Source organism: Glandiceps talaboti, chromosome 21, assembly GCF_964340395.1.
Source record: "Glandiceps talaboti chromosome 21, keGlaTala1.1, whole genome shotgun sequence".
Lineage (NCBI taxonomy): Eukaryota > Metazoa > Hemichordata > Enteropneusta > Spengelidae > Glandiceps > Glandiceps talaboti.
In genome coordinates this window covers 3,269,841-3,414,019 of record NC_135569.1, presented here as the reverse complement: position 1 = coordinate 3,414,019, position 144,179 = coordinate 3,269,841, and the positions used below count along the sequence as shown (strand labels likewise).

At 35.2% G+C, this 144,179-nt stretch overlaps 5 protein-coding genes across 7 annotated transcripts in view; 4 read left to right on the top strand and 1 right to left on the bottom strand.

Moving 5' to 3' along the window:
* The window catches only part of LOC144451587 (uncharacterized), a 3,387-nt gene extending 336 nt beyond the window's left edge, over positions 1-3,051 (top strand). The window contains exons 2-3 of the mRNA XM_078142475.1: positions 432-573; positions 1,352-3,051. Coding sequence (XP_077998601.1) covers positions 495-573; positions 1,352-2,145 — 873 coding nt within the window. The 5' untranslated portion in view covers positions 432-494 and the 3' untranslated portion in view covers positions 2,146-3,051. The remainder of the gene's footprint in view (positions 1-431; positions 574-1,351) is intronic.
* A 3,128-nt stretch (positions 3,052-6,179) lies between these two features.
* LOC144451087 (cell division control protein 42 homolog) lies at positions 6,180-13,798 on the top strand. 2 transcript variants are annotated; one of them, XM_078141857.1, is made up of 6 exons: positions 6,180-6,310; positions 9,302-9,475; positions 10,198-10,270; positions 10,876-10,985; positions 11,324-11,521; positions 12,158-13,798. In XM_078141857.1, the coding sequence occupies exons 2-6, from the start codon at positions 9,359-9,361 to the stop codon at positions 12,245-12,247; spliced, it is 588 nt and encodes a 195-aa protein (XP_077997983.1). In that variant the 5' UTR covers positions 6,180-6,310; positions 9,302-9,358; the 3' UTR covers positions 12,248-13,798. The 2 variants fall into 2 exon arrangements, with proteins under 2 accessions (XP_077997983.1, XP_077997984.1); XM_078141858.1 differs by having other exon boundaries at positions 6,194-6,310; positions 9,307-9,475.
* Positions 13,799-15,089: 1,291 nt separating this feature from the next.
* LOC144451126 (tyrosine-protein phosphatase non-receptor type 11-like) lies at positions 15,090-40,797 on the top strand. The gene is made up of 15 exons (XM_078141898.1): positions 15,090-15,199; positions 20,774-20,896; positions 22,372-22,566; positions 23,179-23,341; positions 24,164-24,280; positions 31,572-31,703; positions 33,192-33,288; positions 34,179-34,264; positions 34,753-34,905; positions 35,434-35,565; positions 36,478-36,635; positions 37,493-37,560; positions 38,123-38,274; positions 38,773-38,925; positions 39,895-40,797. Exons 1-15 carry the CDS (start codon positions 15,186-15,188, stop codon positions 39,916-39,918), a joined length of 1,767 nt encoding a protein of 588 aa, XP_077998024.1. The 5' UTR covers positions 15,090-15,185; the 3' UTR covers positions 39,919-40,797.
* Positions 40,798-55,636: 14,839 nt separating this feature from the next.
* LOC144451449 (centrosomal protein of 104 kDa-like) lies at positions 55,637-80,677 on the top strand. The gene is made up of 21 exons (XM_078142288.1): positions 55,637-55,766; positions 58,582-58,823; positions 61,268-61,349; positions 62,644-62,782; positions 63,453-63,530; positions 64,319-64,434; positions 65,030-65,139; positions 65,893-65,948; positions 66,588-66,743; positions 67,994-68,017; positions 69,068-69,219; positions 69,898-70,051; positions 70,804-70,971; positions 71,873-72,007; positions 72,322-72,512; positions 73,092-73,326; positions 74,091-74,280; positions 75,773-75,990; positions 76,396-76,534; positions 78,294-78,434; positions 78,896-80,677. Exons 2-21 carry the CDS (start codon positions 58,619-58,621, stop codon positions 78,994-78,996), a joined length of 2,790 nt encoding a protein of 929 aa, XP_077998414.1. The 5' UTR covers positions 55,637-55,766; positions 58,582-58,618; the 3' UTR covers positions 78,997-80,677.
* A 13,652-nt stretch (positions 80,678-94,329) lies between these two features.
* Positions 94,330-132,897, bottom strand: LOC144451472 (uncharacterized). 2 transcript variants are annotated; one of them, XM_078142316.1, is made up of 3 exons: positions 132,762-132,897; positions 101,692-101,861; positions 94,330-96,023 (listed from the first exon to the last, which is right to left on the bottom strand). In XM_078142316.1, exons 2-3 carry the CDS (start codon positions 101,764-101,766, stop codon positions 94,893-94,895), a joined length of 1,206 nt encoding a protein of 401 aa, XP_077998442.1. In that variant the 5' UTR covers positions 101,767-101,861; positions 132,762-132,897; the 3' UTR covers positions 94,330-94,892. The 2 variants fall into 2 exon arrangements, with proteins under 2 accessions (XP_077998442.1, XP_077998444.1); XM_078142318.1 differs by lacking the exon at positions 132,762-132,897 and adding an exon at positions 102,127-102,261.
* Positions 132,898-144,179: the final 11,282 nt, after the last annotated feature.

The following is a 144,179-nucleotide window of genomic DNA, read 5'->3' as shown; positions in this document are numbered from 1 at the left end:
TTTGTGTTTAACCCGCACCTAACGGTTAGGTGCGGGTTAAACACAAAAAATTAAAAAGTCACCAAAACAGACGAAAAAACCCACAAAACCGCAACAAGACGCTACAATTATTGCAGCTACAGACGTACATAGTAATACAGGACTCCATGTTGACATTGTTCCTTCTCTTCCCCATCCATGATTGAAATGGGATGAGTTGAAATTGGGGATGAAATGATCCATGACCGCACAAGTGACTGCCTATTGACTTGAGTCATAGTGACAGAGACCCCTTAGGTCACTCATATTTTCCTTGGCTAAACGAAGAAAAATATTGGGGAATCACATCTGATAACATCTAATTGTTAGGATACTTTTAAAACAGGTCTCCTACTATTGTATGTTTATGAATTACTTGTTATTTTTCATACAATATGTCTTGGTTTTTACAGGTTACTGTGTGAGTAAGAAGTTCAAAGTACACCTGGTTAACGTTGAGAGTGTTTTGTCCTGCAATGATGCAGCGCTATATAAAACAGCTTGTTTTACCTTTAGGATGTATGTATCGGACAATTCTCAAGCCTACACAGATATGTAAGTACATCAGAAATCTCATAATTTATCCCAATATTTCAAAACTATGATTCTGTCCAATTGTAAATTGTCAGCATATATGCTAATGTATGCATGGTAGTTATAATACTCAATACATGTATACATGTGCATACATATACTGGTATCGCATCCATACACATACCAATGCTCATACGTGTATATACACATTATTTACTGGTATAGCATACATACACATACCAGTGCTCATACATGTATAGACACATACTGGTATCGTATACAATGTATATACACATACCAGTGCACATACATGTACATTCACATACTGGTATCGTATACATACACATACCAGTGCTCATACATGTATATACACATACTGGTATCGTATACATACACATACCAGTGCTCATACATGTATGTACACATACTGGTATCGTATACATACACATACCAGTGCTCATACATGTATATACACATACTGGTATCGTATACATACACATACCAGTGCACATACATGTGCATTCACATACACACTACTTTATGATTTTTTAGAAACAATTTAGTTCACACAACTACTGATAAACATACACATTTGTTATGAGAGATCTCCCAAAGTTTTCATAGAGTAACATGATCTGCCATATAAATTATTGAAAACTACTTAACAGAATAAACATATATTTCAATATATTATAAATCAAATGGTAACTGAAGTACAGCTTACAAAATATCACTAATGAAGATACTCAGTTTGACAATGGATTTCATTTTATGGTAGTATTGTATCTCTTTCTTTCAGATCACCTTTCTGTCAAGGCAAGATACAGCTCCAATGTAACTGTACAGGAAAGAAGTCATATGATCAGAATATGTAGCTCTATGTATTTGTTGAATCAACATAACATACCTGAACATGGTGCAGAAACACCTAGTGTCTGGCAAACGACCAATCCGAATGCATTGGACTTATCAAATTTGGGTATTGAGCACAAGTTGACCAATAGGAATGCATTGGACTTATCTAGTTCAGGTATTAAGCCCAAGTTGTGTAGGCTGTCATTATCACCTCGGCTAGGTCAGTCAGATCAGCTATATATTCTTCCAACTGTTGATAGAGTCACAGCAATTAACCATGCTATATTAGATCCTCAGATCACTAATACTGTAATGGATTGTCCAACTAAAAACAACTTGTTGGACATAATAGACCCTTTACACAATCCTATGAATGACCACCAACAGTTACCAGGTACGGCAAAAAATGAGGAGACGAAGGAAGCATCCAGTGGCAAAGGCACTGGTAGAGTTATACGGCATAGAAAACGTAAAATGAATAAACATCGACGTAAGAAATTTCTGAAAAGAACTCGATTTCTACGCTGGAGAATAAAGCAAAATAGAAAGAGAAAAAAACGGATTAAATGGAATAAGCACCTCGACAGTATAAAGTTTAAGCAGTTGTATCCATGGGAAATAAGACAAGAAATTAGGAAGAGACAAGAAGAGTGGGCCATCTACCAGAAGTTTGTTGAACACATGGAAATGACTGAAGATAACCAGACACCGATGGAAAGTAGTTCTAAGAGGAATTAAGTTGAATTTTATAAGACATTACCCAGATAGTTGAGCCTTCAGTTTTCTAAGATAGACACAAACTAAAACTATTGTCACAACATGTTGACACAACAGCTATTGAATAGTCTCAGTAGGGAGGCATCTCTGAAAACTGGTGTATTTAAAGTTCCATGAACTTGCAGTGTTGTTTTGGTCCTTCCAATGTTTACACTATGTTGATCACAGAGTGATTAGAATTAAACAAAACAGAGGAACCGCTGTCAGCCACTTGTGTAATCTACCACATTGAACTTGAAGAACAAATAGATTTAGTTTGCATCTATCTTAGTAAACCAGGGCTGGATTACTAGTATTGTTTAACACTAGAAGATCAACTATTGGCAAGCTATCACAGTCAAAAACTATACCTATTATTTTGCCATTGATATCAGCTATCGATGGACATTAGTGTAAAGTTTTTCTCAATTGATGTCACATTCAACCTCATCCAGTGTTTTACACTATATTGAGTATTGGCAGGTGATCATATCTGCGTAACTTAGGCACTGCTATCATCCACTTGTGTAATCTACAATGTGCAACAACAAAAGTCTTAGTTTGTCAATAGTATATTTGTCATAGTAATATTGTAGGCAAATTGTTGGACTCATTAGACCCTTCATAATGGACAAATTTTAGAATGATTGCGAGTTTATTGTTTTAGTTTGAAGTGTATGGTTTGGTAGTTGTTGATATTTCAGCATGCTTAGAACATAGATCTCCTCTTGGGCTATGACCACAAGTGTTTGCCTGTGATGTAGATCTTTGTGAATTAATGGTAAAAGTAACACTTGATGCGTTGTATATCATATATACAGATTTGCAAAGTAATAGTTCTGACTTTGAACAAAATTGGATCATTTCAAACTGTAGCTGTACGTCAAGACTCCCAATATGATGTACTTCATAAAAATAATTTTTTTTACCAGTGGACCTAATAAACAAAAACAGAAACTTATTGTATTAATGATCTGTGTTTATTGTCTTTTGCTAATAATGTGTATGTATGTGTGTGCGTGTGTGCGTGCGTGCGTATGTAGTACTACGTACGTACGTATGTATGTATGTATGTATGTGTGCATGTGTGTATAAATTAGACAAAAAGTCGATACAGGTATGTTAAATTACTTTGTTATGATTGGTTTCAAGCGAAGTTTTACTACTAGTATCACTAAAATCATTCTTGAAGATGGTGCAAGTAAAGAAGACTAGATTGTATTGCATTTATGAGATGGTTAGAATCAAAGTCGCCATGTTTTTATTTACTGCCAGCGTATCTATTTTGGCTATTAACTTATTTTAGCACTTCTGTAGGCTGAAACAATTTTTGTGCTAAAAGAAATCATCATGGAATGGAATCACTTTCAGGTAAATTCTAAATAACCATAGGTAATATGTACAGACAAATCGATTGTTATTTTAGTCTGTATCAACCGTTGTCTAACCACAGTTAATGACTGGGTGGGTGGACGTGGATGAATTTCAAATTGTACCCCAGGACTTCTAGAGCAACAGCTTTGACTATACTGTGAGTGAAGGTATAAATGGTAACGATACTGTAACTGGACTGGGTGGAGGTGTAAATCGTAACGGTACTGTATAGCCTGGAACTAGACTGTGTGTGGAGGTGTAAATGGTAACGATACTGTATAGGAACTAGACTATGTGAGTGGAGGTGTAAATGGTAACAATACTGTATAGGAACTAGACTATGTGAGTGGAGGTGTATATGGTAACGATACCGTATAGGAACTAGACTGTGAGTGGAGGTGTAAATGGTAACGATACTGTATAGGAACTAGACTATGTGAGTGGAGGTGTAAATGGTAACAATACTGTATAGGAACTAGACTGTGAGTGGAGGTGTAAATGGTAACAATACTGTATAGGAACTAGACTATGTGAGTGGAGGTGTATATGGTAACGATACCGTATAGGAACTAGACTATGTGAGTGGAGGTGTAAATGGTAACAATACTGTATAGGAACTAGACTATGTGAGTGGAGGTGTAAATGGTAACAATACTGTATAGGAACTAGACTATGTGAGTGGAGGTGTAAATGGTAACGATACTGTATATGAACTAGACTATGTGAGTGGAGGTGTAAATGGTAACGATACTGTATAGGAACTAGACTGTGAGTGGAGGTGTAAATGGTAACGATACTGTATAGGAACTAGACTGTGAGAGGAGGTGTAAATGGTAACGATACTGTATAGGAACTAGACTATTGTGTGTTCTTTTAAATCAACACATTATAATAAAAATGAATTCACAGTAAGTACACTAGTCAAAAATTGTCAATCTGTCAAGTGGTGTGACCTGATTAAAATGGGAAAAAAGGTTTTCCACTATTTAAAAAAAAAATCATACATCCTTCCTCCTCAGTTCTCCGACCATTCCATCTTTTATTGAAAACAATTTTGGTACAACAGATGTCGGGGTAAATTTCTTGGAGAACCACCATGCATGGCCCATCATGTATGTAGATAAAGAATTCAGCAACATTATAAAAACACACAAAAAATCGCTATCACTTCTTGAATTATTAAATGTTTTCCACCCTCCTTTCATTTCTTCCGTGTAGAGCTGTTTACGGTGATAATACAGTATCAACACTATTGAATTTTCAAGTTGTAAACCACAAAAGTGTTCATCAATACGTTTTGAACTATCAAGGCTTTTTCATTCAGTTGTCGTCCATGACAACGGAATTAAAAACTTGATTCAATTACAAGATGCATCAATAAGTCACGTGTCACAGTCTAACTGATATCTTTCGGTAAATATGGTATTTTTGTTAGGTTTGTGTCCTCGATAATTTTTGTAAATAGGCTTTATTTTTTCATGAACGGGCTGACGATAACGTTGTTTCCTGTATACTGCAGATTGAAATGAAATGTGTACTGTATTACAGTGTTACTTGGCTTGTTTTCTTGTTCACGTGAATAACATCATTTTACGAGTAAAAGTCAGAGTACGTACTTGTTATTTTTTAAAATAAAAGTAGATGAATTCTTTATCGTTGCATTGTTGCTTTGTGTAACATACTAAATTGACAACCTGCAATGACAATCCACAAAAAAACTCCTGTAAATGGAGGTGTTATGATGACATTGAGATGGTGATGATTATGACATGGTGACAGATTCAAAACTAAGCTTAAATTTCACTCAAGATTTAAACTTGCCACTACACTACCTACAAATAGTATTGGCCACGAATTAAAAGGTACAATGGCTTTTCATAAGTTAGTGGCCAATTTATAGTAAATATTTCTTGCTTATTTGATGAATAAAATGCCCCAGTTGCAGCTAGTGCAGGTTTAAGCCCGAGTAGCATGTTTTGCTTGGAACATTTTACGTATAAATAAATGGTTTCTGGCGAATGTAACGTTAACGTTTCCATGGTAACCTTGCTAAGTTATCACTTTTCATGTAGGTGCGCAGATCTTTTACTTGCTCATCGCTGTCAATGTCGAATTGAATAAAGGAAGGGAGGAAGGAAGGAAGGGAGAGGTAGGAATGAATGAATGAATGAATGAATTATTATATTAATTGAGTCGATGATGTCATATTTTGAGCTGACAAAATTGCGGATACCTTCGTCGATTTTCCAACCAACCAACCAACCAACCAACCAACCAACCAACCAACCAAGTAACCAACCAAGTAACCAACCAACCAACCAACCAACCAACCAACAAACCAACCAACCAAACAAACAAACAAACTACGTGAATAGAAATTTGTTTTGCTTTTTACTACAGCACTTCGCCTTTTCTTTATCTTTCTTTTTTGTAATGAGAATAACACATTTCTATTTTAAGACATTAGTTGTACATATCAGTAAAAAAACAAACAAACAAAAGAAACAACTTGAATAGAAATGACATACTGTTTTTTTGTTTTTTTCACAACATATTGTGTCATTCACAGTGTACTATTTTTAGTACATGTACCTCGGCGAATATAAGGTCCGTTCATTGCAGGTCATGAAACCCGTCTAATGCCAACGCCCAGCTATATAAACGGTTAAGTGTCATGGCGGACAGAGCTAGCTAAATATAAAGACAAGCTAACTACAGATATCACCGTTTGGAAAGGCTAAAAGGACCTCCGGATTCTGCGGCAAGTAGAACGGTAAAGATCTATCAGTCTTTTTATCAATATATAGAACACGTTTGATATTTTATAACTAATGACAAAGATAAAGCAAAAGCAAGTGTACGCTGATGACAGAATGGACCGTACAAATTTTGTTTCGATCGATGTCATTCGATTGTGTTTTGTCAGATTTACCGCACTCTTGCTCTTTGTCAACACGGATTGTCGAAGGGGATTATTATTTAGCGGGAAATAGCGAAGATATTTTGAATTTAATTTTTGATCTTGAGAAATCAGATTTCACTTGGATTGGCCCTCAGTCCAGCTATGCAACAGGAACTGAGAGAATCACTGTGACTGGATAGGGAAGTATTTCCGTTTACTTTTATATATCTGTCGGGCACAGAAGAATGAAAGAAAAAATGTTAACATTTGGTTTAACCCAATCAAGCGATATCTTATGAATAATTAGAACAGTTAATAGATAGCCGAGTGAAAACACCCTAATATTAGATGACAGACATCCTAGACAAATACTAATAATGATAAAGATACGTGATATGGCGACGTGACGGACGAGTAACGTTAGCTACTTCCTGGTTGTGCTGCCCCTTACAATTTACTGCTTTGTACGTCTTGCACACAGTTTATTCTTGTGTACTGAACTTTTCATCATTCAGCAATTGTCTACGTGTTTTCTTTTGTTAATAAGCTCGAATTTTGATCAAAAAGGTCCATGCAAAATATGTGTCGACAGAAAAGGCGTTGTCATTGTCAGAAGGCTTAGTGCAGTGTCATCATGCATGTAAAAGGAAGTGCATTCATTCCGTGTATGTAGCCAGGAAGATAAAGTAATTGGTCACTTGCCTGATTTTGAAAACCTCTGATTCAAGTGGCACATCATGTACTGTGTTTCCAATGCCAGACAGGATTGATGAACTGGTATATTTGTCAAACTCAATTCATGCAATGTGTGAGGGGACGAAGTTATTGTCAAATGAGTAAACAAGTTATTGCTAATTTTTGACCACTAGGCAAGTTAACTCTTAGTCGTCGAACATTTTGTATTTGTGTATGTTTTTCTCAACACAAACCAATTTGGAACACTGGCAAAATGAGCGTGACTGGCATTAAAATTGTGTGTGTTCTTGTGTATATTACCATTAGTTTGAGGTCATCCTACATGTGATGATATAGAGAAGTACATATGAAGTATAATTTGTAGTCATGATGCAACTAAACAATAACAAGCAAGTGAGATTATTCATTTTCAACTTCTATCCTGGACTGTTTAACTGGTAAGGCAGATTTTGATTCGCTATATGTACAGATGTACGTGCAAGATTTGAATGCAAACTCCTATGGTATTGCATCAGATATACATGTAGGAAGGAGGCACTTACTCATAGAACAACAAAATCAAAAAGAAATGACAAACAAATAAAGGAGGTAAACAAAGAAATCCAAGGATATTCACAACATCAGTTTTTAATCAGATTAATAGACAAACTCTTACACACATTTTGATCAACTTAGACATTTTTGATTTCATGAAACAACTTTGTTTCCTGTGAGATATATAATAGCTCATGCAGCGACTGTGAAGCGGCCATGTAGTGGCTCAGTGGCTAGTACGCATGTGTGTGACTGTCCTATACACTATGCGATTTTTTTTGGGTGCAAGGATGCATTTCGGCACAATGACTGCATGTGCATATACTATGCGCATTCTCCATGTTAAGTGTGCTATCTACAATATCATCGTGAGGCAGTCAGTCACAAATGAATCTATCCTGCGTGAGCTTATGGGCTTTGCCTAATTATTATTAGGTTTATGTACTAAGTTTAGAGATAGATGGTTGCATACAACTACATGTATGTAGACACTCGTGAGCTGATGTGCAGCCAATAGATCAATTCATGTTCTGATTTTCCATACAAGACAAAGTACTTTCTTTTAGTGAAGAATGACGCCATGCCTATTCTCTCTACATATATTTTGCACAGACCTTTTTGATTGCAATTTGAGCTTAGTAATGCAAGAAACACAAGAAGTCAGTTGCTGAATGATTAAAAGTTCAGTACACAATCTTGAGTAAACTTTGTGCAAGACTTAATGTTGTAGACATAAAGCAGTAAATGACAAGGGGCAACAAATCCAGGAAGTAGCTAATGTTATATCATACCACTATATCACACCATGTATCTTTATCATTATCAATATTTGTCTAGGATGTCTGTCATCTGATATTTAGGTGTTTTCACCTGGCTATCTATTAAATGTTCTATTATTCATAAATATACTATAGCAAGACTGAATGAATTTTGTCTAAATAGTAAAGGAAATGAGCTGGCATGCCACCATATTGAGACCTGAAAATTTTGGTGCTTGTGTGTCTGTGTGTAGTTGAACTATGTTTAATGGTTTATTTCATTTGAGAAACTGTGGCAAGAAATTATGATTTTGTTGTGTAAAATTTGCAGTTCTTATAATTGGTGTCTGCATGGTTGTATCAAACAAGCAGTGAACACTGACATAAACAGGCCGTAATTATCAACTATACAGGATAATACAGCCCAATTTTACAGCTAAAATGATGTTCATTTGGTGTTTCATTCATGTAACACGACATTTGTAATACACGCCCTCAGACAACTTCTAATGCAAAGAAATAATTACATAGGTGCCATGCACAGGTGGAATGTAGAAGTAGTCAAGTTGAAGTGTTGATTATCAGTTAGGAAATTAACAATTGCAGCCATTGAAATCATCAAGTCCAAACTCCATGAGTAATGTTTTCATTTGAAGCCTGTTTTACTACACTTTGAAAGAATAGCAATGCTTATCACTGTTCAATGTGATGTGATAAAGGTTTCTGCTGTGTTTATTGTGTCTATGTTATTGTTAGTCTAGAGTTGAAATATGTCTATCTTCTGTGTAAAAAATGTAACGTCCCTCCCATGAGTGAAACACAGTGCCAACATCATTTTAGCTATATTTGAAATGTTGTGTGTCTCTCTTTGTAGGACAGAATACTACTACTAGAAGGGTGGTACAGTTAGCAAAGAAGGGGACAGAGATATATGCATTCAGCTATGCAGACCATAAAGTGTGTTGTAGTTGGTGATGGTGCTGTGGGTAAAACCTGTCTCCTGATTTCATATACTACAAATAAATTTCCTTCAGAATATGTACCAACGGTAAGTGTAGTGGCATAGTGTTTGTTTTCAAATAACAGATACATTTCCTTCAGAATATGTACCAACGGTAAGTATAGTCGCATAGCATTTGCTTTATACAATAAATTCCCTTTTTCAATATGTACCAATAGCAAGTGTAGGCATTTAGTGTTTGTTTTCAAATGACAGATAAATTTCCTCCAGAGTATGTACCAATGGTAAGTGTAGTCATATAGTGTTTGTTTTCATACCTCAAATAAATTTCTCTCTAGAGTATGTACCAACAATAAATGTTATGTTTATTATTTGGCATGACTAAACTTGGGATGCAGATCAGTCATGTCGAAATGGAAGAAATAGTATGCAATCTTTGAATATTGGATCCAAGAAAGATGTTGACGTCAATGATGATAGAAAATTTCATTTCCAAATAAATACACACTACACTTCATCTTCATGCACTTTACAAGGCTAAGATGAAGATAGAAATTAAAGATGATGAGAGACATTTAATAGAAATGTTATCACCCATCATAAAGGGTTAATGGTTCAAATACATAGTATAGTACACATTTATGCCATCTCAATAGTCGAGGTAATCTTGAGATGTCCATATCTGGAGATGAGTTTATCATTTATTGGGTTTTTACAGGATTTGTCAAAATATGAAGACTTGTGATTGTAAATCTGTTTGTTTGCAATTCTTCGCAATATTATATAACATGTATTTTGTTCATCTGTAGGTATTTGATAACTATGCTGTCACTGTTATGATAGGTGGTGAACCATATACATTGGGTTTATTTGATACTGCTGGTAAGTCAACCCTTTAGTATAATAATAATAAACTTTATTCCTCCAAATAAATTCGAAAATTTGTTGAGTGGTCGCCACAAGAGCAGCGCCCTAGTGCCTAAGTGTTGAAGAAGCAGGAGGAAACCGGAGTACCCGGGGAAAACCTACGTTGTTCAGCAGGGTCAAACTGAGCCACACCCTTCTTACATGCAGACCTTGTTACATTTTTAATCAAACCCAGCCAACACCTGGCTGTTGCTAAACATATTTGCATACAATTTTAGTGTGGGTCATCTATGACCTATCACTTCAAAAATTGTGGGTCAGGTCCGAAAAATGTGTTTCAAATGACCCAAAAACCCCCTCTGGCTGCAACACTGACTCTGTCAACAGGCTGTGGTTTCATTCACATTACAAAAGTGTTATGGCTAATTTAATATAGTACATAGCACTTTTCTTGCTGGTCCTGTAAATTAATTGAGAGTTGAAATACATGTCGTAGTAAGCTCTTCCACGTATCCCAAATTGAACAATCCTAGGTTTTCCTGTCATTTTCTTTTTTTGTGTGTTGAATTGAATATTTGTGAAATTTACTAGAGTATTGTTGTGTTTACGTTTTTGTACAGGGCAAGAAGACTACGACAGATTGAGACCACTCAGCTACCCACAAACAGATGTCTTCCTTGTATGTTTTTCTGTTGTTTCACCATCATCATTTGAAAATGTGAAAGAAAAGGTAAGATAGGTATAAAATAATAAATCAGAGTTAGAAATTAGTTTGTTGATATGGTATCATCTACATGTCAAAATTTGTTCTCATAACCCTATTGGCTGGTCAAAACACATACTCATATTCCCTGTTGGCTGGTCAAGAGAAGTCTTGGCCCCATTGGTTGGTCAAAAACGTATACTCACAACCCTATTGGCTGGTCAACACACATACTTATAACCCTAACAATACATTTAGTTTGTATCTATCACAGATTGTTGATAGCTTGCTTTCCATGGTAGTATATATTATGTGATTTCAAAGTCTGTTTACATTATGCTAAATGTATTATTTTCTCTAAACAGTGGGTTCCAGAGATAACTCATCACTGTCCTAAAACGCCATTTCTGTTGGTTGGAACTCAAGTTGATCTTCGTGATGATGCACCTACAGTGGAAAAATTGGCAAAGAATAAACAGAGACCAATATCTCCAGACCAAGCCGAAAAACTAGCAAGAGAACTGAAAGCAGTGAAGTATGTTGAATGTTCAGCCCTCACACAGGTTAGTAATGAATGTTGTGAAGTACCTGGAATATTCAACCCTTGCTCAAATTAGACAGACACTCTGATTGGCTAGCATTTGTATACATTATTAACAGGCATGCTGATAGGCTAGTGTGTTTTATACACTGAACTACAGATACACTGATTGGCTCGTGTGTTATATACACTGAACTACAGATACACTGATTGGCTAGTGTCTTATATACACTGCACTACAGATACACTGATTGGCTAGTGTGTTATATACATTGTGAACTAAACATATGCTGATTGGCTAGTATGTTTTATATACTGAACTACAAGCACTCTGATTGGCTAACGTGTATATATTATGAACTAAACGTGCCGACTGGTTAGTATGTTTTATACATCCTGAACTGAAGGCATGTTGATTGGCTAGCATGTCTGTCCATCATGAATTGAGGGCATGCTGATTGGTCAGTATTTTTTAAAAATAAACTGCTCTACAGACACACTGAAAACTTCTTTTCAGGACATAAATTGTAAATTCTGCATATAAATAAATATTTTCACAGTAGTTTCAGTTGTTTTTTGGAATTTTCTGCAGAAGACATTTGGAAGATATAGTAGAAACCTAGTGATAATATATATATCACATCTCATTTTTTTACAGAAAGGACTAAAGAATGTTTTTGATGAAGCTATTCTTGCAGCATTGGAGCCACCAGAACAACCCAAAAAGAAGAAGTGTCGAATATTATAAAAAACAAACAAACAAACAAACAGAATTGAAGATATTAGTATTGTACCTAGTCAGGTAGCTTGGTAATGACTTGGCATATAAAGACCACACAGTGTGAAAGCCTTAGTCTTCATGCTCCTCAATCTGGTTCTTTGTACGTACGTATGTATGTGTGTGTGTGTGTGTGCTTAAAACATTTGATACTTCCAGCAGAGTTGAACCGTCAACTGATAATGTTTACATCTCACAGACATCAGTCATGTCATAATTTGTTATTTCAACACCAGTTACTCAGACAATATTTTCAATTTATTATTATTTTTTTTTTGCCAAAGGTGATGTAACCTTTTTCAAAGCTGTGTCAAGTTGTGCGGGAAGCAGAAATTTGGTGGTATGCACACACGAAATTGTAAATTCTTCTTTGTTTTCTAAAAAACGTTGTTGGTACATGTTTGTAGAGTTCGTGATCACACTGTGTGAGTCGCCAATGCAAGTGACCACCTAGCATGTACACAAACATTATGTAAGGTGACCACCTAGCATGTACACAAACATTGTCAGGTGACCACCTAGCATGTACACAAACATTATGTAAGGTGACCACCTAGCATGTACACAAACATTGTCAGGTGACCACCTAGCATGTACACAGACATTATGTCAGGTGACCACCTAACATGTATATGTATGTCAGGTGACCCCTAGCATGTACACATATGTCAGGTGACCACTTAGCAACTGTATATGTGTAATGTGACCACCTAGCATATACATGTGTGTAAGGTGACCCCTTAGCATATACACGTGTGTAAGGTGACCACCTAACACATACATATGTGTAAGGTTACATCTACATACATGAATGATTTTGTAGTGGAGGTAGTTTAGCTTGAAACCAGACAAAGAAAAGAAATGTTGTACAGTGAATGGTCTTTTCAATACAAAAAAGGAGTGAAGTGCTTTGTATGAATGTCAGTAGGAAGTGATTAGTACTTATTGTTAGAATTAGTATTTCATTTTGTTTTGTGTACGAGAGCTACCAAGTAGATTTCAAATGATTTGTTACACTATTAGTCATGAAAGGGGGTACACAGCAGAATATTACCAACAAAAAAATTTACAGGGTTGAGGGAAATGTGACTTTTTTGATGAAAACATCCCAAATGAGTCCAAAAAATGATGAAGTTAATGGAAGCCAAGGCTACTAAACGGTTTTGTTTTGGACTTACATAGAATTACCTAGTTATACATTGTATATATGTAGTTGTATTGTTTTCAAAATACTGTAATTTTTTGTTTTCTTCAAAGCAACCGATATTGGAGTCAAGTGTGCCTTTTCCATTTGCTTCCTGGTTTAATCACTTGTGTAGTCTTTCCAATTGAAGTCAAAACATTTTATACCTTGCTCTCAACAACAACATGATGTATTTAGAGAAAACTTAGTTGTGCAGTAAATTAGTAGCTTTGCTAGATTATTAATTAAGAAGTATAAACAGTTAATGCTACACTTTGTGGATGTCCTTCAGAATTTATTAATAAAAGTTCTGATGCACAAAGTTGTGTTATCATTTATTTATCTCCTGGAGATTCAGTCCTTGGAAGTATTCAAGGTGTTTGTGTGTTTGTGTACATTTTGTGTGTTTGTGGTATGTGTGAGTGTGTATGTACATGTACATGTGTGTTGTACATTTGTGTGCATACATACATGTGTGTGTTTCTATATGTGTATGCATGTCTATATGTGCGTTTGTGGTTAGATTTGGTGGAAGGGATTTTTCAGAGTGTAAGGATTAAGTTATGTATTTCAATGTGTGTGTCTGTGTTTGTGTGGAGACATATTCAGGGAACTATCCAAAGGGAGGTATGAGTTGTCTGTCATTTCAGTGTGTGTTTATAAACCTATCAGTAGATCAAGGAAGTATTCTCATAGTAGTAAGAAATATGTGTTTTAGTATAGTATTAAGTAGACTCAGTTTATGCTCTGGTAGCCTGTAAGATACGTCGGTCGTTCCGCCCTCCGAATGACCGATGTGTGAGGGCGCCCGTCACTGCGTACCTTACACAGACACTTGTGAGCTAATACTATAGTAATACGTCATTCAAGGAGCTAATATTCTATTCAAGGGTAGTCATAATAGAAATAATGACGTTATTAGGTATTTACGAATATCGAAAAATACATTGCAAATCAAGTCTATCGCAATCGACAGAGGGCGCTCTGTGCCATTGCATGCATGTACACTCAATGAGTAGAATTACAAGTTAATACATTCTTAGTGAAATTAATGCACAAGTTAGTACATAACTGTGAAGAATGTTGTGTTGTGTTTATCCAAGTAAACGTTTTAATTAAGCCTACTGCGAATATTAAAATAAGACTCAACTAGATAACTTTTGTGGGCAATAGATCTGTGAAAGACGCACAAATATGGAAGGACAAACGCAAATACGACCACAAGGGACCAGGCTTAGTTAGTTACGTTTGCAAAAACATTTCGTGTCCGAAACGGCGATGTGTATCGCTATCGAAGCTCATATATAACCAGACTCAGACTACTAACGATCTGAGATCCAGCGCTAGATCGGAACTGGATCTCCATCAAACTGAATCAAATCTTCTTGTCTCATATGTGATCTATCAGCAGGTTTTATCTGATTCTATCTTTGTTATGTTAAAGTATCTCAAGTAATAAAACAAACAAACAAAGACAAAAAACCGCAAAAAAAACCCCCAAAACAACCTCCATGTTCCAGATCTAACTCCGGCCAACGCTAAAGACGAAGTAATGAAAATATATACACTCAACGTTGGTGGCGCGATGAGCTGCCGTGACGTCAGCAGGTTAAAGTGCATGCTCCGTGCAGGCGATGAAAAGTGCACGACTGTGTACAAACCTGGTAATCTTTTGCATAGAATATTAGCGTGATTTGGAGAAAATATTCGTTCGATATATCGAGAATGAGTTCAAGAAGGTTAGTACAGACAGAATGTATGCAAAATACATGGTGTTAAATGTTTTATATTGCTAAATGATTCAAAGAATTCAGCATTATGTGTGCAGTCTGACTTAACAGGAAGTAGACTGCCTTCTCTCATAGGAGTGGTGTACTTCCTTGTCAGTTGAATGTGTGACGTTGTCCATAATGTCTGCTGTCAAGCTTTGAACTATGGTAGAACGCCGTATCTGATTATACATTCTTAGGAGAATTCACCATTAAAACAGTCCATTTTATGTATGTTATTAGTATTTTATGATAAATCTATTTTAATTCGAACTTTAACAGTGCCTGTCAACTTACGGAAGTACGGGACACTGTGTACGTGTGAACGTGAACTTTTGAGTGCGACTACGAGAGTCAACTCAACTGTGAAGTGTATATAAATGATCACTGCCAAACTTCCATGTCAGCAGAATTTCACAATTATAACATTGTTTTGTGGTTTAGACATTGTCAAACCTTCATATTGGTTTGAATACCTATACCCAATAGGACATATTCAAGTTTTACACTTTCAAAAGTTTGTATGTATGCTGAAGGACACCCATTCAAAACAATGACATTTTACTGCAAAAGTACCATAATACATCAGCTTGTCTGATCACACTGTTTCTTAATGTTTACATTTGCATTAAATATTAAGTGGGCATATGAATGACAAATGGTTATTTTTTGGATTTTTTTATTCATAAAACAAGTTAACTGTATTTCATACTTAAATAAATAAAGTGAAACCATATTAAGTTCATGTTTGTAATTCAATAAATTGCAAAAAGCAAGAAAGTGTCTGAAAAGTTTGTTATTGTACGTATAATAACAAACATTTTACACATTTTGTTTTAATTTTTGGCAATTTATTGAGTTACAAACAAGGACTTGGTATAGATATTTTGTTTCACTTTCTTTCTTTTTTTTAAAGTAGGGAAACACAGTAAAGCTGTTTTATGAATAAAACATTCAAAATAAATAACAAACTCTCATCCATATAGCTACTTTAAAGTGGTCGTATGGATGAGGATTGGGTTTTAGTTAACTCAATAAATTGCAAAAAGCTTAAACAAATGTGTAAAACGTTTATTATTGTACTTACAATAACAATAACAAACATTTTATGTAGTTACTGTTTTGCAATTTATTGAGTTACAAACACAGACTTGGTCTATGTTGTTTCACATTTATTTTTCAAGTAGGAAACCATGATAAAATTGTTTTATAAATTAAAAATCCAAACTAAATACCCAATCCTCATCCATATGGCCACTATAAACTGACATGATAAGATACAATCAAATATAAATACACCATTGGTAAGTTTTTGTCAGTTTGATGGGACTTTAGGAACAGTATGACAATTGTCAATGTAAGGTCACTGAACCTATCAAGTGAAAGGTCAGTCTGGAAGGCTTAATATAGACATGGGGTCAATTCTTATTATTGATTAACTTCTAGTGGGTGGGAACTCATATACATTACTTGCAAGTGTAACGGTAAACAGTTTCTTCCCTAGCTTGTACTTACAGGAGAAATGATGATGCCTTGATGTTTCACTCATAAGACACAATGTTTTTTACACACACAGACACACACACACATGCACACACACACACACACACACACACACACACACACACATACACACACATACATACACACATGCACACACGCACACACACACACTGTGACACACAAACACACAACTTCAAATGCAAAAAAAAACAATTACAGTATTAATGATGTTGCCTTGGTGTTTCATTCATGTGACACGAATTTGTTTACACAAACTCAAACAACTTCAAATGCAAAAGAAACAATTTAGAGGTGATGTGCACAGTGGGAATGTAGGAGTAGAGTTGATTATCAGTTGAAAGTAAACAGTTAAATTCATTAAAATCAAGTCTATGTGTAATTTTTACAGCACAATCCTATTTTTACTGCACTGTAAAAGAATAGCTATGCTTTGTCCCTTTTCAATGTGATTGGGTAAATGACCCTTCTGTGTGTATTGTGTCTCTGTTATTGTTAGTCTAGAGTTAGACTCAAGTAACAAAGAAAAATATTGGTGAACGATCTGATAGAACCCCGTGACATGTGAGTGCTAGTGTAGCATACTCAGAGTGTTTGCATGAGTGTTTGTGGTGTTCTCTGTGGTCATGCTTTTCACAGATGATTTTAATGTTTTTTTCATTCTCATTCTGCTTCTGAGTACATTGATCTGAACAAAGCTTCTTCTCAATTAAACAAGATTGAATTTGAACTCTGATGCGATGCAAATAAACCGTCTATAAATAGGGGCAAGACAAACTATATTATCATTAGGTGTCGCTAAAAAAACTAAATGTATCAGGGATATTGTTTTAATTGGCAAAAACATCAGGGTTATAGAAGTGGTTTCTTTTGTTGGAATTCTATTAGACAAACATCTTTCTTGGTCTACTCACATTGATAAAATAAATAAACTCATGGGAGGAGAAAAAATGTGGAATTTTGTACAGACTTAGGCGTATTTTACAGCAACATGTTTTATTACTCTTGTACATTCATACTTCCTCGTATTACCTACAGCCTTGAGGTTTGGGGTAATACTTACTTGTCATACTTGAAGTTGAATTGTATTTTAACTGCACAAAAATGATTGTTTGTACGATATTTATTAAATCTTCCATGGACCATTCAACACCTTTGTTCATTAAGGTGAATATTCTAGATGTTTTCAAACTCCAGAAATATTTAGTAGGCTCTTTTATTTATGGTTTGATCCACCAACAATCACTGCATTCTTTGTTTGATTATTTCAGAGTTACTAGTCACAACTATGGTATTCAATTCTGCTTTTATCAAAATATATATCCATGTCATGCAAGATCGAACCCAGGTCAATTTTCGATTTCCTTTTTGGGGCAAATTACCATTACTTTCCATGAGTTTTCTTTGATATTACTAAAGCTGGTATAGTTATGTTATTACCAATATTTTTCTTCATTCAACTGGAAAATACTCGTGACCTATTAATGATTGTCACTACTAGTCTACCAACTCATAGTGACAAATACCCCATAGATCATTAATATTTTCCTTGGCTGAATCAAGAAAAATATTGGGGAGTAACATATAAGTATTGTAAATAGTAAACAGTGTTATTGGATCCTGGATATGGTGATATTCATGTTTAGACAAAGTTACCAGTATTAATTACATCGTATGTCTTTGCATGACCATTGTCTCATTCCAGATTGCCATGAGGAAGCAAATACACAGCTTTTTATTCATGGGTTGTATTACAGCGTGACCACCCACAACCCACTTTTTGTTGATCAGCCAAGTCTATAAATAATGTAACAGGAAAATGAAACTACTGTGACTGTTTGGAAAGTACTGATAATTATTCTGTTCAATACAAGATTAATCTCAAGTAACCATATACTTTCCTGTCTATTATTACCCTTGCTTCCTTTGTAGTAAAAACATTTGATAAAATATATTTATTTCTCATTCCGTGTGTGACAGAGAGTGAGCTTCACGTAAACACTTTTCCATGTTTCCTTATATAGATAATAGAGTTTGGCTGTTCATCTGTAATGAGCACACTATATTCTGGTTACCAATTTTAAAACTATTTTCAAAGAAGAGTTGTTCATGGGGAAATGACAGATGGCTGAAGTTTTAGGCATGGATACAATTTGCATGGCATACAGTATAAGAAGCAGGCCATATAATATATGTTAAATTTTAATTAATTTCACTACTTTGATCTCAATGTTGTATTTTTTAGCTAAAGTGAACTGAGGTTCAGTAGTGCCATAGCTATGGCAATGTGTCTGTCTGTCTGTCTGTCTGTCTGTCTGTCTGTCTGTCTGTCTGTCTGTCTCTGTCTGTCTGTCTGTCTGTCTGTCTGTCTGTCTGTCTGTCTGTCTGTCTGTATGTAGTATAGCCAACTTAAACTTAAAAGTCAAAAATTGCCGGACCGATTGCCATGTTATTTGGTAGGGATATTTCTTACTAAGTTAGGGTGTCTCATTGGAAAGTTGTTCATATGCAAATGATTGAAACACTTGTGTGATTTGGAGCAAACGTGATTTTAGGAAAAAGATTTAAAACTCTAAACTACCATATTATTATCTGCTTGCCATGACACAACTGATACTATTTTTTTGCTCTGATACATATAACATTGTTTGTTACTCCTTCTATAAACCTTATACATACATGTACATGTACCATTCAAAATGAATGATGCATAACTTATGCATTCAACAAACATAGCATTTATCTTTACCATAAAAGCCTGATCAAGGAGAATTTTACAAAGAATATCCAAAGTTATGATGAGAAACCGACTATATAAATAGCACCCCCAGTGGCCAAATTGTACAATATTTTGTCTTTTAGATATCCAGAACATGATGTATTGTGCAAAACACCTTGAGAAAGCTGATATCAATGGTGTTGACAAACTCACAGTAGATGAGAAATCATAGCAAAGTATTCTGGTATTTTAGGCCTATGATTCCAGAAATGATAGCAAAGTATTCTGGTATTTTAGGCCTACGATTCCAGAAATGATAGCAAAGTATTCTGGTATTTTAGGCCTACGATTCCAGAAATGATAGCAAAGTATTCTGGTATTTTATTAGGTCTATGATTCAAGAAATCATAGCAAAGTATTCTGGTATTTTAGGCCTATGATTCCAGAAATCATAGCAAAGTATTCTGGTATTTTAGGTCTATGATTCCAGAAATGATAGCAAAGTATTCTGGTATTTTAGGCCTATGATTCAAGAAATCATAGCAAAGTATTCTTGCATTTTAGGCCTATGATTCAAGAAATGATAGCAAAGTATTCTGGTATTTTAGGTCTATGATTCCAGAAATGATAGCAAAGTATTCTTGCATTTTAGGCCTATGATTCAAGAAATGATAGCAAAGTATTCTGGTATTTTAGGCCTATGATTCAAGAAATCATAGCAAAGTATTCTTGCATTTTAGGCCTATGATTCCAGAAATGATAGCAAAGTATTCTTGCATTTTAGGCCTATGATTCAAGAAATGATAGCAAAGTATTCTGGTATTTTAGGCCTATGATTCAAGAAATCATAGCAAAGTATTCTTGCATTTTAGGCCTATGATTCCAGAAATGATAGCAAAGTATTCTGGTATTTTAGGCCTATGATTCAAGAAATCATAGCAAAGTATTCTGGTATTTTAGGCCTATGATTCAAGAAATCATAGCAAAGTATTCTGGTATTTTAGGCCTATGATTCGAGAAATGATAGCAAAGTATTCTGGTATTTTAGGCCTATGATTCCAGAAATGATAGCAAAGTATTCTGGTATTTTAGGTCTATGATTCCAGAAATCATATCAAAGTATTCTGGTATTTTAGGCCTATGATTCGAGAAATGATAGCAAAGTATTCTGGCATTTTAGGCTCATGATTCAAGAAACTCTAAGCTATACATAATTAAAACCTCCTTTACTGATGTTACAGCAAAAGTCCAGTCAATATATCATGCCAAAAGTCATTACCTTGTATACTGTTTGTTTTCTTCAGGTGGTTTCACCCCAACATATCTGGCTTGGATGCAGAGAGATTACTAATAGAGAGAGGTTTCGATGGAAGTTTCCTAGCTAGACCTAGTAAAAGTAACCCTGGAGACTTTACTTTGTCTGTCAGGTAAATCAAGCAAGTTCTTTATTCTGTTTAGCAATTTTCACTATGGTATTTGCCTCTATGGGGAATCTAAAAGCAGAAGTCAAAATAACCGTAAGTATAGCAATTAAAAGATTAGTAATAGTTCTCTGTTTTTACTAAAAAGACTTCTGTTTCCATGTCTTGTTTTTTTAAGTTTTGACATTTATGCTGGTCACAAGGAAATTGTATTTCTGTATTTTAGAAATTCATGTTTAATTTTGACTTAGTGTAAGAATTTATGATACAGTTTGATTACATTACCAATGGTTGATTATATTTACTTTTGACAACTTTTACTTATGAATAACTCTAGTCTGAGTGCAGGGAACAACCCCATTAGATTACCATATAAGGTAATGGTTGACATCAGAGATAACCATATAAGGTAATGGTTGACATCAGGGCTTACCATATAAGGTAATGGTTGACATCAGGGATAACCATATAATGTAATGGTTGACATCAGGGATAACCATATAAGGTAATGGTTGACAGTAATGAGAGGTTGCCCTATAAAGTAATGATTGACACATAGTCATTATGATTACCATATAAGGTAATGGTTGAAATCAGGGATTACCATAAAAGGTAATGGTTGACATCAGGGATAACCATATAAGGTAATGGTTGACATCAGGGATAGCCATATAAGGTAATGGTTGACAGTCATGAGAGGTTACAAGTTAATAATTGACACACAGTCATTCGGATTAACATATAAGGTAATGGTTGACATCAGGGATAGCCATATGAGGTAATGGTTGACATCAGGGATAGCCATATAAGGTAATGGTTGACATCAGTGATAACCATATAAGGTAATGGTTAACATCTGCGCTTACCATGTAAGGCAATGGGTTGACATCAGGGATAATCATATAAGGTAATAGTTGACAGTCATGAGAGGTTACCATATAAAGTAATGATTGACACATAGTCATATAGGATTACCATATAAGGTAATGTTGACATCAGGGATTATTACCATATAAGGCAATGGGTTGACATCAGGGATAACCATATAAGGTAATGGTTGACAGTCATGAGAGGTTACCATATTAGGTAATGATTAACATGAGTATGGTAACATAAAGACAGCAGACACTAAGTTACTACACATTCTCTATGTTGTGCCCACAATACTATTTATTAGTGACTACCAGTAATCAAAACATGTCTAACCATTATTGTAATGCTCTTTTTGTAAGAATACATAATACAGACAGTTCCTCCTACACATTTCATTCACTGCTTCATGCACCACCATACAACTATTTGCTATGACAAAATTTTTTAGCCCTCACTTTGGCAAATCTGGTGCGCCCTCTTGTGGTGCTTACCTGAGAAGTTGCTGGAACTTCAGTACCAGTAACTGCAATATGGCATATTGTTAAGCTCTTTGAGTAGAGTGCGGATATAAAATGCTATTAACATTTGTTTTTATGATAACTTTACAGACGTAATGGAGATGTGACACACATTAAAATACAAAATACTGGTGACTACTATGACTTGTACGGTGGTGAGAAATTTGCTACTTTAGCTGAATTGGTTGAATATTACACTCAGAACAGAGGTCAGTTGAAGGAAAAGAATGGAGAAATCATTCCATTACAGCACCCCTTGAACTCTGCTGATCCAACCACTGAACGGTAAGTGTGTAGATGCAAAGCCCACTCATGTACTGATGATATTGCCAGATGTTAAATCATATATTCATGAACTTCCCAAAGGTAAAATTAAGGGACTCGAAGAAATGTCATGTAAAGGGCAGATAGTGCTGTGAGCTAAATGGAAATAACGTATATGTGATGTATACTGTGAAATGTACATGTTTGTAGGCAGTCATTCAATCAAGGGTTCCAAGCATATTAAAGGAGACAATTTTGAGTTTCCCACCCACCCACTCACCCTTCTAGTAGCAGTGAATACTTCACTGAGAATAAACCTTCAGAAATGTTTGCATGAAAAATCCACTTACAACTTTCAATTGCGTTTTGGCCTTGGTCTGTATGATTGGCAGGAAAAGACATCAATGGTGGTTACATAGCTAGTTCCATTCTGATATGCTTTCACTTGGTCTCTAGCTGTGTCAGATCTGAATAATTCTAAGTTAAGCATGTACACTTAATTAATCGTAATATGAAATATTGGTTTCTAGTTTGTATTTATCTTCCCAATGAGTGACAAGTCTGCTTTCAAAATATTCCATATCCTGGAATGCCATTCTATAATCATAAGTATTTGGATTATTTTGATTACAGATGGTATCATGGACACATGTCTGGTAAAGAAGCTGAGAAATCATTAACAGAGAAGGGTAAATTTGGTAGTTACTTGGTGAGGGAGAGTCAAAGTAAACCAGGTGACTTTGTTTTATCAGTGCGTTGTGAGGACAGAGCAACTCATATCATGATTAGGTCACAGGTAAGTAGTGTAGTAGACCCTTGATTAGTCTATCTGCTAGACCTCGGATGTTCTTCCGATACAATACGACACACGACCGAACATTGCTATCGAGGATGGAATATCCAAGGTCTAGCAGATGTCATCAGGATATAAATAACTGCCAATCAGAGAACCGCATTAGCGACAAGCACAAACAGAGGACAATAGCTAATTTTTCATGCATATTCATCTTAAGAAGGGGCTTGTAAAAATAACCACCAATGTGTTAATCTCAATGGAATGTCCGGTCTGAAAATGACATTTGCTAGACTGTTTGGGCAAGCCCTCACTGCGAACTTCATTCACTTATGGTATTGAAAGAAAGCCCGAACATCTAGCAGCAAGACTAACCCTTGATAAGCCTTGGGGTCCATTATTTAGGGTTGTCAGTTATCACGATGTCAGAATCACACTATTAAAATGAAACAACAAAAAGCATTGCATTCATAACAACATTTTGTACTTTGTAGTTTCCAAACAGTAAAGGTAAGAGAATTAAAGAAAATATCAATATCAAATACCAAATAATTTTATGGAGTCCATATATCTTTCATATTTTCATCAGCTTCAGAAAAAGCAGTAAATCTGACTTGCCATAAGAAATCTATATATCACGTCTTGTTGGTTATTTATATACCACTTTCAGACACTGAGAGAAGGCTCTATAGTCTTAATAAATTTATTTGATTTCAGTGTGTCAGTTTCTTCAGTGAAATCAATACTTACAAAGATCCATTCCATGGAATGGGGTAGTTTTTTTATAATTTTAGTATTTTATAATTTGTGTTTGTTTTTTTACAGGACAATAAATATGATGTGGGAGGAGGAGAGAGGTTTGATAGTTTGTCAGACTTAGTGGAACATTACAAGAAAAACCCAATGGTTGAAACATCTGGAGCTGTGGTTAATTTAAAACAGGTATGTAGTCAGTAATACTAACTAATAATTCAATGACGCATACATTAGCTCGTACAGTGGCCTTGAAGCAGCCACGTAGTGGCTCAATGACTAATACACATGTGTGTCCTATATACTATGTGATTTTTTTTGGTGGTTTTACCCAAGGATGTATTGTGGCACAATGACTATGCATGCATGTTCTATATACTACGTGCATTCTCCATGCAGAGGGCGCTATTTACAATATCATGGTGAGACAGCCAGTCACAAATGAATTTACTCTGCATGAGCTTTTGGGCTTTGCCTTGTTATGATATTATTACTAAAAAACACTAAACATCTGGTTTTTGTTGGTAATATTTATTTCTTGTGACATATCAGTGTGAAACAACTTTGACTAAGTCAATACATTGCAAAAAGCTAAAATATGTATGAAAGACACTGAATGCTAAATAAAGCACACCATATGCTTTGGTGAACAAATAAGTCTTCAGATTTGTTTTGAAACAATCCAGGCTGAATGCTTGGTGAATGTCAAGTGGCAAAGAGTTCCATAGTTTGGGGGCCTCATATTAGAATGAAGTGATGTTTGAAATATGAGTCAAAATGTTCCAAATCTCTGTTATTTTTTCTGATTTTTCATAAATTATGTTTGAGGGCGTATAGTTATATTATTCCTCAATATCTACTTCATTCAGCTGGAAAATTGTCGTTACCTATGGACTTCTCACTACGAGTTGCTAGATGAGTACTAGTAGTGACAAGGTCCCCCTCCCCCTCCCATGGTTCCCCCTCCCTCCCAGGTTACTTGATTGTATTTTCCTCAGCTGTGCAAAGAAATATATTGGGGAACAATATCTGATTATCAACTGATAGGGAACTTGCGAACCCACCATGTTGAATGTTGCATCATGGGAAATGTGATAATAAATACTAATCAATTAGCATTGTAAACAATAATGTTACATTGTTTGTAACCACAGATAATCAATTCATAGTTACCCTGACCATTGCGGGAAGTTTATTTTATCAGTAGCTCCAGATTACGTATAATGATAACCACAGATAATTCCATAGTTCTTTGCGTCTGAGCATGCTCAGTCTGGATTGCAAGTTACTCATTGCAAATGTTCCTTGGACTGTTCAGATCATAATGGGATAAAACATACAGAGCGGGTTAAGTGATATCTTAGCTAACGGCACCAAGAGATAGCAATCTGATGATAGCTATTGAATATTTCAAGTGGGTGGGAAATGGCCTTTGGGATAATCTCCATCTTTTCTCGTCATACTGCTAAATTGTAAAGGTCATCAAGATATTTATGTGTTATATCTATCACGTTGTTGACTTGCAGGCAATGGTTGGACACTATATTCAAATTTGACACTTAGAATTACAGCTAAAATGATGTAGGATTGGTGTTTCACTCGTGATATGACATTTAATACATATAATGCCCTCAGACAACTTCTGATACAAAAGAAACAATTACATACATGTAGGTGCTGTGCACAGTGGGAATGTAGAAGTAGTCAAGTTTGAGTCAAGTAGTCAAGTTCTCACAAAGTCAAACGTTTTTGGAAGAGTTTCTCAAATTTTCACTGACGTCTTATCAGCATTGTCAGCTTTTGTCCAAGACGTATGATAATAGCCCATTGTAATGCATACAAGCCATCAGTGAAGATGGGAGATTCACTCTCAAAATTTTGTGTGACTTGATCTGTGAGTAGAAATTTCATTTATGGCATGTGATTTGTTCAAAACTTGTCAGTTTCAAAATACAACATGAAATAAAGGAACCCCTGTGTTGGTCATAGTGCTTTCAGTATATTATGTACTGAGTATAATGAAACTATCAGGTTTCCATCACCAGTTCTGTCAGCTATTAGCCTTAAACATCCACAAAGTTTAGTTGTATCAGCTTTTTTAGCCTTATATTTCATTTTAACTGTCTGTTTTTAATCACATAAAGCAAGTCTACTGTGTAGATACTTTTCTAGGGGGCACTTGTGTCACACACTGTTTGCAGAAAGGTGTGCGTTATTGCTTGTAGGTGGACATTGTACTATCAAAGAGTTGGTAGGTTTGTGTTTCTTGTCATGATGCTAGGGAGCCCTATGTGAATGAATAGATTCTAACTACATGCATGTTATAGTGAGTGTTTGCATACTCTAAATGAATCTATTTTTGCACATGAAACATTTGGCAGAACAGCAATTTAGGACGTGTCAGGCAAACTTTATAATGTAATTTTGCAAACAGTGCAAGGAAGAAACTAGACACTACTTGTGATTGAATAACACATTCTGTTGGCCAGACATTTCAGTGGAAAATGTTGTTGACACCTTTCACAGCAGCTGAGTTATAGAAATATAGCAACTCATGAAGTAGTATGTTAGCAGGACTGAATTTTTTCTGCAGAAAACCTTCAGCTAAGATAAACCTTAAAAAGAAGGCTATTGATCATAAATATATAAAGAAAGTCATCAACATGTATATAGAATTGCTATCATGCATTTCAGTCTTTTTCTCTTCTTGTACCGAAAAACTTATGACTACAGTAAGCATCGATAAACAATGATGAATCATTCAGTTTAAATGCCACAGTAGAGAGAAGGTCAGTCATGTTTCTTTGATCATACAAAGTCTGTGCATAGTTCCTAAGGGGATTCACTGTTTGTACAAAGTTATGCATTATTGCCCACAGACAGCTGTAATATATCAAAAGATATGAATTGGTAGGTTTGTGTGTGTTGCTGTTATGCTAGGGTATTCTAAGCCAATCTATATATATTAGTATCTTGTATCAACTACACCAGAGAGAACAATTGTGGTTCTTTGATAATACACACATCTAGAGTTCTTTTGGCCACACACTGTTTCACAAAGGAGCTAGTGTGTCATTGCATGGAGAAAACTGTATCAAAGGCTTTGAGTGGGTAGGTTTGTAATTATTGCCAGGCCCTGATAGGGGAACCTGTCTGAATGGACTCTAGGTGTCTTAATTGTATCGGTTACATGAACAATTTGTAGTTCTTTGGTACGTCATACAAAAATTAAGAGTTCCTAGGGGACACACACTGTTTCACAAAGGATTGTGTCATTGTGACACATGTAGAAAACTTTGTTTATTGCTGTGATGCTAAGGGAACCTTTCAGAATGGAGCTCTAACTGTTTGTATCAGGCACACCAGAGGAGAGAACAATCAGGGCATCCATGCACTAAATATAAAAACAAAAGTTAAACAAAAACATAAAAACTCGTAAACACAAAAATAGGTCTCTGAATGAACTCCCTAGGCTGTTGATACTGGCAAGACTCTTTAGTAAACCCCCAAAATGTTTTATGACAGGACTTTGAATGTACAGTTGAAGTTACCCAAACTTTGAAATGCGTAGAACATTATAGATAGCTGTGTGTACAGTTGAAGTTATCCAAACTTTGAAATACATAGAACATTATAGATAGCTGTGTGTACAGTTGATGTTATCCAAACTTTGAAATACATAGAACATTATGAATAGCTGTGTGTACAGTTGAAGTTACCCAAACTTTGAAATGCGTAGAACATTATAGATAGCTGTGTGTACAGTTGACATTACCCAAACTTTGAAATGCGTAGAACATTATAGATAGCTGTGTGTACAGTTGACATTACCCAAACTTTGAAATACATAGAACATTATAGATAGCTGTGTGTACAGTTGAAGTTACCCAAACTTTGAAATGCGTAGAACATTATAGATAGCTGTGTGTACAGTTGAAGTTACCCAAACTTTGAAATGCGTAGAACATTATAGATAGCTGTGTGTACAGTTGACATTACCCAAACTTTGAAATGCGTAGAACATTATAGATAGCTTTGTGTACAGTTGACATTACCCAAACTTTGAAATACATAGAACATTATAGATAGCTGTGTGTACAGTTGAAGTTACCCAAACTTTGAAATGCGTAGAACATTATAGATAGCTGTGTGTACAGTTGATGTTAACCAAACTTTGAAATACATAGAACATTATAGATAGCTGTGTGTACAGTTGATGTTAACCAAACTTTGAAATGCATAGAACATTATAGATAGCTGTGTGTACAGTTGATGTTAACCAAACTTTGAAATGCATAGAACATTATAGATAGCTGTGTGTACAGTTGATGTTAACCAAACTTTGAAATACATAGAACATTATAGATAGCTGTGTGTACAGTTGACATTACCCAAACTTTGAAATGCGTAGAACATTATAGATAGCTGTGTGTACAGTTGATGTTAACCAAACTTTGAAATACATAGAACATTATAGATAGCTGTGTGTACAGTTGATGTTAACCAAACTTTGAAATGCATAGAACATTATAGATAGCTGTGTGTACAGTTGATGTTAACCAAACTTTGAAATACATAGAACATTATAGATAGCTGTGTGTACAGTTGATGTTAACCAAACTTTGAAATGCATAGAACATTATAGATAGCTGTGTGTACAGTTGACGTTACCCAAACTTTGAAATACATAGAACATTATAGATAGCTGTGTGTACAGTTGATGTTAACCAAACTTTGAAATACATAGAACATTATAGATAGCTGTGTGTACAGTTGATGTTAACCAAACTTTGAAATACATAGAACATTATAGATAGCTGTGTGTACAGTTGACATTACCCAAACTTTGAAATGCGTAGAACATTATAGATAGCTGTGTGTACAGTTGATGTTAACCAAACTTTGAAATACATAGGACATTATAGATAGCTGTGTGTACAGTTGACATTACCCAAACTTTGAAATACATAGAACATTATAGATAGCTGTGTGTACAGTTGACGTTACCCAAACTTTGAAATACATAGAACATTATAGATAGCTGTGTGTACAGTTGACGTTACCCAAACTTTGAAATACGTAGAACATTATAGATAGCTGTGTGTACAGTTGAAGGTAACCAAACTTTGAAATACATAGAACATTATAGATAGCTGTGTGTACAGTTGACGTTACCCAAACTTTGAAATACATAGAACATTATAGATAGCTGTGTGTACAGTTGACGTTACCCAAACTTTGAAATATATAGAACATTATAGATAGCTGTGTGTACAGTTGAAGTTACCCAAACTTTGAAATACGTAGAACATTATAGATAGCTGTGTGTACAGTTGACGTTACCCAAACTTTGAAATATATAGAACATTATAGATAGCTGTGTGTACAGTTGAAGGTAACCAAACTTTGAAATATATAGAACATTATAGATAGCTGTGTGTACAGTTGACGTTACCCAAACTTTGAAATACATAGAACATTATAGATAGCTGTGTGTACAGTTGAAGTTATCCAAACTTTGAAATACATAGAACATTATACATAGCTGTGTGTACAGTTGATGTTACCCAAACTTTGAAATACATAGAACATTATAGAACATTACAATAGATGTGTTGACAGCAGATATTGCACACACATTGAAATACAAATAGCTCTGTGCACAGTGAGCACTACTGAAGGATTTGATATTCCATGAATATCTTCTTTAATACTTTTGAATAATTTATGATATAAGTCTTTCTAATGTATCAGATATCAGATATTAAATATACAAAGTGTTCACCGATCACTCTCTTAATCCTTAGAACTGAAATATTTAGTATGTATACATGCATAATGGCTTATGGTAATCCTTACACACTAACACTCTTTATTATGTTGTAAGGGAAAATGATTTAGTTTGACAGCTAAGAACGTAAGAAAGTTGTCGTGAAATATAGCAGCAAAAAGTTTTTGATGAAATTTGCAGCTAGTACCTGTATTACTGTTACCGTAGTTTACATGGAAGCTATCACATAGTACAGGTAGTGGTGTCATATAGGAGAAATTGACCTCCAGGCTCTGAACTCAGTTTCTCCCCACCTCCATTTGTATGACACCACTACATGTGCTATGTGATAGTGACAGGGATAATATCAGATGTTTACATTTGTGAAACACCTCTATTTCTTGAGAGAGGATTTCATTTTGTGACAGTACGTCAATCTAACTGGAACATATCAAATTATCTATAACCTTTGCTAATTCTCTTGAAATGTTTCATAAAGAGCAATGTTTTACCTTCTTCTCTGGCCTTGATAAGAAATGGGACAAGCTTCTTTCGCACACGACGAACCACCGGTGGAAAGTCTTCACTAATGCTCAAATTCAAATTTTTTTTTATTGAGCTTGACCTTGCTTTTTGTAGTATTGTCGTACGTGTCTTATAAGATTGAAATTTTCTATGATTGGTCGGGTTTCTCCTCTCTTTCTTGAAGTGTTCAGTCTGTGTGCTCTCTCAATAGAGATTGTACTTTCATTGTCTACATCTACGATATGTAGCTGGTTCCCTATCACTTCTCGTAACTTTCTTTCGCAGTCATCCCACGTTTTGCTTTCTTCTTCCTTTATTCCTCGAAATATTAAATTGTTCCGACAGGTTTGCGATTGAAGACCAACCACTTCTCGCTCAAGTTGTATAATTCTGTTGTTTAGCTGTGTGTTCTCCTCAATCAATCTCTCCTGCTTAGTTTGAATGTCGTCGACAGTTTTGTGAACACTCCTTATTTCGTCTCTTAGTCCTTTAGAATCGCCATTAGTGATTCACCTGATTCTTCTTCAGTATCATGGTCTTCCGAATCTAATAAGTTACCTCTAGCCGATAATAAGGCCTAAACACTTGCAATAAACCATATTGAAATAAAGAGCAATGGCTATCTGATGTGCATGTCGAGATGAAATGTTTTTTGTTCACTGACAAACGTGATTCATTGTGTTATGATCACATAATGCAAGTTCTTACTCATCCCAAGTCTCTACCATTAGGTTGAATTTGGCATATTTGCATGAGGTGTTCCAGAGTTCATTTTTGGGAAAGTCTTCCCTAAGTCATGTGACTTACATGAAACGAGATGTACATGTGATTATTATAGCCATTTCTGCATATTTACATTCCTGATATTTGACTTACTTGTGACTTACATGTGATTTTATTCATTTCAGCATATTCACATTATTCCTGAAATGTGACTTGCATGTGACTTACATGTGATTATATTCATTTCAACATATTCATATTATTCCTGACATGTGACTTACATGTGATTATATTCTTTTCAGCATAGTCATATTATTCCTGACACATGACTTTCATGTGATGTACATGTGATTATATTCTTTTCAGCATAGTCATATTATTCCTGACATGTGACTTACTTGTGATGTACATGTGATTATATTCATTTCAGCATATTCATATTATGCCTGTAATTTATTGTAGCCATTCAATGCAACCAGAATCAGTGCATCTTGTATTGATAATCGAGTAAAGGAGTTGTCGAAAACAAATGGGACTGACAATGATGCAAATACCACAAATGCCGGAAAAGCTGGATTCTGGGAAGAATTTGAGGTAATTATTTGAAATGTTGTAATATTTGTAAAACTAATCCAGAGAGACCATATTAAAGTTTCAATTAGGTGACATGATGTTTTTCTCACAACTGACACATTTTTTTTGCTACAAATTACACAAACAAAATACAGGCACTGATAGCAAGCATGTATATTAATGTATTTCACTGCAAACACACAGTTTTGTGTTTGGAATCTTCCTTGTTTCATCTGACAGTGATGTTGATTTGTGTTCACAGTGAGATCAAATAAAATGTATCATTTTATAAACGTAGTATCAGTGTTAAATGTTTTGTGAGACATAATTATAAAAACATTATTCCACCCAGTTGAAACTCTAGAGTCACTCTGGTTTGGTAGTAATTTAAAACTCTAGAGCCACTCTGGTTTGGTAGTAATTTAAAACTGTGTAGTCACTCTGGTTTGGTAGTAATTTAAAACTGTGTAGTCACTCTGGTTTGGTAGTAATTTAAAACTGTGTAGTCACTCTGGTTTGGTAGTAATTTAAAACTGTAGTCACTCTGGTTTGGTAGTAATTTAAAACTGTGTAGTCACTCTGGTTTGGTAGTAATTTAAAACTGTGTAGTCACTCTGGTTTGGTAGTAATTTAAAACTGTGTAGTCACTCTGGTTTGGTAGTAATTTAAAACTGTGTAGTCACTCTGGTTCGGTAGTAATTTAAAACTGTGTAGTCACCGTCTGGTTTGGTAGTAATTTAAAACTGTGTAGTCACTCTGGTTTGGTAGTGCAGGATTTTCTGTTTTGTTCTATTGTTATATGAACAAATCTGAAATGTTAGGTGCAAAAAAGTGATGCAAGCTGCAAACATAATTTTTTTGACAGTTTCCTTCAAAATAGGATTTAAAACTTTTACTTTTATTTTGCAAAGCTAAGGCCAAGACAGAAATGATCGACCCTAGTTTAAGCTGCTTTGTTCCTTGTATTCTGTAGAAGTGTAAGTCAGGGATGTATTTCATATTGTTCAGACATCGAGGAAAGGAGCAGTGCTCTATGATTAACCGAGTAAACTATACCATGTGTACCCCAAGGTACACACAGACAGGAAGTAGAGTGTGACCAAGGTACACGCAGACAGGAAGTACAGCACCACCATGGCAAATTTTGGAAAGGCCTATATTATTTACTCTTATATGATTCAGAAGTAAACAAATACAATATGCAGACTGTGCTGTTATAGGCTGAAAAGACATCGTTTCTCTCTGGAATGTGATTTTACAAAAAGTAACCAAAGATACTTTGGCAAGAAAATCTACAGGGAAATAGAAGTAAATTGTCATAATTTTACCTTTTTACATGTAAAAAATGTTTAGGGTCGTCGGCTTAAACTAGGGTTGGTCGAGTTGTCGGAAACACTATTTTTTTTGCCTTATTAACTGTAAAAACTTAGTGTTATATAATACATGACATAGTCTAAAAAAACAACACAACAGTGAAATTGTTGATAATTTTGTCTTATCATTTTCTAGGCATTACAGCAACAAGAGTGTAAACATTTATTTAGTAGGAAGGATGGAGCAAAACCAGAAAATAAGCCTAAAAATCGTTACAAGAACATTTTACCATGTAAGTATATTACTGAACCCATGAATCATAGATTACTAAAGGTGTCCTATTTCACAAAAGTGCATTTATCAGATTGGATTGCGTTTCAACTATCTCTAGAAGGCATGGACTATCTGTCTTTTTGTCATTGAATAACTAAATTAAGATCAAAAGGACTGTGTTGTCATGGCAGCTCTGAGTATCTACATTGCACATGGCTTAGAATGGTTTTCATCTAACAATAGTCATAGCTCGAAGGTGCTGTAGGAATGACTTCCATGCATCTGTTCATGTCAAGCCTTACCTCAGACATATTATACATATTAAGCTAATTTCTTGCGAACATAGCACAAAGGTGACTTCCTGAGATACAAAAGTTAATGTCTTTCAAACCTAGCACAAAGGTGACTTACTTACTTACACCAGCTGTTTTCTTTCATACCTAGCACAAAGGTGACTTACTTACTTACTTACACCAGCTGTTTTTTTTTCATACCTAGCACAAAGGTGACTTACTTTCTTACACCAGCTGTTTTCTTTCAGACCTAGCACAAAGGTGACTTGCTTACTTACACCAGCTGTTTTCTTTCATACCTAGTACAAAGGTGACTAACTTACACCAGCTGTTTTTTTTCAGACCTAGCACAAAGGTGACTTACTTACTTACTTACACCAGCTGTTTTCTTTCATACCTAGTACAAAGGTGACTAACTTACACCAGCTGTTTTCTTTCATACCTAGCACAAAGGTGACTAACTTACATGCAAATATTCATGTCACATACCTCCACAATCCTCATGAAAATATGTTTTTACCTATGATGCCATTGAATACAAACTTTGAATAATGATTAATCAAACTTTGCACAAAGATGATGTACCATACCTATAATGCGTGAATTTCTTATATAGTTGACCACACTAGAGTTAAACTGAAGAGTGATGATCCTGACAACCCAATAAGTGATTATATCAATGCCAACTATATTAGACAACAGGTCAGTTCCTTTTTATGTTATACTTTTGTCTGTTTGTCTGTCTGTCTGTCTGTCTGTCTGTCTGTCTGTCTGTCTGTCTGTCTGTCTGTCTGTGTCTATCTGTCTGTCTGTCTGTCTGTGTCTGTCTGTCTGTCTGTCTGTCTGTCTGTCTGTCTGTCTGTCTGTCTGTCTGTCTATGAACATGATATCTTGAAAACAACTGAATCAATTTGACTGAAAGTTGTAAATTATCTAATCTCTGAGTCCAGAACAATCTGATTAAAATCTGATGTTAGATAGGCTGGTTTTCCTGTATTTACCTTTATTCCATCGTTAAAGACGCAATAACGATGGAATAAAGGTAAATACAGGAAAACCAGCCTATCTAACATCAGATTTTAATCAGATTGAGTCCAGAACTACTACAAACAAAAGATCATAGTATTTCGTTCTTCTGAAACGTCCTGAAAATGCCATTCAATCATCGTATGTTAATTGTTTTATTCTAGTTTGAACCTGAAGCTGAAGTACAGGAGGAAGAGCCAAGATACATTGCCACACAGGGATGCTTACCACAGACTGTCAATGACTTCTGGAAAATGCTGTGGCAGGAAAATACTAGGGTCATTGTCATGACAACCAAGGAAATTGAAAGAGGAAAGGTAAAAAATTTGCTCCTTCAATAAAAGTATTTTTTCAATGTATTACCTAATTGTATTTTATTGGTATGCTTCAAGCTGTGAAAGTTAGTAGCAGAGACTGTTAAGTGTACCTGGAGACTTTGACATAATATCAAATGAAAATTTGTATTCACAGAGTCGAAAGCAAATCCCAAATTTTCTCATATGTCTTGTGAGCATCATCAGGGGTGTACTAATATGGACTGTCATGGAAGACACTGTTGAAACAAGCTGGCATGATATAACTTGGATTTCAGCATCCTGATGAGATTTAGATTTAGATTTAGGTTTAGATTTTTTATTTGTCTAGTTCTGTAACTGATGAGCAGAAATTGCTCAAAGTAAATAAAGAATTGAATGGAATTGAGTTGAGTTTTGTTGAGACCGTCGACTTTTTATTTATGGTGTTAACAGTATAATTATTAGACATGTTAATTAGATATAGTGTTACACATGTAGTTGAAGAACAGAATGTAACATTCCAAATTTTATCATTCTTGACTTTTTCAGAATAAATGCACTCGTTACTGGCCAAATGAAGGTGACAAAAAGGAATATGGCAAAGTAACAGTACTTAACATTAGTGAAACTAGTCAAGCAGACTATACTTTGAGAGAATTGTCAGTTACTCACCAAGATTTTGTAAGTAATTCTTATCATTCATTTGTTTAAACTGTAGTAGTACTACTGAATTGCATGATTTGTTTGGTGTATCACAATTTTAATTGATTCCAACAAAATACCCTGGATTTAACATTCAAGACACTTTTCAAAAACAGTGTATTGTGTTGTGTTGTAATGTGATGTGTTGTGTTTTGTTGTGTTGTGTTGTGTTGTGTTGTGTTGTGTTGTGTTGTGTTGTGTTGTGTTGTGTTGTGTTGTGTTGTGTTGTGTTGTGTTATGATGTGTTATGATGTGTTGTGTTGTGTTGTGTTGTCTTGTGTTGTGTTATGATGTGTTGTGTTGTAATGTGATGTGTTGTGTTGTGTTGTGTTATGATGTGTTGTGTTGTGTTGTGTTGTGTTATGATATGTTGTGTTGTGATGTGTTGTGTTGTGTTGCATTGTGTTGTGTTGTGTTATGATGTGTTGTGTTGTGATGTGTTGTGTTGTGTTGTGTTGCATTGTGTTGTGTTGTGTTGTGTTGTGTTGTGTTGTGTTGTGGTGCGTTGCGTTGCGTTGCGTTGCGTTGCGTTGTGTTGTGTTGTGTTGTGTTGTGTTGTGTTGTGTTGTGTTGTGTTGTGTTGTGTTGTGTTGGGTTGCTATTGCACTGTATTCGTATGACATTGCATTGCATTGCACTACATTGCAATACACTTTACTGCAGTGCACTTTACTGCTTTGTATCGCATTGTATTGTATTATAAGGATACTATACTGGCTGCAGTAAATGCTGCAAAAGAAGAGAAAATCAGAAATGAAAGGACATCACCAGTATGTACCAAAGTGTTTTATAACATACAATAATCCATATTTTATTTTATTGTCTATAGTACTATGACCTTTGATATCTATTTGTCTTGTATTTCATATTATTCTCAATATATCATTGTAGCCAACTGAAGGAGCACGGCCAACTTTCCACTTTCATTTCAAAGTTTGGCCTGACCATGGTGTACCTGCAGACCCTGGTGGTGTACTCAATTTCTTACATAACGTCAACCAAAAACAAAGTAGTATTCCAGACGCTGGTCCCACAGCTGTACATTGTAGGTAAGTTTATTTATCCCCATCAAGTGTAAGACAAGAGGGGACTTGATACTGTCTGTTAGTATGGTCTTATGTCCGTCTTCACTTGTTTCTCTGCTATATCTTGGCTCTTTATACAAATCAATTTACTGATTAGTTCAATACCATGAACTCAAGTTTTGTCAGACACATGTCACGATCATAATAGGTCTAGAGAAACTTAGCATCAAATCCCAGATATCTGCAGAAAGTTTTGCTATCAGAAATACAACCCTATTGTGAGTGTACTACATCTGTATCTGATGGTAGCTTATGTCAACATATTACAAAAAGTGTCAGTTTGTGTCTGTTAGCTTATATCAACATATCACAAACAATTTCAGTTTGTGTCTGTGTTAGCTTATATCAACATATTACAAAGAATTTCAGTTTGTGTCTGTGTTAGCTTGCTGATTATTAATCTGCCATTGTTGTATCTATACTATGGTCGTCTATTTTCCAGTACAAAAAATGAATTACGTGAGTGACCTTGCTTATGTGTTGTGTTTAGTCTTGTTTTGTCTTTGTTACATTTGAAATAACATTTTCATTGTGAAATGATGAAAAGACATGTTGACCTCTTTGATTATGAGTGATTTTATAAAACAAAGACTAAATGACAGAGAAGGATGGCCCTAACCCTCACTGGACTTTCTTGGGAGACAAGTGTTTAATATATACTTAAAGGTCTATCCAGTATAAATAAAAAAGATTATTATTAACCCCATGTGTACAAAATAGATGGCATGATATGTGGAGATATACGATGCATCTTGGAACTAGTAACAAGTCTTAGACCATTGTTTTCAATATTTCATCTAAGTCTGTTTTTCCTTGTACAGTGCTGGTATTGGAAGGACTGGTACATTTATAGTGATTGATATTATACTAAACCAAATTAAACACAATGGTAAGTTCGGAAATAAAATATTTCATTTTGTCTGTAATTGAGAATTGTGAAGTTGAAAATATGATAGAACTGACCAGCTAGTAAGTGATAATAGCTAAATTATTCTGCAACAAGAAATATATCATTGTCAAAATGGAATTAAAAAGAGTTAAAACAGACAACTTAAAGGTTAATTTAATTTTGTCAATTTTAACAACTTGAAATTAAACAAAGAAATTTTAAGTGATATGCAACAATTTCTGAAAACAAAATAAATGTGGCCACCATGAAGTGTAGCAGTACATATATACTTATATTTGGTATGTGGGAAACAGATTTTACAAGCTATACTTTAGCTTTTCCCTGTTTTTCTCAATTGTATTCTATACAGATGTGTTGTGCAATTTCTCTAGTTTATCAGTTTCTGTATATGTATGGCATACTGTGACAAATTCATTCCATGGCAAATAAACGAAAAAATGTTAAGCGAAAAACGTTGCTTTCTGTGTGACTCTATTTTATGATAAGGGTTTTGTTTTCCTTATCAAATTCAAATAAATGCTGCATATTTTTTGTCACCAAGGATTTGAAGCCGAGATTGACATTCAGAAATCCATTCAGATGGTGCGATCACAGCGTTCTGGTATGGTACAAACAGAACCACAGTATAAGTTTGTCTACATGGCTGTTATGCATCACATTGCTACACTTTCACAGCGACTGGCAGCAGAACAAGTAAGTAAACAAAAGTTATTGTTGTTGTTGTTGTTGTTGTTGTTGTTGTTGTTGTTGTTGTTGTTGTTGTTGTTGATAATTTACCACACTATACCCACTGGAAGGTATACATCAATAGGACAGTATAAATATACATTATAAACCATGCAATGATTTAGTTATTCACCGTTAATGTCTCATTGCCTGATCAGGGTCACACCCGCATTCAACAGACATTCACAAGTCTACACATACCAAATTTATTACGAAAATCACTAGCTGCTAATTATTATCATGGCTTTTCAGAGAGGAATCAAGACGTTGTTAACAGTCTGCATTCAAATTTCACAATAACCCCTGCGAAGGTAGGGGGCCTTTTATACCCGACACTCCGCTTTAATAGAAGATGTTCAAAATCACATTAGTCTCCAAAGTAACTACATTTTACTGTCCTAATAATTCTTGGAACCATGAACATAGACTGTGTGTGATTGTTTATTATCGTACGTTTATTAACAGAATAGTCGCCGTGACTACACAAATATTAAGAGTGTAGAAGCTGAAGGTGGAGAAAAGACTGCAGCAGCAAACAAACCAGTACCAACACCCAATCGAAGTCTCAATAGGACACTTCCAGAACAACAGTATGAGAATGTTGACAAACTCATGCAGGTATGCTAATATGTGATTGGTCAAGATATATGCTGACATGTGATTGGTTAAGAATGTAATATGTGATTGGTCAAGAATATATGCTGACATGTGATTGGTTAAGAATGTAATATGTGATTGGTCAAGAATATATGCTGACATGTGATTGGTTAAGAATGTAATATGTGATTGGTCAAGAATATATGCTGACATGTGATTGGTTAAGAATGTAATATGTGATTGGTCAAGAATATATGCTGACATGTGATTGGTTAAGAATGTAATATGTGATTGGTCAAGAATATATGCTGACATGTGATTGGTTAAGAATGTAATATGTGATTGGTCAAGAATATAAGCTAATATGTAATTGTCAAGAATTTGATATGTGATTGGGCAAGAATATAAGCTGATATGTGATTGGTCAAGAATATAAGCTGATATGTGATTGGTCAAGAATATAAGCTGATATGTGATTGGTCAAGAATATAAGCTGATATGTGATTGGTCAAGAATATAAGCTGATATGTGATTGGTCAAGAATGTAAGCTGATATGTGATTGGTCAAGAATATAAGCTGATATGTGATTGGTCAAGAATATAAGCTGATGTGTGATTGGACTAGGACAAGAATATCAGCTCATTTGATTGGACAAGAACAACAATATAGGCTTACATGTGATTGGATGGACATGAATATAAGCTTACATGTTATTGGACTAGAGTGAGAGTTGAGAGTGTTGATGTTAATGCAAGATTTTAGGATGTTCCTGTCAGTGTGGAGATGAAAATTACTCAATGCTGATCCGCAGATACCTTGTATACAAATATAAATACTAGAATGTTTATTGACGTAATGTTTGTGTTTTCATTTCTCCAGAGAAGACCTCCAATCCCCAAGTATAAAAGTGAAAGACTTTGTGAGAATTGCTACAATACTCATGTGGTACAGTGTTTATTGATGTAATGTTTGTGTTTTCATTTCTCCAGAGAAGGCCTCCAATCCCCCACTAAAGTGAGAGATATACATGGTGAAAACTGCTACAACAGTGATGTGGAACACATCAGAAGGAATATAAGACCACCATAACAAGATAAAACACACACAGATGTATATTTTTGGAATTTTGATGAGAAATGGATAGATGCTGTAGATTTAGTGATTTCATTTATCAGTAGCTAATTGTGACAGGTGTCATGGTATTCACGGTATTGAATCAATTCATTTGTATAATCAGCCTATTAGGATAGTAGTAGTGTCCACTACACAATCTATTGTTAAGGTGTACTAGCTGTAACTGCAGAGTAACTGTATCTTTTTCAATCACCAATGCAACCATAATATGTTTACTGAAAATTGTTAAAATACCAATAATTAGACATTGTGCATACTAATTAGACATTGTGCATACTAATTAGACACTGTGCATACTAATTAGACATTGTGCATACTAATTAGACATTGTGCATACTGATTAGACATTAGTGCATACTAATTAGACATTGTGCATACTAATTAGACATTGTGCATACTAATTAGACATTGTGCATACTAAGTAGAGGTTGATTTCATTCATAAGTAGTACAGTAACAGGTCAAAATCATGATTACATTGGGGGCGCTGTTTTTGGGTGCGGACGCAAAAATCAATTTGATTAGATTCATTGTACCATATTACATGTCTACAGCTACACAAATATGTTTACCCACAGGTGATTCAATACTGTTCACGTTGTACAATATTACAAGTAAGTCATTATATCGAAAAATGTTTCAGTTGCAGCTAGTGCAGCTTTAAAGGCTGGGTTTTCAAACCAAGTCTGTTGGATTATTGTTAACTTATCAACCATAATGATTACATATAGAACCATTCTTTTGATTTAGAACAACATTTCAAATTACTCGGCCGGGGGGGGGGGGGGGGGGGGGGGGGGGTTTCAATGTATTTATCTTGTAGATGGAACACATGCATTTTTTATACATCTCATTCCTTGCTAACCCACAATATCCATACATATATACTGATACAGTAAACCCTTACAAACCGAAAGGAATGCAAAACACTGTAATTGCAAAGAAATATCAAGTGCATCATTAAATGATAGTTTTATGAAAAAGGAAAGTTTTTATGTATCATAAAAGGCATGCATCAGCATTAACAACTCTTTTTTGTTCAACATTTTGATGAAATTTAAATCAATTTCTTAAGATTATTTAATAATGTAATGACTAGAAAATTGAAAATTAAAAATGCAGGAAAAAAAATCAAGTCGTAGAGGACCAACAAATAACTGGACGTCAAAGTAATGATCAAGTAGTTGCCATTCTCTCAAAAAAGTCTAACATGCAAATTTTCTTTGTAAGACTCATTTACATAACAGGTTTTCAAAACATTCTTTTTTAGAAGAAGTAAATTTCCAGGGGGATACACTGTCAATCATTTATTCCGCGGAAAGTAACTTGTCAGGTGGGATACACAGTCAAACACCTACTTCACTGGGGGTTGATGTCAGGGGAATACACTGTCAAACCATAGACATTGGAGAGATGTCTATGATCAAACATTTATTCCGCTGAGCATACATTGTCAGGGGGTGGATACAAAGTCAAACTTATTTTTTCACAGGGTAAATTTGAAGGGGATATGCAGTCAAATATCAAATCTTCTATAAGTAAATTCATTGGATGTTGTCCAAACAGACACCTAGTCTACTGGTTGACAGCGGTAAATATTCAGATACACTTGTCAATTTTCTATATCCCAGGAATAGTTTATTATAATTTATAAGTTTTTTGTTTATTTTATTTTATTTTGTTACTATTTTTTTGTATAATCTTGTTATGTTTCTGTCCTACCATAGATACATATTTTCAAAAAATGGGGTTGGGGTGGGGGGGGGGGGGGAGGGAGGGATTACATGTGCAGTGGTCGTAAATTTTCAGGAAGTTATGATTACAATCCTGTAAACTTCGTGTTCACTGAGTAGATAGTTACACTATTCACTATTTGAAGTGTGTGAATCGGAAACTATGAAGCCAAATGTACATGATTGCTATGTGGACTAATTTTATAAAATTTCCTGTGTATGCCATTATAGATTGTATGATGAGATCAATGAATTACTCAAACAAAAATAACCAATGTAGATGTCATTTAATTAGTACAAATAATGTTACTCATACTAGACCTGTATAAGCTGTGTTTTAATGTGACTTGTTTATCTTGAAACTCAAGAAATTAGTGTCTTCCATATGTTGTGTAGATTTCTTTCTGATACTGTCAACTTATATCATGTCAAATTAGTTCCTGTGTAAGTGTCACTGTCTTTAGTTGAGACATGTCATATATATCCATACATTTACCCTATGATCATGTGCCGTGAATAGTGTCTTAAATTGTCATATATATCCATACAAGTAGCTATACCGTATGATCATATTTGCTGGTAGTCTATCAAATCATCTTGGAACTTTGGCTAATGCCTGTTAGTGTTAAAAGATAATACATATAACCTGAATGCCCCCTCACTTGACTCTAGGCGCAGGTGTTCTGAACAGTAGCTGAGATTGTTACAATGTAGATATCCATGCATACATATAGCAGGGTGTTATATCCTATAATCATGTGTTCTGAATAGTTACATACCTTGGTATCCATGGAGACAGAAATGTGCAGTTCAACATTTTAGGTACAGTATTGTTGTGTGTGTGGAACAAAAAATTTTCATTCAAAGATGTAGATACCTAGCTAGTGTTAGTGAAATAGCTAGGGAAAGTAAACTCCTAGTTTTGTACAATTCCATTCTAGTCTTAGCTATATTGTCAGTTTTAATGTCTGTGGATTTATTATTTTCAATTTTATATATTGTCATGCATGATGAGACACTGTGCATCTTAAAACTTCAATTGTGTGTGAAAATTAAGATTTGTTGAAAAAGTCTGTGAGTTGTGAAACTTGTCAAAGAATCATATGTTTGTACCCATATACTGCTCAAATTAAAATAAAATGATGTTTGGAACTGTGTTGCTTTTAGACTTGAACAAAGGAATGATAGACTTTATATTTCCTGATTTACAGCAAAGTGTAGTGTCCTGTTAGCGATATTAACAGCATAATGTAGTGTCCTGTTAGCGATATTAACAGCATAATGTAATCCAATCAATCCAAAATAATTGATAATGCACCAGATTCCAAAACCATAGTCATGTTCAATGGCACCAATAACAATCAATTCACACAAAATGCGTTTTGAACATGTGTGTCTTAAGATTTGATGATTGGCATAATTGTATTCCAATCTGGTTAAAATCTGATGTGGTGAAAGCAGCTAGATGTTTTTCTTTACCACTATTTCCATCGTGTTATGACATTTGTTTCATTCTGGGTGATTGCCACCATCCCACATCTGACCCTGTGTAACATTAATGTATGATAACGTATAATATTATGTGTACATCTACACTAATATGTTTACCCATAGGTGATTTGGTATTGTTTAAGGTGTACAATATTATGAGTAAGTCTAACAAAACAGTTTCAAAAATTGTTCCAATTGCAGCTAGTGTAGTTTTATTGCACTTTAGAAGTGTAAGATGTATGCCAATCAACTTAGAATTGACAGTATATATATGTAGAATATAAATGTAATCAGTTTAAATTTATTATCCAGAAATACACCAACTATATCTCCAGTTATTTTTATCACATACACATGTAATTAACACTGTAGTATATCCAAGAGTACAATGCAATGACTAGCTAAGAGTACAATGCAACGACTTTTCAAGTATTGTATCCCTAGCTAAGAGTACAATGCAAAGACTTTACAAGTATTGTATTCCTAGCTAAGAGTACAATGCAACAACTTTTCAAGTATTGTATTCCAAGCTAAAAGTACAATGCAACGACTTTACAATTATTGTATTCCTAGCTAAGAGTACAATGCAAAGATTTTACAAGTATTGTATTCCAAGCTAAAAGTACAATGCAATGACTTTACAAGTATTGTATTCCTAGCTAAGAGTACAATGCAAAGACTTCACAAGTATTGTATTCCAAGCTAAAAGTACAATGCAACGACTTTACAAGTATTGTATTCCAAGCTAAAAGTACAATGCAAAGATTTTACAAGTATTGTATTCCAAGCTAAAAGTACAATGCAACGACTTTACAAGTATTGTATTCCTAGCTAAGAGTACAATGCAAAGACTTTACAAGTATTGTATTCCAAGCTAAAAGTACAATGCAACGACTTTACAAGTATTGTATTCCTAGCTAAGAGTACAATGCAACGACTTTACAAGTATTGTATTCCTAGCTAAAAGTACAATGCAACGACTTTACAATTATTGTATTCCTAGCTAAGAGTACAATGCAAAGATTTTACAAGTATTGTATTCCAAGCTAAAAGTACAATGCAATGACTTTACAAGTATTGTATTCCTAGCTAAGAGTACAATGCAAAGACTTCACAAGTATTGTATTCCAAGCTAAAAGTACAATGCAACGACTTTACAAGTATTGTATTCCAAGCTAAAAGTACAATGCAAAGATTTTACAAGTATTGTATTCCAAGCTAAAAGTACAATGCAACGACTTTACAAGTATTGTATTCCTAGCTAAGAGTACAATGCAATGACTTTACAAGTATTGTATTCCTAGCTAAGAGTACAATGCAACGACTTTACAAGTATTGTATTCCTAGCTAAGAGTACAATGCAACGACTTTACAAGTATTGTATTCCTAGCTAAGGGTACAATGCAACGACTTTACAAGTATTGTATTCCTAGCTAAGAGTACAATGCAACGACTTTACAAGTATTGTATTCCTAGCTAAGAGTACAATGCAACGACTTTACAAGTATTGTATTCCTAGCTAAGAGTACAATGCAACGACTTTACAACCAAGTGGTGGAAGTTTAACTCATCTTCAATTTTGCAAATCCCAATTACACATATTACAGCAAAACACATGTTTTTTTGCCTTCAGATTTACATGGTAACGTCTATTGCTCCTGTTTTCAAATATTGGTAAACAGAACTAAATTGAGTGTATTGAATAATGTAATTAAGATTTATAGTGTCTGTTACATTTGTTAAGTAATAAAATAGTACACCAGGATAAAGGTAAAATACCCACAATATTACAAGGTGTGTATAGACAGTTTGCAAATAACAATACTGGTATTGTGTGTGCTCATTTTCTAGTATTATATATGTACCAGTGATTACTTGCATGGGTGCACGCTTACAAGTGGTATTTTCAGTGCAGTGCAATACTGCAAATATTATTGCATACCTGCATGCAAATGATATGCAAATGAGGATGGAGTCATTCACTACCCATAAAATTGCGTGATTGCGCTGTACGATTTTTATGATTTTTTTTTGGAAATTTGTGATTTCAGATGAACGTGTAATAATAACAGAACCCCATGTCATGTAAGTTCCAGTGTGGGTACTCGGGGGTATTTGCACTCATGCTTGCAGTGTTTTTTAAGTACAGCCACAGAGAACACTGCAAATACTCTGAGTGTGCCACATTTGCACTCACATGTCATGGGGTTCTGTCATAGTATTCAGTCAACATACAACTCTGTGTTGTGGTGACCCACCAGCTCAATGGAAACTGACGATGTTGCATACGTAAAATCAGTCAATATGTGTTTGTAACACATGTACACTACATCATTTCCCTCATTGTATGCCGTGCCTACTAAGTATACATACATGTACACTCAGCACAGTTCCACAGGGGTATCATACGACAACAGTAAAGGCACTTGTAGTTCAGAAAACAACACATGAATCTACAAAATTTTACTCCTTTATAGTTACCTAACTTTTCTGACGTGGCTCAGGAAATTGTACAAACCGTATAAAGGTTCTAGGCTAGTGTGTGTACTCCTCTAGTTAGCAGCAGTGACACCATCTTCATTCTGCAACATACTATGCATGCAAATTTGGCATTACCAGTCTTTAGTTTTCTGGGATGGCACCTGTACAGGCATTATTTTTTTTTAAAGTATTGAACGGTGGCATCATTTTGATTTGCACAGCATAAAAGTTGTTAATTAAAAAGTTAATTGATTTTTCTTAGATTTATTATTTCCATAATTAGTAGGACCCTGCATTGTATGATGCCCTAAAAGGTATAACCCGTACATTTACTGTTTATATAATTGCACCAATCCCTATAGTTAGCCAATAATACTGCACCCACAGTCTTAGTGATTTATGTTTCTGTGTCATTTTTGTATTATTTAGAATAATGTGTAGGCTATTATGATTGCAAATGATAATTAACGCAGTGAAGGAATGCTTCAATAAAACCACAATCACAATTATTATTTTTGGTCAACATTTTTTTAGAACAAACTAAATAGATTCAGTTTTATAGGCATTTGATAGCTATGTGTCTGTCAGGCTGTGTGTGTGTGTGTGTGTGTGTGTGTGTGTGTGTGTGTGTCTGTCTGTCTGTCTGTCTGTCTGTCTGTGTGTGTCTGTTGTGTAGGTAGGTAGGTAGGTTGGGAGAGAAGGACGTATGTATGTGTGTAGTGGGTGTAAATTTGTATGTATGTATGTATGTATGTATGTATGTATGTATGTATGTATGTATGTATGTATGTGTGTGTGTGTATGCACGTGTGTGTATGTATGTATGTATGTATGTATGTATGTATGTATGTATGTATGTATGTATGTGTGTGTGTGTGTGTGTATGTATGTATGTATGTATGTATGTACATGCATGTATGTATGTACATGCATGTATGTAATGTGTATTTATTTATTGATGTGTGTGTGCATGTGCATGTGCAGCAGATTGAAATGAGTGACTAATACACCAACATTTACTTAGACTATTAAATATGTAAAACCTACACTTGCCGTGTTTTCCTGAACCAATCAACTGATTAACCTACCAGTTTTAATCATATCACCCATGACAATATTAAGTCTAGAGGCTATCCGTTGACTTTCAATTTATTTCATCATCTAGGGAAATCCATTTTTCCGAAGTTTTCTGTGTTGAATTTTTAATTCACAACCACCAACAGCTGTATTTAAGTCAATTTCAAGCAATTTGAGTTATAATATAAAATTATTATGTTATCGCTGCATATTGTGCAGAGATGTTGACAATGGCGCATGTCAGTAGTAAACAATCAGATGTTACACAAACTCTTAATTGTTATTGGCTCATCTTTGTTTATGCCCAACCTTTATGTTTCAGTTTGAAAGTAAGTCATGTGTGGATGAGACGTGTCATAGGTTTATGTTGTCATTCCTATTGCATGAAGCGAATTTGAACAGAGCTCATGGTGGTGTATTTATCATGCAACACAGAAAGGCGTTCTAAAAAACATATTTCCTTAAATGATGAAATAGTATTCACTGGATAACCTTTGACCTAATGCAGAATACTCTTACGCTTGAAGCAACTAAGCTTATTGCAATCTTATAAATTACTCTAGAAACAACAAGTGTGTAGGGTACAAACACTGCAATGAAGAGAACTCATACCAAAATTTACCAAAATTACCTTTACTGTACGTTGGATATGCAACACCTTAGTTTAATCTCAATTCACTCTTTTATGCATCATCAGAGCCAAGTGAACCACTATATAAGATACTATATAATTTGGAATTGACTCAAATGTATATCGTCACATGTAGTATTCAGAAAATATAAAGAAACCCCCTTAAATAATTTCAAACAAAGTATATACTACAGAGAAGTCCAACAGCCATTTACTGACATGTGAAGCCTGCATTAGGAATGGATATATTGCCTATCACACACAAAAAAAAATTGAAATTGCCAACAATATGAGTAGATCAGGCCTGTTAAACAGTTTATATATATATTTTCTGACCTTACTTCTCATGAATCACTGAACACACTAAAAGTGAAGATTAACTGAATGTCATTAATGGCCTATAAAAATTTCATGTTTGCAAAGAAGATTTTCATATGTGATCGTAGTTTTGTCACCATCTTGAATTTTTTATTAAAACTACACTTGCCTTGATAATTGATCTGAAATTCAGCCATATTACCCATGGTATCAGTACATTACAGTGTACAAAAATACTGTCTTCTTGTCAGCATGTTTAGGTTGCCATCTTCCATTTCTTTCAATTGTGTATCGTATAATGCCCGTACCCATAGCAACAACAGTATAGTTTGGAAATATGAAATGATCTGATAGGTAGTCAAGTGAATTGGCATCCCATATTGGTGAACACAAACATGCTTAGCAACCATGACCATACATGTACCCATAGCAACAGCTAACCGGGGACAGGAATTGAATTAAAATTTATTAGGAGGGTATTGATATGCAAATTGGTAAATGTAAAACATTTAAATAAAAGAGGGGTTTGTATGTATGTATGTATGTATGTATGTATGTATGTATGTATGTATGTATGTATGTATGTATGTATGTATGTATGTATGTATGTATGTATGTATGTATGTATGTATGTATGTATGTATGTATGTATGTATGTATGTACGTACGTACGTACGTACGTACATAAATACATACATAAGGTTTCCATATATGCTTTCCATAATGTGATATAGTGAAACCAGTGACTGAAATCAGTCTATTGATGGTTGGGGGAGGGGTAGGGGTGAGGATGGTTTTCAGAAGTTCAGTGCATGAAAACTGATCCTTCCCTGAGACCTTGCACAAAAATTATTGACTCTATCATTGGAATATATGTGATCAGAAATATAATTATACAAAAATTATAAGTGACCTTCTCCCACTCACTTGCATGAAAAATTGTGCCCTCCTCCCCCACCCTTGTAATTTGTGTCCTGTACCTTTGGATGCCCATACTTAATTCTGTATATCTCACCATATCACCTTAAAAGGGATGGGTAGGTTAGTCGGTTAAAAATAAATTAAAATTTAAAACAAGTAAATGTGATTATAATTTGATGATACTTTCAATTCATAATTATACTCTCACATTGGAAAATGACAATTAACATCAGAAGTAAACTTGATTAAATTTCCTGAATGCCAGCAGTAAACGATTATTTTCGCTCAGATACCTATGGGGTTGCAATTTGAAAATCAGTGACGTTGTGATTATTTTCAAATCCTGTCGTAGAGGGCGTCGATTTAAAAAAAACAAAAACGTGTCAAATTGAACAAACATAGGGTCACCTTATATATGTGTTTCGTAAACTGTTCAGTGAAGATTATTTTTTCTCATCTTGTAAGATTTAGAGTAAGTTTGATAAGTCGTGCGTGCAGGTGGTTTAGAATATTAATGCACATCACATTATACGATCTACAGGAAACCGTCAACCCAGTACTTGTACGTTATTGTCATCATCGCCTGAGGTGTATATATTTCTCAGATAAAGTCAAACCTTAGATTCTTCAGCTTTATGGTACACACCACAACCTGAAACTTTGGATCATGGAACGAGATCCCAAAGAAAACATTAGTGGTAGGTATTACCATGGTTACGATAGATATGTTGAATAATTGACAATACTGTAGGACATACAATGGAAGATTCCTGTGAGAGTAAGTTCCGTCAGCTGCATTGACTGGATATCAAATTAGCCTAGAAGCTAACTGAATCTTTTTTCAGATGTTCTCCTAATCTCACTCGTACTTGTCAAATTGTTTCATTTTTGATGAGAACTGTTCCACTTTTGGTAATAATTGGGCTATTACTATTTAGCACCACGATAGAACACCGCCTTTGATCATCTCCATATACAAACCACAGGGAAAAGGACGAATAATCAATCTTGTTCTCACCATTTTCAGGATTTCTAATATTATTTTCTGTATATTTCAAATGAAATTTTAATTATTGTTTCCTCTCACTGTTTTTTCCTCCCAGTTATCAATGTACTGTGTACTGCCATTTGTCAGATCATAGACCCTCCACCAACGGTCTATGGTCCGATCAGTGGATGTTTACACTCACTAGGTAATGCGTTAATTGGGCAAATAACCAGTGAGTAGCTTGTTCTCAGATTAACAATCTACTGATTAATGCATAGCTGATAAACTCTGATAAGACAGTGATAACAGGTAGGGAAAAAACAGCGTACGAGGGTATCAATCATTTTTGTGATTAGACAACCAACTAAACAATATATTCACTGAAAGTCGTACCAACAATTAGACATTGTACATGTCTACTAAAGGCCTATTTTGTCTATAAGTAGTATAGTAAAAAGTGCAAACGTCAATCTGATTGTAATAGTGGTCTGAGATTTATTTCACCATAGTTTATGTACTACAACACAAATGCATTTGTTCAGAGGTCCTCCAATAACTGTGAAGTTAAGGGTGTCCAATATTACGTATACCTTACGTCATTTATAACTAACAAAACAGTTTCAAACACGACGGTTCCAGTTGTAGTTAATTCACCTATAACTAAGATTGAACAATGCTTCGTAAATATCATGTAAGCGTAGAGAGAGGAACAAGCCATGCATACATACTGCTATCGGCAATTTTAATAACATGATTAAAGGAAATGACAGCAAATATTTATTGAACATCAAATTATTATGATACACGTAGATCAATAGATAGTGAAATGAATAGAGAACTTACAAATGTAGTGCAAACATACATACATACATACATACATACATACATACATACATACATACATACATACATACATACATACATACATACATACATACAAACAAACACACACACACAAACAAACACACACACACGCACGCACACACATACACGCACACACACAAACAAACAAACAAACAAACAAAATACCATAGAAAACTTTCAAGAAATACAGATTAATTTCTTTAGAAATTGAAAACATTTCCTCGTGGGCTAAATATATTCATCAGTTAATCATACGGTCACATAGCATACATCATGAATACATTACATAGTAGTATAAGAGATTAATTATGTTGTCGTCACCCATACTAGTTACTGTGAAACTGGTAGTTATATCTAGTTACTGTGAAACTGGTAGTTATATCTAGTTACTGTGAAACTGGTAGTTATATCTAGTTACTGTGAAACTGGTAGTTATATCTTGAGATACATCGTTTACAATATAATTAAACACATGTGCCCTGAAACAGAGTGTCACCTCTGTGACAAAAATCTTACTAACATTTATATTTCACTATATTTGTTATATTCTAAACGATTTGGCGTCGATCTACTGGTATTTTGCACACACAAAAAAGAAGAAAAATAACATAATTTTTTTCTCTAGACATACGATGAAATGTACATGTAGCAATATTTGTAAGATTGGTCTTAGTGAGACAATGAAATGTAGCAATATCTGACACCGTTTAATTGTAGAAATCGACCAATTGATATCCTCACACAGAGGATATCCGTGAAATGATTATTGTTTCATCCGGGATATCCCTTAATGAATGTGACGTCACGGTATCTCGTAAGCGGCAATGACTCCTACCTGCAGTCGTGGCTGATCGAAAAGCAAACGAACCAGATCGGCGTGATCGTCTTTCACACGGACACATCCTGAAAGCTTTGCAGAAGGCGCTTCTATATTTACTCGTTGTTAAATTATAGATTAGTGGATTTACCGAACTATTGAAGATTAAAATAACCAAAAACCATAAATGAAAACATATAAGATGACTCAATCCCTGCACATAGATATTATACTCGGCTAACAACCAAGCCAATTGAAAGAGGGATCTTGGAAAAACACACATGAAGTGAACAATAGCTGTGATTGTACACAGTCTCGCTACCTGATATCGTATTTTCATCGTGCGTTGGGTAGCACATAACGTTCGTTTGGTTTGTCGCAGTTCCTTACTGAGTAAATAGTATAAAGTGGAGACGATGATTGCCGATATGAGAAACATTAATAGACCGACAATATTGATGATAACTTCACGGTGATTGCGTTGTTCTTGATTTGAATAAATGTTAGGAATAAGACAATCTATTTGTAAACAGAGTCCAATTGTTAACGATGCAAACCATAACATGGTGAGTATACTAAGTACTCTTGCTTTGCTATTCAAGTGTCTACGACGATGTATCAGTGGTCGGCAAATAGCTAAATATCTCTCAATACTAATGGTTACTATTGTGAAGAGGGAGTTAGTATATGTAGTTCCAGTCAATATGTACCGAGTACATGCAATAGACCGAGAAGTATAGAGTGTATTGGTATTACTTGGGTCTATTAGTTCTATCATGAACGCCACTGTATGTAGCGTTATGTACATTAGATCTGAGATTGCTAAGTTGACCAGTAGAGACGTCAACGTATTCCGTAGAGATGGGACCCTAAACACCACAAAGACGAACGATGTGTTGGCTATGATACCATAGCAACCGATGATTATGGCCACTGCAGGTATATACGGTCCCGAAGTTAGGAAAAGAACTGGACGGCAGAATATTTCCCAAGTCTTATCCTTGCTAACGTCAACATCCGTGTAATTGAGAAATATATAGCTTTCAGGCAGTGAAAATTCCGAATCCATCTTTTTCCAATCTAGTGTCAAAAACCACAGATCTTCCATAAATTAAGAGTTGTTCTAAGATTGGTTCCACAAATTTATAGTCCAAAATCAGCCATTTTATACATATCTTGTACTAGATTGATATCAGTTGTTACAGGTTGATGTTGCCATATGGATAGTGGAGAGTAAAGAGAGTTCCATTACCTTCTATGTACAGAATCCCTTGATGTATACCAAAGTGACTTTGAGACCCTTGCGATTCAACGTTGATTCATGACAAACTGCTATATTGAGCAGCTTTACTGAGTCTATTAATACGCAAAACGTTCCACACATGTAGATCTAGAGTACCGGCAGTATCGCTCAGTAAGTAAATTTTAACTTCTTCGTTGTCACAAACAAACCACTCCAGAGATGTTGCAAAGCATATGTGCAAAAATAAATGTGCAAGGTTCTATATTCGGCAGTTATCTCAAATATCCTAGCCCCGCCCAAGACAGTATTTAATCTATCACACACTATCCTGTATGACGTCGACTAACCAGACAAGGCGTCTGTCTTATGCTGTAGGACTTAAAACGTCGATAACTACTCTACTAACTTTAACACGCTTCGCAGAACACTGAACAACTTGATGTATACGGGAACATATCGGTCTATTTGCAAAATGTTACTCCGCCCTCTACAGTCCAAATTGTTAGAGTGACAAAGATGAAGTGGTGCTTGTGGGTTTATGTAAGGTCAAGAAAAAAAGGAGAAATGTAAACTTGGGTTTCAATATGACTTGTAGGTAGCTGAATAATCTGGGAGAGGAGTTTTGAGATTGAAAACAAGCAACAAGTCGAATGGACTTTTCTTTGTGTGGGCTAGAGTGCATTTCCCCTTTACAATACCAAAGAGATCTATTCGGTTGTACCTTTAACTGCATGCAACTGTTACGATTATAAGTTACCGGTGGAGTGTATGATATGTGTAGAACGAAAAGCAGAACACACCACTTTATCATGTTACCTTCCTAGGTGTGTGACAATATATAATTCTTAATGTAAAACATTGAACGTGATTGGTCTATCTGTCAGTCTGTCTCAACTGCCCATCAACATCTGAGCCAATCTGATTAAAATTGACGTTGTGAAATCGGCTAGGTGTCTCTATAAATACACGTACCTCTATTTGCATCATGTTTTGACATTTGTTTTGTTCGGGTGATATCCGCCATTCACGATCTTGCACGGGATGGCGGGGATCACTCGGAACAAAACAAATGTCACAACACGATGCAAATAGTAAATAAAGACATCTGCAAGCCGCTTTCACAACACCAGATTTCAATCAGATTGCATCTGAACCATCATGAGCAGACACCTAACACTGCCTACCAACGTCATACGGTAGACACGTAACTCGTAATTCTAACCCACCTGGTTGTAATCCGTGACTATAAACGTGTAAATGTGATAAATCAGAAAATGTTAAGTCTGTGGATGCGTCGACAGTAGCTTAATACGAAGTCTGTAAACGTGATATAAGCCATCGAGATATATAGTTATTAATATTTTACGTCTATTGGTGAAAAACAGACATGACGTCTTAACACCGAGTGCTATTGTAAGGGAGCCGTCATTATTTATGACGGGGTGGGGGTTGGGACCGGGGTGGGTGGAGGAATGGGTTTAGTAGCGTCCTACAAACATTGAGTGTTCCATTGAGACATCCATCCATATCCATCCACACACACACACACACACACACACACACACACACACACACACACACACACACACACACACACACACACACACACACACACTTTACTTTGAGAAATGCCAAAATTGCAGTTGATTTATGTTGCATTAAATAATCATGATTTTTTTCCATGACCCCCTAGAAAATTGTGAAATCTTTGTTTAGCCCCCCCCCCCCTAATTTTCCGTGAGAACAATTGATGGCCCTCTGAAAATCCTCTGCCCCCCCCCCCCCTGGAAGTAAAATCTGGACACTCCCTTCAGGAAATCAAGCGTGGAAGTAAGCTTAGGTGACCAAATACATGTATTTTATATAACTGACATTGACGTAAAGTAAGTACATCTTTTTGCGATCAGAGTGTAAAAGCGTTTCTCGTTGAAGCTATGGTGATATAATGTCTCTAAATAATCAATGATTTAAAACTGTGTACATTAAAAGGCCCATTAAACCTCAATTATCTGTTAATTATTTCTGTCAAAGTTTGTCTTTTTTGGTTTGAAATCAATTGCGGGTGACACTAAAACGAATGACAACCCGAATGACAGAAAACGAATGACAGCATTTACAGTGTAAACAGTGGAATGACACCCTTTTCTGCATGCAGTTAGTTGAACGACACCCTCTGTACTGTAAAACCAGTGGAATGACAGCCGCCACTCTATAGCATAAGTGGAATGACAGCATTTTCAATGCTTTGAAACTGGAATGACAGCATTTCCAGTATATAAACAGTGGAATGACACCCTTTTCTACATTCAGTTAGTTGAATGACACCCTCTGCACTATAAAACAAGTAGAATGACAGCCGCCACTCTATAGCATAAGTGGAATGACAGCATTTTCAATGCTTTGGCTGTCATTCCACTGGATTTACAGTACAGAGGGTGTCCTTCAACTAACTGAATGTAGAAAAGGGTGTCATTCCACTGTTTACATACTGGAAACACTGTCATTCCAGTTCCAAATCATTGAAAATGCTGTAATTCCACTTATTGTATAGAGTGGCGGCTGTCATTCCACTGGATTTACAGTACAGAGGGTGTCATTCAACTAACTGAATGCAGAAATGGGTGTCATTCCACTGTTTACATACTGGAAATGCTGTCATTCCAGTTCCAAAGCATTGAAAATGCTGTCATTCCACTTATTTTATAGAGTTGCGGCTGTCATTCCAATGGTTTTACAGTGCAGAGGGTGTCATTCAACTAACTTAATGTAGAAAAGGGTGTCATAATATAATTTGGAGTATTTTAGCGAACAAACGATTAATCTAGTCTTCAAAATCGCGTTAGTGAGGAAAACGATACATATTCTATGCATTAGATGTCATGTACTTGTGGTCTCGATAAAGACTGTGATGTACTGGTAGTCCGCAGGTCATGCTGCGAGTCCGACATATGGGCGCCCTCTAGTGGCGAGGTGGAGCCATTGAATTGCTACATGTCTGCGCATGTCTACAAAAGTATGTTGTCCAGTCTCATGGAGACGACACCACGGAAGTGTCCGTCTGTCATGCATTAACACCACAGAATTGACCCTTGTTGTTTGCAGAATAGCACCTACAGTGTATCTAAAGAAGAGATCACCACGAATAACATCTGGAGAGTATATCAGTGAGTATTTTATCATTCTGTACAGAGAAACAATTCTTGATTTACGTACAGTGACCCCAAAGTGTCAACAATTTTGACCAGTGTGTACATGTAATGAACGTGTACTGAAAATACCAGTTACGTGCTGACTTGTCGACCCGTGTGTTTGGAAATCAATGCCGCCACATTGTATTTCAGTGATCTCTGCTATATCGTCTTATTCTATGTATTTCATCGTACTTACGGTAAATCTTACAATTATCCTAATCTCAACGTTTGAAGTTAGCAGCTAAATATTTGAATAACAAATTTGAAGTTGAACCCAGCCACACAACCGTCATGTATATGTACAGTTAACGAATGACAATATACCGTTATATATTGACAACTATTTTCATATTTATGTTAATTTGTGATTGAAGTCATCGCCACACGAACTTCTTAACTTCTGTGTAGCCTTGCTAGGAGACGGAGTACGGGACTCGATTCTGACAATGTCCTACAAAGGGGACATTGATTTTGAGTGTAGTGTAGGGCATTGTCTGAATTGAGTCAAGAATAACTTCTGTGGTACCTATGGTATAATGTATGCATGGGCACTTGGCGCGGGAGATCTGAGAGAAATATGAAAAAAAATCATATAGAATCTCTTATTTTTTTACTTTTTATTTCTCTCATCTCCTGCCCCAAGTGCCTGTGGTATAAATAATGTATTTTAGTATGGATGGGATGTTTATTTTGTCGTGTATGGTGGTGAGCTCCTTCCCTATAGTCATTACTCACCCCACAAAACAAGTCATTATTTGTTGTATGGGAGAGTCAGTAGCCCATAAAGTTGATTAGGAGAGGAATAATGGTGCCTTGCAAATAGAAATACATGTCATGGTTTAACACAGACTCTCACAAACTGGTATGTACCATCACCTATGTGTTTACTACATACTTGCATTTAATACATTGCTTGTTTCAACACATTGAAACCCACTGAGGGACTACAAAAGGGTAATATGTTGCTACAAGCTAAACAACTACAAAGCTGATTTGAAGAAAGCTAATAGTATGATGTTAAGTCATAGTTGTACAAATGACTTTAAAAAATGTATTTCATATATAGGTATAATAGAAATCAATATTTCCAATTCTGGAAAGGGTAGGCAGGAAAGGGTATAGTATACAATTTATATTAATTATTCTTAGATAAATATGTACTAAAGTGATGAATAAAAATATTGCATTATGTGATCCAGGTTTGTTATGAAAGGAATTTTAATGATATTGTAAATATTTTGATATTATATTTTGATCCTGTACCAGAAAGGTTATTTTAAAAAAGGATGGCTCACGAACTCACACACATTCTATCGATCTCACTCGGTTATTATTAATTCATTTTTTGATAAGTTGCTCTAGGTACGGTCAACAAAGGCAGAGTTTCTTTCAAACGATATCCACTATTTACTCTGATTTTATGGATAAGGATGACGAGACTAAGTTCATCGTAATTATGTCAAGTATAGATAAAACTATTGTAGTGATGACTGCAAAATTCATAATAGATTGTTTCAGGGTCAGGGACAGTATTTGATCTCCTTTTTGTTTGCATTGTAGTCTTTTATATAAATTATATTTATTTCTCAGCTATTTTGTGCTTTTGCCAAGTTTTGGCTCACGTGACCTCCTTTATTCGTTCTTATGTATTTATGTAACCCTCCTCCCGGGATAAACGGAGGTATGTTCCGTTATTGGAATAAAGAAAGACTATATACTACTGTTATTTTTGTGATGAATCTGTAAATTTTACCTTCAAAGTATATATTTATGAGCAGAGTCCTTTTTGAGTCTCATCAAACCCCAATTTGTCCTTCTTCCTCTCTGTGGAGCATAAACCCTGTAGTATAGACTGTCGACAGTCGCTCGCGCCTTTTTTCCCTACGTTTTATCTAAACTCTGGTCCAGCACAACACTAGTAATAGTATAATCGCAAACTGATTTCGAGGGCCGTATTGCGAAGGCCCAAGCTCGGGCCTTCGGGCCTCGATATCAGTTTGCGATTAGACTAGTGTTGCGCCGGATCGGAGTTTAGATAAAACTTTGGGGAAAAAAGGCGCGAGCGACTGTCGACAGTCTACCTGTAGTATAAAGGAGGCACATCCAAATTAAAGCCACCCTCTGTCCTACCTGATTCCAATCTATACAGCTGGGTTGGCTGGTACACACAGTCCTGGTTCAAATATTGCCCAAAGACTTTAGCCATTCAAAAACAAATGACAATTGTGTGGCTTGAAGTTATGAGTTACAGTTTCCATGCCAACCATTCTTAGTACCCATTAAAGCTACACTAGCTGTAAATAAACTATTATTTTGTTGATCAAGAAATCAATAATGTATCCATGGAAAATTGTTAAAATACCAATAATTAGAGACACACTGCAGTGTATGTTAATTAGGAGTCCATTATATGTAGTATTAGTAGCAGGGTGAATTCATCATCGCATTGGGGCACGGTTATTTGATACAGACCCAAAAATCAATTTGAATGGATTACCTACCATATTATATCACAGACAAGTAAGAAGAGTCTGTGGTGATTATAAGCACAGCTACACAAATATGTGTACTCACAGCTGATTTAATATATAGTATTCTGTACAGCTGATGAGGGCATGTATTATTATATCTAACCACAGACAACTAACTAGTTGTCTGTGATCTAACAAAGCAGTTTCAATAAATAATGTTCTAGATTCAGCTAGTGAAGCTTTTTAACCCATCATACCTCCACATGGTGATGTACACATTAAATGATTCTCTGATACTATTTTTCTGTTTCTTTCAGCACACTTCATTAATTTCATATCTGTAGTGTACACAGAATGCCTCGTAAAATTCCCTTCTCTGTAGTCCACGCCAGCAGTAGTGATGATGGCTACAATGCTAAAGAATTGGAAATACACAATCCACTCGTCAAAGGCTGGCAAGCAGGAAGGTTTTGTTTATATCCACAAGAAATTGTAGTGAGGTTAACGGAAAGAGTTCGAATTAAGAAGTTGCAAATATTGTCACATCAGTTCCTTGTTGGTAAGTTTACTATAATTATTATTATTATTATTATTATTTATTTATTTATTAATCCTCAAAAAGGATACATAATTCTTTTTTATACTGTAGTTATATTTATTTTCATACACGAAAAATTTGGCGGAATGGTAATTTAGGAAATGTCATGTGCATTTTAATTTCATCACCTAGAATCCAATTGTGTGGTGATTTTCACCTCTGTCTTTCCCCTACCATGCATGTTATTTTGCTAGCAGGTGTTTACTGAGGGGCAATTGCACAATGTCACACAATCTCAACAAGTGAACTTTGTTAGTTTAGGGGGAGGGGTTTGGCATCAGTGTGATTGCTGAACTTCATTTTCATACCTCTAACCAAATTTGACGGAAATCATTCACTCCTTCAATGATAACAGCTTTGGTATTTACTACTGAGATGTTGATAAGTTGATAAAAATTTACCTCTAATGTGAGATATGGTGATGGGTTTCTGGTAGTATTTTAATGTGTTTACAATCATGTATTACATTACATCAATCGTAGTGGTGTGACTGCTACAGTTTTAATAGTTTACATCATATAGAAATGCTGGATGTTGCACTTGTGAATGTTTGTTTAGGGGGTGGGGGTGGGGGTTTTGACCTAAACGAACTAAGTTTGTTTGTTGAGCTTGTGTGACATTGTGCGATTGTCTCTAATGAATATTCAACCTGAAAGCTATGATTAGAGGGTACACTGAGTAGCAGACATTGTTGACAGTGAACCATTGATACAGTAACATAACAATTATGACAGAGACTCATCTATTGAGATGAATAATTATAAGGCCTAAAACAAATAATCGTTTGGTTCCGGTTACCCGACCCCCACCTAGCTTTTCACTGCCGACCTTAAACTTTTTTTAAAAGTATTCAAGAAAAAATTAATAAAATTGCAAAAATTGTGAAGTCTCACAAAAATTAGTGGATGCAGAAACTGCCATCAACTTAAAAAGACAAAATAAAACTGTTCTTCCAATCTGTAATGGCTGTATATCTGATAGGAAGAAATAAATATCACAGAGACAATTTGGAAAACAATGGAAAACCTGAACTAGACACTCACATAGAAAAAAAAATAAGTAAAAAATCTACCTACCCCACCTATTCTAAAATTGAGCATTATCAGAACCACACAGTTTTTTTTATTAAGCCTAATTAAACTAAATCTTTTTAATTGTACTTCACCAAAATACTTGGATAATTCCTAGATTTCACCTTGACTCCTCAGATCTTCATCAGGGATGTGAAAATCACATTGTTTACACAAGCTAGGATTTATTTTGTGCAGAGAGTACAAAGTTTACATTTAATTTTAACACAACAATGTTTTGAATTGTAGATGTGTCTAACTGATTGACACAGTAGAACACAATAGGTAAAATGTAGTCATTGTTGCATGAAGTGGGTTGAATGGAATGAATTACTGACTTTTATACAATTGTATTTCACAGTTGAGTCAACACCGATATTGTTTGTATCTATAGTATGTCCATGTTTTCTTTACCATAGAGATACATACAAATTTGACATGCCCTTTTTCAGCCCAATATAAAACTATAGGGGGTTATTCAGAAACCAGGATTATTTATCAGGGATTATTCTGTATTTTGAAAGCATTTTAATTGAATTTAACTCTACCAGACATGCATTTGCAAGCTGACTTGCCACTTTTTTTAGTATATTAACATTTCACATTATTGCTGTAGGCATGCTAAAGTTTGTATGTGTATGTGTATGTGTATGTGTATGTGTATGTGTGTGTGTGTGTGTGTGTGTGTGTGTGTGTGTGTGTGTGTGTGTGTGCACGCATGTGTGTGTGTGTGTGTGTGTGTGTGTGTGTGTGTGTCAGTGTCTGTCTCTGTGTCAGCACATGCGTGCAGGTCACTTGTGTGAGTGCATGTATCTGTGTGTGTGTGTGTGCGTGTGCATGTATCTCTGTGTGTGTGTTGTGTGTATGTGTGTGTATGTGTGTATGTGTATGTGTATGTATGTGTGTGTATGTGTGTGTGTGTGTGTGTGTGTGTGTGTGTGTGTGTGTGTGTGTGTGTGTGTGTGTGTGTGTGTGTGTGTGTGTGTGTGTGTGTGAAAACAATAGCATGATGATCATAGAATACTTGTATGTCAATTTTGTCCTACAAATAAACTCAATAATTTGCTAGATGGATTGATCTGATAGTGGTCAAAATGATGTCTAGATATAAAAGTACCCAGAAAATTATCTTATAAAGGCACCTTCAGTATGAAAATTTGGTCAAAAAAATATGATTTGGGGTCAAAAGACTTTAAACTCAAACATTGTGATTTGTGGTGGAGATGTTTTCATGTAAGTGTAGAATTGAAAATTGACAAGACTATTTCAAGTTTGTGTAAAATGTTGGTAAAATGACTTCTTGTTAGTAAGTTATCTCTTCTCTATTTCTTACAGCCAGTAAAATTGAATTCTTCATTGGTAATCTACCTCCAGACCACATTACAACATTACATGGTACTCGGTATAAACGTCTAGGGTAAGTTCTTTTTTTGTATAGTTTATTGTTACATGTATTTTGTGATACCATTTACCCATAAATTTCAATGAAATCGGTTTATGTGTAGTCTGTCATTATCTTGTGTGCTACACACAAATCTGTGACATCACTTTTGTATATTTTGACATCATCTTGTGCATTGCACATAAATTTGTGATATCACTTTTTGTGTATTTTGTCAATACATGTATCATGTACAGTACCCATAAATGTCTGTGTCACCACTTTTTGTGTATATGTAGTTTGTCATTATCTTGTGCATTACCCCAATAACAACTACATCATCACTTTTTGTGCAGTTTGGACAAAAGTCACATTCATTGAGTCTGAGTGAATTAATGTTTTCCGAAGACTGCATGATATTGTTTAGAGGGCCCTAGGGAAGATTTATTTTAGCCATCTGGGCTAGGCTACCTTCTTAAATCTAATAAAGTTGAATTATGTAAATGTAAATCTAATGTAAATACCTCGTTTCTCGTTGCTAATTACAATGTATGTGTTCCTATGAGACTAATGAGAATTAATTAAAACAGTGATTATATATTAATACATGTACATGTAAGTGTGTTTCCCTATCAGCTTGACAGTAAGATATCCACCAGATTTTAAGCCACACAAGTTACAAAACTGAACTTATCAACTCTGAAAACTGACAGAATCATTTCAAAAGCCACATTCACCCCAATCCTACCACGGATCGTATCTTTTCTATGAATTTGACTGGAAGAGGGTTAATGTACAAGATCAGGAATAATCTCATTGATATTGTGCCAAGAACATGAATCATCCAGGAAAACAAACAATTAACAAGAGGACATACCGAGAACTTACTTCTCCCATATGCAAGAACAGATGTATACCTTAACTCATTCTGTCCCTCAACAATACGTATCTAGAACAATCTTCCTATCAACACACTGTTTTTGCTATGGTTTGGGAACACCGGTAACAGAGAGAGAGAGGGGGGGGGGGGGGGGGGTTTCCTAAAGTCTATGGTAATTTTGTTTAGGACCTAGAAATTGTGTGTGTCAGTGGCATGTCAAATTGGCATAGAGGGCACACTGCTTACCGTCCTTAGCAAAAACACTATAATTCAGTCAACATCAGTAAACTCATTCAAATCAGCTATTGAGGAGTGGTCTTTATAATTTTGACTGACCTTTGTGCATATATAAGCACCATTGTAGGATAAAACTGAAACTAATATGGGATCCACATGATTTAGAAGAATTATCAAAAAAATACAAAATAACAATTTTTGTTTATTTTTTAGCTATGTATCTCTATCTGACAATGAAAAAACTGGATTTAAAGCTCGTGAATTGAAATCTGTTCATGTTGATGCAACGGGACAATATTTAAAAATAGTCATTCATAAAAACCATGTCAATAAATACAATCTATTTAACCAGGTAAGTTTTGTTTTATTAGAGTGTCTGTACTTGATTCTGTGTTTCTCATTGTAACACCTTAAAAATGATGGGTCAGTCAAAAATCAAAAATAAAAGTATAAAAAGAGTGAGTGTATGAGTACATGTTGATGATACTTTTCATGTCATAATTGCACTTTAACATTCTGAATGACTTAGAAATGACTTAGAAATGACTTAGAAATGACAATTATGTAAAGTGGCCATATGGATTAGAATTGGGTATTTATTAAACAGAATCTGATGCAAAATGTGTAAAGTTTGTTACTGTACGTACAATAAACATTTTGCACATTTTTTAATGTTTTGCAATTTATTGAGTTACGAACAAGGACTTGGCATATGTTATTTCACATCGTTTTTTCAAGTAGAAAAGCACACTTAAGTTGTTTTATAAATTAAAAATCCAAAATAAATACCAAATTCCCATCCATGTGGCCACTTTAATGTCAGAAGGAAACTTTGAACTATTTGTTTGTGATTAAAGTTCCTAAATTTCAGCAATGAATTGATATTGATATGGACTTTAAAGACCAACTAACACCATATTTTTTACAATTAAATGTTTCTTGATTGATAGCTAACATTTGTATTCTTCTGACTTGATGAAATGATCATGACATATTGTATTGCTATCCTTCTTCATTAAAAGGTTGGTATTGTTGCTGTCAATGTTATTGGTGATGATGTGATGGAGAAAGAAGTAAGACCTCCTGATCCAACAGACCCAGTAAGTGTAATACGTATCATGTTGTCATAATAGTTCGCTATTTTAACTTAAAAGTGGAATGCCACTCCAGAAAATGGTGTATTTTCATAAACTTTGGGTTCAACCTTGCTTCATGGGACATGCATATGTATTAGATGAACACTGAATATTCATGACTCCTGCATACTTATTACTTTTGCTAAATAGTTGTTTTCCAGAGTGACATTTCTCTGTAATCTTTACCCTTTGACAAATACATCAAACTTTACTGTGAATAGTCCAGTCTTTATAATTAGCTTATTTACTGTACATGTTTATAATTGTGGATGGTACTTTGTATACCTGCTTACTATTTACTTCACTGTTGGATGATCTTGAAGGACAGAGTCCCTTTATGCATGTTATGTGAGACACCTCTGTCAAGATCAGAATTGTTCATACTCCGCATGGGGTGAAATGACATCCAAACATGAAGTGACTATTATACTGGTTTGTTTACTAAATCAGTGACAGTCTAACCATTTTCAATGAGGATTTAGTGAAATATTGGTACAAACAAACTTGATAATTACCACATCATGTTATACAACCAGTCACTTATATGTTCTATGTAATATGTGTATCTATGCATGACTAGCTAGGTTGTTTTGTGTCTGTTTGTTATGTGTATACCTTCATTGTATTTATATCAACACTTGTTGTAAAAAGATAGTTGCTGTAGAACTACATTCTAACATTCAGTCACTGTTTGAATGTTTTTATTGTAATGTCACTGATTTACCTGTGTTTGTCCTTTCTTCCTTTACCAGTCTCTCAAACATTTGCTGAATACATACTTACCATCTGGTAAAGCATTTCCTGATGAATATGGTGGTCACGATGACCATGATGTCCCAGATCCTGCCATTTGGGGTGCACTAAATAGGTAAGGAACAAAGTTTACTTATCTAGTTTATTCATCCCCCAAATGAACTAATGCAAAGAGGGGATTATGTGTTGGGGTCTGGCCATCTGTGTGTCTGTATGCATCCCCCAAATGAACTAATGCAAAGAGCGGCTTATGTGTTGGGGTCTGGCCATCTGTGTGTCTGTATTCGTCTGCCAAATGAACTAATGCAAAGAGGGGCGTGTGTGTCTGGCCATCTATGTGTCTGTATACATCCCCCAAATTAACTAATGCAAAGAGGGGGTTATGTGTTGGGCTCTGGCCATCTGTGTGTCTGTATGCAGCTAGCTACAGATACATGTATAAAATGAGTTAGTCAATTTCATTCAAATTGATGTGATTCCCCAAATCAATTTGATTTGATTTATAGTATATGTACAGCTACACAAATATGTTTACTCACATGTGATTGAATACAGTACAAGACAGTATAAAAAAACATTCGAGTTGTAGCTGGTGCAGCTTTCACAATGGGTTTAAACAAAATTAATAAAAAAGAAAAAAAGTTGGTGTTTAAGTGGTTTGAAAAATGTGATTACAATCTTATTAATCTTTCATATTTGGAATATTACAGGCCAGACTATATATCTCCTATGGATGACTTAGCCTTTGATATGTACCAAGACCCAGAAGTGGGTCAGATAATACGTAAACTTGACGTCAGAAAAAATGAAGCAGTACTACGTGAGTAATATTCTTAACATGTACAGTTATTTTAAAGGGAAGGGAAATCTAGTGAATTCACTACATTAATAAAAACTTGGATGTTAAAATGAGATAAAATGTATTGGTTTCATTCCCTTTCATTTATATCAGTATGGAGTTGGAAGTTATCGTCACATGGGCAGAAGTGGCATACAGACTTTGATAGGGAACTTCTGTTAAGCTTGTTGTTATCTATTTCTATTGTTGTAATTGTAGAACTATATCTGCAGATGTACCCTATGTAGCAAAGGACCCTATGTCACTTCTATCTAAGTTATAGATGTACCCTATGTAGCAAAGGACCCTATGTCACTTCTATCTAAGTTATAGATGTACCCTATGTAGCAAAGGACCCTATGTCACTTCTATCTAAGTTATAGATGTACCCTATGTAGCAAAGGACCCTATGTCACTTCTATCTTAGTTCGGATCAATGGTAATTCTGCCATGATAGGTGAAAGTGAATGAAACCAAGGCATTTAACATTCAAGTCTTTATTAAACTTAATTCACTGGGTATTATTTTCTTTAAAGGTTCCTAGGATTTATAAACAAGTTTTAATTATAGGTATTAATTCATTTACCATAGCACTGTTTTAGCCAGATATGCAATATATTGACATTTATGTATGAATGCATTGAATGCTGCTGAGATGAGTCATTGACTGGAACATTACAACTGTATATTTGTCCGAACATTTTTAATAACACAAACAATTTTGTTCATTTACAGAAGAAAAATATGATCTTGCAAAGAGGCTGAAGCAAGCTATAGCAGATTTACAGAAGGTAATGTTAAATGATTTGAGTTAGTTAGTGTACACACAGATCATATAATATATATATATGTAACATAGTTGTATGGTAGATTGTATATGACTGTCTGTACAGTAAGGGGCACTTATTTTTAACTGACTGTGGGGGCTGGTGATTTAGAGTTGGGGTTTCTCAAAGTGCACAGTGACACCCCCCCCCCCCCCCCCCCCAGCTCTGATGCCCAAAGCCAAAGTGACCTCCCAAAGGAAAGACCATGTTTTTACCAACCTTTTAAAGCCAAAGTGACCCCCCCCCCCACGCCCAGGAAAGACCATGTTTTTCCAACCTTTTAAAGCTGAACTGACCCCCAAAGGAAAAACAATGTTTATTCAACCTTTTAAAGCCAATGTGACCCCCCCCCCCCCCCCCAGGAAAGACCATGTTTTTCCAACCTTTTAAAGCCAAACTGACCCCCAAAGGATGAACCATGTTTTTCAACCTCTTAAAGCCAAAGTGACCCCTCCCAAAGTAAAGACCATATTTTTCCAACCTCACTAATGTTAGTCACTATCAATATAAAAAGTGACCCCATACCTGGTATTCCAGTTTTGATTGCTTGATGACAGATAACAAATAATTGAACTCCAGTCACTTATTTTTGTTTTCAAACAGGTTGGAGAACGATTAGGGAGATATGAAGTGGAGAAAAGAAGAGCTGTTGAAAATGAAGATTATGATTTGGCAAAAATTAAAAAAATTCAAATGGATGAATACAGATTGCAGATTTACAAACAGTTGGAACTCCATGACTTGTTAGATATGACCAGGGTAAGTTAGAACTCCATGACTTGTTAGATATGACCAGGGTAAGTTAGAACTCCATGACTTGTTAGATATGACCAGGGTAAGTTAGAACTCCATGACTTGTTAGATATGACCAGGGTAAGTTAGAACTCCATGACTTGTTAGATATGACCAGGGTAAGTTAGAACTCCATGACTTGTTAGATATGACCAGGGTAAGTTAGAACTCCATGACTTGTTAGATATGACCAGGGTAAGTTAGAACTCCATGACTTGTTAGATATGACCAGGGTAAGTTTTATATTATATATAGTTTATTCAGTACTTTGGCCACTGGCCTTATGTTCATATGTATAAAGATACAGTAAACGGACACGAGAAGAGTTACAGAAGAATAAATAAAGAAAATATCATGAAAAAAAATTCAATGTAGTAGTAATAGTTGTGTCTAACATGGTACAAACTATTCATTATTGACTAGGATTTGATTTGCCAAGTGTTAAAAATGTTTAATATTTCTCAAAATCTGAATAAGTCTTAAGTTTTATGTATTGTAATGACTGACTGCAAGTGCTCAAAGGAGTTGTTAGTATTGATAGAATGATGATTAGATTTTTAGCCAAACTCCAGTATTTGTTTGTGAGCTCAGAAGCTGTAATGCATATAAAAGTATGAGATTGAATATTCATGGAATCAGGATTCATAGTTACTGATCTAAATGAAAATTCCTACTCATAAATATTTTATTGGGGGAAATATATTCTTCAAATGTACACAGACATCTCAACATTGTCAATGTATGTATGTATGTATGTATGTATGTATGTATGTATGTATGTATGTATGTATGTATGTATGTATGTATGTATGTATGTATGTATGTATGTATGTATGTATGTATGTATGTATGTATGTATGTATGTATGTATGTGTGTGTGTGTGTGTGTGTGTATGTGTGTGTATGTGTGTGTATGTATGTGTGTATGTGTGTGTGTATGTATGTATGTATGTATATATGTATGTATGTGTGTGTGGGTGGGTGTGTATGTATGTGTGTATGTATGTATGTATGTATGTATGTGTGTGTGTGTGTGTGTGTGTGGGTGGGTGTGTATGTATGTGTGGGTGGGTATGGATGTATTACTACAAGCTTACATCACCAATCTCACTGTCAGCAGGATTTAATTCATATTTATGTGATTTCTAAATCATAAGAATCTCTTGCAACTTGCATTGACTGGCTTCAACTTTGCATTTCTTTTCTAAAAACTAAAGCAACTCTTCTGGCCACCCAATAATGTAAGTACATTGATAGATATCGATAACCATACCATACTATGCTGTTCTGTTCTGTTCTGTTCTGTTCTGTTCTGTTCTGTTCTGTACCTCACTTTGCTGTGCTGTGCTAAACATAAATCATACTGTGCTATGCTAAACATGAGTCTTCATTTACTGTGCTGTGCTGTGCTGTGCTAAACAAGAGCCATACTGTGCTAGTGCTGTGCTAAACATAAATCATACTTTGCTGTGCTAAACAAGAGTCATACTGTGCTGTGCTGTGCTAAACAAGAGTCATACTGTGTTGTACTATGCTGTGCTGTACATGAATCCTACTGTGCTGTTCAAAACATGTACCATATGTTGTGCTCAGTGTACATCTAATACTGCCACTCTTGATATGTACTGTCATAAACATTTTGTACTGTGCTAAACATATGATAGCTATACTGTGATGCTGTAAACACAACCTGTGCTGTAAACTTTCTTCTGTGCTGCTCTAAACACAACACAACACAACACAATGCTGTGCTGAACTTGACTGCTGTAAACTTTCTTCTGTGCTGCTATAAACACAATACATGGCTGTGCTGAACTTGACTGTGTTGTGAACTTTTTGCTGTGCTGCACAATGTTCTTAACTTGCTGTGCATGTACTGTATGCATGTACATGTATGCAGGTATAACTAGTATTATATTACACAGTGCTGATCATATACATACAACATATGCTACTCTACATGTATACTGTTCCAAATGTGTTAAGTAAATATACCACACAGATACAATGCAAATATATTTTCATTTACATTTGAGTCTTTTGTGAGACATATATTGTGATATATACTGGTATTGCAGTATAATTGTACCTTGTGTTTGAATTTTTACAATTTCAAGTAATTCCTTTCACAGAAATTTTCAATTATCTATTTCTGTACATTATGTTATACATGTAAACTGCAATTTTCATTTATTCACTTTGTGTTATATAAATTGTACAATTTCTGTTAATTCACCAATTTCTGTTAATTCACTTTGTGTTATAAATTTTACAATTTCTATTCATTTTAGTCTGAAAGAGATAGATTGAGAACTCCCCTGCGGGAAATATCACCACCACCACCGCAACCTATCCTACCTCTGAAAGAGCCAACACCAAGACCACCACCTCCTGAAACACCTAAACCAAGTAATGATGAAAGACCATTACCTGCTCTCAAAAAGTAAGTTTGGACACACTTTTCTTGAAACAGAGGACATTTATTGATCGTATGTTTTCCCAACTTACTAAATTGTAGTTTTTTGTGTCCAAACAATTACCTCACTAGTGATATAAGGATTACATGCTAATGATCAGTATGGTTAGTAGTTATAGCTAGTTCAGTAAATTGTATTTTAGTGTGTTCATGGTTTCCTTATGTATCCTGTTTATTTCATTTCATTTTGTTTTTTGTGTAACTGGCTCTTACTTAGTTCCTATTAACATTGTAATATTACTGTGTATTTTAATAGGGAACTTGCAAACCCGCCATGGTGAATGTTGCATCATGGGAAATGTGTTGATAAATACTAATCAAATAGTATTGTAAACAATAATATTACATTGTTTTTAACCACAAATAATTAATTCATAGACCATTGTGGGAGGTTTACTTTATCGGTAGTTCCTGATTAGGTATTACGATAACCACAGATAATCCCATAGTCCTTTGCATCTGAGCATGCTCAGTCTGGATTGCAAGTTCCCTATTGGAACCTTTCATGAGTCTAGTAATTACATGAGGGAAGTCTAATTATAATGGGTTCAATTATGATGATGTTATGTACACTGTACTTTCCACACATCTGTGATCTTGGTTGTATTTTCCCAACATAATGTCTTCCTCTAAATCCACTTTTAGTTCCCCAAGAAGAGAACCAACACCAGAGGTTGCACAAACTGTGGCTGAAGATAACACTGGTAATTTATCAGGTATAACTGGTGAACCTGAAGCTATGACTGAGAAACAATTGAGAGAAGCTGGGTCTGTTATTGAAACATTTGGACTACAGTTGGTAAGTTTATATGAGTGAACAATGTTTCCATTTATCCAGGAACCAGGGTTCTTTTTTTTTCTTTTTTCTTTTTTTAACATTTTTGTTATGGGAATTGCTCTCAGCAATTTTCTTTTATGCAGACATATATACACAATCATACATAATTCTACAGAGATCCATTCAGATTTAGGAGTACAGGATCATGACAGGGCTATATTGCATGCTTTACATGTATATCACGTTGCTGTGGAACTGTCAAGGCCTTCCCAGTCAGTCCACAGGCTATCCCAGAGTCACCCAGGCCTGGCAAACATAGCACCTGCGGGGGCTCCATGTGAGTAATCGTCCCCGACTTTTCGAGTCATTACTCCAGGATTCCCCCCAAATTCGCACTTGTCTTGTACAGCCTACCCATCGAGTCTATAGAACACTCACCCTGGGTTTAGGCTGATCACTGAAAAATCCCCTGTTTCCAGTGGGATTTGAACCCATGACCTCCCGACTGCTAATCCTGAGCGCTAGCTGCTATGCTACAGGGAGGAGGTACTACGGTTCTTCTTCACTAGGGTTCTAAAATGAATAAATTAAATTGGAAATAAGCCTTCACATCATTAGGGGCTCTCGTTTAATGGTTACCACCACCCAGACAGTCTGGGGAGATACACACATGTACAGTTAGTTTTATAATAGATATACATGATGGAGTATTGGCACAGCTTAATTTATCATGTATTGTTTTACAATAAAATGTACTGTACTTGTTACCCTAGGTATCTGGTGCATACTCTAAGACATGGTCATACAGAGAGGATGCCTATGTTGCTATCCATAAACAAATGGAGGAGATGTCTACTGGTACTGACAAAGAAGATCTGAGAAATATGCTACGAGCAGCTATACATTTGATACAGAAAGGATTACGTGACAAAGTCTTTGCTGTAAGTACCGGTATATGATTGACTGTCTTTAACTAAAAAAACATTATCTGACATAGTGTCTTCAATTCAACAAGTTAATGCATTGGGTTGTAAGTGGCTTGCCTCTTATCACTGTGGTCTTGGTGCAAGGCCACGCTAGGTTGGATTACAGAGAGAGAGGATACCTTGTAAATTCACTGTTTAAGAAAATCTTGGTATAATATGTGTTAGTTTCATTCACTTTCACTTATCAGTACAGAGTTAGCATAGATCTGGACTTAGGCAGATGTGATGTATGAGACTTGCTAGGGAAATTCAGTTAAACATATTGTTCACTAGCCCCATTTACACGGCACTAAAAATCCTACCTGGGATAGTTTGAAGCCCGTGTAGACGCAAACGCATCCTGAAACCGTCCTGAAACTGTCCTGACTTAGGACACCTTTGAGAGGTTTCCTGAAACCCTCCTGACTTCGTCCTATGTACTGTCTGGACAGAACGCGCGACATCTCCGCTGTAACCTTCCTACGTGTAGACACAAATCTATCCTACCTCAGGTAGGACGACCTACGTGTAGATGGGACTAGTGTTTGTAATGTTATACATTTTTTACACAATTTCAATACCAATAGTAACACATGAAGCTATTACCAGCTAGGCCTACATCAGATATCACCTCCACCTAAGTTCAGATTGATACCAGTTTCATACTGATAAGAGAAAGTGAATGATATCAAAGCATTTAATCTCATTTAATATCCAATATTTTATTAAACACAGTGCATTCACAAAATATCCTTCCCCTTAGCAATCACATGCTGTAAGTAAAAACAGCATGGTTCACTTAACTCTACCAAATCTACAGGTTTTCACCTGGCACTCTCTGACTTACATTTTCTTTCTCCATTCCTTTATTTTAAAGGTTTTTAGTGCAGCTGTGAATTTACAGAGAATGATCCTGGAGTCTTGGATTCCAAAACATAGAATACCAAAACAGGATACTGCATATGCTGTGGATAAAACATTACCAGAATTACTTGCCAGGACAGGAGATACAGTAAGTTGTGTGGTACTGATACTCAACTGTACAGTTTATTGTTGTGTTTTCTCCTAGGCTCATAGACTATGTGACTCAGCTGTAAAGTTTATTGTTGTGTTTTTACTAGGCTTATAGACTACATGACTCGGATGTAAAGTTTATTTTTGTGTTTTACTAGGCTCATAGACTACGTGACTCAGCTGTAAAGTGTATTGTTGTGTTTTTACTAGGCTCATAGACTACGTGACTCAGCTGTAAAGTTTATTGCTGTGTTTTTACTAGGCTCATAGACTACGTGACTCAGCTGTAATGTTTATTGCTGTTTTTCCTAGGCTCATAGACTACGTGACTCAGCTGTCAAATTCACTGTTGAAATGGGAGACTTCCAGGAAGTAAGACCACTACATATTGTAACTCAGACATGTCTACAACCATTCAAGTTGTCAATGGCAACACGTCTTGCTGTTAGTAGGGTCACCATTGTAGAGAAACTTCTACATGAACTTGGACTTGAGAAGAACAGGTAAAGTACATATATGATGTAGATGTATACCCATGTATGAATATAGCTTTGAGAAAAAGTCAATGTTCCAGCCACATGAAATTGACTGGAGGTCATGGGTCACCACGTACCTTGATTGCTACCTTCTGACAACACAAACGATTTCTCACTTTGTGACTATTTTATTGTCACTAATGGCGCACTATAGTCGTTTGGTGGTCTGAGTTGGTCTGTTAGACCTTCGTTTGCTATTCTTTTTGGGTAGCATAGAAATCACAACTTTACAAGTGTAGTGAGTACTACAGTAGTTGAAAATCTTGTACAGTAGGGGGCTGGTTTGAGTTACACACCCTTTAGCATATATATACTACAGCTGTTTGAAAGGTCCAGCCTTTGGTCCGTTTATGTAACCACTTGTTAACCACGAGTTGTTGAATTGTTGAGCATATATATCCATAAATGGAAACAACTGGATCTTTCAGGCTAGTATACATAGGAATCATGTTATTATTCTAAATTTTTTTGTCTCAGATTTCCTGCGACAAGTGCCATGGTTTTGAATTACAGGAACTGATTCAGAATTGCTATTATTTCTTGCAGTGGTCTCACTGTTGAAAATGTGATGAAATTCTGTGTGAATGGTTTAGAGCATACAGCTGGGGAAGTACGAGATGGTTCTGTACAGATTATTTATGCACTTTATCGTATGAAAGGTGATGAAGTCAGAGACTACTTACCACCAGATGAACCCTCTACACGTAAAAATACTTTATATCGTCAAATATTTGAAGAATTTGATAAAATTGATGGTAAACCATCAGAAGCAGAACTGAAGGTAATAGACGTGATTATTATTAAAGGGAAACACCACTCCAGAAAATTGATTTTAAACATATCAAAGCATGCTGTGTGAATGATTGACTCTTACACCTACACATTGCATACAAGTTAAAACACATTGTATTTGCACTGCAGTGCAAGACTGAAACATTGTTGCAAACTGTATGCAAATGAGAGTGTGACTCTTCCTTTCACACAAAATAGTAGGAAAGCTCACTTGTGATTTTATGAGATCGCAGGGGTGAACAAATCATTTTGTGAAGTGGTGGTCCCCGGACCAGTGCCTTAAAAAATCCAGTGGTCCTGCTGAAAGAATTAGTGGTCCCAGGTCCTGCTAATGTGAAACATTAAATCTTGTCTATGAATCTGTATATTCAGATGACTTTTTAACATAGTTATTAACAGTAAGGTACTGGTCCGACAGACCAGACAAGGTAAAATTTGTGTGGTCCGCCCAAAAAAATTGCTAGTCCTGGACCCAGGACTAGTGGATTTGTTCACCTCTGGCCTTTGTGAAAAAGAAAAATCAGGGAAAGTAATAGCAATTTGGAATGTTTCCACTCACATTTTGAACACAACAGAAGGAGTGACATAGACACATGCTGTCATGTCATAGATGTGCACTGTAGTGACGTAGAACAACCAGGGTATAAATTTCATATTTTTTTGTTCAATATGGCTTGTGCATGATATAATTATTACTCTTTAACTTTCATTTATTTTCAAAATGAAAACTTTCACCTGTTTGACTACGCACAGGCTCAGGAGAAACTAAACAAGAAAGTGAATCAGGAGAAGAAGCAACAACAGATTGATGCCTTACAAGCAGAATTACAGCAGTTAAAAGATCTTGCAGCCCATCAACCATCTCAAGGCAAGAAAGATACTGATGATAGTGAATCTAAAAGTGGTGATATTAATATACATATTAATGTGGTTTCTGGTAAAGGTACGTATTAAAGGGGAACACTACTCCAGGAAATAAGAGTATTTGTATCACATTGTACTTTGGGTTGTGGAGTGTCATTTTCATGATTTCACATCAGATAATATTTCTGTGATTGCCAAATTGATGCTCTATTTCACCTCTATGGTTCTCACACTTGTCCACCATTGCCCCATGACTCTTTAGCAGATATACATATTTATTAGATGGACACTGAATAGTCATGACTCCTAAGTGCTTATGACCTTTAGATTATTCTTTTCTTACTTGTGTTTTGTGTTATCTGTTTGAACTTCCTGTATCATTCCTGTTTTTTCTTATGTATTTTTTTGATGTGTATATTCTTTTAAAAGACTTGTCTCTCTTATTCGGATATTCCTATCAAAAGGGGTCGTAGAGGAAATAAAATTATTATTATCATTATAGATAAATAGTCATGAATATTCAGTGTGCATCTAATACATATGTATGTCTGCTAAGTCCCATGATGCAACAGTGGATCGGTGTAAGAACAATAGAGATGAACTATTGATTCAATTTGGTGTTTCTTGGCAATCACACAAAAATTTATCTGATGGGAAATCATGAAATGCCTTCAGATTAAAAGTTTATGAAAATATATCTATTTCCTAGAGTGGTGTTCCCCTTTAACTAAAAGTTGTGTCATTAATATAATATACATATCATTGTGGTGTTGGGTAAAAGTATGTATTAAAATAAAAATAGTGACATCAATAAAAGTAATTTTATAACAGTCATTTATAATTACAACCAATCTTTCTATCATGAAATTTAATGTAAGGTATTTTTATTGCAACTGGTTGAAAAGGTTCATGGTGTGATAGGTGTGATAAAGTTATGTGAACTTAAAATGGGTAGATTTTTTATGATGGCAGTGACCTTTTCAATGAACCAGATTAGTTTAAGAAATGACTTTCACTTTTCAGATTCTACTTGCCTCATTTGTGCACAAACTGTCATGTCATAACAGATAGGCTGATTGCTATGGTACTTGGTTGCAGCCTCACTTTGTAGTCTAGTTTGGGATACCTTCCCAATAAAGTGTTGAACCAATGAAATGCATTCGAACAAATTTTAAATTTTGTTAATCATAAAATTTAATCCTAAATCCACTAATTGTATCTTTGATGAATGAAACTGAATCAACTCTCATGAAGTATGAAGACACAGTATGAAAATATGGTATAGAAATCTGCTTTAGGTCTTAAAAACTCTGAATATTGCAGAGTATGTGGGTCATATATTTTTCAAGCTTTTAAGAGTCAAGTTCTGTGCATTCTATAAATGTGAAATTTAAAAATTACTGTGGATTTGGTTGGAACCTTTGAGTGGGTAAATGTAACATTATGCAAGGGAGAATTATAGAATACTATGCATAGCATGTAGGGTAATAGTAAAATGAGTGTGAGAAAGTTATGGTATGATAATGACTTTACCAGACAGACTGATTGAGTCTCCTGTTGTGTTTTCTTAGATGGTTCAAACAGTCCCACCAAACCAAGTCGAGCACCACTTAGTAAAGTGAAATCAACAAAGGCCTCCAGTATTGCTGATGCCTCTGAGTTTGGTGAAGATATTGATAAAATGTGTATCTTTTGTGGTGAGAAAAATGAAGAATTCACAGAGGAAGGCCTAGATCTGCATTATTGGAAACACTGTCCAATGCTGAAAAGATGTGCTCACTGTAAACAGGTAATTTGCATTACTGGAAACATTGTCAAATGCTAAAAATATAACAAGATGTGCTCACTATTAACATGTAAGCATGTCATTAGCAATGGACTGATTTCATGAAGGTATGGAGTATGTTATATCATGTTATAGTATGTATAAAATATACAAACAAGTTATATTTGGTCAAAATTGTAAACTCTGAAATTACTAGGCAAAGTCATCTGAAAAAGTGTTGGGAATGTTCAGGCCAATTAGTCTGAAATTAACTTTAAAACTATTCATCAGCTCTACAAACTATAAAGAACACCCTCTTATGATCACAGCTTGGATTTCAGTATCAGTTGTGTAGCTATTTTTGTACACAGACTTTTTGACGTGTATTATAGTGTGGAAGATTACTTTACAATGTTGTACTCTTTACAGGTTGTTGAAATTGCTGGTTTAACTGAACATCTCCTAACAGAATGTGATAAAAGAACTCAGTTTGCTAAATGTCCACGTTGTCATGAAGCAGTAGAAAAAGCTCAGTTAGATCGGCATGTCCATGAAAAGAGTTGTCCTCGTAAGTATTCATTGGTATGAAAACTTGTCCTTTGCACAACATAGCTTTGGTAAACTTATGAAATTCAGTATGGTGTGTGTGTGTATGTGTGTGTGTGTGTGTGTGTGTGTGTGTGTGTGTGTGTGTGTGTGTGTGTGTGTGTGTGTGTGTGTGTGTGTGTGTGTGTGTGTGTGTGTGTGCGTGTGTGCGTGTGTTCATGCGTGTGTGTTTACACGTACATATGTGACTGTGTGTATGCCTGTATGTCTGATTTACTTGGTAATCATGTGAAATTCATTATAGCATGATGTCCATGTGTGTCAATATGTGTGCATACATGTGTGACTGACTGTAAGTATGTGTGTATATGCCTGTAATTTGCTAAGCACTTGCGCATTCTGCAATAGTGGGAATTAGTGGTGAAAGAGTTAAAATCAGATATGACAGGAGTGTTCAATATCTTTTGATGTCTATGTACCTATGGTCTTTGAGTTGCAAATCACTTATGGCTATGATTATGATATGCAATTTCCAAATTAGATCTCATATCAGTGTTTTTGCTAAGGACTGGGAACCCCAGTTACAGAAGGGAAGAAACTGGAATAGTCTCCCATATACATTCTTGCAAGCCAGAGTGCAATTTTTCTGCTGGTGCAATGATAAACAACAGTGACAGTGCGTCTCGTATGTTGCCATAAAAGAGGCTGTGGTTTACCACGATGCCCATACATAATTTTTGTGAGAAAAGCGTGTAAAATAACTGGGGAACTCAGGTAGAGTTTACCTACTTACCACCCTTAACAAAAACACTGTTTAAAATTAAACTGAAAAGAAGTTATGAATCCTGACTGAAGTATCAGTCTATGTGTCAATGATTGTGATGTCATGAAATAATTTACCACTCTATGTTACCATGGTTACATTGCCATATTGTGCAGTATTTCACCAATTTATGTACTCTAGATTTCAGAGTAATGGCAGTGTTGTACACACAATACAGAACTCTACAACTGTTTTATAATTCAAAAACAAATTGTATAAAAGTAAGAACTTTTACTAATATAATAAACTTGCATAAAACATCTCGAAAACTTCATCCATTTACTAATACTTGAAGTTCTTCATGATGGTATTGATCATATCACTATTGGCTTTACCTTATATACTTATGCGTAAGAGGTGAAACAAAATTTGAAATACATGTACATCTGTCAATGTTTAAGGGACTATTACTCTGAATTTGGTATCTAAGGGCTGAAATAGATATATTTATGGGTGTGTACAGGCTGAAACAACAGTATATTTATGGGTGTGTAAGGGCTGAAATAGATATATTTATGGGTGTGTACAGGCTGAAACAACAGTATATTTATGGGTGTGTAAGGGCTGAAATAGATATATTTATGGGTGTGTAAGGGCTGAAACAAATACATTTATGGGTGTGTGTAACAGCTGAAACAAATATATTTATGGGTGTTTAAGGGCTGAAATAGATATACTTACAGGCATGTAAGAGTTGAAACTAATGAACTTATTTCAAGAGCTAAACCAAATATCAATATGGTGTCCAAAAAGGTGAGCTCCCTATACTCTACAGTATCTGGACATAAGTAGTAAGTCATCATGACAGAGTCACACATAACAATTACAAAACAAAAGTATATTTTCACAGGCAATAATTAAAGCATCATGGTAAGTTGTCAAACAAGCTTCAGTGATTCAATGAATCCATTAGAGTATATCTCAAAGTCGTTATTATGTCATACATGATATTTTCCAGCTGCAAAGAATAAAGATCAGGCCAACAGATGTCCTCTATGTCATATGAACATAGCAGCCGGAGAAGAAGGCTGGAAGAAACACTTGATGGGCAAAGATGGATGTAAGAGTAACCCAAGGAGAGAGCCATCATTAAAAAGACGTAAGTAAAACACAATCCATCAAATAAGCCGTTTTTCGTCTGATGAGATCCAGTGTGAGCCATTGCATTCATATCAACCACGTGAGGGTGGTCAAGCTGAAAGTGTCAAACACTTAGCAACACTATTTTTCTCAACATCATCGCACATGGGCACAGTGAAAGCTTGACCCCGATCACGTTTGACAACCGTTGTTGCTAGGCATATTTGCATATCTCAGGAAATCAGCAATGAGACGTTAAATCTCTCATGAACAAAGGACTTGGTGATTTAAATATTACTGTAATCAAATGAAAACAGGAAAAGAAATTATGAGTCATGACTGAACAGCAAAACTTGCAGGACTTTAATTTCTTAGGCACATCGACTTTATCACAACTTAGTTTGTAGATTATCGTCAAAATTCATTCTCTCAAGTAGGATTACTTTTTTCACTGTACCATTACTCTTCTTATTCAAAAAGAACAAGAACAAAAAAGTAAACAAGGTGTAGGAAGAGGTAAGGCTGGAGGTAGAGCTGGTGTGGGAAGAGGAAAAACCACAGGTAGAACACCCAGGAAATAAAAGAAGTAACATCTACAGAGACTGGGCAGGAAGGTAAAATCATTGTTTGAACCACAAATAAAGACAAGAATGGATGTCTAGTGATCTGAAGATGTGGAAATGAAAAAAACTCAACTGCTGATATCAATCAATTGTAAATTTATGTTTTGTATATATTAATTATTTGTATATTTATAAAGGTATAGTCTGCACATTAACAAATTTCTGTTTTTTCTTGTCATTAGCAACAGTATGACATAGTTACTATTTACACCTCCACTCAATCTGTTGTGGTTTAGTTATAGACCATGTTGGCATTCAGTCTAGACTCAGAATAACTTAAAGAATTATAAAATACTTACACATATTACATTAAGGTATTGAAACTTTAAAATCAACTATGATAATATGTTACAAATGAATAATAAATCAACAGTTCTTATTTCTAAATATATTTCCCAGTGTACAGGTGTTCAATTTGTTGTTTATAGCGTTATATTTTTTTTGTAAATGCTGAAGACTGTTGCCAAGAACACATGACATGATACAGATGAACATTATATAATATTATGATTTGTTAAGAAATAAGGAGTACATGTAAAGCCAATTTAGAGGTTGCACCCTATTTTAATGTAAAGTAACTTTATATAAAATGTGAGTTTTTTTGCAAGGACTTCCGGGACCTTTATTTAAACTTATGACTGATAATCCAGCCTTTGGTTTACTAAGATAGAGGACAAACTAAATATTATGTTCTTCAGTGTGATAGATTACACAAGTGGGTGATAGTGGTTCCTCTGTTGTGTGATTCTAATCACCATGTGATTAAGATAGTGTAAACATTGGAAGTCCCAAAGCACTGCACAGCAAGTTCACAGAACTCTGTCAGTAAAACTCTGTGACGCCTCCCTACTGAGACTAAAATTAAACCAATGTCCATACAATATCTTATTACTGTTGTATTAGTTTGTGTCTCTAATGATTTTAGTTTGTGTCTATCTTAGTAAACAGAAGGCTTGATTACCAGAGTATTATATGTTATCCGCATGTACAGTAAATACCAATATGATATTCAGTTATAAAATATTATTAAAATTAATATTAATGAAGAGATAATAACCTTGATTTTGAGTTAAATTAAAGCCATAACAGAGTCTCCCAGGCACCAAATTGCCAAGTTTAAGTTCTGTTTCTGTAGTTTTTGTATTTTATAACACCACCTGCACAAATCATATCTAAAGTTTTCATAAATTTGCCATCTTTAGGCATTCAAAAAACAGTTTGTACAAAAAAACCAAAGAAATCATAATATATTTCGCTGACCAGAAACAATTCTTGTGGGGTTTTTTGCCTTGTATGCAATGACTGTTCTCTAACAGCTTCTTACATTTTCTTCCATGACAAGATACAGAGTCTGTAATGACATTATGTTTGCAATAAGGAACATAGTATTTTAGAAAGGCAGTATGCATGTATATGTAGTTTTCATGCAACAAAGATCTACATTTACTTCCTTCATAATGTCTTTATCAAGAAGGTAACCTGTCTGCACATTCTACAAGCCAAATATAATATTGCCAAGGATGTTAATATCACAGCTTACATACTGTGAAATGCTAAATTTTCACTAAGAATTTATAAAATAAAATATCTTTTTATTCATAATAGTATGCATACCTTCCTAAATCAGTGAAAATTAGGTCCAGGAATTTCAGAAAATTTATCTTTTCAGTGAAAATTGATGTTAATATCACTAAGAATTTATGTTCACTTTTTCACTGATGTGGTTTTCCACTAAAAAATAAAATCTCTTTTTATTCATAATAGTATGCATACCTTCCTAAATCAGTGAAAATTAGGTCCAGGAATTTCAGAAAATTTATCTTCTCAGTGAAAATTAAATCCCTTGAAAATAAAGTATCTGACAGTATGTGCGTAGTGGATATTAATTGATAAAAATACTATCTCTATAATTGTAAATACCAGAACTCTACACTATAATTTGTAGCATGGCATTCATTTTGTAGCATGGCATTCATTTTGTAGACTGGCATTCACTTTGTAGCATGGCATTCATTTTGTAGCATTGCATTTATTTTGTAGCATCGCATTCATTTTATTACATCCATAAATGGATTCTTATAAAACCTTCCTACTTCATTTTTTTTATTTTGAAATATTTAAGTGTTTTGTTTTTTAAATTTTAGTTACTAGATAATGTAATTAGTTGCATTGTTGTTGTTTTTACCTCGTTGTGTCATTGCATGAAACCAATCCTTAACCCATGTCATTCAAGCAAACACATTGGTATTTTTTTCCAGATTATCTTCATACAATTTTGTAAGGATAGAAAAACTAACATTCCTCCTACATGCTTTGTCATTTTTGTTATGTCTTATAATTAAATTAGTGTGAATCACTTGTATTGTAACTCAAACATAATCCTAACTTTAAAACTTTTAATATAGCTAGTTATGTCGTTAAAAAATATTTTACTTTCAGAAATGTCTCCCACTTTGACACAAACAGAATATAATTTTTGGTATCGGCATTCTTTTGTTATAATGTACAGAGATGGCCTGGATTTTAAATTTGTATTGTATTTTCATTTGTTCGTGACATTCACTCATAGCAACTCCCATGTTAGCTCTACCAGTAATACAGAGTTACAACTGTGGTTGGCAGGATGAAACAGTCTAAGTAACTCACCACAGAGGGCTCCCTCCAGGCAAACCAGAGCCTGGTTTTCATCTGTGACACATTGGTGGAGCATTTTGAATGATGCCATAAAAGAAGCTGTGGTTTACGGCGATGAGAAAAGGATACAAACCCAGATGTTTTCACAGCAAGATGATTTTTTCATTTTACGATCGTTATCTACTTACCAAAGACTAAATTTTATGAATTCCTAAGCCTGGTACATGTGTTAATGTTGTGTGTATTCAGATGCAGATTATATTTTGTTGTATTCATAAAAAACCTGCTGAAATATTTTTTTATTAAAATACTAATTGTGTGCACATAGATAACATACAATCTAATAGTCAGCATGTACAATGCACATACACAACGAGCGCTACTCACTGATGACTCAAACGCATAAAATATAATCTAGCATCTGTACTATCTCCTCAAATGCCCCCTAGTTGTTAACCAGTCATCTAAGTTAGACGATCCATAAACGAGGGCACTCATGAATATTCATAGATATGAAAGTCCAATGGGTTAGAACAATCGTCTTGACTTCAGAGAAAGTCCTAACACACACCATGTTATGTTTAATTCTATTAATTTCAGTGACAATAGTATTAAAGATAAATTACAAAAAAACAGTTAAGACGACTGTTGACAGTCTAGCGTTAATGCAAAAGAAGACATTATTGTCGTTACTTCATTTTTGCATTTTTGCTTAAATAAGTGAAAATCAGTCTGTAGTGAAAATTTCTATGCTCATAACAGATTTATAGTAGTCTTGGTTCTACCCATGCTTAATCAATAGTTTGGATTCACTCAATGTACCATAATGTGTTTGTAGATTTGTAGGAAAGGACCATAGCTTTATTTAAACAACAGTACTATTAATTTGTGTCAATGATGGTTTTCATTTATTGTTAATATTTGTACATATTCTATAATTTGCAAATTAATAAAGTCACCAATTCCATGTATAGGTTTATTTTTAGAATTCTCTTCTGTAAAATGTTTTAATTCCTACAATAAAATAGTGTTATCATTTAGACTGATTCATGGTGTGTCTGTTCATCCTCAACACCCCCCCCCCCCCCTTCCCAACACCACTACCCTCCCATCCATCAAATTAAAGTTTATTGTATGGGGATGTGGACAATGAGCATTCTTACAAGCCAGAGCACAATGAAACAAAAACAACAAAAGATGCAGTGAAAATGAAGCTCTTGTTTTTTTCACTGTAGAAACCATAGACCCTACACGAAAGAAGGGTTTATTCACAAACTTATTCCTGTAAAAATAATAAATATTCATGAGCAATGACATTATGACAATCTCTCAATCTGACCAATCAGCAACCTACTTATTCAAAACATTGTGTGATATAGTTGGCTTGTTTTCCCACATACCTGATATATCTAATGTTGATCTGCCACTGCATACATATTTACAATTTGTCACTGTGAACCAAATAAATGAGTTTAATTGATGCGAGTTTTTATAGGTCATTACCTTGAAGCAATGGTACCTCTTGGCGGACATGTTTTGGATGGTGTGGTAAAGAAGCCTGTGGTTTTATGATAATAACAGGATTGTTTTATAAGGAGACATGATGACTTAGAATCTGCTGGTTGCAGGCTTAAGCTTGAGCCTGTCATTTGTTTATGAAAGGGTAATAATATTTTTTTTTGTAAAGTGTTTTGAGAAATATGTGAGAAAGTGCTCTCTCTGTCTCTGTCTCTGTTTGCCTCTGTCTCCCCCTCTCTCTGTCTCTGCCTGTCTCAGTCCCTGTCCCTCTCTCTGTTTCTCTCTCTCTCTCTCTCTCTCTCTCTCTCTCTCTCTCTCTCTCTCTCTCTCTCTCTCTCTCTCTCTCTCTCTCTCTCTCTCTCTCTCTCTCTCTCTCTCTCAACATATATGTGCAAACTCTTTTAATTGCCCAATCTTTAGTGTTTAGGAAGTAATAAGTAATGCTACAAGTGTCTGCCATTGTGTTTGTTTGTCTGACTGCACTGATATGTCCGTAACTAGTACTATTTAACGACTAAATGAAATACTGAGGACTCAAAGCCGTCTCGTGAGCTGAAATACTTTTGGAATATGCAAATTATTCATGAATATTCATGTAACTACTGATTACCAGGGGTGCGTTCGATTAATTATGCAATCCTGGGAGCCGCGATTGCGAGGCACCTGACCTGACCTTACGCAAGATGGGGATGCCGTACGACGTGTGGTTGGTTGTTTTTATCAATTTTGAAAGAATTATACCATATTTTGAGAATATCTTTCCATATTTAGTGAGGAAATAATTTTTCACTTCAAAATTGTCTAAAATATTTTTGAAAAGCGGACAAATTTATTTATCGTGAATCATGTATTTAATAGTGGGTTCCAAGGACTATGGAAGACAGGTGAGGACAGCGGATGTTTCAAGTCTAGTCGCAGTCTTCCATACAGCGACTGTTTCAAGTCGAAGCGCGCAGTCCTCACCGGTCTTCCAGACTTTACAATACTGTTTTATTCCTTCTTTTTTTTATTACATTTTATTTTGTGTGACTTTAATATTTTTTGTTTTATTTTCTTACGGGGTTCTAGCGGAGGACCGAGAGCAACGGAGCGAAACCACTACAGTTACTGCCAGTTACGCCAATCAATGTGCTAATAGTATGCTATGCTGCTGGGAGGGATTCCTGGATGATGGCAACAGTTTTGAAGCAATACACTGGTGTACAGAAACTCAACCCATACCGTACTACCCGAAGGATGGTTTTAACCTACTACGACAGACAGGTAATATATTTTAGTGGAGTTATAATTATACGACTTTCAATGCGTTCGATGTGATTTATTGAAATACATGCACACTTTCAACAAGTTTCAATGCCACCCCCCCCGTACTTATATATATACAGAACAAACCGTTTGAAGATTTGGAATGTCCTACTTGCAGCGCGAAATGGATCTCCCGTGTGGTCTGAGATTCACTGCATTGGCTATGGCATTTTCGTTCCCAAAGGTCTTTGCGTTAACACTTATTAAGTACCTTTACTTGGGGCTAGGCTGGTGGGCAATCTGATTAAAATCCGATGTAGATGTCGGTTAATCGTTCATTGCTATTTTACCTTCGTTATTTTGCCTGAATTGACCTCTTGGTACATGTTTACATTTTTTCAAGCCTGATCGCCTCCTCTACTAGTAGACTCTAAATGCAAACCTCCTTTAGATTCTGTGTGCAGAAAGTGGCTAATCACAAGAACAACGCCCCTAACGTTCATTCGAAAAGGTTTGCATTTAGAGTCTACATAAGAAGAGGCGCTCACTCCCAGAAAAAACACACGACAATATTCATATTTTGCCCAGACTGCTTTAACCATTGGAAGTGGCAGCTATGTTGGTGACAATTTCTAGGATTTGATGGAGATGTTGATCCAGTAAAACAATCATTTTACAAGTTATCGTACTAAATGAGCAGTAAATTCAGTGATTTAGCCATATGTATGTAAGGTTGGTAGCTTCTTCCTCAGAACAGCTAAAGGAAAACATTACGGAGTGTGAACAATCCCAAACTATAGAGGGCGGTATATATAATGACATACTTAATATTGGATAAGTGTGAAATGGTAATATTTTTCTTCGTTCAGCCGAGGAAAATACGAGTGACTTCAGTGACTTTGTCACTACAAGTCAAAAGAAACGTAGTGGCAAATCCCCTTAGGAAACGAGCATTTTTGACTGAAAAGATACATTTTGGATTTATATAAACCTCTGTAAGTATAGTTTGTACAACTCGGGGAAATGATGCCGATTTTGAACATTTTGGCTCAGAAGTAAGAATTGTGTTGATTAGCTGTCTCAGATTAGAATTTGTAGTTGACAATTATAAATGGATTATATGCAGATTTATAAATGCAACTGACAGACAATCCCTTGGCACTGGTTGTCTAGATTGGAGTTATAATCTCAAATTAACTTCTTAATCCTGCCCAACACATTTCGAATAGGGTTGGTGTCGGAGAGAAGGAAGAGAGAGAGAGAGAGAGAGAGAGAGAGAGAGAGAGAGAGAGAGAGAGAGAGAGAGAGAGAGAGAGAGAGAGAGAGAGAGAGAGAGAGAGAGAGAGAGAGAGAGAGAGAGAGAGAGACAGAGAGAGAGACAGAGACAGAGACAGAGAGACAGAGACAGAGTGAGACAGAGGGAGAGATAGAGACAGAGACAGAAACAGAGAGACAGAGACAGAGTGAGACAGAGAGAGATAGAGACAGACAGACAGACAGAGGGAGAGACAGAGACAGACAGACATAGAGGGAACAGAGACAGACAGAGAGACATACATACATACAGACAGACAGACAGACAGACAGCCATAGACCGACAGAGAAAGAATTAGTGATTGACATAAAGACACACAGACACACAGACAGACATATACAGTAGTCACATGTAGAGACAGAGTGCCACTACTTCCCAACTTAATTGCATACCTTATCAATTAAATTGTAGGATAAAAAATAGTGCATTTCAAACATAAAGTGACTGCATGATCAATCAAGGTTATTCAATATTAAATGATATAAATGACTACAAAGTTACGTTTATATACTTCATTTTTCATTTACTTGATATTACTCACTTCAAACAGAGTTTTTTTATTTTTTTATTTTTTTATTTTTTTATTTACAGCATGTATTACCAAGTAACACCTATCCCTGATATCACAAATATTAATTTATAATGAGATCGGACTCAATGTAACATGGCTACCTCTCTAAGCTCTTTCATATTGTTATAATGTACCTTAGACCATTTCTATTAGTGGTTTGAGCATGTGCGTTGGCTTGATTTCGGTTCGTTTAACTTTGGACAGTTAAATTGGTTTGTATGCTTTGTATTAGTTTATTTTTAAAACAGTGATCATTAGTTTTTCCGAAGAAACCAACTGTTCATCATTATCTGAGTCAGAGGGAACCCGACAATTCCTTAATTAACTACAGACAGTGATTCGTTACCTCCTGTTTGACATTTTGCGAAGAGCAATTTGGAAAATAATAAAAAATACTGTCTGTGTTACTTCCATGTCTAAAGATAGAATATGCGCCGGGTTAAATGTATCCAGCCTCAAACTTTGAAACGTTATCCCGTTTCAAATGCTAATGATAACATCTTACGACGAACTAGTAAGACAGTTACATGCTTTGATATGTAACCACCAATTATACCTTATTGCTCTTTTCATCACATGTACGGTAAACAACCTGACCTTTATCATAAATAGGATATCATGGCCCTGAAATCTGTCTAGTTAAAAGTACTTGTAAACATATGGACGCATAGAAGTGATTCACTACAACGGTTGTTTGTCATAATAATCTTGTATTACGTGTTTATTACGATGTTTATCGTACAGTGACCCTTTTCTCTTTTCTCTAAACATTAAATATTTGTGTTTATTGATCAGTTACTCCAAAATGTGCACACTAATCCTAGTATCGATTTTCCAAATCGCGCTTCCACTATCAATCCTGATGCCACATCAACCGTTGAATCAAAGGGATAAGTTGTTTATGTATTAATTGTCCCCCGTTGGCTGACCTGAACAGATAGAAGGCAATGTATACAGCGGTGACATAAACCTTAATTACACTTTTAAGTAGAGCCTAATACTCCCAAATCCAACAAAATCACCTACTGTACCAATGATGGTGAATAAATCATCTCGCCACTGAAGGTCGTATTTGAAGTCTGTCTGCCCTATGACAACTTCAACACTAGGAACGACATGAAACACTACACGAGGTATCTTTAGAATGGGTCATACATGTAATATGAACAGTACTGTAACAGTATCACTATTGTAGCTGTGTAACCATCATACCAGGAGGGAATGTATTGGATCTTTTTATTAATTTTTCATCCTTCTAACTCAAATTTCTGTTAATATACCATCTTTGTAGATTATATCTCACTTCTTTGAATGTAGAATGTTTACAGGAATCTATCAGTATTACACTCTTGAAAATCCTCAATGAATAGTTGCAGCTCGTATGTCATATGTAACTTTCCCCGGGTGGTTCCACTACACGGCAAGCTCACCCAGTGATCAGTATTGTGTCGTTCGAAATTCGTTAAAGGTATTCTCGAAAAAAAATACAAAAATACCACAGTTGTTGAGTTATTTCCAATAAAGACTATCAAGTATCACATGTTCTATAATATAATACATTTTCTGATATGTTGCTTAGAGTAGTATTATCCACTTCAGTCGGAAGAGTGGTGCAAGAAACGTGTAAGCGACAAGGATGTACATAAAAGTTCCTGCTATGTCAATTAAAAAAACAACCAAAAACCCAAAAGCGAGAAAAAATGGCTGATACAATCATTCTCGTTGAGTTATCGAACGTTGACGTAGACTGACTCTGTGCATAAATACATTTTCCGTACAATCGAGAAGTATGATGCAACAGTGTTCAGTTTAAATAAAAATTTTATTGTAATTTTTCACTTACATGTGCGTGTCCTACCACGTCTAGTCAGTGTAAATTATTTAATTTCAACCATGTACATGTGTTTTTAAAAATACATTTGCTGATGTAATGTATTGAATATTTAGGCCAAAACGAATAATTGTTTAGTTCCGGTAACCCGACCCAAACTAGTTTTTCCCTGCCGACCCTAAACGTTTTTGTAGGTAATTCGAAAAAAGGTACTGAAAATCGTGAGAGAGTCGTGAGATTTGATGACATAATCATCTTGTGATCAAAATAACATGACTGAATACAGTGTAGCACACAATGCCATATGTATATTATATGGAAAGTGTGAACATATCGATGAGAAATATCTGTTGACCTCTACGTAAAATGTGACAGCCTGAACCAGACCCCCCTCCCCAAATAAAATAAAATAAAGTAAAACAAAATAAAATAAAGTAAAATAAAATAAAATAAAATAAAATAAAATAAAATAAAATAAAATAAAATAAAATAAAATATTCCCTATCTACCTACCTACCCCTGTTTTGAAATTGGGCGTTATCTGAACCACAGAATTGGACTTTTTACAAACAAAAGATAGTAAAGCAAACAATCTTTGTAGTCTGCGCATTACGATATTATTAAATCTATTCCTCATTCCTTTGATGAACTGTTACAGGTCATTGCAAAATGTTGTAACATCTAACGTAATTAAATCCAATAGAACTCAAAGATAGCGCATCACATCAGGGAACAACCGGCTTTCTTTTAACATTCTGGTATTATCGTTAAACTAATCTTGAAAACAATCCCAATGTTATCTATTGACTACATATCAGCTTTGTATGCATGGTTAGACACTTATCATATTACACATAGACCCTCTTAATGGAGGGTCTATGTTTTAACACTCAGGATCATCAACATTACTCAAATATTCTGAACTCGACCTTTCAAGGGAAAGACATCTCCAGAAAATAAAAAGTTTATTCATAAGTTTGGGTTCTGGTGAGTCATGTCATGATTTCACATCACATAAATTTCACTCGATTGCCAAGAAACACTAAATTGAAACTCTATTTCATCTCTATCGTTCTTTGAATGGTCCGCTGTTGCATCATGGATGTTAGCAGACATGAATATGTATTAGATGGACATTTGATATTCATTACGTCGATCCCTCAGTGTTTATTTCAATAAGATAAATAGTCACAGTTATGTGCGATTTGATTTTACAGAATTCAACAGAATTCAACTTTGATAGTAAATGTACAGTCGCAATACTAAATCCCATCTCGAAAAGTTTCTCTATTTCACTTTCTTCAAATCATTTCACCTAAAACTTCACTCATTTTGGTTTCTCAATATGTCACTCCACATGGCTGCAACAGTATTCATTGTACATACTTTTAGTCATGAGAACTGGGCCCAGAACAGCGAGTTGGACCAAAACTTATTTCTAGAAACGTAAAGACGGTTTTGAGACTAACAACAGCGCTACGTTAATAGTGAGACCACCCTCTACTCGTTATCTAGTATCTGTTGAGACTGAATTTGTCAGTCGAAACTTTCCCCCTGTTTCGGACTTATGTCTATACAATGTTAAGGCCCAGTGCGCCCTCGGTAGTCATGTTTGCGTTGAGGATTCGAAATGGCAGCCATGTGGGCAAAATTGAAATGTCTTTCACCCCACAAACTGTTCACATAAAATATTTTGTTTTCATTAATATTCGTGATACAAAAGAGATTAAAGATTACGACTGAAAAGGGTGGAAATTAAGTTATTGGGACACAGTCTCTTGCAATCTTAACACTGCCAATGTAACTTGAATTGCTTGTCTACATACAAATTGTATTTGACAATGTAGATATTCTGAACACTGTATCCCAAAGAGGTGTTCTTTTACAGGGTTAATATATTACCTACTGGCAAGGTTTGGGCAGCAGAGGAATGGAAATTCACCCGTGGACAGTCCCCTATCATAATTAACATACATTTCTCCCTTCATATTCTCCCCCCTGTGCCCCCATCCCAAAGGGTCCTCCAGAACTTTTAGTATTTTAAATATTTGTGTCAAAGTGCTGACAGACGTAGAAACATTTTATCTATAGTAATATTGACGTTACTCAAATAACTCAGTATTTGAACACTATTCTATATCAAAGTGAGTTATATTTGTACATCTGCCTATGTAGTGAACACAAGAAATCTTCAATTATTGAATGATGTACACAAGTCAGGCTTCAAAGCAATTGAAATGAAATATTACTAGATAATGTTAGATTAGACTATAACCATAATTAAAACTAAATATGGATAATGTATAGTTAGCATGACTTTATATGATGATGATGATGATGATGATGATGATGATGATGACAAAGTATGTATGTATGTATGTATGTATGTATGTATGTATGTATGTATGTATGTATGTATGTATGTATGTATGTATGTATGTATGCATGCATGCATGCATGCATGCATGCATGTATGTATGTATGTATGTATGTATTATGTATGTATGCATACATACATGCATGTATGTATGTATGTCAAGTCGAAGCAAGAGAAATGTAAGATTCAACCTTGTGGGTATGGACTAACTATATGAAAGGAATCAAACATATGTCATAGTGTATTAAGTACGGTGATTTGAAAGATGGAGAGTGGGATGCTGGTATCCTGCCAATAATGATATCTAATTACCATTGCTGACTTGCTGTTTGTATGTTTGATAATATACCTACAACTGTCATCAGAAATTCTGCAGACATTCAGTTTCTCACAAGTAGGATTATTGTGAACTCTTATTATTTGTAGCATAGTAATAATAAGATGTTATTCCCCAATATTTTTCTTCGTTCAGCCAAGGAAAATACGAGTGACCTAAGGGGTCTTTCTCAATACGAGTCGATAGACGACTAATGACAACCCTTAAGTCATGAATATTTTCCGGCTGAATGAAGAAAAAATATTGGGGAGTAATGTAATTGTACCATCATATTTCGAACAAAGTAGAACCAGTGACATAGACAAGCGTTGTCGTGACATAGAACAACCAGAGTATATATTCCATATTTTTGTTGAACCTTGCTAGTTCATTTTATTTATTCAATTGTATATGCAGTGCCTTTGATATTAAAAAGGCGTCTGATATTAAAACTGACAGTTTCATTGGGGTGACTCATTCTTACTTAAGGCGTTCTTTGAATTTTTCAATTGGCAGTAGACTGCATGTAATCAGTATATCAATGTCATATCCAATGTTATATCTGCTTTACTACCTCAAAGTAATGTATCAGATGTTTTTTTGCACTTGAAATGTATGTAAGATTTTTAAATAACATTTTATCCCACGTCTTTGATTTGCGTCAAACTTATAATAAAAGTAAAAGTGCGAATAGTTTGAAATGTCAGCAAACTTTACTAGCATTGTGGCTTTGAAGATTTGCAAAGATTTATATATAATTACATCGTTCTACTAACGCTGTAACCTTTGTTATGTCGTTTTATCGATATGCCCCTGCTTTCTTAGTAAACAATTGTCTTGAAAAGTAACAGTCATGTCTACATGGTTGTGGCATTGAAGTGTGTAGGGTTGTAGCATTCGGGTCCATGCGGTTGAAGCATTCAGGTCTGTACGGTTGTAGCAGCCAGGTATATGTAGGGTTGTAGCATTCAAGTCTGTAGGTTGTAGCATTCAGGTATGTAGGGGTGTAGCATTCAGGTCTGTAGGGTTGTAGCATTCAGGTCTGTAGGTTGTAGCATTCAGGTATATAGGGGTGTAGCATTCAGGTCTGTAGGGTTGTAGCATTCAGGTCTGTAGGGTTGTAACAGTCGAGTCTGTAGGGTTGTAGCATTCAGGTCTGTAGGGTTGTAGCATTCAAGTCTGTATGGTTGTAGCATTCAGGTCTGTAGGGTTGTAACAGTCATGTCTGTAGGGTTGTATCATTCGGGTCTGTAGGGTTGTATCATTCAAGTCTCTATGGTTGTAGCATTCAGGTCTGTAGGGTTGTATCATACAGGTCTGTAGGGTTGTATCATTCAGTTCTGTAGGGTTGTATCATTCAGGTCTGTAGGGTTGTATCATTCAGGTCTGTAGGGTTGTATCATTCAGGTCTGTAGGATTGTATCATTCAGGTCTGTAGGGTTGTAACAGTCAAGTCTTTAGCATTCAAGTATGTAGGGTTGTAACATTCAAGTTTGTATGGTTGTAGCATTCAAGTCTGTATGGTTGTAGCATTCAAGTCTGTAGGGTTGTAGCAGTCAAGTCCGTATAGTTGTAGCAGTCATGTCTGTAGGACTGCAGCAGTCAAGTCTGTTGTAGTAAAGTCTCTAGGGTTGTAGCATTCAAGTCTCTAGGGTTGTAGCTCAGTCGAGTTTAGGCTAAGTAGCAGTCAAGTCTGTAGGGTTGTAGCATTCGAGTCTGTATGGTTGTAGCATTCGAGTCTGTATGGTTGTAACATTCAAGTCTGTAGGGTTGTAGTATTCAAGTATGTATGGTTGTAGCTCAGTCAAGTCTAATGTTGTAGCACTCACGTCTGTATGGCTGTAGCAGTGGAATGTGTAGGTTTGTAACAGTCATGTCAGTACCGTTATAGCTGTCAAGTCTGTAGTGTTGTAGCAGTCATGTCTTTAGATTTCCTATGTCAGGTTTATACGATTGTGGCAGTATAGTCTGTACTGTTGGTGCAATCAGGTCTGTACGGTTGTAGCAATGAGGTTTGTACGGTTGAGGCGGTCAAATCTGCGATCAAGGCAGTCATGTCTTGAGGGTTGTAGCATCCACATCTGTACGGTTTGTAGCAGTCAAACATCTACGGTTGTAGCAGTCACGTCTGTAGTGTTGCAGTCATTTTTTAGGTTGCTATGTATAGTCAGGATCTGTAGGGTTGCAGCAGTCAGATATGTATGCTTATGGCAGTCATGCTGTACGTTGTAGCAATGAAGCATGTATGGTTAGGGACCGGTCATTTTCTTCGGCTGGAGGGGTTGGGGTTGAGGTTGGGGTGGATTGGTAGGGGATCACACTGTTATTTAATGGGAGTGGGGATGACTGTGTTTTGATTTGAGACTGAAAACCAATTCATTTCTACAAATGTATTACGTGTTCCAACAAGTATTTTTCTTGTCCCCAAAGTCATGCTTTAATCTTTGATATTCAACTAGAGAAATACTGCCTAACTACATATCGTCAATAATAGATTTCATTTTCTTCGAAATAGGTTTGAAGCTAGCAGTGATTTTTGTCGTTGATACTCTCCATGTATTTTGACATTGGATTGAACATGTTTAACATCAAATCTAAAATTGAATGCCATTTTCGGAAGAAACACTTTCCAGCACAGGACGTCCCTTGGATGGTTGCCGCCATTTTGGAATATTACGCCCTCAAAGGGTGATGCAGAGAAACTGGTGTCCGGTTTATGGGGTGTTAGGGGATAATTCTCGGTCTTAGTATCTGATTCAATTGTTTCAATATTTGACCCCTGTCTTTATAATGCTACCCCCGCTATAATAACTACCACACTAGTGACTGTAAATGTCATTTAAATACTTAAAACCTATATATAGTTCATCAGAGTAGTTTCTGATATATGGTGCTGCCATCTTGCAATGCTGTGAACTTATGTTATTGCCCGAAATGGTCTGACACCACTGTGACAGGTAGACATATCTCCGCTTTCCCACTACTTGTACTGTGTCAAGATACTATTAGACTTTTTTTGAATATTTCAACCTTATGTATAAATAGTAGTTGCTTATTATATGACGTTGGTGTCTTGTAAAGTCTATGATATGCGAGACATAGTCAAGCAGTCTACTCTGAGCATCCTCTGGGGCACGATGAAATACCTGACATGTAATAGGACATGGGGGGAGGGGGGGGGTCAGAATGCCCTAGAAGTAAGTGATGGGGGTGTCAACCTGTTTTGGGTATTACAGAGAGGGGTGTGGGGGTCAGAGACTTTTTGTCGGCCAGATGGATTGAGAAATCCCTGACCACCCAGGCCGGAGAAAATGACCAGACCCTTATAGCAGTCAGGTTTGTGTGGTTGTAGGAGTGAAGTCTGTAGTTTGTACGGCTGGAGCATTCAGTTTGTAGTGTTGTAGCAGTCAGGTCTCTAGGGCTGAAGTCTGTATGATTGGGTTTAACCATAAATAAATAATGACACGCACCAATGGACTGCTCATTTCAAAATCACACACAAACTTTTATTTCACAATGAAAAAATGAAAACTGCATTTTTCACATCAGTTACCTTCATTTGAAAAAAAGAAATGAAAATATCCTTTTTCAAAAGTGAAGTATCTAATTTATACGACAATCAACAAAATCAATCAACACAAACTGTTGCGAATTCAAGGCTATATACACTTGAGAGGAAATATCTAAGCTTACTCTCCTTTGAAACATCTTACACTGAAACGCGAAAGCGTTCAGAAGGTTTTATGTCAAATTCACTGCCTGTTGGGTAGATAATTCCAAGGAAAGCAGCAAAAGCTTATTTTCAGCCTTGTAAGCAGCAATCTTATTCAGTGTCAACTCGGACAATATACTGAAATCTTTATAACTTATTCTATGTTTACAATGTATAATCATTTCCAAAGAAAGGTATAGATCCCGAATCGTTGCCTGTGTAAAGTCTTTTGACAACCTCGAGCTTTTTAAGAAAATAAAGTTTTTGTGATTTTGTGAAAGGCCATTATAAACATTCTATTTTCAGTGCTTTAGGATATGTTGGAGTTATTCTTCCTACTTTTCGTCCTCGCGTTTGCCGAGAGTATCGAATCCACCAACTCCGAAATCAGGTCTTGCTTTCTTTCCAATTGTGTCGAAACCGCCAACTCCGAAATCTGGGGAAGCTTTTTTGCCAAGAGTATCGAATCCACCAACTCCAAAATCAGGTCTTGCTTTCTTTCCAATTGTGTCGAAACCGCCAACTCCGAAGTCAGGGGATGCTTTTTTGCCAAGTGTGTCGAATCCACCAACTCCGAAATCAGGTCTTACTCTCTTTCCAAGTGTGTCGAATCCACCAACTCCAAAATCAGGTCTTGCTTTCTTTCCAATTGTGTCGAAACCACCAACTCCGAAGTCTGGAGAAGCTTTTTTGCCGAGAGTATCGAATCCGCCCACTCCAAAATCAGGTCTCGCTTTCTTTCCAATTGTGTCGAAACCGCCAACTCCGAAATCTGGGGATGCTTTTTTGCCAAGTGTGTCGAATCCACCAACTCCAAAATCAGGTCTTGCTTTCTTTCCAATTGTGTCGAAACCGCCAACTCCGAAGTCCGGGGATGCTTTTTTGCCAAGTGTGTCGAATCCACCAACTCCAAAATCAGGTCTTGCTTTCTTTCCAATTGTGTCGAAACCGCCAACTCCGAAATCTGGGTATGCTTTTTTGCCGAGAGTATCGAATCCACCCACTCCAAAATCAGGTCTTGCTTTCTTTCCAATTGTATCGAAACCGCCAACTCCGAAATCTGGGGATGCTTTTTTGCCAAGTGTGTCGAATCCACCAACTCCAAAATCAGGTCTTGCTTTTTTCCCAATTGTATCGAAACCGCCTACTCCGAAATCTGGGGATGCTTTTTTGCCAAGAGTATCGAATCCACCCACTCCAAAATCAGGTCTTGCTTTCTTTCCAATTGTGTCAAAACCGCCAACTCCGAAGTCTGGGTATGCTTTTTTGCCAATAGTATCAAGCGGACCAGCAGCAAAATCGATAATTGCTTTTTTGCTGAAACGCTTATTGTCGGCTAAACTCTTTCTTTTCCCAGCACCTCTACAGTAAAAGCCTATGGGGTCTAAGTGATAATCAAAACACGGCTGTGACCGCCGTTTGCTTATGTGATGAGCCTCTGTTTCTTGTCTGTTGAAGCTTCTCTTCTGAAAGTTGATAAAAGAAAAGTTTCATTAAAGTATTTGTCGTTGTTCTTTGGATAATTGTATATTCAGACAAAAAAGATGTTACACAGAAGAACATCTCATCTTTATTTAGACATTACAGATTACAATATTACGTAATTCATGGGTATGTGAAGTAAAGGCTGATCACGTTCAATATTTTACAGTCTTCAGCTAGTTCTCAAGGACTAATTACTAGACTGATACATTGTGTTCATGTATAAGAAGGCATTTTATTCACCTCTTATTTTTGCGATTTGTTTTCCAGCGAAATAAGCGAAAATAAGTCTTTAGAGAAAATTTCCAGGTTTACAGTCTATGGTCAACGATCAATATCAGAAATGAACTGTTTAATTACAAATGATGTCATAAGTTGCCTGTCAAAAGTGCCAATAACCGGTGAACGACCCCTTGCTTGCAATCGCTCATTTTATTACAACGCATCATTTGGAAAATTAGTGAATTTAATACGTGTATTTAACATTGCGAGTTTCCTAGCAGCACTTAAATCTTAAGTACCTATATCAACATCCGAGCACAGTGTCAATATACAGTGCATGACAAAAATAAAAGAGCATCGAGTTGAAATGATCAGGGTAAGAAATCAATTACCCCAAATTAATCAAACTTTTAATAAGGCGATTTTAATCATTTATATTCCATTAAGCGCCTAAAACGACAATTCATGAAAAAAACACACCATCTAGTCAAACTAATGATATATTTAGTAAGTAACTCACTAACCCCACTTATTAAAGAAATTACCTTTGACATCTTGGGTTTAATTTTAATCCGTATTTTATTAAGCACCTCCAAGGAGTGTTTATGACAAAAAGAAAATATTATCTAATTAAAATTGTGAAATATTTAATAAGTATTTAAATCAACTCATTCTTATTAAACTTTGATTGCATGACTTCAATTGTTATTTGTATTTTAGTAATTGTCTAAAACAACAGTTTTAGACCAAATAGAGAGATTATCAAATTAAAGTTATGAGATATTTAATGTGTAATTAATCAAGCGATTTTGATTAAACTTTGACAGTATGAGTGTACTTTTATTGATCGTCGTACCAAAATTACCAGGAAGTTTACCAACCGTGTGATTTGATTTAAAAGGGAAGCGTTTTCCCATCCAGTAACGACAATGTTTCCTCAATCTATCGAAGTAGAGAAGGAAAGCTATCCATCATAATTTGATATATCGATAACTGACAAACAGTCGTATGATGTACGCTTATATATGCTAATGATTTACGTTAATATATGCTAATGATGTATGCTAAAACGTATGTTAATAATGTACGCTAAGATATGCTAATGATGTACGCTAATATATGCTAATGATGTACGCTAAGATATGCTAATGATGTACGCTATAACGTGTGTTAATAATGTCTACTAGAGCTTCCTGTTTAGCACTACTACGTCTGGCGTCGATTTTAGCATTTACCTGTATCTGTATGCAAATTAGACAACAAACGTCAAAAACAGGCGATGATTTTCTTCTTGTGTGTTAATATTTTAGTACGTGCGTTTTCCAACAACATGATCTGATTATATATTTTGTTTTTGTACATTTTGATCTCATTTCCAGATGTATAAATAATAATTGATTTTCTAATAGCTAAGTTTGCCTTGTCATAAAATACCATTCCACTCATTGATTGACGGAAAACAAGTGCTCATACAATTCATTAAAAAACACGTTTTCTTTTCGAAGTAGTAGGAAACCGACCAAGTACTCAGTAACAGAGAGTTCATTTTGCTTCTAAATTCTACATTTCAGTGTTTGAGTGAGGGGAGTTGGAATCATGGTCACTGGCTACATTCGAAACCGATAATTTAAAAAGAAAAATAAATAAAAACGATAGTTATTCATCCATTTGTAATTAAATGTAAGACTGCAAGAAAACTAAACGCACCGTAAGTATGATACAACGTTAAGAAATACATGGTGTTTGAAAGTTAACAAATAAACACTGCATAATTTGATACACTGAGATCTTTTATTTGCAAACTGTCAGTTGGTCCACTCTACGACGGAAAAAGCTGATTGAACGTATCATATTCATAAAATCAAAGTTGTCCATTCGTCAACATTAGACACTGTATTCATTGTTTACAAGGGAAAAAAGGTTCCCCGACATACATGTTGGTATGTCATGCAAAACATCACAACAACAGTTTTAGTATTATAATTACAGTACGGAAAACGAGAATTGCCACCGGTTATTTGCCCTCCTAATATGTCTACCTGTTGAACTTTGCCATTCTCCTACTACATTCTCCTAAATTAAGGAAAGTCTGTCTGTCTGTCTGTCTGTCTGTCTGTCTGTCTGTCTGTCTGTCTGTCTGTCTGTCTTTATGATTAGTGTACAGATACAATCTAAAACAGCTAACATTTGATGGGGCTACAGACTTGATATGAATTCTTGAACTTACTATACAAGGTTGCAGTAAATATACTCTCCAATTGATATTTCTCGTCAACGTTTTAAGCTTATTTTCAAAGTTTTTGTCTGATTTGACTCATCATCTAAACAATGGTGGTATTCATCGAGTGCCCTGGCTACGGTAAATATGATATGTTTTTAGCTTGAATAGTGTGTGTACTCTCTGATCTCCATGATGGTACTCGTTTCCTTGCTGCCTTTCAAGAGTGTTGACTCAGTGAACAGGAAATTGTAGTCACACGTGGCAACCCGATATATCGCACGTTTCCCTCAATCATTAATTAAAATTGACTTCACCTAAACATAGTATTATAAACAACATCTCGAATTCGTTCCATCAGTTATTATCTTAACATTCTTTTTGTCAATATTAATTGTCCTCAATTGCTTGTCTCTATTGATTGTTACAGACCATGAATTGATAATATATTTAGGTTACTTTAGGTTTATGGAGTTTATTGAGTTGAACAGAACGATCATATTTTTTTGAAATTTAGTTTCTAGTTTGCACTGATTTGAAAATAAATGAAAGCGTGACATCATTTTTCCTACCTGTAGTCTTGAACGACTGATGCTACTACAACTTCTGAACCAGCTATCCTAACTGCCATTTTGATTTTTTTTAAATTTCGCTTGTGCATAAAGCTTATCGACAATTGGGACACGCAAATTAAAACAAAATGGCAGTTAAGTTAGGATGGCTGAAGCAATGGTTGCGTCAGTCCTTCAATACTACACGTTGGCCATAATATTTTGGGAGGCAGACTCAAAATACCAAAACGTCTACAGTCTGTAAACACCGGACGATACATGTGGGCAGGATGGTGGTAATTACCCATCATGGTCGTCGAGAATACATGGAGTTTTTGAACGAGATGAGAGAATAATTAGTATGAATCTCCTGTTTTCGTAGCTTGTACATATCCAGGAAACCTACAATATTGTCTTGGGTACGGTGTCGGAAAACGCAGGTAAAATAGACCTCTAAGATGTAAAATTCGCTTAACGTAATAACGTTCTATGACATTGTATTCGCGGTAATACATTTTCATTACGTGAGGATAGACTGGCTCTTAGGTTGTCTAATCTTAACTTCCGTTTTTCATAAAAAGTTATTTTTCGTAACATTTTGGCGAACTTTACACGTTTTAACTACGTTGTCTGCACCTCTTTTCACATTGTTCTAGTTGCATTTATTCACTATATACTGATTGTCCGAGGAACGACGTAATTCATTACGGGAGTAATTATAATATTATCAGAAAAGTAAACAGGTCGATATACATGATGGAATAAAACCAGAAATCTAATTTAAAAAATCTCGAAACCACCCGCTTGACCATTATACGACTAATCAACGCCGTTGGTTACGGTATACCAGTGTCTAAGGTGTATTTCAATATTGGATAAAAATATGACATGACAATACTAGCATTCTGTATGGTAATTTGTCTGTATCTGTTCATCATCAGACATATCAGTGCAACATAATCCTGAATATTTGTATAAGGAAGAATATTCAAATGCAAGGGAACTATAGGCGGAGAAAATACAGTACGTATCAAAGGTAATTTGGGGTGCATATATAAGCTGATCTTTGGGTGTCGAAAGATAAAATTCGGCAATGTTTTGCTGGCAACTAAATTCTACTATACTAGTACACTTGTCAGGCACTTTGATGTAATGACTTATTGCTTAGACTTATTGGTGAAATCACACTGTGATTGTATCAACTTATTGCCCACACTTATTGGTGAAAATAATTCTCTTTTTGAAACATATTTAATTAAGTGTCATCAAAGTCTTAGTCATCTCTACTTGTATCAGGAAGGAAGATTGGAACAGTTAACACTTTAAACCACCTTTTTCATCTCATAATACTGTCAAAACAATTAAATGTTAATGGTATAGATAATTTAAAGTTTCACCTGGCTGTTTTTTAAGTAAAATGTTTTCTTTGATGCCTTCTGTACAGTAGAAGAAAATGCTTTCAGGTACAAAATGTATGATTTTACATCCATTGAATTTGTATTGGAAATTTCTGGGCTTAATTTTAAAGCTGTCATGGACAATTATGGGCAGGATATTTGATACGAACATAGGACGAAACTGTTAGATAAAGTCGGCGTCTACTACATTGGTTCTTCTGTCACTGATATTTAGGTTGTAATGCGAATTATGAATATCAATAAACATATAGAGTGCTATAGATTGGTATTACTATATGATATGAATACTAAAATTTCGGTTTCGTTGTTATGTAGTCAATTTCTCTGTCTCTTTTGAATATGTATGCGTACATAGAAATCCACATTACGCCAGTACAGATGAAAATGGTATTTTCTACGCTTTTCATTTGTAAGCTTAAATGAATACAAAAATAAACGTCGACAAGTTTGGAACGTCAACGGACTGTTTCAAGAAGTTTGGTTTTTCTATATTATTCACTTGACTATAGCTAATATTATGTTAATCAGGAAAGCTAATATTTTATTCATAATTTAGGGCAGACAGACGGATATCGGGTTTAGATTTAGGATATCATTTTCAGACATACTTACGTAATAATCAATCACCTCATAAGTGATATGGCGATATCACTGTAGTTAAAACTAGGGATTTACTTACGCGAAGTCTTTGAACCGCAAACATTTAGAACGAAATGACGAAGAAACAAATGCATTATACTTCAAAATCACTGAACCGAAACTCATCAATTACGATGGATCGATGAATTCAGAAGAACTTGCAATCTAGTTTTGACCTCTCGTCTTTTTCCTGGTGGCTTTTATTTTTACATGAGCGCTCAAACACTATCCGGACTTTTTACATAGATTGATTGTACCACTTTACGTCCAGGCAGACGTGAAAGACACACTGATACTTCATATTTCCTCAAGCGAATATTCCATGTGTTATTAATATAAACCAATATTTTGCATTGACATACATTTCAAGAGCATATGATTTTTATGATTATGGTTATATACAAAACCGTAATTTATTGTAGCAATTGAAGTGACAAAGTCCATAGATATACAGTAATGAACGAATATTTCTATGCAGATATAAATTAATACTAAGGCCACTCACAGACGAACGTTGATAGTAGAAAGATAGATATTAATAACCTATTTGAAGTAACACTGGGTTATTGAAACTGACGTGAAAAATTCATAAAATATAACTTACCGCTCTTTCTTCCTCTGCTGCAACTACGATTACAAAAACACAGGCAATTGACAATAATATAAGTAACGAATTCATGTTTGATCACACAGCGGGCAGCAGCGTGGTAGTGTTGTAAGTCCAATGAAGGTTGTTGTCCGTCAGTTAAACGCCGTCTCTATATAATATAATTCCTGTAGGTGATCAAACAAAAAGACTTATTAGTTGATATGTCGTTATTGCGCCTTAATTAGAAAGATTTTACGTACGGAATTTACATTTCTAAACTTTTTCCCCATCACCATATGCCGCCCCAGTGATGTTCAACTACTTACAGATATATATATATATATATGAATGAGGGGAATCAGGGCGAAAAAACGGAAAAGTGTTTCTAAGTCGTGATACGGCGTCCGTTTCCCATTTGAGTAAATTAAATGGAACTGATCAATCACTTACAGTTCTAGTGAAGAGCCTCTCTCTTTTGACACGGCAAAGAAAGTGTAAGAAAAATGAGAACCAAATAACACTATGCTGAAGTGGAATTAAAAGCTCGACTAATATTGGCTCTACACTCAAGTCGGGGTAGTCCGGTTATGTCCAACCTCTTAATGGGCGGTTGAACTCATTTTATGTGTAAATATAGTGTCGTTCGAACAAGTGGGGGCTTCGTTACGACAGCAAATCGATTACTCGTGTTGGTCGTTCGTTTCATTCGTCATTAAGTTATTGACAGGGGGCGTGGTCGGTTACTAACTGACGTTGGTGAATTTTAATTAACTAAATGATAGAATCGAGGGAATGTTCTAGAAGCAATGTTTGACATTTATCCGGTTACGTATTGGTTAATAAATTATTCATGACGTCAGTGTAATCCCCATCATACCGGCAATTTCAAAGACATCATATTGCAATTTCTTGAAAGGCCATATGTTTCTGCTATGTCACAGTTAGCAGCTGTAACAACTACGTACATTGTACGTTTTACTTGAAATCACATAGAAAACGTGTTTATTTCCTAATATGGGTATAAGAAAGTCATTGGTGGCATGAATTACACGCCTACGAATTAAAATAACATTAATCTCTACTTTGCTTCAAGTTTACTTAAATTCTTCCATTCGATTAACATACATTTTGTTGATGTGGTTTGATTAAGCAGTAGGTGTTAATCACACAAATATTAGATATGCAAATTTTGATGACGCACGTGTCATTTGCATTTGATAATATATGGGTCATTACAATCAGGTGTCTATGTCATCAAATGTTTCCGGAAAGCTGATTGTCCTTACATTGTTAAATGTAAGATTACTTCATTTGATGACATATTGTGTCAGTTTTAATTTCCAATTTGTTAGGTATAATTTGTAAGTGACACGAATCTTTTAATTATGCTTTCATAATTAGTATGGTGTTTATTAAAGTAATATCCTATAGGATGCATAGACGTTTGTAGGCATTAAGTAAATTAAAAATGTGACCATGTCCATTTCAACGAGATCTCGATTCTAGTAAACGAGATCTCGATTCTAGGTTTTTCAGGGCATTCATCCACAGTATATTAAAGTGGCACGAGCTGAGCTTAAACGTTCTGAGGCGTAATATTTCCTACATATTTCAAAGGTAATCACAGTGTTGTACTTATTGAAGCATACTTAACCATCACTTGCAATTAACTGAACTCAAACCTGGTATTACGATATAGCTTATACGTTATCCGATGACGCAATTCATTATACGTACAAAAATGTCACAGAAATCCCTACTAAACAATCAACAGTTCTAACCATGCCAGGAGAGAATTGTATTATTATAGAAGACAATGCATCGACCTTACAATTACATTAGAATAATTCTATCGAGGTTTTATGCAAGTATGTTCCCTTGAGTAAAAAGTTTATAAACTGTCCCGAGGAAGGCAACAGTCACGTTGCCGAAACGTAGACATGAAAAAATGAAGTAACCTCGGTTGAGTATAACAAGAATATTACTCTAAATATTGAAGTTTAAAAATTATAAACCTGTTTAATTACTGAGTTTATAAACCATTGCTACTGTAATGTTGAGAACAACAGAAATAAGTATAGTGTGAAAAAAACTAGAGAGTTGAGGGAAGAGTTTGTCTGGACAAAGGTCAGTATGGTGTATCTTGTATTTATTGTACTTTGGAAAGAAAAAAAGGAACCGTTTCTGATAACATGACTTCAGAAAATAGGATAGTTGATATTTTTATTTTTTAATTACTCCGATGGTCGTTGGTCACAATACTTCCATAACAGTTGACGAGGTGTAATTTGAAGTAAATGAATACAATTATGGGATTCAGAAGTAGACAAACACAGTATGCAGACTGTGCTGTTATAGGCTGAAATGACATCGTTTCTCTCTGGAATGTGATTTTTTTTACAAAAGTAACCAAAGATACCTTGGCAAGAAAATCTACAGGGAAATAGAAGAAAATTGTCACAATTTTACCTTTTTACATGTAAAAAGTGTTTAGGGATAGCGGCTTAAACTAGGGTTGGTCGGGTAATGGGAAACACACTATTGTTTTTATTTGGCCTTAGTATTTCCAGATACCTTTGAACAGTGGAAAGATGGAAAGAAATATACTACACAACGACCACTTTTCCATATGTCAACATTTTCCATATTTCAATGTTACCCAGTTTTAATTGCTAAGCTTCACGGATGTTCCATCAAAGCGTATCCTAAAGTCGTGCAAGGTCAAACTTCCTGTTTCCTATTTTTTTGCCGTTTCTCTGTTTTATACGGTGACGGTTACACGTGTATACAATGTGAAACGTCACTCTTAGACACGTGACTGTAATACTTGGTGAATAACACTCACAATTTCCTGTATTAAGATACATCTCGAGTCAAGTGGTTGAACATGTCAGCACCAACGACATCTTTGGTAAAATATTAACGTCTCTAAAATGCAACCATTACAAAATTACTTGTAGTATATTTTAATCTTTAATTTCAATGTCGTATGTTCTATCAGCGACTGTATTTTTACTTGAACTAAAAATCATGTCTTCATTTTAGTCCAAAAGTCCCGAAAACGAGTCTTACTGTGCAAGCTTACGCTATGTGGTTCGAGCTTACATCGACAAAAAGTTACAACTCTTAATTTCCGAAATTAAAGTTAGACTGCACCTTATCGTGTATATCATCACCTACGTAAATTAAACAAAGTTATTCAAACAATCACCTTATCAGCTGCAGCAATCAACATCTAATCACGTGATTGAAAAGTTTTATTGGCTCCAAAATACCTTATTCTATCATTCAAAAATTAGATACTGTTATCGAGCTCAATTTCATCTAATTAAGGTTGTCTAAGCTTAGCCGTGTGAAGAAATTACCTCGGATACACCAATAAATTGCAGATTAACAACACAGTAATAAATACGTACCCATAGCGCCGTATTATTCCCGTGGTCTTTGTTTTCGCTTATAAAATAACACCTGTGCGAAATTGACTACGGCGTTTTTAATTTGGTATACATATCGTGAATAATAGACGTCATATTAATGCCAAATTTTGCAATCTGCCACTGATTATATTTCATGACGAGATTGGTTATTTGAAAGATGACTTTGTAATCCTAAAATTATCAGTGACAAGTTCAAAGGTATACTTCGTATAAGGGTGAAAATAGACCTGTATTTGCTGTGGTGATTTTCATTTATTTGGGTCAAGATAATTTGTATCCTTTATCCATATTGTTCTACACTACATAATGTGTACTGCTTTGGCTGGTCAACGATTTCTTGAAAGCAACTAAGTCTCATTGAGTGCAGGAAGTAAGAGGAATGTAGAAACATTGTTAATTGGATCGTCTGCAGGTCACCATCCGTCGTTGAATCGGAACTTCTACTATAACTGCAAGTTACACTCGCTTATAATTACAATAGCCAGTAGCCATTATGTTTCATTTTAAGATTTATTAAACCACGGAACATTTAAAACTTCCTGCAATTGAAAGGTGTATTTGGTCTACATAGTGAGTCAGTCGTGGTATCTATTGCCTGGCTCTTTCCCAAATGACTAAAGCTTTTAAACGACCCGCAAGCAATTATTTTTACATCTCAGACTGATATTCGATGTCGATATCAAAGAATATTAATAATGAATAACAGTGTTATCTTTAGCGTTAAAGGTCCAGTTCGGATTAGGCTTAAGAGTTGACTGACGAAGATAAAGAAGATTCTGGCCCCAAACTAAAAAGGTATCCTATCTAATCCCCACCCCTAAGGCTCCATGATAAGATAACACTAATGTTAGAACATGGTATTGAATCATGGGCATTTAAGTGATGAATTAGCAGGTTATACAGAAACTGACAGAGTATTGGTCGACATAATATCGACGGAGAAATATTGTAACAGCAACAATGTGGCTTAAACAGACATGGATCCGTGGAACTAATGATGTGTGACGTAACGAGTGTTCAGTCATTGTGCCAAAAAGTCGATTTGACAAATATAACCTATATACTAGAGAAAAAGTATCAACGGTTTCCATTGCAAATTAACCAAGTTCATTGACATTGACACAATAATAGCATATAACACTCGTTTCAGTCAAAGCGTGTAATTATCTTATTTAGTTGATTTAGGATGGTTATTGATTTTACGCGGTGAAGGGTAATTTGTGAACCGTGAAAATATAATCCGCTATCAAGATACCATGACAGTGAACTAAAAATGACACTTATCATCTTAACTTAACAGGGTTTCACGCTCAAACACATTTCAAATGAATAATATGTAAATTTGACTCATCGAGGAAAAAATACCCAATTCTGAAAATCATAGAGAAATGATTGCGTTTTTATAACATTTCCTCCTTGTTCCTAATCTACTAATTACATTACTAGTATGACAGTACACCGTTTAGGTAACAACGACTTCAGTAACGTTGCTCGGACACTGGGACGCTTCACATAATCTTTTAACGTGGAAATCCCCTTACCGAGGTCTTTTAGTGAACGGATGAAATCTGAGATTTCAATTTACAATTACTCAGTAAACACGCAGGACGTTGAGTAACAATGAAAATACAACACGATTAAAGTTACAATGTTGCTTGGTTGAATATTGTTCATGAGCAGGAAATGAAAAACGTGCGAAATGTTATATTTAAAATATTGATACATACTAGTTATTAAGTTAGGTATCAGATTAACAGGAATTGTCATCCTTTCTGAGAATATTTATATTTTTTATCATTTTTTTATGTTACAGATATAGTCAACAAAGGTAACATCATCATTCATTATTTCATGGCCGTTATAAATAAATGTGCAATATTTGTCGTATTACTTGAATATTGTTGAATTTTCCTCACCAGCAAGAAATGAATATACGCAATTATTTAAATAGTAGAAGTAAATTAACTGCGTTGTAATTTTAGAATTGAGATAAAAGCTATCTACTCTAGTGGCTGATCAAATAGTCGATACACCCACAAAATGAAAACTGACAGTAGCCGACCAGTTTTACGCATGCGCCCGATCGATTCGTCAGATAAGCTGGCATGATTATTATCAGAAGTTGCGTTCTGTGTGGAACCTAATGGCTTCTTAATGGTCAACAATAAAAACTCATTTTCAGTCAGCTTATACCAATATTAGGATTTTTAATGACAAAGACGGGTAGATTTAATCTTGTAATTGAGAATCTTTGTTGGCTATGTTTACGGTAGTAAGCACGTACCATCAGAACATACGCTGAGCTGTCAATGTTGTAATATCACAAGGTCATTACTTCATTAACCTACTGGATTCCCTGTACAGAGAAGACGAAATACAATACTTATATCATTTTTACACCAATAGTTTAATGGATATCCAATCTGTCGATCAAAACCCTCGATAAAAAGGTGTGAAATTGTAAGCCATGTATTTTTGTTTCTCTCGCTCAAAGCATCGTCCATGTACTCTAGGAGTGCTGCCAACACCACCCGTCCCCCACCTTCGCACAGTCTAACAATTAAAATATTAATTACCTCATTTGCATACGATTATCCATACAACAATTTTCTTTTAACACAATGTTATTGGAATTAATATAAATTTTGGCATTTATTCTTTAATCACCGTATTATTTCACATGAGACCCGCTTTTTGGTTTGAGACTCGCATCGGAAATCACCGTCACGAATATTTTACCTGGCTAGTCCAATAAATCTATACAATATAACTCTATTACTGGTTATGCACAAGAAGTTCATAGTGCACTGATCAAGAAAAAACAGAAACTTGATCTGAGACGGAATAAGTTCCGACCCGGGTCACAGTACCTTGGCCCGGGTCAAATCTTGATATTATAATTACAACTCTCACTAGTAGCCTATCATTAATCTCCTCTTCCAAACTGAAATAAAGTAACTAAACAGAGGAATAAACATGAAAAGGCACAAACAATCGGCAGTCCCACAGCAGACATTCCAAATGAGTAGCTTTTGGAAATTATACGACTTTTTAATATTATGCATAAATACAGCACAATTATTAAAATTCCAACTCTATATTCGCCCACTCGCTGTACAGTTCAATTCTACACGTTTACTGGAGAACATCTATAGACTAGCACAGATTATGTTCCTTTCATATGACAGAAACCGTTTTTACTCGTATATATAGTTGTATTCATAACTATCAAATTGTAAGAATGGAGAGGTTTGTGTCAAAATAAACTTTAGGAGGGTCTTTTCTACTCTCTTTAAGCTTATATTTGCATGTAAATTTCAAAGACAAAAATCGAGGGAACTATTCTCCCAGAAAAGTGATATTACACATGGCGAAAAATAAAATTGAAAACCCGTTATTGATAAGAACAAGATTGTGAGTCATTGCATTCAAAGATAGCAGTTAAAGAAGGAAAACGATACCTCTTTACGATACGATGTAAAGACCAGAGAACTTTTATAGTCCTCATTCTGGTTTATCTTGGCATACGTGATCACGACTCTCTGTATTAGTGTTTTAGTAGAGCGTTCTGCTTAAAAATATTCAATATTACATACATACAAACGTGTACGGATTCCAAATCGTTAAGATCTCAGTACTTTTGTTAACGTGATCTTTTATTGAAAACGACTTGTTCTTTTTGTTGTTGGTTTTTGTCTTACGCAGAATGATTCCAGTCAGAGATTAAATGTTGAAGTAGGTATACTGGAAGTCGTTGAACCGTTATCTGCTATCTCTTAGTCTTAATGCAATCCTATTCTTTTCAAATTGTTCGATAGCAACCATTAAGTATGTTGAATTTTGCCATTATTTACTGTTTATAGTGATCGCCAATTGCATTAATAATACAGATGGAAACGATATATACTAGCATCATAGATTCTCTGTAAATATAGTCGAAACATTATATTGCAGTGTATGCTGGGATTTGGGAACACCCAATAATAATGGGGTGGGGTAGGGGTCTGATAAAAACAATTTTCATAGAGTTCTATACCTTGTATCATAATTTTGGTGCCATGTAAACCAACTGAGGAACTCGGGGAGCTTTTATCTGCTTACCACTTTTAACAAAAATATCTATTTACCGCCTTTATTAAAAACACTGGTAGGGAAACCGCGTACAACACCTGGGAATTTGAGTGGATTTTACCTACTTACTACCTTAACAAACAATGTCGGCAATTATTACAAATGTCGGTTGTACAAAGCACAATGATTTTTGATTTTAATCATTTTCATCTTATTCATTCATATATTTGATGATTCATCTATATTTGTGTTAACAAACCCAATTTTGAGATCCAGGATGTTGAAAATATATTGTGAAGTGAAAATTTGCTCCGACGATATCCTGGAAAATATTTCAGAAGTTCGATGAACCAAGTACAAGCTTAAGTGCACATATAAATCTATCGGCTTAGTAAGCTTACACATATAAAGTGTAACATTTGACGTTTGGAAAAATTGGAGATAGAAGAAATATTTGCCGTACAAATGGATTTTTGATGTTAAACGTGTTCCGTTACTCTAAACATAATATCATTAATCTTGGAAAACAGATATCCTGTATGTTTAGTGTCCGAAACTGTAATGACATACTTTGCTACTCTTCTCCAATGTCTGTGAAATGATCTTTCAGTAAATTTATCTTTCTATGTCAGGAGACTAACTTTTGTAATAAACGTGTCTCTGGCTCCATTATGTTTAAATTTCAACACCAACATATACAACATTAACGTTTCTTCCATTTAATATGAGGAAAAAAACACCGGTGCGTTTGCTTGCTCTTGGTAATCAGAAATGTTTCATGCAGAGAGATACAATGTAATTAGTGTAATTTTCCTGTGACCGACCCAAACCAAGGGTGAGTGTTCTACAGACTCAATGGGTAGGCTGTATCACTCAGCCGTGTCTCACTCACAAGACGAGTGCGAATTTGGGGGACTCCTGGAGTAATGACTCGAAAAGTCGGGGACGATTACTCACGTGGAGCGCGCATGGTGCTATGTTTGCCGGGCATGGGTGACTCTGGGATAGCCTGTGGACTGACTGGGAAGGCCTTGGCAGATCCACGTCAACGTGATATAGAGCCTGCAACATAACCCTGTTATGTAGTCCCAAACGCGAATGGATTTCTGTAGCATTTGTGTGTGTTTGTGTGTATTTGTCTGCATAACAGAAAATAGCTGGGAGCAATTCCCAGCACAACAAATTTAAAAAAAAAATTCATGCAGAGAGATACAATGTAATCAGTGTTGGTAACTTATCAAAGCATGAACAAAACAGGATAGAGCTGGCTAGCATAACTCGGTTTATTTTTGAGAATGCTACACATTATACCGATCGAGTATGACTGTTACTGGTACATTACAAGTTGTACAGACATAATAAAGGGATAAAAGCTTCGCATGAACCTATGTCAGGGGCACCCGTTGTTATTTCTATATCACTTTTACTGTTGTGTTTACCTAATTTTGCTTTTGTGCCAAGTCTTTCCTTTGCGCACCTCATTCAAGCAAACGCATCGGTGTATTTTAACGCGTTGGGTTCATGCTGTTGTGTTTTGGTCACAAAAATTCTAAATTCTACATTCGACTTCACAAAGTCAGCTCCTTTCTCTCGAGCATTGGTTGTAGTAATACACGTAGTTTAGTTCCAAACTGGTACAGTATTACGTATGAAAACTTCATTACTTTACGAGTCTAGTCAAGGCAGTTGTTCGAGCACATATTTCTGTGCTTCCCCAACCGTGTTCATATAAACATGATGATGTTGTCGTGTCCCCACATGATTTTAGTGTAAACAGACTGGAGGTGGAGTCCTGGTTGGACATTTGCATATCAGTGCAGTCTGATGACGACGGCCTGTCATTTTGTGATGGATTACTACTGACATGCGCCTTTTGCGCTTTACTCACTACAGGGGAGCACCACAATTTAACACCTTTTGTAACTGCCTTGACTAGACTGGTAAAGTAATGAAGTTTTTAGTACATAATACTGTATCAGTTTGGAACTAGACTACGTTAATGCGCGAGACTTAACAATGCCAATCCTTTTCTCGATCAGACGTAATCATGAATTCATCTAGAGAAGGTGAAGAAAACTGCCAACGGGCTACTCTTTGATCGATACGATTTGGCAGAGTAAAAACCATCCTAGGAGGATTGCTAAAAGTCTAGCATGCCTTAGCACACACACACCCTGTGTAGGTGTTGTGTTCAATGTTTGAATCATCTAACTTTCATTGCTTCAACCGACTGTCTACCTGTGAGTTGATATTTCAGCTTATTGCAATTTCGACGTCTTATTATTCACCAAATTAAGTATTTATTTAACATTTTTGGAGTAAATGGTTAAATATTCTTACATATTTTAACGCGGGTGGGTGGGGGGGGGATTGAAAATGCTAAAGTGTAGGAAAAGGTATCATAGTATTGAACATTGAAACAATTTGTAGTATATCAATCAATCTACTACATTATGTGTAAATAATTCACCCTTGAACTATGGCATTTCATACTTTGCTGTGCATACAATTAGTCGTTTTTAGAAAGATATATACTATTTATAAATATAATACAGCCATAAAGTATTTACTTTTAAGATCGATCAATCTAAAATGTAAAACTTTCCTCCCACATGTTAGAGAATAATTGATTGTGTTAAAATCAACATTACGTAATATTCCATTGATGCTAAGTAAGTGATGTCTAAAGGCTGTCATATGACATGACGTCATAGTGACGTCACGTCACATGGACTTTTACAAACGTAGCTATTTCGATTTTGAAATACTTAGTGAGCAATCAAAAATTTATGCGTATCTCTCTTTCAGAAGTAATTTTAGTTTAGGATTCATTTAGGATGACGAACACAGTGGCTGAGAATATAATGTTTCGAAATTTGTAAATACCACCGTGTCTTTGCAATGTCATCTTTTCACCATGGTTTGATTTTATTTGCATAATACTGATAATAAACATATACTCTTAAATACTATCATTTTCATAAAGTTCCAGTCAGACGTTTTGACATTAAAATCGTTTTCTTACCAAAACAAAATAATTAAAATTTGTAATATAACAGAAAAAGCACAAAGGAAAATATTTAATTTGCTTTGTTTTCAGAATTTAAACAATAGCTTTAACAATTTGGAGTACATCGCAACACGCAGACAACTTTCATATGTATATATGCAAGCGCAATCGTGTCCAATACACTAGGAACTTATAGACACCACCCATGTGTCTACAATGGCGTGTTTGATCATTGACATTTCATGACTACAACGTTTTCCCTCATTAATATATTACAGGAAATACATCCCTTATAATAACATGTTCTTAAGTGTTCTTGAAATCGACATCTGCGACGTACTTTATGACCAGGTGCTTCGTGTCTGTGTTCAATCTTGACGAAATACTACGTCAGTGAAATTATTTCCTTTTAAACTCATGGTTGTGAAGTACGTACTCCAGCAAACCCTCGTCGCTGTAGATGGCTATTTTGAACTTGATAAGTACACGTACCAAGTAAAACTTAGAAGGAAATGTAAAGAGACAGTCATGTAAAGAGAGATTATCAATCTAAGCCGTCTTTATACAACGTGAATGAGTGCTTTAGTCTTATAATTACTTGAAATAATTAAATTTCTATAACTAGCAACTCCTTTTAAGAAAGGTCTCGTCATTGATTACATTTGTGGATGGATTCAGTCTGAAGGTGCCTTAAGGAGAGATTTACGTGTAACTACAAATCTGTGAAGAGGCAATGTCTAAAGTGCTATTACAACTTTGCAAATGATCCTACATCAGAAATTATTGCACAAACACTTCCATCTTTGAGTGAAACCGTTCAGAATTGCCATTTTTCATAGATAAGTTTGTGCAGATATGATTTTATAATTCCCCAATATTTGTCTTCAATCAGCCGAAAAATACTCTTGACATAAGGGGTTTGTCACAAAATACTTACCTTGGACTCGTATCGAAAAGGCCCCTTAGGTCACTCATATTTTTCTGGGTTGAACGAACATAAATATTGGAGATAACTATACAACTCTATATGATATTTGACTATATTTAATAGTTATGATTCAGTAACGATAGGTTTGATTGGCGTATCACGGACTCGTCTTAGGGTTTCTCAATTAGACATTGCCCTGCTGGACATTGAAACCATCTTGATTTCTTCAAGGATATCATCATTTCTTGTTTATTGGAGTGTTTAATTGATATTGCAAATCTTGTTAACTAGCAAAGCCTAGTTAAATGGCATTTGGCAATCAATTCAGAGACTAGTATATCCTCAACAAAATTAACCAAAGTTAGATGAGATATCATTTGCAATATGAATGATGTCGAATTTGATTTATGATAACAAGTGATGACATTCGTAATAATATTGACTAATTTTCGGTGTTAAATCCAGAATGTTGTCGAAGCTTTGAAAACTCGTGGATTTGAGTCAGTGTGTCATAATACACGTACATGATATGAAAGAATGTTTCAGGTGGACAAAATACTCCTTTATCCAATGTTTATTAACGTAAGTCCAGCATAGTATTCTGCTGTATTGTCAACGCCTTTCTACAATACACCGTAATCGTAAGACGAATACAATCGACACAATTTTAAGCTATTCACCTCTATAGTGCGCAGTGTACCGCTCTAAGTACACCGCGCATAATGCACAGAGCCTCACTCCGAAGTTGAACTATCATTCCACGTTCATTGCGAGTAACACAAAATCTAAAAACACAATCTTTACAGAGCTGATTAAAGCCTGACTATAAATGTGTATATTGACAACACGTTAAATAATCTCATATTATGACATAGAATTATCTGACCAAGGCTCGTCGGAAAAAGTGAGACGAGAACAAATGTGGCTAAGGATACATTTTCGCCGGTCTCCACCTCTTTTAAATTACTATTGAAAATATTGCACAATTCTACTCCCCTCCAAAAAAATGAATGAATAAATGACATCATAAAAAACAACGTATGACAGGTTAATATTGTAAAACGTAATTCAATTTAAAAGAACAAAATTTGTAATGGAATTATTATTTTTGTACAGCAATCACATAGATAGTAGCACTGTCTTTAAACAACAACAACAACAACAACAACAACAACAACAACAACAACAACCAACATATTTGTATTGTGTGATATTGATACATATTCTCACAACAGGAGAGGATATCTCGAAGGTCCTAGTGTAGGATATTGAATGCCCTCAGACAACGTCGAGCCTAAATGAAATTTTTTCGTTATAGTCATAAATGGCCGTAAACGAGGATAAACCTCATTGTTGACTTCGGTATTAATGGATTATACACGCCGATAAGAAACGAAGCAACACGATTGGTTATGTCTAGGTGTACCGCCGAGATTCGAGTTGTGCGTTGTGTTGAGTGATATGATAGTTGATGTTTTTAGATTACCAGAGCTCTACAGGCAATAGTGTATGTAAATGACTGAGTTGTGATTTTAGTCTACTTGACATAGTATTGAAAAATGTAATTCATCCATTATATTGCAAACTAGGATCATTCACCCTTGTGAAATGGCGACGTACTGTTACTGCCAAGTCATATAAAAGAAAACGTATCGTATGAAATAATGTATATTAAGTGAGCTTACAGCTGCATGCCAGCTGGTGTCAGACGAGATGATTTACTTCTAACTTACAGCCATTATAAGCTACAAAAGTGTTATAACTGCATTTCTTTTTTCGTTTCTAGGGTTGTGCCAAGAAGAAGAAATTACAGGTATTTGACTTAATTTTCTCCTCTTAAAATGTTATATTTGGACTTCGTAAATCATAGTATATCTTATATATTAAGTTTGAGTATGTATGTATGTATGTATGTATGTATGTATGTATGTATGTATGTATGTATGTATGTATGTATGTATGTATGTATGTATGTATGTATGTGCACGCGTTAACGTGATACAGTTAAAGTGTCAAATTCGTCTAATGCGCGTGTAGTCTTGGACGAACAGCTGTTCCCATGTCGGTAATCCAACAACTGTAGTGTGTCAATAGGTCAGCAGTGTTCATCTAAAAATGAAAGATTTGACGAGACAACTCCAATATTTGACGTGAATACATTCCGAGTGATGGCGTACATGTATTTCAATATTCGAAGATGTTCTCTTCCGGCAATGATTTCCACCTTTAGTGAGGACAACCCTTTAATAACCGAAGCTCTCATTATTTTACATTTAATAATTGATAAAGTAGATTTTATATTCAAACTAATGAAAACTGCAATAGTTTATTAGATGCTACGATTGTTTTTAAAGTCACGCCTGGTAACTGTCATGATTCTTGAACGTGAGCACAGGCTATGTGGAAAACAAAATTAAAGTGAAATATGTTCCGCATTACAAATATCTGGCCAAGATCAAAATGAATTTTGTTACTTTCACTCGACTAGCCTTCGGAAAGAGATTGCACAATATCAGTAGTATTTTGACTTAATGCATATTATATATGGAAGCTAGAGGCTGAGAGCTTACAAAGTCGGGTTTTTCTTCTCGCAAAGCATAATCTGTACGCCTTATCCATCATTTGATTCTCAAGTAGCGAATTGTAAATATTTTAGCGAATAGAAACCAAGCTTTGGAAAGGGTTGCCGCAATAGCCTGAAGGTAGATTTCAAACCAAGGAGAAGATCTGACATTAATGAAGCCTTAGCCTGCGAGTTTGAGACCGACTGCCCCCTAACGATATTATTGTCGTCAGTTTTGTTTCTGATGTCACGAAGCGATTGTTTGTCTCAAACACATTTTGATCGCGTATTCCCTTGTAGTGTTTGAAGTCATAATGTACAAGTCTGGTTGATGATTAGGAAGGATTCCAATTTAGTTGGGACTTTTTCTTGTATCTCGAAAAAATGCGTGGATATGATGAACACGCTTTAATATTAATTACAGATGAACTTCAGCACTATTTTTTAATATCAACTTCACAAGCTATACGATTTGACTTTGAAAGATCAAACTTGACCTCGAAATAGTCAAAGTTGTATATTTTAATAATCTATTATAATAGTAGCCGAACATCACAAGATGTTGCTATGGCAACGTTATCTTTTCAGTCCCTCAATACATGTCTTTATCACAGGATTCTTAAATCTCGGTGAATGGAGCCATTCCAAACATTATACATTATATTGTACGAAGAAGTCGAAGGTTTATCGACAACCTTCTACTTTCAAACAGTGATACGATATACACATTTTGAAATATGAACATTTATTCAATCAGACCTGCAGTGAAATGATAACATTTAAAATGGAATTTGTAAAAATATCAGAAGATGGTCAGAAAATACGAAAGATTTCACGCTCACCATATTGTAACAGTTCAGTGACAGTGAGAAGGACATTATGTCCTTAGTATAGAAGTAAAACATTACCAATGAACCATTGAAAACTAACTTATTTTCTACACCAGCCTATTGATGGCGAGGTGCTTTAATTAGCAACAACCCAAATGAGAAAGTGATCAGTGTAGGCAAAAATGATTATAATTTCATCGGATAATGTTATTCTCACTTAAGTGTGCGTTTTAACTGACATTTTATTCCCTTTGTATACTTCTTCCAACGTGTACAAAATAGTTTTACCTGCATGTGAAGTAATTATAGCTTCAAATGATTTATCCTGGATAAGTCGTTTCAAATGAATAGAGAAAGGCGGGGTTTGATGTACCATCTAGCAGAACTTGGACATGAATGTGGCTATGTCAGGTAGGTGGGCAGGATCTAGGGACACTTGAAACCACAGCTAAACAATTCTGTTGAAAACTCTTTAAGTTTTTATCCAAGTAGGTTTTCTACTTCTACGTAAATTGGTGACGAAGTTCAGCGGATTAAGTGTCTAATTGAAATATCTAATAGCATTATGTACGTAAGTGTTTCATGAATACACATGACCCTTTTATTTGTTACACCATTGGTGTACTGTGTAAGGCTATTCGAAAAGGCAGCTTTTCAAACATGAGCATAACTCAACATCCGTCGTAAAGTAATTAAGTGTGTCATCATGTGATGCTTTAGAATAAAGCAAACTGGTTTACTAAACGTTTTGACGTAGAGAATACGTAAAGAAGTACTACTCAATTGACCCGAGCAATGATGGTAGCGCGCATGCGTGGATACACAGTTGATTTCTGAAATCTTTTAAATGAATTCAACAAGGTGTTTTATTAAGTAATAATACATTATACAGACAAAATACAATTATTTTGACATGGATGTTGAAAAGAAAATTTTAACGTTCAAAGGTTTATAGTAGTCGTTTATCAAGTTACCGTACTTTTCGAAGTAAGACACTACGCTGACCAGCAACTTATCCATTCCTAAGATAATATCATTAAAGTGTTTTCTACACGGTAAGAGAACAGACCCAACCCAACCCACGCACCCCACCAACCAACCACCAAAAGGTATTCTTCTTTCGCTGTCAACTAGTGCACATTTTGGTAAGAGTGATGTTCATGATACACGTCTTTATGTGTCAACTATTGCTGCCCATAGGACAAATTGATTCATACACCTCTGGAGTCCGCTGTGTCATTGTTCTGCGTGAAACACTTTGTCTAACACAAAACATTCCCTCCCCTCTCCAAATTTGACTCTGTCTGTGTAGTACATCTTACGGACATGAATTGAAATTTAGAAAAATCGTACATTTCACCTTCTATATATTTTGGTTATTCTTTGAAATTTTTGAAACGTAAAAACATGTATAAGTGTTTAATAATAAGTTAACAGTTTCCGCTTCTGTAGTGCGTAGTTTCTTAAGGATGTGGAAACGATAAGTAAGAATATGAAGCCTAACTATAAAGATAGCATTCTTGTATCTTCAATCGCTGTGGTTACTCTCATGACGTTTCTATGTATTTTTGTAAAGGTATAGTGACGATGTACAGTAACTCAAGGATTAATATCTGACATTTTTCGCCAAAGAATTTGCATATACAGTCACGTTTCTGCAATTTCAGTTTCGAGAGAGAAAAAGAAGGCGGGCGACCATCATTTGAAAGATATCTTGTTACTCACATCCCATGAATGTTCAAACTGCAAGCCCCTTCAGTGACTGTATAAACTTGATAACTTAATAAGATATGTATAAGATAATAAGATAAACAGTTTGTACAACATTGTAAAGTAGATAAGACCAATGCAGTGCAGAGATAAAGTATGTATGTATGTATGTATGTATGTATGTATGTATGTATGTATGTATGTATGTATGTATGTATGTATGTATGTATGTCTGTCTGTCTGTCTGTCTGTCTGTCTGTCTGTCTGTCTGTCTGTCTGTCTGTCTGTGTCAATCTAACTGTTTCTGCCATTCTGCCCATCCTCCATATATATTAGCTTCCACAAGCTTACCTTTTACACCATTGCCTGAACTGTGTCACATCATAATGTGTTGTGAGACTGATTTGCCATCAGGTATTTGTGAACATTTTGTTTCAGCTTACAATGAACACATTTCGTGTTGGCAATGTACCCCGGAGGTATCCCTTATGGGTTGTACTTTTCATTACAGAGGTAACGTGTTTTGACATGTAAAGTATCCCCTTCATTTTAACAAATTAAATTTGAAAATCAGCAACGAAATTCTTCATTTTTTCATTTCTCACAAGCCCCTGTAGAAATGATTGAGTAAAATAGAATTGGCATTCTTCAAAAAACCCCAAATATACCTTGAAAATATACGGAATTTTTACAACTCCAATATGCCATCACTAACAATATGTCCTTTTTGAAAACAGGTAAAGAAAATTTACTCTTCGAAATAAAAATTATGTTGTAAATATAGAGTGTCAGTGATGGTATAACAGCAAATAAAGTTAAATATTCACAATATCCTATCTACATCGCAGCTTTCGCTCACTTGATTGTCAAACGCATTTATAGTATTTGCTTTTCTTGTTAAGCCGTTATGTAATACATATTTAATTATTTACCGCTGTCAATCTGCGGAACAAACTTTAATGATTACAAAATGATGTGACCTGTTTGATGATAATCAAAGTCATTAATGAATGCATCAGGTAGAGATTAGTTAGGTAACAAAATTTGTGAAATCAGAAGCAACATATTAACAAATTCAAATGAGAAAAAAATTAAAGGGGAACAACCTGAGTTTATACGGTTATTGTTGTCATGTTTGGTGAATATTCAAAAAGTACTTGCAATATTGTGCTTACTGGGGCATAATTAACCATCACTTGCCATTGATTGAATTCAAACTTGGTACTAAGATATAATTTATAAACGATATGATGACGTAATTTATTGTACGTTATGTATAATAAAATATCGTTGAAATGCGACTAATCTATCAATGTCAGAAGACAATTGTAATGTTATGAATCGACATTAACAGTATACTACCATAGTGTAACCAAGGTTTTACATAAGTATGTTCGCTTGAGTAAAACGCTTAGAAATCCAGATTATGTCACTCTAAGCATAAAATCTGTAAAAAGAACACTACAAAGTTTCCGAAAGAAAAGAAATATTTCCAAATTATTACTTTACGATTGGTTGTTAGGCCTAAAAAATGTTTGGTTCCAGTTACCCAATCTCACTATACTAGTTTATCACGCCGACCCTAAACCTTTTAACTCTTCGAGAAAAAAAAATAAAATCGCTAAAATTGTGATGTCTTGCAAGAAATAGTGGATGCGGAAACTGACAACTACTTAAAAGACAATATAAAATTATTCTTCCAATTTCTAATGGCTGTACATCTGGTGGGAAGAAACCAATAACACTGAGACCATTTGGAAAACAACAAATTCTTAAAAACATAAAAACCTGGACTAGACACTCACATATGAAAAAAAAAATATAAAAGAAATGAAATAAAAAATCTGCCTACCCCACCTATTCTAAAATTGAGCGTAATCGTAACCACACAATTGTTTTGTTAGGCCTTAGCGTCGCGGCTGAAGATAAAATATCCTAGTGGATAAAGTACTTCGAAAGATCTGAGAGAAAAAAAGTGTTTAGTCCTAGAATGAATGCACGAATGCATATAGAAGACTTTGAAGAATTCGATTTAAAGAAGTTGAGGAAAGAGATTAAAAAGAAAGAGGAGAAATAAGGTATAAACATACCTCAGTATGTAACCCACCTATTGCTGAACCTGCAAATCTTGTTAAATAGTTTTGTAATTGTGCAAATACGTTGCTAGTTTCCCGGTGAGCAAATTCCTTAATCTTACTGCGACAGCGATAGGATTTTGTTCGATTCAATGGGTTTGTTTGTTGTCAGATGGACACTTATCTCAGTATATACCAATATGTCACGCTTCGTTGACAACAATACTGTAATTGTGTATAAACACACGACTCGTGCTCCAAAGATACTAATAGCACAGTTATGTTATCGGGCAACACATCACACCTCCATCGACTTCCTTACTAATGTACAACTCATTACGTACAATAGTGATTTTAAATCATAAAGCAGACCTAATAATTAATTCTGATCTATTAATAAAAATACATTTTCCTGGGGGCAGCTTAGGGAATTACATTGCTGCAATCCAAATATGTCAGATGGATTTGTCACTTTCGAGTATTTCATGGAAAGTGGCCATAGGAGGGCTATAACGCTTGTTTTCCAGTATCCCCTTGTGTATATTTCACCCCTAAGCCTTTTTTCGTATGTAAATATGTTAGTTCCAATGTGCAAGGAGCGCAGCTGGATTACCACAAACAGCACACATCACATCAATGACATTAATGACATTTTTTCTTTGGATCTCTTTCTCGGATATTAGAAAAGTAAAACGAATCCCGATAACCGCCAATACTAAAAAGTACCCGGATTGTGATGGTGACAGTTTCACACTATCGATATATGATTACTTGATTAATTTGATATATCATCAATAGTTGATTGATTGATGTATAGGTTGATTAGTGATTTTGATTGATTGGTTAGTTGATGAATTATTAATTCAGTGATTGTTGTATCGACAGGTTTATTGAATGTGTTGGAATATAGTTGATTGCTTGGTTGATCATCGACTGGTATGTGGATAAATTGAACAATGGATCGATATTGACTTGTTAAAGACATACTTATGAGGTTACTAGTCTAAGAATGTACAGAGTGTGTGTTTTAATAAATACTGGAGTCAATTTAATCATTACGTAATTGTCTACAGTATGCTCAGTGTGTCTTATTTTACAGCGTGTAACCTTGCACAAATGATACCATTAAAACCAGTAAACCTGATAACTCAACAAAACTCTGGCTACTAATATTGCAACATTTCACCCTGCTAGTACATTTTATCACATCTGTAGGACTGTGGGAACTAGTTAGCAACAACAGTGATGTGTATCATAAATTTTGTTTTCAGGTACATTCTAAAATGACGAATAGTGGTGAAGACATTTTAAATATGATTAGAATTGTGACAACAGTTGACTATCCGCATTGTCCTTTCAATTTTCCCTTCTCACTGAACTGTTACTAATTCGCGTAAAATTCCCTTTAAATCTTCAATGTACAGATTACATGTTCATCGGCTTTAAAGATACACGAAAATACGATGCAACGGTAGAGTAAGGCACTGGCTAAATTAAATGTCTGGTCGCAAGGCGTCGCTGATATAATGTGGGTGTAATCTTAACACCATGAACAACGCATATCTTAAAATCTAATAATTGTAACATTTATCAAGTAATATAAATATATATCAGGCGAATTGAGTGATGGATCATTTCCCAAGTTGTAACGGTGAAGTGAAAAGACAAACTGATCAGAAAAGGAGATGAATAGAAGAGAGAGAGAGAGAGAGAGAGAGAGAGAGAGAGAGAGAGAGAGAGAGAGAGAGAGAGAGAGAGAGAGAGACAGACAGACAGACAGACAGACAGACAGACAGACAGAGAGACAGAGAGAGAGAAGGGGGGCAGATCGACAAACAGAAAGACAAACAGACAAACAGACAGACAAGCAGACAGGAGAGAGAGACAGGCGGTGACAAAGAAATCAATATATTCAACACAAATAACATATGCTACTTCAATAAAACAATTTATGTTACTGTAGCAATACTACTAAATTTGTAGCGGTAGAAATAAATGGATAGTCTCAGTTTCACAGTCAATATTTTCTATACATGAACTCATTATCGGCATTGATGTAATTACACACGTTATAATCCACAATACATTATCTTTATTTGACACAATAGAAAGTGTTCCACTAATTCAAATCTTATTAACAGGGCTGTAAATGCAAACAAGATTTATATTAATACTGGTTATTAATTCATTCAGGACTACTCAATTGACAATCACTATGTACTGACTGACAACCAGAGGAGAATCCAAACACAGCAATTACTATCTGGATTTTTTAACGGAAATGACAGAAAAAAATCAACAGTTACAAATCTGTGATATGAATTAGGTATAATTAGTAGTCTTAAAGGGTTGATTTAATATCAATTCTCCTCACAGCCCATCTAATAACATTTCCTCACCAGTGTTCTCGCTGTTACATTCAATTTGCTAGATTTTATACTTGGAAACAGAAGTAATAGCGACCGGCAAAACTGCTCAACCTACAACTGAATAACGATTTCCCAATATATATAAATATATTACTTTCATCCTATTGTTAATCAGTGAAACGGAAAAGTCATTTAAAAAGTAACATCATGTAAATCCTCTAAAGCTTAACGATTTTGATAAGTCGTTGAATAGAATGTTCTTGATGGCAGCAAAATATTAAAAGTAAAATCCCTTTTGGTTTGTCTTTGATTGCCATTATGAAATGTAGGTATTATCAAAACATAGGCTCCTACTTTGTCTAGGGTATAGAATTTAAATATCCAGAGGCATAATATTATCAATGATGAAAAAATACAGAATTTAAAATAAACTATATTCCATCCACCACCTTTCATCGAGAGAGTGCGTTAACATGTACCTTGTAGCAGGAACATGACAATAGCGATTTTCTTAAAAAGTTTTTTTTTTTAAATGGTATTTGTAGTGACGATATTATCGACATATTCTCAGTAAAATGGGGATTTGATTGACAGCGTTTAACGAGAGCACTGTTTCTTTAATTAGACGTTATGACGATGTTGCTTGCAATTTACGTACACTTTGTAGCTTCAGTAACTTCAAGTATGCAAACCTTGGCTAGACATGCCATTTTTGTTGTTCTTCGAGCTCGGCAACGTACAGTAAAATACAATTAACCTTCTGAGATATAGATTATGGTATTTATTATTTAAGCACACTTGGGTGGTATATTAGCTTGACTAGTTTTCTTTGACATCGTTATCAACCGATGGTTCCAACTCAGTGAACAAACTGATCAATAGTTTTCATGTGTATCTTGTACAGTGCTCACTACTCTGTGTTCGTTATCAAACATGACTGCTTTCAACTGTTAGAAGTGTGCACATGTCCAGCCAGCGAGTAAAACTATCCTACATTTGTGTGTATCAAATCCTCAGGATCAAATCACAATCTGATCGTAAACAGTGGGTGATCGCTCATTGATATTCATTTTAACTAGAAGGCCCCCGTATAACACTGACTGTGTTGATTTAATTAACTTGTAACAACTATAGGAGATATATAACGAACAATCACATGGGCAGGTAATTCACTGACATGTAACCCCACACTACGAGTATAAAGATTCACATTGGAGGGCCTCATATTGAGCCTCAAGTTCAGTCTCATATTCGAAAAATCAAGCTACCACCAGGAAAAAAGGCAGTCAAACAAGAAATAATAATGTCCAGGCTACAGGAAATGTTCCCCCTTCACGCACACTGATTCTGAAACTGAGACCAAGTTTATACTCGTCACATAGTATTAAAATCACCTGCGTTCCATTAATTACTATTAATGCATCATTTAGATTAATTATAGGAAATGCATAAAATATAATGGCAGAATACCGGCTTAAGAACACGTGACTTGTAATTACCGGTCGTATTTCACTCATTGAAGAATATTCCATCAAAATTCGAAGACAAAATATACACCGGATTCCTCGGCTATATTTTGTCTTGTCCAGTAATAATATATGCTAATGTTGGATTATTTTGTTTCATTTTTGTAGCGTTTCTAAAATTATAACTGCATTAATGTGCAGTGGGGTGGAAGCGTTCCATTCCACTTTGTTTTGTTTTGAGTACGAGGCTATTCCATGGATTGTCATGTCTTTTTAACACTTGCACCCGAATGTCAGAACGAGGCTGCGCTAACGCTTCGCATTTTTTGTACAGACTGATGCGGCCATATTTGGATAAAGTTATTCGTTTCGATGATTACAATTGAGACGGTAGAAAATCGCCAATTTTTGAATTAGTGTAGAGTTTGTTTAATTTTCGTACAATTTCTAATCAGGATATCTCAGAATTACTATGTCGAAATGTAAGAAGGCTGTCTTCTTTTCAAATAGTTCAGGTGTAATTGGTCTTAATCAGTAAACCACTCCCTTCCGTTGACGTGACACCAAAATAAAAAATGAATAAAACCCTAACAATTTGATTAAAATATAACTGAATGATTCCCAATTCAAACTGCCGTCCCTGTTCATTAAGCAAAACGCCTATCTTTCAACCATCCCCTTTCCCTTCCTTTGTGACGCCAAAGTACAACATGAATAAAAATATTACACTGTGACTCGTATAGAACTGAAAGATTCCAATGCGAACGATCTACACGCCGCACAACTTGTACCAATTAGATAGAGTGTTCTTCCATCAACACAAAATCTGCTTCAATATTTTATATCAAAAGCAGCAATACAAAAGCGCAGATTTGGTAATCTGATTCATAAAAACTGAAGCATCGCATCATATGTCTAATGTACAACGATTGTAGCTGCTTATTCGTAATATGATTTGCATCTACGTTATATTATATTTATACTGTAGGCGCACGGGAAATAAAATAATGACTCTTGACATACCACATTCATGGTTCAGTACGTTCCACCATTGATGCCCCCAAAACAAGAAGAAAACCGATATCGAAAGTGTTGAATATGTAATATTTCAATTTCTTTAATAATATCGCCTAAAGCCAAATTCCTATGAATTTGGAGATGTGATTTGTACCGTGATTGTACATATAAGTTTTGTGATGTTCCTTATCTCTTCTTAGCCCTCGATTGTACGTGTAATTTGAATCAAATTTGAACAAAAATCGGAGACGGCGAGACCAGAGATGTCACTGAGCGAGGGACATTGGTTAGGGTTTTTCAGCTGATCAAATCTTCTTAATGGACCGTATTTCATATACATACAGGCGTGTAATTCATCATACAAGTAGTAAAGACATTGTTTGTGTCGCCGGGGATCTTTACATGGAATTAGAGACCCACGTACCTAGTTTCTTAGAAAAGAATGGATGGAAAGGAAAAATAATAAGGCATGATGCCCCGGCATGGAAGTCTCAGCACTTTGTGGTTATTGTGTGCTTGGAAAGAAGGGTAAACGTAGAACCACCGATGGCAAAATCTGACGCAAATGGGAAACGAGTCAACACTTCATCAAGGCTTTGTGTTGTTGTTGTTTTTTGAGTATTTTCTAGCAATATGTGATAACATTTTTGCCATTTTTCACCGCGTTGACTGCTGGGGTGACTAATCCGTTTGATTAGGCTCGATTTGCGGTAAATAAGGAATTAGCAAATCTCAAATAGGTAATTACTTTACGTATGTATGTATGTATGTATGTATGTATGTATGTATGTATGTATGTATGTATGTATGTATGTATGTATGTATGTATGTATGTATGTATGAACACGTCATCAATGGTAATTATATATATATATATATATATATATATATATATATATATATATATATATATTATACATATATATATTAAACTTTAACAAAGTGAGTAGCAATAAATCCTTCAATAAAAATACACCAGTAAATGCCCACGAAATGTCATTTTATCACACACCTACTATACCGTGCCACCGAATGTTAATTACCAGGTATTCTGACATTAACTACAGGGCATGTTTTCAAGTTAAACACACGTAACATATGTCATTTAGGAATAAACCATTGGAAATTCTTCAATAAGAACTAATGTGGCGAGAAAACGTCATCAGATTTATCCCCATCGCACAGTTTAAGGTTTATGACTATTGTAGTATACTTGAGGGAGACATTGTGGCCGACATTTCGGTAAAGAGCCCCGGGTTACTAATAATAATGTTCTAATTTTATTGCCATTGCTATGTCTTAGTAATACTGTAATGTAATTTTGTTTTATGGCTGATTGCCCCCGGCTGAGCACGATAAATTAGTGGCGTTCCTACTGTTTATGATTTGATGAATTTGTGATATTCAACTAACCTCAGCGGTTATTATTCATGAATACAATAATTGATTGAATATTTACAGTTTTAACTTCAAGAGTCAGAATCAAGAATATTTTGTTTTGTATAAACTATATTGGGGTATACTAGTGAAATGCCTGCATTACAGGCATGACTACTTTGATTTTAAAAGATAAAAAGGTACCGCGTGATTTAAATACTTTTGAATTTTGTTATGAACGCTCAACCAATCACTGAATACCGCTTCAGAAATTTGTTGTGAGTTGGCTTACACCCACACTAGTTATCTCAATTTGCGTGTATTGGGGTTTGTACTGGTTTACCCCCGTTAGTTTACTCCATTGGTTTACCTCCGTTAGTTTACTCCATTGGTTTACCTCCGCTAGTTTACTCCATTGGTTTACCTTCGTTAGTTTACCTCCGTCAGTTACCCTCCATTTGCTTGTCTTATGTTTTGTTCTGGTTTACGTCCGTTAGTTTACCTCCGTTTGTGTGTCTTCTATGTTATCCTGGTTTACGTCCGTTAGTTACCTCCGTTTTTGTGTCTTATGATTTATTGTGGTTTACCTCAGTGTTTGTGTCTTAGGTTTTATTGTGGTTTACCTCCGTTAGTTTGTCTCCGTTAGTTTACCTCCGTTAGTTTACCTCCGTTTGCCAATCTTGGCGTTTATCCTGGTTTAAAACATTTTCCGTTAGGGCTTGAACTCTAGAACAATGCATGCTGTCGAAGTAACGAGATTGTTATACATGCCAAACTAAGTATTTATTTTTATGTATTGAAGGAAAAACACAATACTGAGATGAATATTTGTTCCATACATTCTCGTTTGTTGCTATATACAGGGATGGTGAATCCCAAGTCAATTTAACATGACTATCCGCTGTAAGTTGTGTAACACTAGGGTGGCGCTGTATAGTATGTGCATTAAAATGTGTGTACGTGTGTTGTTTGTGTGTCTATGTACATGACACACACTTTTGGTAATGCCATGTACATATTTGGCAATGCGAGTAAATTGCCCAACGAAATCGGTATTACATTTTATGCATAATAGATTAACATTGTACACATTTCCGAAGCGTTTATCTATTTTCCGAGTCAATTGACGTTATCCAAACTGAACATGATGTCAGTCTCTAAACATGGTTTAAAGTTATAGAATATATCCTGACTTATTGTATAATATAATTATAAGTGTTGTCAATATACGTGTTTGTCAAATGTCATTTTACCCGGGTCAATTTTGTTGGATATTCATTACATTGAACATGTGAATAAAAGTATAACGATGTCGTAATTCACTTGCCAATTCGAATCATTTTACTCTGACTATATGTGCAAGGCGTATTGCAAATCACAACCTATTGGAAGGCTATAAAACAAAGAGATGAAATAAAACTCGTAAATAGTGTAGGTAAAAGTGTTGACAGATGATTAATAGAAGTTTAATTACAGTGACTTAATATGAATTAATGTATTTATAATTAAAATCGCAATACTTGTTTTATCATACTATGTATGTAAAGTGGCCGGGGAACGCGATCTTTCGAAATGAACTATCCATTGATATTCATAGGCATTGGCAATACATTATGATAACTGTGTGTGTTAAGACCTATTGTTACAATTTGCTAAGTATTTAAAAACCTGTTACCATGGCAATTGGAATTTAATTAAGATAACTGTCATGATATTGCCCCGAAAAAATGACATGGCGCCAAAAGATTAAGGTAATAAAATACAATATTAGAATTAGTGTTTTTTTAAAAGTTACTCAATTTTCAACGCGTTGTGACAAATTGTGACAGGAATGATTTTGGGAGATTAAGAAAATAGCTTAACTTTAATGTGATTACAATCTCAGACCACCTGACTTAAACTCAATCAAGAGTGACTAATCCATTAATTGATTAATTGCCCTTACATTACACGTCATTTCCTACCAAAAGAATGGGCTGTAGGTATGAGTGCGTGGATGTTGTTTGTTACGTGGTGTTGTCCTTCTTGTAACACGCGTACGTCCATGGATACATGTATGGTGAAATGCTACTTGTCACATGGTGTTGTCATTCTGGAAACATGTCTCTGACCCACCTCCCATACGTTTTTAGATTGAATACAAATTCCATGTATTGCATTTAACATTTGATATCGTGAGGTTTAGCTTTGAATGAGTTCCTGAATGATTTATTATCACAGCAAAGCTAAATGACGTCATAGGCATCTTTCAGATTTTCTACTTTTCTTACAGGCATTATGCATTAGACGGGCTATTAGCCATATAGCATGTTGGATGATGCTGTCCACCATTTTTCTTCCAAGATAACATTGTTGCCTTATCGCGATGTAGGGAATTCGATATTTATCACTAACTTATCATGAAAAGACGAAGACTATATTAAATTCTAAGTTGATATTAGCTATAGAATTTTTAGTTGTTCAAAGGAATCCGTTGATTACGACTGACACTTTTATTTAGTTCATTACTCTCGTAAATAATCTAAATAAAAACCCTGATAATCAAAATAAACCAAATGGAATTTCCTATAATACACCACGATGCGATGAACACCAGATTGTCATGGTCATTTTTCTTTTACAAATGAACCATTAAATTCACATAAAAGTCTTATTTATGGGTCGTATACAGCATATCTGATCGATCGGTAAACTCAAACTTGAACTATCTCCTGCAGGCACCTTCGTACGAATACAAGGTAAATGATAGGAGTATTGTATTATAAGGGCCACACATGTTCTGTGTGTGTGTGTGTGTGTGTGTGTGTGTGTGTGTGTGTGTGTGTGTGTGTGTCTGACTGCCTCTCTGTCTGTCTGTCTGTCTGTCTGTCTGTCTGTCTGTCTGTCTGTCTGTCTGTCTGTCTGTCTGTCTGTCTCTTTTCAAGTTTCTGCAGTTGCATTAAACTCTTTAACACGAGCATAAAGTATAGTATACCAGCATGTACATATAGTTAACATTCGGTCAATTCCCTTATCAGTCTATGTGGTTAATTACATCCCTAAATTTTCTGCTACATCTTTACCTCTATGGACTTACGTTTGAGTATTGCAAGATAATTAGCATGGGGAGGAAAGGTGTGAGAATCGACACAGCTCATGGTTTTTCAAATTACCGAAAGGCCGTTTTGGACTTGCAACAAACATTTTGAATCCCTGAACGATTCGCATTGATGTCTATGCAACCACAATCAAAATAACGTCATCACCGATAGCTAAATTTGCCTGCTCAGTATTATTCGAGCACAATTTTTATTTCATTTCTGAGGAATGCCTGTCGAGAATCTGACGGACTATCTTTTTAAGGGAGACAGATTAGCTCGTCTTCAATCGATTGCGAAATTTTCCATTCAACTTTATGACAATATGTTTCTATAGTACGGCAAAGTCATTCTAAGCATTTGCTGGTAATGATATCTTTTCCGTCGGGGATGTTCTTGTCACATCATACTATCTCCAATCAGTAGCTATATGCAGTAAGTACATATTTTTGTATTGAAATATTTTCTGAAATGTTTTATTTCACTGAGGAATTATTGTGAAACGAATATGATCGACATAGTTTGGCGTTTTACATACATGCACTTTCTAATATTGTTCACTGCTTTTCATTGAAAAGCAGAGGACTGGTGTTATCTATCAGTGAATTTCCTGCTGTCTAAAAAAGACCGACAATTTTACAGATTAGAACTGATGACTTTTAAATGCACGATTTGGAAGTGTAAAGCTTATTTGATAAATTCAATGAATATCCCTGTGTTCATTTAGTAGCACCGGAACAGTCTGTACATGTTAGGTATGTTTATGTCTGTTATAGAAAGGAAAACTATTGCAAAGACTTAAAAAAGATTTCAGTTTAAATCAATAATCTGACTGACATATTCGATGGAGTAGATGAAGATGCTTGTAATGAACGCGGTTTTAGGACTACTCCTAAGTACTACCTCGTGCCTCTAAATCTGAAAGTAGTAATAAGAACAAACCGATTCTCCAAAATAAAACTTCAAAGTATTTGTCATCTCCGACATTGTGTCCATAAGTAGATAGTTCATACGGATTAATCCGCTCTCTGGATTATCACTACAAATCTAGTTCCAACCCACGTGATTCACATAATCCAGTGCTTCAGAGTTGCCTTACCGCACTTAATGGTTTGGAGATATTGTCATGTAGGGGCAATCTTAAGTTTTGCATTCCATGAAAAAAAGGTAATGGCTAATATTTGAAAGAGAACATTCCTCTCAATCGTAGAATGTGCTAGTATCATTCATATTATCACAGTACACATTGAAAGAAGTCATTGTCTATACCACGGAACGTGAAACTAAACAAATTTAGAAGTTTTAATCAAGCTGTTGTTAGGCATTCTCAAGGCGTTTTTGATTAATATGTTTTTATGAATTGGGCATTTAGAACACGTAAAAGATGTCTCTTGAAGGCAAAGATCAATTTGTTGGGTTCTATCACAATACCACATGACATGGACTTACATTTAATCTCCATTTGCTTATTAGCTTTTGCGTACTCGTAAGAATCAGCAGATTATTGGAAAGAGAATTGCGTTCTTGTTTTTAGGGTAACCTAATCTCTGTACGCACTTTCCAGATTGAAGAAAGGTTATTATACAGTCCGACATGTTTTTAATATAAACCGTGGATATGAACGACAATCGGTAACATGTCGCGAGAGTTCACGAAGACATAGACAGGAACTAGCGGTAGACATTAAGTTATGGCACGACTGATATGAAGTTTGTCTTCCCCAATGTAATAACATTACTACTATGTTATTGTAAATGTCGCTATGAATTATGAATATCGATATTGCTAGATAAAGGGGACTTTAGGGGGTGGTTGTTAACATGCCCCCCCCCCCCGTCCGTGTTTCTTTCTACCTTCCCCATGTTCGTCTTGTTAGTTCAGAACTGTTTGTTTTATTCCCAGTTTCTGAACTCCTCTTTCTCTATCTGTTATCTTACAAAGCTCTCCGTATCTTCCATGTTTTCAATGACTGGATATACAAAGTGATTGTTAATTGTGTAGGCTTTAAATTGAATTCATGCTTTGATTAGTTCTCTGTTTAAACGCCAAGAAACAAGATAGTAAAAGAAGTAAATATTTAAAACCTTGTCTCAAGAGCATCCCGAGTTTTGTTTGGTTCATACCAGTGAATGAAATGCACTGTCACCGTAGTAATTCAACGTCCGAGGCTGGCACACTATATATTTGATAACGATTATCTTCCAAAGAAGTGAAAGATATTCTTAAAAGCGAACCCACAACGGACTAATATCTCTGTACTCCTATCATATCATGTTGCTATTGTATCATTCAATTTAGTTTTGACACACTCCAATATTTTGTTTGAATTTCTTGCCTATCTTTCCAAAGAAAGGCGTGCTTCATAACGGATGAAGTAAATTGAATTGCATTTTAGGTGATCGTATGTAAGGCCGTTGGATTACATTATGTAAAGCTGTCCTCACAAATTTCTTGTGAAATCAACGGATTATGTTTTAAAAGTCGAGATGAAGGGACTTCTATACAATGGAGTATCAACAACTGCCCCTAGATATAAAATTTGTATGTAAAATTCAATGCCATGCATGAGTTCGACGTTAATACATTATCACCTAGCATTGTATTTATCTTTCACTTGGAATTCATCTTCCTGTAAAGCTTTTAGCGACAAGTTTACAATGAAAAATTCAATTTTAAGAACGCGTATGTAACACTAAGTGTAGAGTGACAGTGAGTGGACACCTATTGAAACGTCAGCCGAATGAATATAGTCATGCCGAAAATGATTTACTCTGATAAGAAGCTGAGTTTTAACGTACACATTAGAGTGAACGGTAACATAGCATAGTCTCATCACAAATTATTCAAATATCAAAAGTCCCGAAGTAAGGAGGCAAATAAATACATTAATAAGGTAAATTAAGTAATAATTGCTCAACTTGCTAAATGAACTACAATAGAGTTAGAACAAGAAAAGCCAGATGGAACAAGAGCTTGAGCTAATGCAGGAAACGTTCGCAAATTAAAAAAAAAAACCTTTCTCCTCATCTACTTCACCGCTCGCTGAGTGTCACTTTCCCATCTTAAGTTATGGTTCAAGAACAGTATAGTAACAGAGAGAGTGATTGAAGATCATCTGCAAACAATGAAACAAATGCCAATTTTGAAAACCTTACCTTCTAAGTACAACGGCGTCTCTCCTTTCCTAGTTCACAGATTTATGTGGCAAGACGGGAAAAAATTTCAACGGCAAATGAAAATTAACTTCCAGCTGGTGTGTCTCTCTACTGCGCCCTGTGAATGAGAGTGGAATTCACACGCCTTATATACTTTGGAAAGAATCTCTGAGCAAGAAAATCTTATGACTAGTATAATTAGAATATGCTAATCAAACGAGGTATTAGCCAATCATTTCGTCCTATTTACCCACGCATAGCCATTCACAGAATCGGAAAACTTTCATTTATAAGTTGATATATTCACTTATGTTGGTCCATTGTGTAGAACCCCAAGGCGTTGGCCGCTCTGCTGACGTATGCACAGCTTTTACGAACGCCAATATAAACCGAGAACGTATAAAAAATGCCATTTCCGTCGTGGTAATAGCTGAGAGCTAGGTCGACTCAGTCGTACCTTATCACCACGGGAGTACATAAAGTCAGAAAATGAAAAATGTGATTTTTGTTCGTATAGAAACTACGTCACATAAATATGTCATCCAATGTAGAAAATTATTTAACCTTGTGAAGTCCAATCACCCAATTTTTATTTTTGAATCCAGCGGCACTTTTGAAAAAGCTTCCCGCATCACAGTGCCACAATGTAACAGAACTCATTTACATGTTTTGCTCATGTTAACGTTGAGCAATAATTTTAGTAATTCCATTGTGATGTATTCTAGCATTTCATTATAATCTTGGTGTTTTCGCTATATTAATGTATATCTATATTCATCGTGCGTAGTGGATTGATTGTAGTATTCATATTTTTCATAAATTTCTATGTGTTTGTTTGTTTGTTTGTTTGTTTGTTTGTTTGTTTGTTTGTTTATGTGTGTGTATGTGTGTATGTATGTATGCACATATATAAAAATACATATACACTGCAACTTCATATACATAATAGCAAATTTTGATAAATATCAAGTTTCTAAGAATGATATTTTGTGACCAAGGAACATGCTGCTATAGTAATCGAGACGCCCACTAAAGTTTAAAACAAATATATTTAATTGATTACAAATTTTTCTGCTTTCATACCTAAAGATCTGAGTTTGTTTCCCCATGAATGACCAGACACACTCTTCAAGTCGAAATTTGTGCTTTATGAATTCGATAAGGCAATAAAATAGCTTAACAACAACTACACTATATGGACAATGGCGAAAGACTAAATGAGACGCCATCTTTACTGCAACAGCATTGAGTCTATGACTAGAGGTAAAGTATTAGAATGCTGCATTATGGAGACAGACGTTAAAGCATCCGTAATATTAGTAGCTATTAGATAGAACAGGATATATTGCACACATATGGCAGATCTATGGACTGATTTAAATGCACTGGAACATACCATGTTACACGTTGTATGTATGTATGTATGTATGTATGTATGTATGTATGTATGTCAAGTCGAAGCAAGAGAAATGTAAGATGCAACCTTGTGTGTATCTGTTAAGTATAAAAATCTACAAATGTATGTTGTTTAATAGGTCATTTTCCGTCTCATTTAACCTTTTGCTTTATATGGTTGCTGACGTGATGATGCCAGTCCGAATTTTCGCTAATCGTTTACTTTTAGAGACAATTCAGATACATATATATATATATATATATATATATATATATATATATATATATATATATATATATATATATATATATATATATATATATATATATATATATATATATATATATATATATATATAAGGTTATAGTGCTCTCATTGCTTTATTTGTTTCAGACTTTCCGTTCTCTTCTTTCAAGTGACATCTTCAGCAAACCCTAAGCCATCAGAGTAATCTTTTGTTCAATTTGCAAGGGATTAGGAATGACTATAAGACTTTTGTAAACCAGAAATAGTTGTCTTATTTTGCTATCTTTAGTGTACGTGAATGACCAACAAATGAGCTATATACCATTTTAGTCCCCTGAGGGGAACTATTACAATGGGCTCCGTCAGTCAGTGCATACGTGTAATATCCATTTTCAGTCAAGCCTGGCACAAGGGTAACATATCATACCGGACATACGCACGTCGTTTTGTTTCGCAGCATATGCAGATTTGACCGAATGGTGGCCATATTTGTGGCTAAAATTATTAGCACTGCATTACTCAAAAACTATAATACATACCATTCAAGTGTCTCAGATGTGTGGTTTTTAATACCCTGACCTTTGACCTTCGGGGTAAGCTATCAAAACCTAGCCATTGCTTGCATATCACAGACAGTTATATTTGTTGCCACCTTTTTCTTCTAAATCATGCTGTTGGGGGGGGGGGGGGGCTGCTTTTCACGAAGACTTGTTCAAAGAGTAATAATTCTAATCTAAAGTAAAATACTGTCTTGTTAAGTGATATACACAGTTTTATTTTAACTTTGTAATACAAAGGTGGGCAGTTGGACCATATTAACTCTTCATATTAATTTGCCCATACGAACTTGGGTAATTTGATCATGTTAATTCGTGGCCAAACATTTGTTTCAATAAGACATCTACGATTGTTATTATTATTGTCATCATCATCATCATCATCATCAACATCATCATCATCATCATCATCATCATCATCATCATCATCATCAGCACCATCTCATTATCGTCGTCGTCGTCGTCGTCGTCGTCGTCATCATCATCATCATCATAACACCTTATATAACACATGATCATCTTGAAAAAATTGCTAACTAGTTATCCAGTTGACATGGATAGACAATACTTCATAGGAGAGCATACATACCATGAGACATTAATAGAACAAAATGTCCACTGTCGACATTTAGATCATGAATAGTCATTACATTGAAAGTAACGTTATAAGTATGATAACATTGAGAAGTTATTTTTATAATCAAAAATTGAAATTTGAATTCCTTGCAAAAGAATGTCTTCTGTCATTGTCAGTTTAGTTGACGTATACTTATATGCGCATACTAATGGCTTATCTTATCATTTTTATCGAATATTTGCATCGTCTTCCTAAAATAGGATTTAATTCTTTTGGCATGCATATCTCCACGGATTGCTATTCCTTGGCACAATGTAAAAGGAATTAATTTTGTCCAAGATGAAACATAATCGTTGAAAACTTTCTAAAAATATTTCGTAATCGTCAATCAAAAAGCGAATATAGCATTCATAACAGAATATCAAATTTTACATTAAAGTCATAACAACATTGAAATATGATTTCCTTGGTAAACAATTTCTTACTTCGTTGTCATGTTCCCGCTAGTCATTTTGTGAAAGCTTTATAGTACTTAGCTTGAAAATCTAGTCTAAAGGCTGTTGTTGATTGTTGGCCAAAAAAGAAGTGATAAGAAAAAGAGCTTTGTGGAATGACGCAATTTCATAAATTAAAAGACGCACAATTAGTCTAAGAGGATCTGGACTTGATGTGTGTCTAGCCAGTACCTGTGCATGTTTTCATACGATTTCTTTGCAGAACAAATGACCTCTGCGTTTTTTCCAATTACTTAATGACAACATACTGAGGTAGGAACAGGGAGGGAGAAAGCATTCATTGTAAATGGTATCTTTAAAAGGGTACACTGAACATACTGAACAGAGAACTGGCATTCATCAGCTAGGTGCAGTTAATAGCACAGACATTGTAATAAGGGGACATACTACTGCTTGAATATTAGACTATATTAGACTAAGATATTTTGTCTAGATCTGATGACCATTCGCTTGATTCGGGAGACTTATTGTTGTATTGTACAATGCACAGGAAGTGGAAGTATCCAACAAATCTGTTTTGTCTGCTTCGAAACCCCTTCAAAACAACCTTTATGCTTGTGATAAGTTGACATATTTAATTAGTTTGTGAGTTGTACCCAAGAGCATTATTGGATTGATTATTAGAATGGAATGCAATGACGTTCTCTTGTCGTCTGTATAATTCATGTAAATATGAATGTGAGATTAGAATTCAAAACTACCGGAAGACATTTATGATATCTTCCAATTCGAATTCCATGCATACATCTATTTAAATCTAAACTTCTGTAGACTGAGAAAATATACCTTTTTAGCCTCGAACGGAAGCGGCTAAGGGAATGATCAAACGGCCATGACGCCGTCCGACTATATCGTCATGAACTCCCCTAAGTTTGACACCCACAGCTCAATTTCAGCCAAATCTAGTACAATGTCAGACATTATAAGGATATATACAAATCACTTTATTTCACGACCTTGATCATAATTTGGCTGCACGGTGCCCCACATGCGTTCTTGAAGTTAGCATTTTCGACCATTACTCAAGAAGTTGAATATGAAAAGACTCGGGAGTCAAACATACAGTCCATTCAAATGTCTACATCAGTGTTATCGATCGTACGACTTCTACGAAGACATTGCCCATAACTTCCATTTTCAAAGTTAAATAGCAATTTACTTAATAAGTTTGACACATAGAGACTCTATTCAGATGTCTAAACCCATATTCTTAGAGGTAGGATTACTTCATTTTCAAGGTCACTTCTGATCTACATAATATCTTTAATGTTTCGTCCATAGTGTTAAATTCAAGCGAATCAATACCAAACTTATCCGATATAAGCTTCTAATGTGTCGCTAACCTATAAACTCGACCTTTGTATAAATGTAAAATATCATGTGGGGACATATGAACGTCTCTTTGCTTTGCAACATACGCAAATTTGACTGAATGGTGCCCGTGTTTATAGTTAAAGATCAATGTATATTGAATAACTTAAATACCGCAATACATAGAGACTTATTCAAGTGACTACCCCATATTATCTGATGTAAGCTTTCTTTTAAGACTTTGATCTTTGACCTTGATATTCAGGATCAATTATCAAAATGATTTTGTCTCCTTCTGTTTGCTTCCTATGGAATAATCTCCACCTAAAGTCGGCGACATTTGCCAATTGTGTGTTGAGTTCATACAACTGCCATAAAAACTGCTCTAATTCCTCGATCACCTCACATGAAGGTTTTCTCTCCTTTCTCAATCTTAAAATGTAATCTTAATTCCATCGTTACAAGCTAAAACAATTTCCAACAGCTCAATTAGGTCAGTAAATCAAATCGAATTCATTTTGGGGTCCGCACCCAAAGTCCAGCGCCCTCAATTAATCACGATTTTAACTTATTACTATACTATTTACAGACCCCTAATTGATATGTACATGTCTATTTGCTGGTATTAACAAATTCAGTTAATATATTATTGGTTGTCTGATCGACAAACTGTTTACACCTAGGGCAGATTTAATCTCATTTTGTATATATTCATCTGTTTAAACATGACCCCTCAGTGTACCAATTTGTTTGGGTGTAGAGTTTTACCTTAAGATCTATAACGTTGTAAACTTATAGACATACAACTTGTTAGGTCGATTTCTTAAGACGAGGACATCAGAGATGACAATAAGATATTTACATATGCTGAACAGTCTGTCACCATTTTAAAGAAATTAGCAGAAATCCTGCAAAAAACGGAATTAGCGACCGTTCTTTAATAGTCAATGTATAAATGTAATTTATTTAGCGTCGCTATGGCAAATCATCTATTGCCTGTCACCACCATATTATGAAAAGTAATGGTATTATTAATATAATAATATGTACTGCAAATCAGCCAGGGGTGACATCTACTACAAGTTAGCCAGGGGAGACTTGTCGTTTGCATATCGCCTGAACAACGATACATGAATAGCGTAGGGCGGTTGGTGGTCTGGCCTTCTATGTTCTCTAGTGGGCCATGTACCAAGTATGACCACATACGGTAACACCGTAATTAATTGCCAACAAATCATACCCCAACCAATTAAAGACTATAAGGCCCGTCAACAATTTAGTGAAACGAATTTCACAACAGCAAACTCTATACTATAAGAAATAAACATGAACAACTGGAAACTCGGCGACAACATTGACTTGGTAAGATAAGAAAGTGTAGCATCATACATACATACATACATACATACATACATACATACATACATACACACACACATACATACATACATACATACATACATACATACATACATACATACATATACATACATACATACATACATACATACATACATATACATACATATACATACATACATACATACATACATACATACATACATACATACATATACATACATATACATACATACATACATACATACATACATACATACATACATACACACATACACACACACACATACATACATACATACATACATACATACATACATACATACATACATACATACTGCGTACGGCTGTATGTTTATACAGTGTATTCTCCATACATGACAAATATCTAGATTCCAGTGCCTTATTTCCATGTCATTTCATTTCATGTTACTATTTTAACCCATGAGTCGTGATCATACGCTTAGCGTATATTCCTTTCACTCTAAAGCCGTTCCCATTCGTGATTTTTGTTTACTTGAAAGTCTTTGCGTGAGATGAAGCCATGAAAGCGACAAAATGAATGGAATCATAATGAATATATTACATACTATATTTGCTATGGATGATATGGTTGTACTTAAACATATTGGCAGAGTGTGAGTTTATAGTGTAACACCTCTTGAAATTTGCTCTTCTTTTCATAATGCATGAAGATCTGATTAAAAAATCAATAATTAAACAACTCTCAATATTAAATTGATAACAGTTACTGAGTGAATCTTAAAATTATTTTATCTTTTTTTCCGTAGTGTTTACTGATAGCATAGCTTATTTATTCTTTTTTTCATTTTTAGCAAATATTGAAATTGACAAACACTAATCGGCTAATTATAATTATTTTAATAGAAAATATAACTGTGACATATCGGGATTGTATAGTTTTTAATGACGTCTTGATATGATTACTGCATACATGATAATTCAAGCATGTTGTCAATAACAAGTAGACAGAAATAAAATGATATGTCACAGATGATAATGACCTCAATCTCTATGCACTCACGAAGGAGTCATACTATTACCACCACATTCCGAGAGTACCATTAAATTTTGACCGTTAACAGTACACTTCCCCCTATAGCAGGTCTCCATAAAGTAACTAATGTTTATTACTAGTATTAATTTTTATAAATTCATGGTGGCATATTGAACAGAAATGACCTACAGGATAAAAAAAAATCAAACGTTGGTGACGTCACGAAAATATTGTTAATCCACTCTAAATGTTGAATATGGAGTATCTTGTTCTGAGTCATCCATTGTCACATTTAGTGAATGAAATTGTAATAACGCTGACGCCTTGCCTTTACACAATGTGCATATGCTCAATAACAATATGAATTTTATTGTATTTGCTGTAAGTGACGACAGAGTGTACGCCATTATCGTTTTCCCAAGGGTAGATGGAGTACTCTTGTCAATTTATTTACATTATGATAGCTTTCTGCCACCCTTGACAATTAACCTCATGATGTCAAAAGCTACCAATATGAACGTTTTTGTATGTATGTATTTGCTTGACCTTGGCTGTTGCTTGGGATACGGATATATTAATTCACTACGTTTTTACTGTCCACAACGGAAGGTTACAGTATGGTGATGTGTGTGTAGGTGTCTGTCTGTCTGTCTGTCTGTCTGTCTGTCTGTCTGTCTGTCTGTCTGTCTGTCTGTCTATCTGTCTTTGTATGTATGTATGTATGTATGTATGTATGTATGTATGTATGTATGTATGTATGTATGTATGTATGTATGTATGTATGTATGTATGTATGTATGTATGTGTTCTCATACACGCCGTCTTGAGCAGAACGGCTAGAAATGGATAGGTTTTAGCAAATACCGTGAATATTAATGAGTTATTAATTTAGTACATTCACTGATGATATCAAAGCAAAGCTATTCTAAATATCCTGTCAAGCTTGTTGATGTAGCTTTTAAATATAATGAGTAATTTGCATAATTAATGATTGTTGGCAATTAGGCACTTGTCCTATATATCCTATCAGTAGTTTTTCTTTAACAAATAACGATTCATTTGCATATTAAGAACTTTTGGAAACTAGGCAATATCTTCAGAATACAGGCCTCAAATTCTATTACATTCATCACATGTGTTCTATAATACTTGCTAGTTTTGCATTAGACGATACCAGTATCTGAGGATACAAGTTATAATTTCATATACATTGATGATAACAAAGTAAATGTGTCCTTTATAGTCAATTGATGTAGTTTTTAATTTTGATGAGTCATTTGCATAAATAATTAAATTAAGTGATATACCATGTATGGTAGCTAAGAATTTCACGATCTGATAATGGATGAACGAATTAATTGAAAGGCAACTTGCGGAAGACATTCTGTTTACATCTGGTTAATATTAATTTCATAAAATGAGGCATATATCCTTTTCAATTTGTTTCTTTCTTTACTATTGACGCTAATTCTGATAAAGATGAATGGACTTATCAATGATTAAGTTACATTTCAATCTTTCTAATCAAATTGCAATCGCTTCTCCTCCCTAAAATAATTGTCTAACTAAGATATCGTATTCTTGTTATTCTAGCCACACATTTTGTCATAATTCCATCGATATAATGTAATAATATTATATACTACGTAGCTTTTAATTCAAATTTCTTTTAAAAGCCACATGTAGGCATTTTGGCTGATTAAACATATTTCGGCTGACTACGAATTAATAAATATCATTTTAACAATGAAGTTGTACATATATTGTCGAAGGAAAGATACACATGGATATCAATTATTAGCAGATTTTAGCTTTGAATACCAATCGTTAGCTTTTTTCTATATTGTTATAAACATAAGCTCCATATATAACAGTAGTAATGCGCACCAATCAATAGCAGGGTTCTGTATAGGCACTTTTGCAGCCAATCATTAGCATCGTCCTATACAGTTAATTCGTTCTGAACACCAATCGTAAGCTTTTTTTCTGCAGAGGTAGCTCTGTACACCAAACACGAGCTTCCTTATTTATACCTAGGTGGCTCTGTACACCAATCATTAGCAGGGTTCTGTGTAGGTGGTTCTGTACACCAATCATTAGCAGGGTTCTGTACAGGTGGTTCTGTACACCAATCATTAGCAGGGTTCTTTACAGGTGGTTCTGTACACCAATCATTAGCAGGGTTCTGTACAGGTGGTTCTGTACACCAATCATTAGCAGGGTTCTGTACAGGTGGTTCTGTACACCAATCATTAGCAGGGTTCTGTATAGGTGGTTCTGTACACCAATCATTAGTAGGGTTCTTTACAGGTGGTTCTGTACACCAATCATTAGCAGGGTTCTGTACAGGTGGTTATGTACACCAATCATTAGTAGGGTTCTTTACAGGTGGTTCTGTACACCAATCATTAGTAGGGTTCTTTACAGGTGGTTCTGTAAACAATTATTATCTTATCTTTTTGTAGTTCTGTACACCAATAATTTTGGGTTCTGTATGGCAGTTCTTTACACGAATCATTAGCTTCGTTTTATACAGTTAGTTGTGTACACCAATCATTAGTTTTTTTGTATTTTTGTTCACCAATCAATAGCAGAGTTCTGTATAGGTAGTTTTGTATGCCAATCATTAGCTTCATACTTTACATTTAGTTCTGTACACCAATCGCTGGGAGGGTTCTATACAGTTACTGTAGTTCTGTACACCAATCATTAGGTTTGATTTTATTAAACAGTAACAACAACATATTACCAATACTCGATACTCTCGTGTTTTCTAAGACAATATCTTCATTTGCAATTGACAATAATTTGCAATGTGATATCTGTCATTTTACGCAACGTAAATTTTGTGAATTAAGGCGCAGCTAATATAAAGAAAAAAATTAATGAAAAAAAAACTAAGCAAATTGAAAAAAAAAACTTTTCATTAAATGAAGCGTATTAGTCACTAAATACATCTCGTTTACAAGCAGACCTTCTCTTTGAATAAAAGTTCCCTCTTTGAACAAGAGACTTTCTTAATAGTTTATGCATGATCGAATGTTTGTCCAGTGTGATAAACTCCCAGCAGATGACTGATAAAGCAAACAGTTAATGTATGTGATCTCTCGCCAATTGTAAGATTAGGAATGTTTTAATTTAGATAAGATAAGAAGAATGGACAAGGCGTCTTTATTTAGTCAATAAAGAAAAGAGAGAATCACACACAGCCTCAGACTGCTAGTGGTCTGAGATATAGCTGAGAGCAAAGTAACCAGGGAAAGAAAAAGAGATGAGTGAATTGATCAATATCACACACAAAATAAGTTATGTTGCACCACAAAAATTGATCATTCAATCGATCAATCATTCAACCAAATGATAAATCAGTCAATCAATAAATCAGCCAATCGATCAATCAATCAGTTACGTGCTCGCTGCCCCCTGTGGTATCACGCGAGGTCGCTCTTAGGTAACCATTGTTTTTTTTTATAGCAACACTACGTCATTGGTCAAAAGTCCGGGAGCAGCATCTTAATAATCGGAAGATAACATTTTTTTTCAAAAACAATTTACTGTGTTTTTACCAGAAATCCATACATTTGATCAGTATTTCAGGAATATGAGGGTTTCGTGTGCTTATTTCAAATGGTATGCTGTTGAAATCAGTAAAAGGTTGATGTACAAACTAATAAGATGTTCAAAGCATTACCATTTCCAGCAATTTTATTAGAATGCTTACTACCCTTCTGATTTTTTCTATGAGATGTTCTTCGTGCCAATGACCCAAAAGTGCGTCCAAGTATTTTCTCTTTCTTTCCCGGACAGGAAATATGGTAGGTTTTAACAGTGGTATTGAAAGGAGGAATTTCCTGTTAATACTCTAGTGATACAGAATCTCAAATTACTCAAAGGAGTAAGATTAAAGGGTGCACTTAATATATAATTGGTACTTCATAGACATTAATGCATTCAGCTTGATAAAACATAGATTTTACTTTGAAATGTGGAAAATCACATCGCTTTAATTCGTTGTCGCAATATACCGAAAGCTATTTATCATACATACATACATACATACATACACACATACATACATACATACATACATACATACATACAGTCTTGCACACATACATACATACACACATACATACATACAGACAGACAGACAGACAGACAGACAGTCATACATACACATACATACATACATACATACATACATACATACATACATACATACATACATACATACATACATGCATGCATACATGCATACATGCATACATACATACATACATACATACATACATATATATATATATATAAGTCTTATTTTACGCGTCATCCATTTTCAAGACAAGTATATGAGAGCATTTTCATAGTCACTTATAAAACTCCCTTAATAAGACTTGATCACTGGAGTGGTCGATTAACAATAAGTTTATCAACTTCAGTTG

What these genes read in the sequence shown, in the direction of transcription:
- LOC144451472 (XM_078142316.1), bottom strand. Translation starts at nt 101,766, where the DNA reads ATGAATTCGTTACTTATATTATTGTCAATTGCCTGTGTTTTTGTAATC. An exon ending in CAGCAGAGGAAGAAAGAGCG is followed by an intron (nt 96,024 to 101,691) that starts GTAAGTTATATT and finishes ATCAACTTTCAG; the next exon opens with AAGAGAAGCTTCAACAGACA.
- LOC144451087 (XM_078141857.1), top strand. Translation starts at nt 9,359, where the DNA reads ATGCATTCAGCTATGCAGACCATAAAGTGTGTTGTAGTTGGTGATGGT. An exon ending in GGGTTTATTTGATACTGCTG is followed by an intron (nt 10,271 to 10,875) that starts GTAAGTCAACCC and finishes GTTTTTGTACAG; the next exon opens with GGCAAGAAGACTACGACAGA. An exon ending in TTGAAAATGTGAAAGAAAAG is followed by an intron (nt 10,986 to 11,323) that starts GTAAGATAGGTA and finishes TTCTCTAAACAG; the next exon opens with TGGGTTCCAGAGATAACTCA.
- LOC144451449 (XM_078142288.1), top strand. Translation starts at nt 58,619, where the DNA reads ATGCCTCGTAAAATTCCCTTCTCTGTAGTCCACGCCAGCAGTAGTGAT. An exon ending in AATACAATCTATTTAACCAG is followed by an intron (nt 62,783 to 63,452) that starts GTAAGTTTTGTT and finishes CTTCATTAAAAG; the next exon opens with GTTGGTATTGTTGCTGTCAA. An exon ending in AAACATTTGGACTACAGTTG is followed by an intron (nt 70,052 to 70,803) that starts GTAAGTTTATAT and finishes TTGTTACCCTAG; the next exon opens with GTATCTGGTGCATACTCTAA.
- LOC144451126 (XM_078141898.1), top strand. An exon ending in GATTCTGGGAAGAATTTGAG is followed by an intron (nt 31,704 to 33,191) that starts GTAATTATTTGA and finishes ATCATTTTCTAG; the next exon opens with GCATTACAGCAACAAGAGTG. An exon ending in ATGTTGACAAACTCATGCAG is followed by an intron (nt 38,926 to 39,894) that starts GTATGCTAATAT and finishes TCATTTCTCCAG; the next exon opens with AGAAGGCCTCCAATCCCCCA.